Source organism: Natrix helvetica, assembly GCF_964273705.1.
Source record: "Natrix helvetica genome assembly, chromosome: 4".
In the NCBI taxonomy this organism is placed as follows: domain Eukaryota; kingdom Metazoa; phylum Chordata; class Lepidosauria; order Squamata; family Natricidae; genus Natrix; species Natrix helvetica.
Window position 1 is genome coordinate 106,484,496 of NC_138550.1, and position 144,179 is coordinate 106,628,674.

Here is a 144,179-nt window from a genome sequence, read left to right on the forward strand (position 1 = left end):
TTAAAGTTTAAAAATTTAAAGTTAAACACTTCTGTTTTGAAAGGTCACTGAAAGTGGCAAAGAATGAGTGACATTTGCCATTAACCAGTTCTGTCAAGGTCATTTTATCACTTTACATAGAATATTGGCTATTGCAAAAAACAACAACCACCTCAATGTATTTCATAAAATCAAGCAAGCTGGCAGCGAACCAACCTTGCATTCTGAGTGCTCCTGACATTCCGAAGTAGCACTGGGGGAATCCGCAGCCAGGTTCCCATTTGCAAGCTGGGCCTTTAAAAACACATCTTTTATCAGATTGGATGGACATGAATTAAATCAAGCAGAATAATTTGGAAGATCTATTTAAGCAAATCCCAATAATTTTTGGAATACATGTTGCATATACATAACGGTACTATAGTTATAATGCTACTGGAATTACTGTATACTTGGGCCGCAAATATATAGTCCAGTTTGGTGAACTTGTGCCAGAGGTGGCACGCAGAGCCCTCTTTGTGGGTTTGCAAGCCGCCGCTCCAGCTCAGCTCAGCTCCGCCGTGTATGTGCATGCCCACGCGCGCACACACCTCCCGCTGGCCAGCTGGTCTTCGGGTCTCTGCCATGCATGCATGGGGGGGGACATACAGGGGCCCCACACAAGCATTATATTTTGGGGGTTCGCACGCATTCACGCACTTTGGCCACTTTGTCCAGAAAAAGTTGGCCATCATTGATATAGTCTATCATTAGATGGCAGCAAAGAGATTAAAAAAATATAACTGCTTGCCACCGTCTACTGGTCATCTGCATATTTGGCTGCTGAGATAGGGTAATCTTAGTAATTGTTTCAAAAATTCATATAGTATTTCACTTTTCAATTTCCCAAAAGGAATCACAGGTAGTCCTTGACTGGCAACTGTAATGAAGTCCACCCATCATTTTTTTTAGTAATTGTGGTCTACTGGCCTACTGGGATAATAGCATTTAGACTTATACACTGCCACATAATGCTTTACAGCACTCTCTGGGAAGTTTACATGGTAAACATTGCTTTGCATACTGCCCCCAAGCAATAATTTTACCAACCTTGGAAGGACAGAAGGCTGAGTCAACTTTGAGTCCCATCAGGATTGAATCCTTATTCAATCCCTAGTCATCCAGGATTGAATATGCTATGAGCAGAGTTTGCCTATAGTACTACACTTAACCACTGCACCAAAAGGGGTCCTGGTTAACAAATTTCATCTGTAATTTGTGGGTACCAACATTGATAATCTACTCGCATCCAGTTCAGGTCAATCAATAACCTTAAATGTATCAAAGAAAGCTATTCCAGTGAAGCTGCTAATTGGCATTGCCTTATGTTCTAAAGCAGTCCTTGGCAACTTTAAGATGTGTGGACTTCAACTCCCAGAATCCCCCAAGCTACCTCTTTATAATGCTAACTCTGCTCTAAAGCCTGTTTTTACTTGTCCCACTTCAATTCATGTCTCCATTTTTGATGGGCAAGTTATTATGGAGAATCCAGTAAAGATAACACTCTTTGCCCATGTAGTAATGAAAGAGTATCTTCTGAGCAACAGATGAAACAAGACATCTGTGTCAATATATATTTTAACACCTATGTTAAAAAAAGCAAGTAAAGAAGCAGCCAATTCCTGAAAATCTTTAATTTCTAAAGTCATATGAGTCATTAATTTCTTTTAACTCCTCTTGCAATTTCCATTTGGGCACATGTTCATCTTTATTAATTCCTGTTCATGCTTTGGAGTACATGTTCTCCTTTATTAATTCGATTCAGCTGGGTTTTTTTCCCATGTGACTTTTGCATTGTAGCAGGTGATTGGATTCCATTGAAGTAAGATACAATTTAACCAGAAAATAATTCATTAACAGGACACAAACATTACAATAGTTCTCTCTGATAGTCTAGGTATAATATTTATAGGCTTGAATATTAGTACTGTATGTCTGAAATGAAAGTCTAGGTAAATCTGTGGAGTTTTAAATGTGGCTGGGTGGAAATTTAATATGTGAGTTTAATTCCTCACAACCACTTGCCTAAGGCTTTTGAAAAATCTTTTGTCTGCTACACAAAAGGTTAGATGGTATAAGAGGCACTAAAGTTTAAAAAATGGATTGATTGTGAGATTTGTTATATTCATCACATTATAAAAGGGGTATCAAACTCACGGCCAGCGGGCTGGATGCATCATATGCTGGCCACCCCACCCCCCAACCTGACAATGAGAGTTTGACACCCCTGCATTACAAGGAACATTTATTAAATTTCTAGCCAAGTTACAGGACTCAATCCACCCAACAGTACATCATCTTGTTGATTACAGTATAAATGACTAGTCATTGACCCTGATAATGTGCGCATTATGCTAAGGCATTGTGTGCAGTTCCTATTAAATGTGGGAAAGCCTTGTACACTGTCACAGGCATCAATAATCAATGTACCTGCAACCTCTAGCAATCAATTAGGAATATGGAGGCCAGATTGGTGGTTACTGCGTTTGCCTGTTGCTTTTGATTCTTCTTCTTCTTCTTCTTCTTCTTCTTCTTCTTCTTCTTCTTCTTCTTCTTCTTCTTCTTCTTCTTCTTCTTCTTCTTCTTCTTCTTCTTCTTCTTCTTCTTCTCCTCCTCCTCCTCCTCCTCCTCCTCCTCCTTCCTCCTCCTCCTCCTCCTCCTCCTCCTCCTCCTCCTCCTCCTCCTCCTCCTCCTCCTCCTCCTCCTCTTCCTCTTCTTCTGTGAATCCTATTAAAACAGCAAAGTCAAAATACAGTATATAGAGAAAAAATGTACATGTATGAGTAAGTACTGGGAAATGTATTGCATTGCTGATCTACTCTTCCCAGGATTGCCAATTTGTTAAACTGCATTCTATGGGGCAGAAGAAAAAGGGTTTTGGGCTGCAGTATTTGGATCTTCACAATATGCTATTTAGATATTTGGTCACCATGATGTAAAAAAGATGTTGAGACTCTAGAGTGCAGAGAAGAGCATCAAAGATTATTAGGGGACTGGAAGCTAAAACATATGAAGAACAGTTGTTGGAATTGGGTATGTCTAGTCTGATGAAAAGAAGGACTGGGGTGACATGATAGCAGTGTTCCAATATCTCAGGGGCTGCCAGAAAAAAGAAGGAGTCGAGCTATTCTCCAAAGCCCTGAACACAGGACAAGAAGCAATGGATGGAAACTAATTAAGGAGAGAAGCAACCTAGAACTAAGGAGAAATTTCCTGACAGTTAGAACAATTAACCAGTGGAACAACTTACCCCCAGAAGTTGTGAATTCTCCAACATCGAAAGATTTTAAGAAAAGATTGGACATCCATTTGTCTGAAATAATATAGGGTTTCCTGCCTGAGCAGGGGATTGGACTAGAAGACCTCCAAGGTCCTTTCCAACTCTGTCCTATTCTATTCTATTCTATTCTATTCTATTCTATTCTGTTCTGTTCTGTTCTGTTCTGTTCTATTCTATTCCATTCTATTCTATTCTATTCTATTCTACTCTACTCTACTCTAGATATTTTAGCTTTTGTATAGTTTTTATCTTTTTAAGATTGTAAGCTAACTAGAGTTACTCTATTAAAATTTACAAATAAATAAAATTTACAAATAAATATCGTGATACAAAACTCTATTAGTAATGATTGCATATTGAACAATTTGTTTTAATAGATATCTTTTTATGATTCAGATTTCTGTTGCTATTTTTTCTTTATGCATTTTTATGCCACCTTTATTATTTTTTACAAATAACTCAAGGCGTAAGCATATTCAACACATCTTCCTCCTCCAATTTTTCTCACAACAACAACCCTGTGAAGTGGGTTGAGCTGAGAGAGAGTGACTGGCCCAGAGTCACCCAGCTGCCTTTCATGCTTAAGGTTGGCCTTGAATTCAGAGTCTCCAGCTTTCTAGCCAGGCATTTTAACCACTAGACCAAACTGGCACATACTATTTTTGTATGTAATGGCATAATATTGGATATGAGAATGTTAGGTGGGGTGGGCGAGATATTAAGAAGAAAAGTAAGATAAAAAGGTGAAGGTTCCCCTCGCGCATATATGCTAGTCATTCCCAACTTTAGGGGGCGGTGCTCATCTCTGTTTCAAAACTGAAGAGCCAGCACTGCCCGAAGACATCTCCATGATCATGTGGCCGGCATGACTAACTGCCGAAGGCGCATGTAACACTGTTACCTTCCCACCAAGGTTGTCCCTATTCTTCTACTTGCATTTTTACATGCTTTCCAACTGCTAGGTTGGCAGAAACTGGGACAAGTAACGGGAGTTCACTCCATTATGCGACGCTAGGGATTTGAACCGCCAAACTGCTGACTTTCTGATCGACAAGCTCAGTGTCTTAGCTACTGAGCCACCGTGTCCCTAAGATATAATTATCCTAATAGATAAAAACAGTATTATTGGAACAATGATTATACTGAAATAAAATATAAAGAAATGGGATAAGCACATCTTTTGTAGACATATCCAGGGGAAAAATAATGCTGCATAATGACTAATAAAATATATTTTACAGTCTGCATTCGTTCATTCAAAACCAGGAAAAAGTTTGGCATTGAATTATTCAGGCTAAATAGCTGCATTTTTAAGGATTATCGTTTGTATAAACACTGACTGTTTCCCTCACCACATGCCACATTAATCATATTCATAACAGTTAAAAAAAAGGTTAACAGACAAAACAATGTTCATAGCATTACCTGTGAAAAATAATGTAAGGCTACAATCCTGTAACAGTTTTCCTGGCTGGGAGTAAGTCTAATTGAACATAATGAGGTTTACTTCTCGGGAAACCAGCACTGGATTTCACAATATGTCTTATGTTCTCTACCCAGAGTAGTAATGAAATTCTTAGCACATCTATCTACTCATAGAAGCATAAAATTAGTCTGAAATTCTTTAAGATATTATTGCAACACTTTAGAAAATATAAGTAGACCCCAAGTTACAACCACAACTGAGCCCAAAATCTCTGTTAAGCAAAGCAGTTGTTAAATGAACTTTGCCTCATTTTATACAACCTTTCTTGCCACAATTGTTAAGTGACTCACTGCACTTAGTAACGTGGTTGGTAAGTGAATTTAGCTTCCCCATTGACTTTGCTTTTCAGAAAGTCTCAAAGGAGGATCACATGACTCCAGGGCACTGCAACTGTCATAAATAGATGCCAGTAGCCAAATTTTGATCATGCGATTGTGGAGATGCTGCAAAGGCTGTGTGAAAAACAGTTGTAAGTTACTTTTTTCCAGTGGTGTTGTAACTTTGAACAGTCACTCAGTGAATGGCTCTAAGTCGAGGACTATCTGCAACACCAGCAAGATACAAGCTTGGACAAATTTTCTGCACACTCAAAGGGGAGGGGCTTCAGTCTCAGGACTGCAGTTGCCATCTTGACTTTTGGCTCCCTCCAGCCAAAGGTTTAGGGGTCCACAATCTTTGCTTGCTTGTCTATTCTTGTAGTGTATGGAATGAAACAATTCCTCCCAAATCATCTCTGTTTCAAAACTGAAGAGCCAGCACTGTCCGAAGACATCTCCATGATCATGTGGCCGGCATGACTAACTGCCAAAGGCGCATGTAACACTGTTACCTTCCCACCAAGGTTGTCCCTATTCTTCTACTTGCATTTTTACATGCTTTCCATTTAGTATTCTTCCATTTAGCAGGAGAGCCTATTGCTTTCAAACTCAAGGACACTCCTCTTAGTAATAGGAATCCAGACCATAATATAAAGTTTTACCATGGAATATAAAGATATATTTGCTGAGTTTGAGCAAAGGCAAAGATAAATTTCATTTCTGGATGTGTATTTTGACCCATGAAGGGACGCTCAGTGCTAAAATGCTGAGCTTGTCAATCAGAAAGGTGGGCAGTTTGGTGGTTCAAATCCCTAGTGCCGGGAGTAACGGGAGTGAGCTCCCATTACTTGTCCCAGCTACTGCCAACATAGCAGTTTGAAAGCATGTAAAAATGCAAGTAGAAAAAATAGAGACCACCTTTGGTGGGAAGGTAACAGCGTTCCTTGTCCCTTTGGCATTTAGTCATGCTGGCCACATGACCATGGGGATGTCTTTGGACAGTGCTGGCTCTTCGACTTTGAAACGGAGATAAGCACTGCCCCCTAGAGTCAGGAACGACTAGCACATATGTGTGAGGGAAACTTTACCTTTATTATAACCCATAGTGATCTTAGAAAAGACCACTGAAAGGCAACTAGAATGGAGTAACAATAAAGTAGTGAATGAAATTTACTGAAAGTTGTCCATATGGTCAGTCAATCTAAGTATTTTAGCATATTAACCTGCATGCTCTGATTATAGGTCAGCTATAAATGTTGAACCTTGATGAGACTTAATCTCAGTAAATCTTAAGGGAAGGTCTGTGTTTTACTCTGGAAAACTGTTGCCATATTCAGATTTCAAACATCTGTCTTGCTTTATGAGAAAAATATGTTAATACATGTGACCTTTGTCAGAAGATTGAGATTGAGGTATTTTTGTACATTCTAATTTTAAGCATGTTAGAAGTTCGTTTCAAGAATTGTTTTGTAGCTAGCAATGAAATGAAGCAATATTTGAGGTAGTAATGCAATTCTGTATGTCCAGAAGGAAGTTCATTTAGTCTGATGAAATGGAGTATAGGATTATAATCTGGCAATATGCCAATCTTCTCATACAAGAGGTGGTATTCAGCCAGTTCAGACCGATTCACCTGAACTGGTAGCGGGAATTGCGGGTGGGCCTGCCCACCCGCCCCGACTCTATGTTGTCGTATTTAAGTACTTTTTTGAGGCTGGGCGCATGCGTGGAAGGCGTGTACATGAGCAAAGCACATGCACGGAAGGCTGGGTGCATGCGTGCAAGCGGCATAAGTGCCTGTGAAGCGGCGTGCGCTGGGGGGGGGAAACTGGTGGTAGCAAAATGTGAAACCCACCGCTGTCTCATACCTAATGCCCAACAACCACAACAGCTAAAATTGGGACAATTGTCGTCCCAGGGTATTTATAGAAGAAGACTAGAGTATATCTAATACATGTACTACAGCAATTGAGCTTAAAATTTCTGTTGTTAAGTGAGACATTTTAAAGTGAATTTTGCTCCATTTTACGATCTTTCTTGCCTTGGTTGTTAAGTGAATCACTGCAGTTGATAAGTTAGCAAACTGGTTGTTACTGGCTTTTTCATTTGATTTTGCTTGGCAAAATCTCACGACTTTGGACACAGCAGTGGTCATAAATATGAACGAGATGCCAACCATCTGAATTTTGATCACATGATCATGGGGATGCTGGAAAGGAGGAAATCAGTCATAAGTCATTTTTTCAGTGCCATTGTAACTTCGAATGGTCACTAAATGAACTGTTATAATTCAAGGACTACCTGTACTTAAATCTGGGATGAACTATACAGAATTTTACTATAAGATGTGAATTATACCCATCTGGCCATAAAACCAGATCATATTGAAGTAATTGGTCCTTAATTCTGCATAACTCTGTGCTGTAAATGTTGCATGGAGACAGACTAAAGTCAGCTGTGTTGCTAGACTAATTAGCCACTTTTGGCAAGCAAATTTGATTGTGTGAATGAGCCCTTAACCTTTGTTTTTTTCAAACTGATTTGTGAGGAAATTGAACTTGGGTGTCTGCTGACTTCATTAATCTCAGGAAGATAAGAAATTTAACAGTGACTTTTTAATTAGGACTAAGTAAGAACAATAGGGCATATATGGACTTGTATGAGTGTAACTGTGTTACATCGTTTCTTAATAATTAGAAAATAGTTGTTTTCACCTGATAACATCCTGTATTTTCTCTTCAGAAGATATCAAGATTCAGCTACGTTATCTAAGAAGGAATACACCTTTTCTTAGAGCTAGAGAAAGCAATAGCACTTCCAGTGGAGTCATGGTAAGCTAAACACTTTTTCTCTGAGAGGGTGGAGATGATGACCTAGCAAAGATGGAATAAAACTCTTTGGAACTACTCCAGACTAAGAGAGGATAGGAGATTGCCCATATGGGCTCTGGATGGCTGCTTTGTATGAGGAGACCTCAGGAAAGCAGCTCTGAGTGCCAAGGATCAACCATCAAGCTCATAACTACAGTGAGCCCTTTAAAGATGCTAATTTCACCTTATGTTATTTTCTTTTATCTCTGAAAAATATTGGCTTATTTGATCTAGATTAAAGAAAGAAACTTTTTTTTAATGAAATTCTGTCAACCCTTTATGGACTTTTTGCTGACCTCAGGATTGAAAAGGTGATGCCTTATGGATTTGCTTGTAGATAAGGGCTGCATTATGAGAAAAAGAGATCTTTGTTCATAACTTATGATGAAAGGAAATGACTTCTTTATATGTTTTTTTTCTTTATTTCCCTTCCTTTATTTCCTTTTTCTTTCTTTGCACATTTTATTCTCTTTTTACTTTTGAGCTTAGATTCTATTCGTTATTATTACTGTAATTAAAATATTTAGTATAAAGTATATAGAAAGAAAGAAAGGAAGAAAAAGAAAGGAAGGAAGGAAGGAAGAGAGGCAGCAACTGTGATGATGAATAGAGAAGAAATAATTTGTCTGCTTCTTTTTGAACATAGCTTTTGCTATACTGCTTGTACATACAGTATTCCCCCTTTCTTATTATATGGCGGGATCTGAGTGGATCCTGACATTGATTTATTTATGCAAGTTATACGGCTACTCAACTTGCAGACTGCAAACTGCGACTGTGGGTAGTTTTAAAGTGCAACAAAAATAGGCAATAAACATAAAAAATCTTAAAAGGACTTACTTGAATGTAGATATGTCTAAAATTGCACTGCTTTATTTATTTCCAGTCCTATCAGGGTAAAGCTACCTCAGGGTATTTGATATCTGAAGGATCAAAAAGAGGACATCAAATCTTTATTTTATTTGTTATTGAATTATATGCACTGGAAAATAACTACTGTTCCATTTTATTTTATTTCTCTCTGTCTGTCTCTGTCTGTCTCTGTCTCTGTCTCTATCTGTCTGTCTGTCTGTCTGTCTGTCTCCTCTCCAAGTTCAGAAATGGTTAGAAAGAGATGTTAGATCATGTACGGAACCTTTAAATCAATTTTACATTTTTCTGCATGAGCCAAAGGTGCAGCTGCTTCAATGAGTCAACTTATTAAATACGTCCCTGCCCAGATTTGCATTTAAAAGTGTACTGAATGTTTGGTTTCAAAATTATGCATTTAAAGAGTATTCGTTTTCTCCAGGTTTGAAATTCTGAATTCTAAATTCTATCAGGCAATCCTCCATCTTAATGCACATTTTGTTATGCTGTTCATTATGGGGATATGGATTAAAAAAAAATCTGAAGACATGCCAGATTCAAAATGGATGAAATCTTTGAACATCCCTATTATAAAATAAGCTTTGTTGAACATAATGGGACTAAGGACGTATCAGATTGAACCAAAGTGGGACTCTGCTGGATACCTTGAAAGGCTGGGTTCTGTAACAAGCATCTAAGTCTGACTATCTATCTGTCTGTCTGTCTATCTATCTATCTATCTATCTATCTATCTATCTATCTATCTATCTATCTATCATCTATCTATCTATCAGAATAGAGCTGGAATAGACCTTTGAGGTCTTCTAGTCCAACCCCCTGCTCAAAGAGAAACCTATACCATTTCAGATAAGTGACTGTCCAGTCACTTCTTTAAAAACCCCAGTGATGAAGCATAACTTTGGAAGGCAAGCTGTTCCACTGGTTAATTGTTGTCACTGTTAGGAAGTTTCTCCTTAATTCCAAGTTGCTTCTCTCCTTGATTAGTTTCCATCTGTTGTTTCTTGTCCTGCCTTCAGGTGTTTTGGAAAATAAGTTGACCACTTCCTCTTTGTGACAACCTCTCAAATACTGGAATACTGCTATTCCAGTATTTTAATATGTAATGAATAAAGGTGTAAAGCGTAACGTGTGTAAAATATAATGAATAAAGGTGAAATAAATACATTTAATACATGTATATGGAAAGAATGATTTTGCTTCCTGGAGTTCTTTTGTACAATTCATGCTAGACACATGACTGAGCTCAGTTTCTGATGCATACATTTAATGGAAGTCTACCAAAGTTAATGAAATTTTCTATTTTTATTGGAGCAAGTCCTGTACCTATAAAACAAACCCTTTCAATTTCTGTTCTACAAGGATACAGTCAACTAGTGCCTTACATCCAATTTCAGAAAAATGTGTACCTTCTATATTTCTCATTAGCCAGCAATTTGGCTGGATGTTTTAAATCTTTCGAATAACATTACCAGGGATGACATGAATCAGAGAAAGTATATATGACAACCCCTTATGAATGATAAATTAAAATGAATCCTAGAGATTAAAACGGAAAAGGCTTAAAAGTGACTGAACATAGAATATACTGTGAAATAGTTGTGTGTTCATCTCTATTTGGGCTTTGCACTGCTCTTCAATATCAATTATTGGACTGATTGGTAAAAATTGAAATGTAGGTGAGATCAAAATACAATCAGTCAAGTTATACAAAAATTGAATAAGTGAGCATTAAAGGTGACAGTATAAATCTATGAACAAAATTGCTCAGATGGTAAAAATATTCAGGTGGTATAACAACTCTATAGCTTCATGCAGACAGAAATTGGAGAGATATGACATTTTGCTGTGATAACAGCCTTGTTTAAAAGCTAATTCAGATAAAGCTGGAAACCTACTCACAACCTTAAATAACTTCCTTATTGTCAGGTTTCTTGAAAATTTCAAAGGAAAACAGGGAAGTTTTATAATTCTTTCCTCTTTTTTTCAATTACAATATTGAAAAAACTCTCTGTCTCTCTGTCTCTCTGTCTCTCTGTCTCTGTCTCTGTCTCTCTGTCTCTGTCTCTGTCTCTCTGTCTCTGTCTCTCTCTGTCTCTCTCTCTCTCTCTGTCTCTGTCTCTCTCTCTCTGTCTCTGTCTCTCTCTCTCTCTCTCTGTTTCTCTCTCTCTCTCTCTCTCTCTCTCTCAATGTTTAAGTAAAGAGGTGTGTAAAAATGTAGCATACATCTTGTGACTCATAATTTATTTTTCCTTTGCTTAATACATGATGGATAATAAATAGATGGTTATTTATAGACAGGATTGCCATTATTTTCTACGTGATGCTCTGGTGCTTTTACTACCTTATGGCAAGCAGAAATTCAACAAACAATGACTTCTCATCATTGCATTATCTGCAGGATTCAAAATGTTCACCTATTTAACTAGATTTAAGGAGACATAGACCTTGCTAGCAATAAGAAGCAGTGCTCTATTATTGAATACTGCAGTTTATTAATTTAAATAAATGTACATAGCCACCGATCTCATTAATATAACTCTGGTGGCTAACAAACATAAAAAAAATAAGTATCAACACAATATGAAAAATACATATCAAAAGAAAGTAAATACAAAATGGCTACTAAAGATGCTCTGTATCAGAGATGTCCCACTTTGGCAATTTAAGACTTCTGGACTTCAGCTTCCAGAAATCCACAGCCAGCAATTCTGGAAGTGGAAGTCCATAAGTCTTAAGGATGCCAAGTTGGACATCCCTGCTCTACATCACCAGTGTGTATTTGATTCTTCTGTCAATCACCACATCCAGGAACACAGCCAGATCGCAAAAGCTTTCAATAGGTGAGACAGGACCAAGCTAAACTTGAGTTTCATGATTTTTCCAGAAGCACATTTTTGTGTCCCACTAGATGACAATTATACAATACAATTCCTGTTCAGCGGGACCTGCATGCCATCCTGCCCAACCTATGGGATGGGTAGAAACAGTGGGAAGAAGACGGTCCTTCAAAGATCATACTCCCATGTCATATTGTACTATTATTTCTGGATGGTTAGAATATGTTCATCAAAATAATTTTTCTAGAGCCTGCTCCCAGATTTGTGAACTTTCCCATCTACAAACACATCCTTATATGCAAATTCTACTGACATAAACATGCCTTGTTTTGTTCTTTTTAAACTTATTAAGAACCAGTTGGACCAATTGGGCATTTTCTGAGGTTATTTTTTAGCATGCAAACAAATATAAACCTACATATGTATATAACTAGTGAGAGTGGCATCTGGCTGAACTATGCTACCTTGAAAAAGCTAAGTAAGAGGGGATTTGGCTAGTCCTTGCGTGGAAAACCATCAGTTTGGCTGCAGGCTACACTGGCACATTAAAAAAAAAAAAACAACCACCCAATCTCACACTACGCAATGGCAAGCAATTTCTGTATGTGTATCAAGAAAATACAAGGACCTACCCACTTGGGTAGCTGGACTGGAATATGTGCAAATATAAAAAAAAACCTCTTTCCTTTTTAATGTTTACACAAGCGTTTTATTTATTTACTGGTTAGATTTATATCCATCCTTGCCTCCAGGGGCTCCCTGTCTAATAATTAGTAAATATATTGCAGTAATGATTTTTCCAATAGTAAATTTAGCCAGGGAGTGCTGGCAAGATTCTAAACCAAACAGGAACACTTGGAAATATTAGGGAGAATTAGGATGCTCTGGGAACCAAAACCAGTAGTCCTATGAGGACAGGTATACCCAAAGACCCCAGAATGTGTAGTATGTTTGTATAAGTCTACTGATATGGGAAAAAAGAACATTTGGCAGAGGAGTTAGCTGGAATACCCTGAAAAGCAGCATTAGTAGCTGATGACATCATTGAAAAGAAGTATTCTATACTGCAATGTTTGTTGCTATCCCAACTTATTTGTATTTTGAAGCATATTTTTGAATCTTCCTGTCTGACTAGTAGAATACAGTATCTAACCTTCATTTCAAAGACTAAGTTTTGGGACTCTCACAATTATAATTCTTGATAGATATTTTGAGAAACTGTAGATAACACACCAGATGGATCAGAGGTGGTATTCAGCAGGTTCTGACCAGTTCTGGAGAACCGGTAGCGATAATTTTGAGTAGTTTGGAGAACTGGTAAATACCACTTCTGACTGCCCCCCCAATCTATTCTCTGCTTCCCGAGTCCCAGCTGATTGGAGGAAATGGGGATTTTGCGGTAACCTTCCGCTGGAGTGGGGTGGGAATGGAGATTTTACAGTATCCTTCCCCTGCCATGCCCACCAAGCCATGCCACCAAGCCACATCATGCCCACCAAGCCAACCCGCACCCACCAAGCCAAGCCACATCCACCAAGTCACACCCAAGGAAACGGTAGTAAATTTTTTTGAATCCTACCACTGATATATATGCAGCTTGTTCTTAAGGTCTTTTTTGTTTATTTGATCTACAGGAGTCGGTTTTTTTCTAAATATGCATAGCTGGTTCACATCCCATCCTGCCTTATACACTTTGTCCCACCTTCTGTTCAAAATGGACAAAGCAATGTACAGAAGGGAGAACTTCCTTGTATCTATATTGTATCAATGCAATCACATGCTTCACGCAGTTGTTGCATCTGGAACGTATTTATTTGAATTTATACACTGCCCACCCCCAATGACCAACCCCAGCCATCAAACCATGATTAGATTCAGAGGTTACCTTAAGCAATAATTGGATCAGGCTGGATTAGTTTTCTTTAAAGTGGTATATGAAGCTACATATAATTCCACTTGTACATGTTGAAGATTTTGGTAAGGACATTTCAATGCCATCAAGCTTTTTTTAAAAATGAAAGAAACAAGTGAACAAATTTGTGGGTTCATAAAAAAATTATCACAGTAACCATTTTACAAAAGGGGAAATATCTTTGCCTTTTAAGTGGGCTTTCAATAGGTAAAGTCTTTTCTGTAGATTTTACTCTGTTAGTGGTTGCCAACTATACAGGGCAGTGCTCATCTCTGTTTCAAGGCCAATGAGCCAGTGCTATTCGAAGACATTTCCACAGCCATGTGGCCAGCATGACATCACAGAGCAGTTACCTTCCCACCAAAGTGGTACCTATTTATCTCAGGGGTGGGTTCTTGCCAGTTCTAACCTCTTCTATAGAAGAGGTTCCACAAATCTGCAGTGCCGTTTAGAACTGGTTCCAGCTCCCTCCCCCCGCCCGTCTGCACATCATCAAGAAGAAGAGTGAGAATTCTGGGAGTTGAAGTCCACAAGTCTTAAAGCTGTCAAGTTTGAACACCTCTGGGATTTTTTTTTAAAGGTTTAGGGGTGCAAGGGTCTTGTAACTTGACAGCTTTAAGACTTGCACACTTCAATGCCAGAGTTCCTGAGCCCACATTTTGGTTACTAAGCAAGAGCGTTGTTAAGTGAGTTTCATCACATTTTACAAGTTGGCCACGCCCACCCAGTCACATGGCCGGCAAGCCACTCCCACCCAGTCACATGGCTGGCAAGCCACTCCCACAAAGAAGGCCACACCTACAGAAGAGGTTCTAAAATAATTTGAAACCCACCACTGATTTATCTACTCACATTTCTATGCTTCCGAACTGATAGATTGGCAGGAGCTGGGGTGAGGATGGAACCTCATCACATGGCACTTGGGTCTCGAACCTGGGCTGCTGGCTTTCCAGCTAACAAGCCAATGCATCGCCCTAATCTTTTGTTCCCAGTTGAAAATGTCAAAATATTAAGATTAAAGTTTGAATTCCTGATTGCTTGCTAGGTATGCTTTATTTTAGTGTATTAATGTTGAATGTTTTAATGTTTTATTATATTGATAGCTGCCCAGAGTCACTCAACAGTAAGATGGTCAGCACCTACATTTAATGAATACAATAAAATAATTAAATATTGTCATAAAGCAAATATTAAACTGAGCAGTTAAGGAGGAAAATTATCCAAGGGAAACATGGAGATGTTCCATTTTTTTTTTACTGTAAATGGCATCATAGTTTATTTGCTTACCTTCAGGATGTGTGTATTGTCAGCCTCCTTTGGTTCTATTCTAAAAGACGTGAATTCTTCAGTCTGTAAACATTTTCACACTGACCAGGCCTTCAGCAGAGCCAACATATGAAATCTATCAAGAGACTTATTTTCTGATAAAAGAAATGGCTAAGGACAATTGACATTATTGTTTGAAGTCCACGGCTTTCATGCTTGTTTAGTACTGTAGAAGTGGAACCAGGGGCCTGGGCTGAGGAAAGAGAGGCTGCCCAAGGTCTCTTACCTTGAACATATTTTGAGCTCCATCTGCCTCCTATACAGGGAGAAGTAATATGATTTTGATTAGTTTCTGATGAGCTGCAATTTCAGTAAGTGCAACTCCAGCGCTGCTATTTTCTGATGCTGCTACATTTCAGCAATAATTTAAGAAGACTGTTCCTGGTTTATTGATAAAACAATAAGTCAGTATCTAAAAACATCACTTCCAGATAAAGCATCTCATTGCACACCTACATTTTGGCTCACGTTTCTTTTTCTCTGTTAGCTTATGGAAGAACCCGAGCCAAAAGTCACTTCAGGCTTTTGGAGGACGTGAATCCTTAAAAAGGCCAAATTCAAGATTTCTGTTTCTGATTTTACCAAATTACTTGCTTTGGCTTATGTGGCATAATCCCTCCCAGGATTGTATTATTTTAGAATGCCAGCAATTGAATTATATTTTTAAATGTTTATCAAACGAAAAAGAAAAATTCTCTGGGCACCTGGAAAATTTGGAATACTGCAGTCTCGGACTTCTTTATGCAATCCTGATTTTCTAAAGGCAAAACCCAAAATCCTATATTTTTCAAAGTGTCCATTTTGCCACATTAAGCTGTTGCATACCTTAGTAGTACCATGCAGAATGTTTTGTTTTGTCACACAGGATATGAATGTTATGGAGCAAAGCATCCAATGTATCTGACTGAATATTTAGCGCGGTGACTGAAAATATAAACGGATGCATTGAATGTTCCAGAGGTGCTTTTTTCAAAAGGCAACTGGACTTTATTTTTCCTTAAAGACATTTCACTTCTGAAGAAGCTTCTTCAATGAGAAGCCAAATATCTTCAACAAAGTCCAGTTGCCTTTTGAAAAAACACCTTTGGGACAAGCATGATCTGGATGACTGAGAATCTCCACAGATGATAAAACTCTGTAGAGATTCTCAGCCATCCAGGTCATGCTTGTCCCAAAGATGCTTTTTCAGGAAGCAACTGGACTGTCCTTTTTTTTTCTTTTAAGATGTTTCGCTTCTCATTCAAGACGCTTCTTCAGCTATGAATCCTTCCATTCCTCACAATCCTGTCAGACAGTAGTGGGATTCAGCCAGTTCGCACCTATTCAGGAGAACCGGTTATTAACTTTCTAAGCAGTTCGGAGAACCGATTGTTGGAAGAAATCTCATTTTGTTTTTTTTCCACTTTACAGGACTAATCCTGTAAGGAAGGCAGGAAGGAAACATTCTGGTGTTTCTAGCCTAATCTTTATTGCTCTGCTTACAGAAACTGCCTCTCCGGTTAACCCTTGTTACATTGTAACAACTAAGGTGAAGCACCCATTGACGTGAGTGATGTTGAGTTGGCCATGCCCACCCAGTCACATGACCACTCAGCCCCTCCTACTCAGCTGGTCATTAGGGCAGAGAACCGGTTATTAAATTATTTGAACCCCACCACTGCTGTCAGAGATGAAGAAGCTTTTGGGATAAGAAGCGAAACATCTTCAAAGAAAAAAACAAGAAAGTCCAGTTGCCTCCTGAAAAAGCACCTTTGGGACTCCACAGACTATGCATTGAATGCTTAAATTCACACAATGAGTTCATAGATAATATGATTTGTTGGGTTTAGTTTGACAAGCATTATGTGAGCTAATACTGCTGTTTGAAAAGCACAGTGTATAGCTTAGCCAACTGAATTTTCTTCAACAAACAGTAGTTAATCAAATCATGACTTAATACAATATGTGTATCAGGTCTGCAACTATGTGCATTGTTATATGAGTGTTTATCTTTATGTATTTCTGTGGGAAAGAGAGAAGCAGAGAGAGAGTAGAACAAGAACAGTCATTCCTTAACTGCTTCATCCCTTATCGGTACTCCAATTACAAATACATTTCAATAATTTAAATACCTGATGCATTATTTCCATTATAAAGTATTACTCCCTGGGCTATAGTAGAAACATATTAATAAAGACATGTATTGTGAGTAAATGAAAAGTACAGGTAGTCCTCACCTTATAACCATAATTGCGCCCTAAATTTCTTTTGCTAAGTGAGACATTTGTGAAGTGAGTTTTGCCCCATTTTACCACCTTTCTTGCTATGTTGTTAAGTGAAGCACCGCAGTTGTTAAGTTAGTAACACGTTGTTAAGTGAATCTGGCTTCGCTGGTCAGAAGGTTACAAACAGTGATCACAGGACCCCAGGATACTGTGATCATCGTAAATATGAGTTGGTTGTCAAAGTCTTAATTTTGATCATGTGATGATGGAGACATTGTAATGGTCATAAGTGTGAAAAATGTCACGAGTCACTTTTTCAGTGCCGTTGTAACTTCCAACAGATCATGAAAACGAACTATTGTAAGTCAAGGACAACCTGTACAGAGGTGGTATTCTGCTGGTTTGGACCGGTTTGCCCGAACAGGTAGCGGAAATTGCGGTGGCCATGCCCACCCGCCCCCGTTCTATGGCATCCCATTTAGGCACTTTTTAAAGCCAAAGCGCATGCACGGAAGCCTGAGCCCATGCATGTGCGCTCACATTTGCGAACTGGTAGGGAAGGTAAGTGAATACCACCCCTGAACCTGTAGTAAGAATTTTTGGTGGTTGTTGTAAGAAATATGGTAAGAGGATTATTCCTGGCTAAGTCCCTGTCATAGATTACGACACAAGAGCTCTCTAAATACTGTTGGATTGAGTTTATAGATTCCAAAATCAAAGAAATTCATCAGATCTTCCATTAAAATTTCTTCTACCCTGAAGATTCATGTAGCTCAGTGCAAAAGCAGTTTAGAGGTTTTTTTACTCCCCCCTCCTGCTTTTAATACTTTACTGCAGGTTTAATTGCAGCAATATTTCAATGCCAAAGAGGGTAATTTGCAACTTGAATACAGCATTAGATCTGCAGTGCCCTACACTTTTAAACCCCAGTATAAAGCAAGCATTTGGTACTCACACTAGTAGAATTCTTATTTTCTGCTCACCCTTTGCAAGCAGTGGAAGTTAAATGCCTATATTAACATTTGTAAAAATCAGGAGTGATCCCTTTATTACATAATTAGCCCAAGCACTTGGAATATCCATATATTTGCTGACTAGCGGCATTATTCAGAACATAACTTCGAACAACTGTATTCCATAAATAAATAAATTAATAAACAAAGAAAGAACGAAAGAAAGAAAGGTGGACAGAAAGACACTAATATATTCTGAAACTATTAACTTTTGGGGAAATGTTATTTTGCTAATTCTTTCACTTAAATTTGTTCATTTCATAAGAACAACAACAGCAGCATAAGAAGTTAATTTTTCCATGGAAACTCTTTAGCTTATTACGATGAGATAGTGCTGTGCAGATATGAAATTGTAAACTTTTAGATAGTTTAAATCGCATAATAAATGTCTAATTAAATCTCAAAATTTGACTAACTGATTACATGGTAATAACAAAAATATCTTCTGTCATATTAAAGACTGCCACATTATAGCAATACTAGCCATTGAAGATTATGAAGTTGTCTAAAGTTCACAAAAAACTTTGGCTGTAATACATTTGTTATACAGTACCTTGGAATATCACAAGATATTTGCTGTTTCTTTCACAATTAACCTGATGGTTACATGTCTATCTGGTAACTGGTAACTGAGAAACAAACTATTCTCATGTTATATCTGTTCCTACCCAGCTTAATCACAAAAGGGAAATGATGTAAGCCATGTGCAGAAAATAATTGCACAAAATAATTGTAGGATGAAACAGCTCCGATTCAACAGCTTTATGTGATTCTATGGATTTTAGTTTCTCTTCCCCTTTTTGGGCTTGTGGGGCAAAGTAATATGTATTTAAATTGTCTGCCTACTCAACTGCTAAACCAAAGGCAGGTTTTTGTAACTGGAGGTGAACTGTGGGACTCAATTGTCATTCTGGTGGACACAACAGGGTGCCATAGTAGTAACATCATGTTGTCCACAAGTAGATGGGGGCATTTAATTTGGAGTGGTGATGCTTTTGCACTGGGCTGTCAAACTCATGGCCCGTGGCCCAGATGCATCATGCACTGCCCATGCCCATGCCTGGTTTAGTGAAGGGGAAAAAAAGTCCCGATTTGTCACGTGATGCTGCCATGACAATGTGAGTTTGACACCCCTGCTTCAGCATCTTTATTGTTTTATGTGCACAAAGCCTGCCTGAAGATTTAGCCTATGAAAGAATGGCAGGTCATCCAACTTTGAGTTTTGGTGATTTATTATCGAAGGTGATACCCTCTGGACTTCTGAAGAAGGATCCCAAATGGTTTCACACAACTCTGTATTATTTTAACAGCAATTGGATGCAATAGCTCAGCTCAACTTCCTTTAGTTGGATGCTTACAAAATATATGCAATATACATTCTCTCTCTCTCTCCCTCTCTCTCTCTCTCTCTCTCTCTCTCTCTCTCTCTCTCTCTCTCTCTCTCTCTCTCTCTCTCTCTCCAGTTTTCAATCCTTTCTGCATAAAATACAAATCTAGTAAGGGATTCTTTTCTAGATTCCAGAGTATCACCTCACATTTGACCAACCCTAGAAGTATATTTTAATTATATATTTAGACTTACAAGTGGCCTCAACAATTCTTAAATCAAGCTTTCATGCTGGTTATTACAGAAAGAAACTTTTGAGTTAATTCAGATAAACCTATAGATAAAACTTTCTGTCACGTTCCGGCGTTCACGTTGAATGCAAACAGAGAGTCAGTTTGTTTGGTGAAAAGCTTTATCTCTATCTAATATTTCGTGATAACCAGCACTAAATGACAATGATACAAAGGTAAGCAAATCCAAGTCAGTTCTAACCAAGTTAACGCCATCACTCATATATATATATACCATTACCCCACCCAGCTCCACCCACAACTCCACCCAGATGACACCCAACCACCATCACCAATCACCATGGCCCACACCTCCAGCCACACCCCCGCTCAGTGTCATCATAGCCTCCTTCCTGGTTAGCCGCATCCAAGCAGAAGAGTTACGTCAGAGTAGGCAGTTGCACCCGAGTAGAAGAGTTACTCTGCAGAGCGGTGAGGGAAGCCTTACAGAGCCACATGCAGCTACATACTCCGCCAACATCAGAGAGTCAACATCAACGTGGCAGCGTTGGTGGCGTGTAAGCATGGCCAAGCAGGCGTGGCGATGGACGGGCTCTCCCATGAATGGCAGCCCGAGGGCTGACACTTTCTTCAGAATAGCATGTGTGATACACAAAAATTTGTCCCCGTGCAGATTGTGATCCCCTTTATTGATGAACCTTAGGAAACCTTTTGTGGAAAAAAGGTTGAGAAATTGAATGAAAAATACATGCGTTGTTAAGATAGGATGGCCTAGCATATGGATTCCAGGCACACTTTGAAAATACTTTGGAAATAACGTTTCATCTTGTGTGAACATGAACACTGCTCTTCTCTCCTATGCATTTACATAATACTTCCTTTTTCAGACGTACGCTGTTAGAAAGTATTTGTGTAATGTCCAGTCACATTGTGCCTTTCTGTAACTGAAATCCAATCAGCCCTTTAAGGCAGCTGCATCTTTTTCTCTCTCCAAACCAGCGTGCATAACTCCCAGACAATGTGGCTCAAAGCCACACTGATTAGAAATATGGACTTGCAATTTCATCAGATCTGGAGATTGCCAGACTGGAGTAGGCCTTCCTGTAGTAACAAAAGCTGTGCCTCATAGAATAATGAAACAGGTTTGCATGGCACTGCTCTAACTGGTGTGACATCATGGCTACAGAATAAACAGTCAATGGTAGCCGTGGTAGAAAGAACCCTTTGAACCTCATCAATTCGAAGTCCTACAAAGGTGTCCAATCAAGACAAAGACTAGCAGGGAAGTTTAACCATCTTCTGGGTTATTCTCTAGTTCTGCCTTCTTGGCTCTTGTTCTCTTGGTTTTTGGTCTGGCCCTGGACTTCAGTTGCTATTGTTATTGCTCTTCCTGAGACAGAGTACCAGATCCTTTCTCCACCACTGTGAATTATGATACAAAACAGCATTGCTCCTGTACATGGACAACACTGATTTTGCTATAAGGAACCACTCCCTTTTATTCATTTTAATCTATGAGAAACTACTTATGCATTCGATCCATGTTGGAAAGGGGTACCATGCAGCTGTTTCCTGGCATCTGCTGTTTGAGCCACCTGCCTCATTTCGTCTTTTGGCAGAAATGGCTCTGCTTGCCTTCCTGTAACTAATTGACATTTAATAAAATATATGATTATTGGGTATGTAGTATTTTGTATGGCACACACTCTGTGCTTAGAAAAGCTATCTGTAATTTTGGTTGAGAAGCATTTGCTTATTTTTTGTGATAATTTTCTTTTCTTAGGGGAAGGCTTGAGCTGTGTGCCATACTAACAAGGGACAGTCTCATTCATTTATTGTCTCCAAATTCAGACTTCTTTTGAATGCACTAACACAAATGTACAGAAGGAACAGTTCACCTCTAAATAGGGATGCAAATGATCGTCATTGATAAGAAAAACACAAATAGTTATTACTTTCAAATCACTCTTCCAATAACCAGGAATTTAGCTGCTCAATTACTGTATCATCTGGCCTGTTATATGATACCTATAATAAGAATACTATTATCTCTTAATTAATAATTATGCTTATGCTGCCTGTGGCCCTCTCAATTCTGTTTTCACTGGCAGAGGGTTGCAGGAGGCCATGGCTGCCGAAAACAGAGCTCAGGAGCCTGTTTTCTCTGGCAGAGCGCTCAGGCCACCACAGGTACCCCCGATGGGAGTGATGTTGAGCTGGCCACACCCACCCTGGCCATGTCCATCCCACCACCATGAGGTCAAAGACAACACTGATGCAGCACTGAATGAAATCGAGTTGACACCCCTGCTGTATAGTATAGGCTATCCTCCTATAGTTTACTGAAAAGCTCTGAGCGATGGAGTAGGCTAAAACAAGGTGGCAAAGGACTTAGTGAAAGACTGAATGGACATACACTAGAGGACAAAATTATATCTATTGTGTAGGGAAGGGGCAGAAGGAAAACAATGAGATCTTACTTGTTGTCTCTATTGCTTTCTTGAGAACTATCCAATACAGTTTTTCCAAGTTATTCACAAGTTATTGTCATCCACCCAATGAAACATTAGTTTATAATCCTTGATGATCTGGTGTGATAAATTTACAGTGCCTTTGGAGAATAAACCCACTTAACTTTATAATGACCTAAATGCTGCCATTTTAACAGTTCCAAATGAGAGATCTGAGAGACCATTTTACCCAGGGATCAATTTTAATTTTAATTTTTTAATGTTCATAGTCTGACTATGTGGACAAGACATGGCTAAATCAAACTAGCAGTAGGGTATTGAAAGGATGAGTTCAAGAAGTGTTTGGGCTGCTCTTAAGGCTGTGGTATTATCATAATTCCTGGCTCAAACCTGCCTGGATCCAGGAGATTATGTCAAATTTCACTTGGATTCACTTGGATTCTCTCTCCCAATTCTAAGGATGCAAGGAAAATACTGATTATCTAGATTTCCTCCTAGGCTTCAGTCTGTTTGTGGATAGTTTTATCCTTGATTGCTAACCTTTACCAGAAGGAATACCAGGGATCAGTGGGTATAATAATTTAGCAACTGGTTCACCCGAGGTCAGTTTGGTTATTGTGGGAGGCATGGTCCATCTCTGTCTTCCAGCTCTGCTACACATGTGGGATGAGCCTTCTGCAATGGCCAATCTGACCCTGGATGAACCTGTTGTTAAATTACCTCCCCCCCATCAAAGTGGATCCTGGGCACTATGGTGCAATGGAGAAATGGGCAACAGAGCAGTTGGCATGAGGGAAGGAGGAGGAGCAGGGAGAAGAAAGAGGGAAAGCACCCTTTTCCTTCCATCACCCTGGCTGCTCTGTTGCCCATTTCTCCATTGCAGTGCAGCACCCAGGATCCACTTTAATGGCAAGGTGGGTGGGTGGGTAATTTAACAAGCACTTCGCTTGAACCAGTGCAAACTGGCTGAATCCCATCACTGCCAGGGATCTCTCAGTAGTTGTTGGAGATCAAGGTATCCTCATAAAATGGCTCCATGGACCTTGGATAGGAGAGGTGAACATTATGCAATGGTTCTACTGTAGCTGCAGGGTAGGATCCATGGAATAGCATTGGACTATTGGCATCCTGATGGTCTTGCTGTAGAGTTACCAATGCCAAATGTCTCCAGTGCAGTGGTGAAATTCAGCAGGTTCTGACAGGTTCTGGAGAACCAGTAGCAGAAATTTTGAGTAGTATGGAGAACCGGCAAATACCACCTCTGGCTGGCCCCAGGGTGGGGTGGGAATGGAGTTTTTGCAATATCCCTCCCCCAGGAGTGGGGAGGGAATGGGGATTTTGCAGTATCCTTCCCCTGCCACGCCCACCAAGCCACGCCCACAGAACCGGTAGCAAAATAATTTGAATTTCACCACTGCTCCAGTGCCATTTTTTTAAACTATAAGAAGCTGCTCTCTATGATCATTACAGGAATTGGAGTAAGAGGTCCCAAATATACTAAGGTTGCTCATCTCTAGTTGAGGGTAATGAGAGGAAATAAACCGAAGCTAAATCTTAATAAGATAGAAATGGAGTGGAAGTGATCCTCAGTTCAGGAATGAGGGCAATGTTATGTTCTGGATGACCTAACACTCCCTCTAAAGAATGATGTTCATATCCTATATTAGGGATCTCCAAACTTGGCAACTTTAACACTTCCGGACTTCAATTTCCAGAACGGCTGGCTGCAGAATTCTGAGAGCTGAAGTGCATAAATCTTAAAATGGACAAGTTTGGAAACCCTTGTTCTACATTATTCTCTAATCTCCATGTATTCTGTTAAGACTGGATTCTCTAGACTCCCCATTACAGCACACAAGTTGTGCAGTTTTCTTCGTTGCCTAGAAGCAGCTCTCAACTGAAATTCTGAAGCTCTTTGATTATGCTAGGCTATGCTTACATAGGCTCATGAAGGAAACAAGGGCAGAAGTTCAATATTGCATGAGTTTTTATGCGAAGTCGGAGGCTACAATAATATTTTTTCTCAATATCCAAAGGTTTCCCTTCGTGCCGAAAGCCTTTCAGATACATTATATCAGAATTTTTTAACAGTGGGTCATTATTAAGCCAGTCATGCATGGAAAGAACCCAACGCTCCCTGCCAAAGGCTATCTCTGCTATTCAAGAGTACAGCTTCCTGTGGCTGCTGTTCATTGTTTTCCTTTAAGCATGGGGAAACAGGCAGTTGCTTGTTTCTGCCTTGCAACTCGCGGTGTGCAGCTATCCTTCTTTTTGCCGCTCCTGATGTATCCTTTGCTACCATAAGGTAAAGATGGATAAGCAGCCTCTCCTGTTACCATTCAGGATTGCAAGCGTTTGTGGTGGCTTGTTACTTTATTTTTTTTAAGCATTGGGAGATAGATGGTTACATGCCTTGTAATTCCCAATATATTGCCAGCTTACACAACATAGCCATAGGGGGAATGTCTTGGTTCACGGGTCTTTCTTGGCAATTCCCACTCTTTACCACCACACTATACCAGTGATTGCGTGATTTGCAATGGTAAGTGTAGCGCCAGAGAATGGTAGTTATTCTCAATTAATTAATCCAGAGTGGAAGGACATTTGCTCCTGGAAAGCAGCAGATTTCTCCAGGTACGTGAATGCCACATTGATTTGGAATTAGAGCTTGAGGGATTCTCTCTATTACTACTTTACTCACAAACATCGCACAAAGAGATGCATAAAAACAATCCTTTCCCTAAATGGACCCCATTCTGAATCGAGTCAGCATGCTCCGCTCGAGTTTATTGCTCATATTGTAGCTTTTTCCCAAGCTCGTTGACTACCCTCATCATTTTCAATGTTCTCAGAAGCAGGTGAAAATAATGTTCATACTAAGCAATAATTAGCAAATGGACTATATGAATAATCACACTCATTGCCACAAAGATTTCTTGTTTTCACAGACCAATCCATTACTTGCTTCAATGAACCGTCTTGTTGTTAATTTGCAGGGTTTTCACCCCTAGGTGATGGAAATACCTGCCCTCTTTCCAGTCTCCCATTAAGTATGGTTTTCACTAATATGTATAATTCATGAGAAAAATTTGTTTGTCAAGGATTCCTGACAGGTCACTTAAATCCTAGATCAATTGATAATGTTTACACTATCATGGCCCAGAATGAAAATGCCCTCATGCCGACACTCCTTTCTTGATACAAATGATACAATCCTTACCTCAGCATGCAGAGTTTGAATTTTAAAAACAGAATAAAGGTGGATAGCATGCACTGTCTGCAATTGACAGATTAAAATATGGACACACGTACTTTCTGAAATCTATTATTGAGCTGTATATCTGGGGTCCTTTTACAGTACATTCCTCTTATGAGTAAAACTAGACTAGAAATAATTTCAAAAAAGGGCGAGAATCTTATCTAAGTGAACATTCACCCATTTGCAGCTTGTAGAAATAATAATTAGATCCTGTGTAATTTTTTTTTACAATTATAGGAATGTTAGAACAGATTTTGATTAACAGCCTATGATCAAAACTTTTGTGGAAGAACACATTTTCTTTGTAACTACGCACCTGTATGTGGACAGAAAATGCAAACATCATTTTCAAATGTAAATTGATCCTGGGGTCCATATTTGTCCTCCGGTGACACAGAAAGAATTCAGAGGGTCTATTTCATGGTGGGGATAACAAAGACGTTTTTATGTAGGCTGGGAAACTAATTTGTCTAGGACTTAGAGTGTTACTTTCAATGTATGAAAATCTTGTTTTGGAGGTAGAAATAGCTAAAGAACACAGCCTGACATTTGGTCTTTCCTCTCTCATTTTTATCAGCTTAAAGTAGTCGAGCAAGGGTGCCTAACCTTGGCAACTTTAAGACCTCTGGACTTCAACTCCCAGAATTCCCAGATGGGCACCTTGAAGAAACGTAGGGTCCTTAAAATGTAGCATGCTTCTTGTCACAATTTAATTTGTTGCAATAAAAACATTGACTGTTGATTATAGAATTCTTCTGCTCTCTTTTTATGGTGTTTGTCAAGAATGCTTGTCAAAGCCAAGATTGTTTCCCCATTAATGAAAAAAAAGTAAAATGCAATAAATTGGAATTGGACTTCTTTTTTTAATTTCCTTCAGCTAATCTGTACAGGTAACCACAGTTGGGGCCAGAATTTTGGTCAATAACTGATGCAATTGTTAAGTGAATTATCATATGACTGGATCTGATTTTCCAATCACTTTTACTCTGGTGATAAGCAAATAATCACAATTAAGCAAGTTCGCATGATTTGTGATCTTCCCTGCTGATTTCCGCCTGGACTTTGCTTGTTGGAAGCCAGCTGAGGAGATTGCAAGTGGCAATCACATGACCTCAGAATTCTGCAACAGTTGGAAATGTGAGCTGGTTGCCAAGTGCCTACATTGCAGTCACAGGACCATAGGGTAGTGTGGCGATCACAATTTTGGGAATGGGTTGTAAGTCATTTTGTCATTGTAACTTGAACTATCATTAAACCAACAGTCTTAAGTTGAGGACTACCTAGATAGGAATCCATAAATGTGCAATATAGATATGAGGTAATTCTAAGATGTCTCTCATATACCTCATTATGCTGGTTTTATCTGGTTTTAAATTGATTTTTTTTCTTTTATGCGTTATCCTGAAAAACACTGATATGCAGATGTATAAATAAGTAAAGGGATGGGTCAGCAACTTCATGAATCTTCAACCTGTGGTAGCTCAAACTAATACATTTGGATGAGATATGATAAGCTATTTTCCATTCTGTTTCCCCCTCTTTTTCTGTTCTAGATAGCTAGCATGCTGTTATTCTGGAAGCTGAAGTCCACACATCTTAAAGTTGGTAAAGTTGAGAAACACTGGTTTATTGGTTAAGGTGCTAGACTAGGATTGCAAGACCCAAATTAATCTTCAGCTGTAGAAACTAGTTCGATGTGTTTGACCCAGTTCTCTCTACAACTTTCATAATCGGACTGCTGTTGTAGAGAAAAGATGGAGAAAAATGTTTGATATATATCACTTTGAGGATCTGGGAGAAATGTAGGCTATAAATCTAATAAAGAAATCATAATTACACTAGTTCACTCTGCCCTTGAATTCCATTGTACCTTCTCATTGAATAAATTTTACTGGTGAGAATTGTGAAATTATGCCAAGGTGAAATGATCTCATAGTTAACTCTTCTGCAAGCATAAAGTTTTATTATAATTGTGGGACCTTCAGTAATAGTTAAATTATATTCTATGCTACACAGAAATCAGCTTGTCAATAATGAAATTCCATGCATTTTACCCATCTGGTTAGTATTTAAAATAAAATATTCCTGGTTCATTTTTTCTCACAAACATTTAGACAAACACACTTAATTGATTGATGCAAATATTCCCATTCATTTAAATCAGCTCATCCATTGCTCTTGATCATCGCTGCATAAATGGAAAACTACTGTACATGGAAACACTTTAATAATTATGATATGTAAATGTGACATTTCAGTGAGCAGGTGTAAATATATCAGTCTTCCCCAAGCAAGCATTTTATGCTCATAAACATCATTGCTATATTGTTGTCAATTCAGTCGGCTCAGCTCTGCAATAATTATGATGTTTGTTCCGGGATTTGTCAACACATAGAACTTTACAGGATAGTTTTCTATGCATAGAAAGTTGATTTAAGAAGGGTTTAATTTTTTTTTTGCAAAAGTACAGCACGTGCATAGCATCTCCTTGTGCTGCATGAAATGTAAGTAGAGCACAATCATCAGCGCAATAAGTTGACAAATGCCATCCTGGCTCTGAGTGGTGATGAATCATTGTATTGATGTTTACTTTCTGCTGAGCACCAGGTACAGAATATCACAGCCCTGTGGCATAGATATGCCTCAGTAAATGGCATCTTTGTCTTCTAATTCAGCCCTGGACAATTTATGACCCACTAGATGGTGCATTGCTGAACTACCACGTGCCATATTGGTTGGCATTGGCTATGTAGCTGCTGGTGGTGTTATTGTACACTAACATTTGGAATGCCAGAATTTCCTAAATGCTTTTTCTAATAAATTGCAGATAGTTCCTGATTACATACATACATACATACATACATACATACATACATACATACATACATACATACCAGGGGTGAAATTCAGCAGGTTCTGAGAGGTTCTGGAGAACCACTAGTGGAAATTTTGAGTAGTTCGAAGAACTGGCAAATACCACCTCTAAAATTTTGTAATATCCTTCCCCCAGGAGTGGGAAGGGAATGGGAATTTTGCAGTGTCCTTCCCCTGCCATGCCCACCAAGCCACGCCCACATAAACAGTAGTAAAAAAAATCGGTTCCGGCGGCTACAGCCACGGGCAAGATCTTTGCCCGCTCCCGCTCTCCGGTGGGCTTCCCCGTCTCTGGGGGGGCACAGGATGCCCCGGAGGGGCGTCCTGCCGAGGGAGCAGCTCGCGGAAGGCCCTGGCACCGGCGGCGGCTGGTGGGGGCTTCTCCGCTTTGATCCAGGCACCGGGGAGCAATCTCGGAGGGCGCACCTGCGTCTCGCTCCATGCCGATCGGACAACGCAAAACTGAAGGAAGCAGCGGCGGTATGGTGAGGTGCTTCCTCTCTTCATTCCCTTTTTCTTGAGTTGATAGACTTTTCAGTAACTTTAAAAGTTAAACTTTCGGATTTTTCTTGGAGGAGCGGCTGGAGGGAGGGGGATTTCCCCCCCATTGGACAAGCGGCTTGAAAAAATTTTGCTCTCACCCCCAGGGGAAGGAGGAGGGGGGAGAGCCAACTAATGATGCCTCACCCCAGTAAAAGTGTTTTTCATTGGACTTAGTTCCAGAACTTATTGATGACCTGAGAACTTTGTGAACTTTTAAAATTTTCCTATGCCTCTGAGCCCAAAGCTGGCAGGGCAAGATGGCACACTTCCGTTGTCTTCATGAACTGTGAAACCTGACTCCACCTTTAAAAAATCAGATTTCATCACTGATACACACACACACACACACACACACACACACACATAAAACAGGGGTGAAATGCTCTGAAGTGTGCTACCAGTTTGCTTCGCTACCGGTTTGCTTCACGCACGCATGCGCACTGCAGCCACTGCTGCGCAGTGCTGAAAAAGGAGGATTAAGAAACCTTTTCTGAGTCTGCAGAGGTAAGTAGAACAGTGAGGTAGGGGAGGGAACAGCTGTGCTGTGCAATTTAGATTCGCTAGAAAGTAAGATTTCCTGCTTTCTAGAGAATATAAATTGTGCGGCAGAGCTGATTGCCGCACAACTGATTGTTGGAACTACCGGTTCGCCTGAACCGGTATCATTTTTTTTACTACCAGTTCGGATGAACTGGTAGCATTTTTTACTACCTGTTCGGGCGAACCTGTCTGAACCGGTAGCATTTCACCCCTGATATAAAACCAATCACTGCTCATCTAGTGGTTGTTAGATACTGAAAGAAGGAGTGAATGAATAAATACATCTCTAATTTTATAATAATTTGAAAAAAAAAGTTCTGCAAGGACCCAGCATTCTATTGGCACAAAATGCCATTCATTGCTGGCTGGAGAATTCTGGGAATTGAAGTCCACAAGTCTTAAAGTTGCCCAGTTTGGAGAGCCCTGCTTTAGAGTGACATTCAGCAAGGCAGAGGAGAGATTTGCAACCATTCATCCCACCTCTCAGACTCTATTTTGGATTTGAGTTTCTGTGATTGCTTTTCATTTTAAACATAGAATGAGGAATGATCCGATTTTTAAAATACAAAAATAAGAGGCAGAGATGGTATTCAGCCGGTTCTTTCTAGTTTGGGTGAATCAGTAGTGGTGGCTGTGGAACACTCCGCCCACCCGCTCTGACATAATGTATGGGCATTGCGCATGTGCAAAAGATGGTGCGCATATCCAGATGTGGCCACGTGCTCACATTTGTGAACTGGTAGGGAAGGTAAGTGAATCCCACCATTGGTAAGATGAGATATATTTATAGCATCTGAAATCTCAGGAAAAAAGAATTTAAAAAGAGAATAGAGGCAACATGTTTTCCAAGCATTAAGGATTGTAAGCCTATGTATTACATTTAAGGTTACTATTTAAGGAACAGATTAAAGCATGATAAAGTAAGAGAATGTATTGGAATATGGAACTAGAAAAAAATGCTCTTCACCATAGCATATGATATACTTAACACAAAGTAACATATTAACCAGACTTGTGATTACATGACTTGTTTTTCAGTAGCCTTACTGTATAGCTAGAGGTCTCTCTTTTGTTGTTTAGAAAAGTGTCGTGTATTATCCTGTGTTTCTTTCAGGTGCAAATGATCAGGACCATCCATTAAGTTTGCAGCACAGAAGATTTGTGGCTGAGGACCTAGTTACTTGCGGGATCGTATTCTGCCCCATACATCCATGCGACCAATCCGCTCGCACAGAGAGGGCCTCCTCCAGGTGCCGTCCACCAGACAGTGTCGAGGGGCGGCGCCTAGGAGTAGAGCCTTCTCTGTGGCAGGCCCAGCCCTGTGGAATGACCTCCCTCCGGATATTAGGAATACCTCTGACCTCCGCTCCTTTCGTGTAAAGCTCAAGACCCACCTTTTTCAAGTTGCTGGCCTGGCTCAACTTTGATCCAACTATATCACTCCTGACGGGTTTTTTTATTTGGGGTATTTTAATTGCATTCAATTTCTTTAGGGGTTTTCAAACATTGTGTTTTTACTTGTTTTTATCTATCAGTTCACCTCCTCCTTGTATATGTCGTGTATATGTCTTGGTATATGTTTTGTTATATGTATGTCGATATATTTATTTCCTATGTTTTGTTGTACGCTGCCCCGAGTCCTTCGGGAGCGGGTGCGGCTAAGAAATAAATATTTATTATTATTATTATTATTATTATTATTATTATTATTATTATTATTATTATTATTATTATTATTATTATTTATTCACACCTCTACACAACAATCTTGTGTGAAAGTTCAACATTAAATTGGCATCAGATAAGGGCCAACGGTATTCAGGAGGAGTTGGACTTAGATTGTTTGCTGGAAACTCTACAAATGCCAAGCTGATGACACATTTAACTCCACCCCCTCAGCTCTGCCTGCTCTACTCCTACAGTTTCAAATTCAAAGCCCAGCAGATTAAACCACAGAATCATTAATCCCCCATCCAGTAGTGAAAGCCCTCCCGCAAAGCCCTTATAAGCAGTGGCATCCGCCTCTGTGGTTTTGAGTTTATGTTGGTGTGTTTGCTCACAAACTTCCTAGAAGGATGTGTACAGTAAACCTGAAGGCATTTATTCTTGTGGGGATGATTGAGAATGAACATCTTGCGGTTTATTGACTAATGATGCATCATTCTTTGACAACTTCTTAATCATCTATTGACCTTCATAAATATGGAAGCTTCAGGACAGAAAAAAGTCTATCCCATATATATTTAATCATAGGACGCCAGCATTTTATTGAATGAGTATCATGTTCTCCATCTATTTTGGGTATCCCTTCCCATTATTACCTTGTTCCTTTCTAAGGTTTTTTGGGGGGACCAATCTGACTTTTCAGTACTCATCCCTGCTGATCTCCATGCAGCTTGCTACCCTTTTGTCCCAAAACCAGTGGTGTGTTTCAGTGGTGGGATTCAATTTTTTTTTTACTATTGGTTCTGTGTGCATGGCTTAGTGGGCATGGCATGGCTTGGTGGGCATGGCATGGTGGGCGTGGCAGGGGAAGGATACTGTAAAAACTCCATTCCCTCCATACTCCAGGGGAAATGGAGAAAATCCCCATTTCCTCCCAATCAACTGGGACTCAGGAGGAAGAGAATAGATGAGGGCGGAGCCAGTCAGAGGTGGTATTTACTGGTTCTCCACACTACTCAAAATTTCTGCTACTGGTACATCAGAACTGGTCAGAACCTGCTGAATACCACCTGATTCAACTGGTCTAACAACCGGTTTGCTGAGTGCGCGTGCAGTGGGTTAAAACAAAGCTAAAAACCTACCTTTTACTGCAGCTGAGGCCTTCCAAAACAGCTGAGGCACGGCAATTGGCTCTGCTGCGCCAATCAGCTGGGCTAAAAAAAGAAGGAAATATAGGTAAGTATAGCCCAGGGGCAGACAGGCCTACCTGAAGGTCGAAGTGAATCGATTCACTCTCAGCTGATCTTCAGAGCTACCAGTACTCCTGAACCGGGCTGAACTGGTAGAATCCCACCCTTGTCCAAAACATATCTGAGCTATTACTCCAGCCAAACAGACTTTCTACATTTCATCGGAACTGTACTGATAAGAATTACAACTATTTTTCTTTGATCAGTTACAATGTTTATGAATATTCTGATAGAAGTGCACACCCTGTAGTTAGAAGGCAACAGGTGCTCCCCAAGACTTTGGATATAGCGATCAGAACCTTTAAAAAGGAGAACATTCATTTTATTTCCTCAAATTATACGACAATGTAAAAAGACTCTAATTGTATTTAACTCAAGTAATGTCATGAGAATAAAAATAAATTCTGTCCTAATCCTTCCCATTTCTTTATTATATGCCACTTAAAAAACCAAAACAATATTCCCTGATGTGCATAGCATCACCATTGAATTGTCACTATGCGGAAGCCCTTCATAATAATCCAGGAAAAAAGTACAAACCATTAGTATTAGGGCAACATACAAATTTAATAAAAAAGAAATACTAACCTTATCTTTGTTGTAATGTTATAGCAATAAAATCTTGAAAATCTGAAAGCACCTCTCCTTACCCTGACTTTTACTCTCCAGAAAACTAGGGAGAGTTCTTTCTGAGATCCTTTCTCCATCCCATCCCCTTTTTTTGTACTTACTGTATTTTTTGGAGTAAAAGACGCACATTCTCCCCCCCCCTTAAAAGTGGATGAAAATTTTGGTGTGTCTTATAAACCAAATATGGGCCCATTTTTGGACTCCCAAACCTTCTACACATCATGTTTTCACCCTCCCTGGCCCCTGGAAGCACTCTGCAATGCTCTGCACAGCCCATTTTCACCAAAAACAGGCCCATTTTGGGGCTCCCAAACTCTTTGTCCTTCACAATTTTGCCTCCCCGGCCCCCGAAGCACTTGTCAGGCAAAAAATGGTTGTGTTTTTGGCAAAAACGGGATGGACGGAGGTATTTGGAGGCCAAAAATAGGCCTGTTTTTGGCCTGTAAAATGCTTCTGGGGGCCAGGGAGGGCAAAAGTGCGATGCACGAAGGCCAAAAACTATTTTTTTCTTGTTTTCTTTCTGTAAATCTATGTGTATTTTATAATCCGAAAAATACAGTATATTCATTTATCAGGTCATTACCTAGACCATGGGGTCTCCAAACATGGCAACTTTAAGACTTGTGGACTTGAACTCCCAGAATTCCTCAATCAGCCATGTTGGGGAATTCTTAGAGTGGAAGTTTAGAAGTCTTAAATTTGCCATGTTTGGAGATCCTTGATCCCAGGCTGCAGCTCTTCGTCCTGTCTCCCACACTCATTCCAATAGATCATTTGCACCACGCATATTGAATGATTATATATTTGTTGATTAATTAAGATTTAATTTCAGAGTAAACTGTATCTGAAAAATGCTTGGGAGTGCCAACAGATCAAAAACCAATATTCTGTAGATCATTTCATGTTGCTAGTGGAAACTAATCAAGAAGAGAAGCAACTTAGAACTGAGGAGAAATTTCCTGACAGTTAGAATAATTAATCAGTGGATCAGCTTGCCTCCAGAAGTTGTGAATGCCCCAACACTGGAAGTCTTTAAGAAGATGTTGGATAGCTATTTGTCTGAAATGGTATAGGGTCTCCTGCCTAGGCAGGGGGTTGGACTAGAAGACCTCCAAGGTCCCTTCCAACTCTACTATTGTATTCTATTGTATTGCTTGAGATCAGAGTAGTCCATTGCACCCATATTATGGAACTCTCCCTGCTTTTGCAACATCAAAAAAAAAAAACAAAAAAACCTCCAACCCCTTGCAGTTGAATAAAGAGCTTTTGTAGATAAGAGTGAGATTCAATAAAATCCATCTAAAATACTGTTTTCATAGGATGTCCTTCAGTCATTGAAGGGCACCTATAGACAGGAAGCAGCACATTTTTACTTCTCCAGTGAAGTGAATCTGTTGGGCTTCCTTCTTTGTTATTAATTGGTCACTTAACTTAGGTTATAGCTGGATGACTGAGATTCTGCCTTACAAGCAGAACACTGGTTTACTTTTTCTAGATAAAAGGATTAGGGGGCAAAAGATGGGAAAACCCTCTGCTGCGACTCATTCAGAATAGACAAATTGATTAGATTTCTGAAGTGGAAACAATTTTATATACATCTTTCTAGGCTGGTTGTTTTGAGGCATTTAGTAATGTTGCTAGATAAATGTTAGACCTTGAATGAATAGTTCTTCTACTGATAGTGATTGAATGTTTGATAGTTATATGCATTGCTTTATTTCTTTATTTCAGCATACTTAGATGTCTATGGAGATTCTCTGTCATCCAGGTCATGGTTGTCCCCAAAGTGCTTTCCAAAAGGCAATTGGATATTGTTTTTTTCTTGAACATCCTTAACTTCCCATCCAAGATGTTTCCAACTTACTAACTTAGACCATGGCACTATTTTGTTTTGGGAAGAAACATATATTTGTAAGAGGGATATGAACGTGTGGGACTCTGCCAATACAAATTACAGCAAAAAAAATAAATAGGCACTATTAATTTATCTATTTACAGGATTTCTATGCCACCAACTTCATATAGACTTATAGCAGGTTGTGATCATATAAAACCAATATATTGGTTAAACAGGCCTATTCCAAAAGAAAAGTCTTACCCTTTTATTCTTCAATAGTCAAAAGCTTCACAGATAAACTCCATTGCAGGTCGAAACATCATTGTTTAATGTTTTATATAATATTTTTTTGAAATGTATCAATATATAATTAATTGGTAGTACTGTAAATAAATGCATCATTTTAAAAAGCTGAAGATCACGGTTACAATCTAGAATATAAATAACAGTAATTGCAAGCAGCACAGTATGAACCATGAAGTTACATTAAAGAGGATAAACTATGATAAATTGTCTATACAAATAAATTAAAATCTATTCTAATTTAAGCAGTTTTATACAATTGAAACATTAAGAGTTTATATGGAATGAGACCAGTGGTGGGTTTCAAAATTTTTTGGAACCTCTTCTGTAGGTGTGGCCTGCTTTGTGGGAGTTGCTTGCCACCCATGTGACTGGGTGGGAGTGGCTTGCCACCCATGTGACTGGGTGGGAGTCACTTGCTGCCCATGTGACGGGGTGGGAGTGGCTTGCCATCCCTGTGACGGGTGGAGTGGCCAAGACGATGTCACTGAATTCTTTGCCCCAATTGATAAATTACAATAAGATTAAAATAAGTACACAAAACAATAAAAGAGCTACTTACAGAAGGAAGATGACTGTCCTTGCCAGTCTTCAGTATCACTGACTCCAATGAATGGCCTGCACAAAGAAGAGACACAGAAATGAACTCTTCCATTGCATGAACTGCATTAGGATGAAACAAGTACACAAAACGATAAAGACAGCTACTTACAGAGGGAAGATTACTGCCTTGCCGGTCTTCTGCACACCACCACCTCACCACCTTGCTCCAATAACCTGCACAAAGAAGAAACACAGAAAGGAGGACTTTAATCACATGCACTGCATTAGGATGAAACAAGCACACAAAATAATAGAAAAGGAAGGTTACTGTCCTTTTGTGTGTAGAAGTCACCCACTGACCACCTTGCTCCAATGAATGGTCTGCACAAAGAGATACAGAAAGGAAGACTTTAATTGCTTGCACTACTATATTAAGGATGAAACAAGCACACAAAGCAATAAAACAGTTACTTACATAGGAAAGATGACTGTCCTAGTGGTCATCTCTGTTGCCTCTTCATCCTGTTAAATAATGCTAATTGCAGAAGAAATAAAACAATATTGGACTCGATTGCGGTTGTAAGCTGAGGACTACACTACAGGTAACAGAAGGGACCTCTGTTTTCACCCAACAATGTACAGTCTTTTCAGGAAGGATGTCCCCCAACAAACAGGAAAGATATAGTCTTTCATTCAAGAAGTTAGATCAAGAATGAATGCCATAGGTAGATTCACAGAGCAATACAGTTTTTTTTTCTGAAATTTAGTTCTCAGTTCAAAAAAACAGGAATATATGAATTAGGTTCAGTACTTAGGTCGGTCCAAGCAGGGACGTGCGGTCAGGGGAGGCAGGGGAGGCAGAGCTGCACCTCTCATTATGAAATAATATATAATATATAATAATATATAATAATAAATTATAATATATATTTCCTCCCATCCCTTTTACACGGTTCCCGCTAAACTCCGGTAAGGAGAAGAGCTTTTGGGGAGTGAAGAGGAAGAGGAGGGAGGAGGAGGAGGTGCGCGCGCAGGGCGGTGCCAGCTGGGCAACCGGCGGAGGCAGGAGTGTTCTCGGAAGCGCCAATAACCTTCCTGCCTCCGCTGTCCTTTGCGCGCTCCTCACGACTGCAATAGACGTCCAGAAGTGGCAGGGGCTGTTGGGCTGGAAGCCCAAACCCCATTAGCCACAAAAGCCGCTTCTGGACGTATATTGCAGTCGCGAGGAGCGCGCGAAGTCCAGCAGAGGCAGGAAGGTTCTCGTCATTCCCCAGTCGCTTTCGTGGCTTCGTCATCAAGATGAAGTCCGGGAGCGCCAACAACATTTCTGCCTCCGCTGGACTTCGTCTTGATGATGTCACCGCATGCAGCTCCCGGGACGGACGGAGGTAGCCAGAGTGGCGCCGAGGCAGTCCGGCAGGCGGGCGAGCGAACGAGGATCAGGCTGTCTGATCCTCCATCGCTCGCTCGCTCTTTCATCTGCCCAGACCGCCTCGGCGCCGCTCTGGAGATCCGGCCCCGCCCAGCCGCTGCGGCGACGTCATCAAGATGAAGTGGCTTGGAGGCGAAGTGCTTTTCAGTGCTTTTCTGTGCATCTGGCGTTTAGGTAGATAGCTGGATGTCCTAAACGCCAGATGCACAGAAAAGCCCTGAAAAGCAGCTGCTGTTGGGGACTGCGGAACGCGAGCCGGCGGAGCGCGCTCAGGAAGGCGGGGAATGGGATCACGTGTGCTGGAGACTGAGGCAGCCTCCGCCTCCAGCACACGTCCCATTCCCCGCCTTCCTGATGACGTCACCAGCCTCACCAGCGATAAACCTCACCGCACGTCACTGGGTCCAAGTAGTTATTCAAGAGTTAGCGGTTAGAAGCAATGGTAAAGCAAGATATAGATTTAAAACCAGAAATATTTTGTTGGCTATTTGAAAGGGAATACAATACATATTTAATTTTACACATGTTAGCAGCTGCTGGAATTGTGTTTGCACAACAGTGGAAAAACAGAGATATGAAAATGAATAAATATTAGAATGTGCAGTAATAAATAAATTGACAATTAAAATCAAGAAGGCTTTGAATACTTTTTCACATGGGATTTGTTTTAGCAATTGCTAACTAACAGAAACAGAAATTAGAAATCTAAAAGTATGAAAGAAAACACCAATTATGTAAGGAAAGGTCACTAAAATGTATAAGGAAATATTATTAGTACTTGATCATTATTAATGTGTAGATAACTGTGGGACATTACACACCCACAAACTATGACAGTGTCAGGAAAACACCAAAAAATAAAAATTTCTCCCCAAAAGACTGCAGATGAAACCAGTTTTTTTCCCTAACCCTAAGGACAGGAAAGACAAAGCCACTGGAATAAAAACCATCAAGGCACTGTGGGAAATTATAAAGGACAGTGCCAGGAAGCTCACAGAACCAGCAACCACCTCACAATTACCTAAACAACCAGGTATCACACAGAAACACTCAAAATCTGGCAAAGCTGCCTTGCACCAACCTGGCCTGCCCATAGAAAAGCAGCCACTTTGAGACATATAAACCATGCAGCAACCTGTACACTTAAAAGCAACATATTGCATCACAAATAAACCATTTGCAAAAAGGAATAACATTTCTTGTAATAAATATATTCTATAAACAATAAATTAAAAAATCCCTAAAAATAATTTAAAAAATATATTTTATAAATAATAAAAAAGTCCTTAAAAACCATTAAAAATATTCTATACACAATAAATTACAATAAAACCATTTAAAAATATTCTATCCACAATACTTTTAAATGTATTGAGTATAGAATATTTTTAATGGTTTATTTTAATTTATTGTTGATAGAATATATTTTTAAATAGTCCAACACAATTTAAAAAAAGATTCCACACACAATAATGAATAATTATGAATAATGAAACCATTAAAAATATTCCATACACAATAAATTACAATAAAACCATTTTAAAATATTCTATACTATACTATACACAATAAATAAAATCTTCTTTACAAAAACATTAAAAGCATTAAACAAATGCTTTTAAAAAAACCAGCAGGCAGAATCAGCAGCTCTACGATGTGATGGATGCAGCAGGGAGCAGGCAGGTGACGAGGCAGCAGATTAGCTGCACTGAAGGGACAACGGGGTCAGCTAGCCCCATCGCCTGGCAGGCTTAGACAGCCAGGCGAGGCTGGAAACAGAGTGTGTGTGCAGGGGGTAGCAAGAAACCCCCTTTGGGCCACGTGGTATACGCCAGCTCGTGGCTTTCACGAGGCAAGGCCTGAAGGCCTTCCCTCACGGAACCCATGAGCTGGCATAAGTTAGCTTCCTGCCGCCACTGCCGCCCCCCCCACTGCTGCTGCCACCGCCCTTGTCCCCCCATATTCTCCGCCCCCACACGCCAGCTAGTCCCCCGCTTCCACTGCCACTGCGACATGCCAGCTCGCCCCCCCTGCCGCCGCCCACCTTCTTTTGGCCACGCGGCGTATCCCAGCTCACAAATTTCGCAAGGCAAGGCCTGAAGGCCTTCCCTCGCGAAAGCTGTGAGCTGCTGTAAGCTAGCTCCTCTCCTCCCTCCCCACCACTGCCGCCGCCATATCCTTTCGGCCACGTGGCATATGCCAGCTCGCAGCTTTCGCGAGGCAAGGCCTGGAGGCCTTCCCTAGGGAAAGCCGCGGGCTGGCATATGCTAGCCTCCCGCTGCCCCCGCCGCCCCCGCCACCCCTCCTCGGCTTAATTGCTTACCTGCTGGAAGGCAAAGCAAAACAAAATGAAATGAAGGGAGGACCCGCCACACTTTTAAACGGGTGTTAGAAGTGGGTGGGTCAACTCCAGCCCGCTCACTGATTGGCTGGACTCCATTCAATCAGTGAGCGGTGGGCTGGGCTAGTTTAGTGCGGACGAGCAGGGGAGCGAGCGAGCTGCGACGGAACGGGCAGGGGAGCGAGCGAGCTGCGACGGAATGGGCAGGGTGAGCGAGTGACTCGGCTGGGGCAGGCATTCCGGAACTTACTTCCGGGTCCACCGGTGGAACCTCTTCTAACTGGTTCGGTAGATTTGATGAACCGCTTTCTACTGAACCGGTGCAAACTGGTAGGAACCCACCTCTGAATGAGACCCATCTGGTATAAAATTATAATCTAGAAATGGTTTCCAGGTTGAATTAAAATTAGCATAATATTTACTTTTAACATACAAAGTTATTCCAATTAGCAAAGTATATTAAGCCATTCTTCCCTAGATTGAACCCAACATCCTTTGCAATCAGAGCATATATAATGACACCTTGGGTCCAGTGGTGAAATTATTATTTTTTACTATCAGTTCTGTAGGTGTGGCTTGGTGGGCATGGCAGGGGAAGGATACTGCAAAATCTCCATTCCCACCCCACTCTGGGGCCAGCCAGAGGTGGTCTTTGCTGGTTCTCGGTACTACTCAAAATTTCCACTACTGGTTCTCCAGAACCTGACAGACCCTGCTGAATTTCACTCCTGCTTGGGTCCATTATTATGCACAAAGCTAATTCAGTATACTTTGTGAGAGTATGTCCCAAAGGTGCTTATTCAAGAGGCAACTGGACTTTCTGGTTTTTCTTTGAAGACGTTTTACTTCTCATCCAAGAAGCTTCTTCAGCTTCCCCCAGAGAAGTGAAATGTCTTCAAAAAAAATCCTGTCTCTTGAAAAAGCACCTTTGGGGACAACTATGACCTGGATGACTGAGAATCTCTATAGACATTTGTGAGAGTATGTGTGGTCTGAAAATCTGTCAAAGTCTACATTCTCAGCTAGTCAACATCTAACTCTAAAGTATTATAAGAATGAAAAGATGCTGAAGGGATCACCTTATATTGGGCATATTTTGCAATACGGCTTTTGAAGGTGATCACCGCAGCATCTTTTCCTAAGAACTGCCCTGGGCCTATTCGAGATATCATTCCATGTTTGAAATGATCAGACAAACCAGTGTTCACTGTTACTTGTCCAAATAAGATGTAACATGATTAAACTCAAGAGGCATTTCAGATTTCTCACACAATCACTAGGCTATTGCCTTCAGATGATAAACTTGAAGAATATAGCAAGAATAAAGTGTGTGTGTGTGTGTGTGTATTGGCTCAAATTGATATTTGTCATTGAGCCTCCTAAAATGCATTTGTTGCCCCGTACCATGCTGTTCTCTTTGGCTGGTGAAGGGAACCAGTTGAGCTGGAACTCTTGATTTTGGCCCTAAAAATCTAGATAGTTTCAGAATTTCCAAAGAGAAACGAAATACAGATAGTCCTTGGTCTGAAACAGTTCATTTAGTGACCATTTGAAGTTACAACAGCAATTTTAAAAAGTGATTTATGATTTATGATCATTTCCCACTTATGACATGGCAGCATCTGATCAACATTTAGACAGGTTGACAACCGATTGATATTTATGATAGCTACAATATCCCAGAATCATGTGATCACCTTTTGCGACCTTCTGATGAGCAAAGTCAATGGGGAAGCCCAACTCACTTAGCAACCATGTTACTAATTTAACAATTGCAGTGATCCACTTAACAAATCTGGCAGGAAAACACATAAAATGGAGCAAAACTCACTCAACAAATGTCTCGCTTAACAACAGACGTTTTCAGCTCAATTGTGGTCATAAGTTGAGGACTACCTATATTCTGCATTTAAAGCTTCTCCTACAAACCAACCTGTCTTGTTAGGTATGTGCCTAACAAAATGTTAACTTTCTGTTGAAAATCTGTTCTATTCACTGGTGAGAAAATGGAACCGGAGAAATAATATTTATATTTGCTGTTATGCTATTTCATTGTCCAACTTTGCCCCAAATCAACCAGTCATAAATTGCATTTTTATTTTCTTCTCCATTCATTCCAAACCCTTGAATATGTTTTCCTTTTCTCTCCAAGTCTTCTCACTTCCATTCCTAACTGCTGGTCTACATCTGGATGACGTGGGAGATAACTGCAGGACGGTTATACCCTACTGATAAACTATGGTTTCCCCTTCTCTCCAGTCCTTTGAAGTTTCAGACACTTTCACGATAATTGATATCTAATCTCTCCTGAGCTCTGGTTTTTTTGAGGGGGGTGGGGGGGGCATTGTTGTTGGCAGCTGTTCTGGAATAGCAAGTAGAGGAAAATATTACAGCATAAGTATTGATTTCTGCATGCAGAGGTCACTATGTAAGGAATTACACCACTGTAACATAAGGTGACGTGCTGGCAACATCCTAATAATAACTACTTGAATGCTAGTTAAATATGGGGGCTGGGGGGAGGGAAAACAATCTTTTATTCTTAGTACCTCAAGGCTATACATGGCAATTACTATTGCAAAGGCAATAAAGAAGTTGTTAATTACTGGTTTTATACCCTTGTAACCCAAAGAAGGAATGAAAGGACTAAAGGTTACAGAGTGAAAAGTAAAGAAAGTAAGTAAGTTATAGGTCTTGTTTTTCCTTTGTAAGAGAAATAATTTACCACAGCATTAGAGTTTGGGACCTGATAAATAAGCAAAGGAACGTATCATAATTCCAAATTGGAAAACATAAATGAATCTTAGAAGTCTCTGAAGATTTTTTCTCCCCCTATGGTCATCTTGGTGTTGCTTTAATTAAATGAACAAATGTCATTATAATTCGTCTTATGCCCAATTCTATATGTATTATTCATTACAAAATAGACATGGTGCTTTGTGATTATTTGGGGGCTATGATTTTAAGCACTACTATAACACAATTTATTTAGCATTTAAAAAATATAAATGAGTACATTTGGGGAGAAATTTAGCAAATGGCCAATGTGGCACTTTACAATAATTTATAGCTGGGATGCCTCACCTACACCCATTTTGGCTTTTCAGTTTTACTGGTAGATTCAAAATGTGGAAACTTGATAGAGTTTACTGGACATGTGACCTTCCTAATTTTAAATCTTGTCAAGAGATAATCCTTATTCAACTGTAGAGTTGGAATTTAAATTCCCATGCTGCCCCTCATGCGTGCCGCAACTCATGTCCAAGCTGAGTTTATTTCCTCCGGAGGGCCGGGAGAGATCATTTTCGCCCTCCTCAGGCTCCAGGAAAGCCTCCAGAGCTTGGGGAGGGATGAAAAATGGGCGCAATGGGCCAACCAGAAGGAACTTCCGGTAGCCCCGTTGGGCAAATTGTTTGCCCTCCCCAAAGTCTGGACGCTTTCCTGGAGCCTGGGGAAGGCGAAAATGATCTTTCCCGGGCCTCCGGAAGGCTGAAAATCAGCTGGCAGCATGCGCGTGTGCGCTGCAGCTGACAGCTCGCTTGCCGGCAAATATGGCTATGTGCCATAGGTTCGCCATCATATATATATATATATATATATATATATATATATATATATATATATATATATATATATATATATATATATATATATATATATATATATATATATATATATATATGACTCCTTTATTTATTTATCAGCACAAATACAACACACACACACACACATATGTGTGTGTGTATTTGTACTGATAAATAAATAAAGGGAGACTAGTATAGATCTATTTCGAGCTAATTAGCTCTCATCAGCTAGCCATACCCTTACTGGGATTTGAACCTGTGCTGTATTATATCTTAGGCAGGAGTCTTAGCCACTAAGCCACAGGCTCGCCTCCTTACCGCCTCCTTATATATATATATATGTATTTGTGTTACAACCCATGGTATGCCCAAATATGGGAGGGAGCTCACTACTCCCTCTTTCTGTCATTCGGCTCATCACAGAAAACCATCCAGACAGAAACCCATATTTTTATTTTTAATGTTGCCTTTTTATATTTGTGTTGTATTTGTGCTGATAAATAAATAAAGGGAGACTAGTATGGATCCATTTCAAGCTATTTAGCTCTCATCAGCTAGCCATACCCTTACTGGGATTTGAACCAGGGCTGTATTGCTTATTAGGCCGATGTAATTGCCACTAAGCCACAGGCTTTCCTCCTTTTATCAGCTAAGCCAGAGAAATAGGTATGTATTTGTGTTACAACCCCTGGTATGCCCAAATATAAATACAACACAAATATGAAAAGGCAACATTAAAAATAAAAATATGGATATATAGGTTTGCTGGTTGTGAGAAGACATGCTCCCCTTTGGGACTGAAACGGAGCTTCAAACATGCTGCTAATCAACTCAGACAGCTGTACTGAGTACAGCAGGGGCAGCATGGAACTCAGATGGGCAGCGTGAGCGGAGTGGTGGTAGAATGATCCAGAAAGTCAGTTATATATGGAAAGCATAGCACAACGGTGGGTAGGCAGGTCCAGCCAGCAATCACAGCTAAAGGTACGCTCGAACCCGTGCAACCATGCAGCAGCTCACAACTGCTCACCAAGATTTTCACTAGCTAAACTGAGATGATCTCTTGAACAAAGAGGTTTTAATGTTACCAGCCTTTCAAAACATTATTGGCCATACGTATATTTTATAGTTTATATTAATGTGGAGTGTTAATTAAATACCAACCTTTATGGGATTTTTGGGGGGAAGCTATATATTTCTGTAAAAATCCTGGCAATTACTTGGATCAACATATAACAAAGCATATTTTTTCTGACTTACCTACAGAATAACAGAGTACAAAAGGACCTTGGAGGTCTTCCAGTCTAACCCTCTGCTAAGGTGAAACCCTATACCATTTCAAACAGATGGTTGTCCATTCTTCTTAAAAATGTCCAGTGTTGGAGCATTCACATCTTCTGGAGGCAAGTCTGTTCTAACTGTCAAGAAATTTCTCCTTAGTTCTAAGTTGCTTCTCTCCTTGATTAGTTTTCACCCATTGATTCTTGTCCTGCCCTCAGTTGCTTTGGAAAATAGCTGGACTCCCTCTTCTTTGTGGCAACCCCTGAGCTATTGGAACAGTTAGAACATATTTGTGCTTTTGGGAGATGTGGATTGCTTTTGATACTGAGTGTCATTAATATTGGTGGATAAGCTCTATTTCTTTCTTTATTAATATTTGTCTCAATTTATATAGATGCCCATCTCAAATTCATGACTCTGTGTGACTAACAGTAACTAAAGCAGCATTAAAAACCTAAAACAAAGAAGTCAAAAATATATAATCTGCAGATGAGATTTAAAAAATCACAAAAACCACCACCACCACCACCAAGAAATCAACAGAACCATTGCATGGGCTTGGTCCACACTTATGGGGCTGATGACAAAATCATGTCTATAAGGCTTGTGAAAACTGACAGGGTGAGGGGGCAACCCAATATTTCAAGGAATGATATTCCAAATGGCCAGTACCACCACAGACATGCTCTCTTCCTGGATCTCAGATGATGCTACCTAAAAGATGGCACCCAGAGCACGTCTCTCCTGTGAGATTGAATGGAATGGGTAATGTCAGGCCCGAGGAACCAAGAATAACATGCACAGTTACTTCAGAGTAGTTTCTTTATTGTTGCTCACCTGTAGTCCAGAATCTTGCCAAACTAAAGCACTAATCTGCATAAATATGCCCTGTGAAAGGCTAGAGAGAATCCGACTTCACTCTCTTCCTGCATACCAAAGATTCCAAGCCAACTTGTCTCTTTGCTCTTTGGAAATGGCTGTCTTCTTCTTGGGATTCTGGACTATATTCCACCACAGCTATTCAAAATTGGGGAAGGTTCAGTCTCTGAAATAGCTCTAACAATATTTTAAAAATAGATGGGAATAGATTACATTGGAAACTATGGACACCATCTGGAATACTTACTTTAAGTCAATTATTTTGTAATGATTATTTGAAGGATTTTCAACAACTACAGACAGGATATTTGGGCCAATATACAACACTGGCAATATAATCAAGGTTAGCAGGTATTTATTTCCAAACAAGGGCCAGATATTTTAGGTGGCCCAAAGAACCCTAATATCTTATTAAGTTTGATTGAGTCTGTTCCTGAAATTAAACCATTTTTGAAATTATATGAGAAATAGGAAAAAATATTTTTAATATAAAAATTAGTGGTCTATGGAATAAGGAACTAGAATACTTGACAATGGAACGCAATTGTGTTGAGGTTTTAGAATATGTTAAGGTGAAGTAGATTGTCAAAATATTTTACTTTGAGTCTATTAGACTCCACAAAGAACTTATCATAACTGTAGACGTTCTCTAGTGAAATAAATTTGAGGGTGCCTTAAGTTATATGATTTGAGTCATCATGTCTATCTTTGGTTTCTTTTTGAAAGAGTTTTGCAACATATAAATATATAAGTATTTAGGTAAATGTCTGAACGACTGAATTATATTCCAAAATTGTGGGATCTCACAATTTTGTAGAGTCCTCCTTATACTGGGCATGGGGAATACCTAAGCTAATTACACTGACAGTTTGGAAAAGTAATGTTATCCTGAATATCAAAATTTGGATTCAATACATTTGTAATATCAAAAAACCATTTTAGCTATTTATCAAAATATATTCCATTCATGGTCAAATGTTTTAATCAAAATCCCTTCTTAAGTATAATTACATGAAGGAGGCATCATGAACAAATGCACATATATCCTGTGCATAAAATTCGATTGAGCAGATCGCCATAATATTCAGCTGTATCAGTCACTATTGTATTTTGAAGCTGGGAATATGTTAGACCCTTCTGCCCATTCTACAGTAGATGTCAAGAATCTCTTGTTAATAAGTTCCTTGCTAATATAAATCAGAAATCATTGCAGCAAAATTTGATAGTGAAAGTGCACTTTTTAAGGCCAGACACTTGGCTCTGGGAAATGAGCATAATCTTGAGAACTTGCATTGTGCTTTGGATTATGTGGGGTGAACGTAAAGTAATTGTTTATATGCTGACAAATATATGCACGCTCACACCCCACAAAATTCACACATACGTAATGAGTGTAAAATTAAACTCTTTCAAGATGAATCTCATTGATTCAAATGCAGCTCTGTGCAATTATGACTGCTAAGACGACAGGCTCATAAAACACTCAAGTTAGCAAATATGCCCGATATGCTTAACAGAGTGTGCTCAGGTGGGAAATGCAGACTGGATGTAGAGAAAATACGGATGAATGGAGGTCAGGTTGTTTGCTCTTGTTATTGTAAAACAATTGCCACATTCTGGAACTCAAACTGATACCCTTCAAATAAATAAAGACTAATTTAGCAAATAAGGTCTAGCTTGGTTGCTCGCAATGCTCTAGTTTGAGAGTTAGAATGGGAAGCTAGGGGCTAGTGAGGAGCAAAGCCTCCCCGACAATCCTCACATTAAACTGAAACCTGTATAAACTGTGCATCAGATCCTTTGCTTCATTTAACTTTTAGTGAAGTGATCTATTTTGATGTCCTTGAAAATCCAGGTTATTCAAAGAAATGACCTACACATGTAGGATATGTTCAGCAACAAAATTTTATTTTGTTCGTTAGATGAAGAATAAATCAATGCACCGAAACAGAGACATCATAAGTCAAAAGGAGATTTTATCTCTGCCTCCAAGGTGAAATTTGAAGAAGCTATACAGTATGCATACGTTCCAATCAATAATTAATATGAGCACACAAGACTACTGTTCCCTCTCCAGCAAACTGTAAATGTTGTCTACAAGAAAGGCAGTATCAGGGTTATAGACTGTTTACTGCAGTGGTGGATTTCAAAATTTTTGGGAACCTCTTCTGTAGGTGTGGCCTGCTTTGTGGGAGTGGCTTGCTGGCCATGTGACCGGGTGGGAGTGGCTTGCCAGCATGTGACTGGGTGGGAGTGACTTGCCAGCCATGTGACTGGGTGGGCATGGCCAACTTGTAAAATGTGGTGAAACTCACTTAACAACGCTCTTGCTTAGCAACCAAAATGTTGGCTCAGAAACTCTGGCATTTCAAGCACGCAAGTCTTAAAGCTGTCAAGTTACAAGATCCTTGCAGACCTAATCCTTTAGAAACCCCCCCCCAGGGATGTTCAAACTTGACAGCTTTAAGACTTATGGTCTTCTACTCCCAGAATTCCCCCTCGCTCTTCATCTTGATGATGTGCGGACGGGCAGGGGGAGGGAGCTGGAACCAGTTCTAAACGGCACTGTAGATTTGTGGAACCTCTTCTAAAGAAGAGGTTAGAACTGGCAAGAACCCACTCCTAGTTTACTGTACTGTAAACAATGCACATTGTAGTCTAAAATACAGTGTAGGATTCTAAGAAGTTTGAATTCACGTCATGAACATTCCTGCCTCTTTCCTCTTAGTGTTCTGTGAAAATGTTTGAGGGATGATATGGGATGTGGGATAAGAAGATAGAAATTGGCGTTTTCCCAGTCCTGCCTCCCTCACTTTGAGCATGGTTATTTACATGCTAACACTTACTACAACAATCTGAACTCCAATGGTCAAAGGAAATTGGCGGTAGATAAGACTCTTGGGATTCAAGGTGGGCTGGACTCAGATCTCTTGTGGGCATGAAGGGACTTGAGACTGATAATGCGCTTGACCACTCCTTCGGGCTCAGGTTGGTCATTTCCTACATCAAGGGATTCATGTATGCACCAGAGCACATTGAAAACTAGGACTCAGATTGCAGAGGTTCCCATTCAAGTGGGAATTTTGGAATCTATAAGTATATGTTCATAGGCATCAGTTGCGTAGATATTCCCATTCAGAGTATGGATGGAAAGTTGTAGAGCCAGGCTGAAGAGATATGCGACTTCAGTAAGCCTAATGATATGCAGGAATAACCTTAGGAAACAGGAGGAAGACAACTGCCTGGCTAATTGTCTTCCTCCTGTCTTTCAAAATCATTTCCACTTGTCATTAAATCAAGCAACACTTTATTTCTCCTTGTAAATCAGGAGGTGTTCAGAGAGTTTGGTGGGAAAGATAAAAACCTCTGGTTTTGGGTAGAGATGTTGGTTCTGTCAGCAACCAACAACTGCACATCTTCAGGAAGCACAGATTAACCTGCTTGCAAGAAATGTACATTCAAATGCTCTGGCTATTTAGTAGATTGTTTCACAAGGTTGACTTCTTTCACTAAATTGGCCACCAGACCTGACTGTCATTTACTATGGGATGTACGCTGCTCTAAATACCATAAGATTTGCTTTTGACCACAGGAGACTCCAACATGCTTCTTACTTAGAACAGAATTTTGACCAAAGCCATTAAGAAAAATAGGGTGTTTACCTCAAATAAAAGTAGGGGATAGGGGAGTGGAAAGGTGTTGAAGCACAGAACTGAGCACCACATGGTGAGCTCTTAAAATCACAAGCTTCCCTGCTTTGTTCAAGTGTTGAGGAGGATATTGTGTAGTCCAATATGTATTAGCATGTAGAATAGAAACGGAGTGCCATCCTCTTTTTTGCCACAAGCCATTAGTATATTTTCCCTAGTAGTATTAATGTTCTCTCCAAACTTTTGATGCAGCAAATAAATTAAAATAGTTCAGAAGAAGCCTATACTCTGCACTAGACCCAAGAACTAACCAGAGAATGCTTTGAGATCATACCAATAATATTGATCCCATCATGGAAAGATAAATGGAGCCAATATACCAGTCATTTCTTATGGGGCATCAACCCATATTTATCTTTATCTGCCAGCAGGGAAAGCATACCAGAAGACTTGCCCTTTTGTAAATGTTCAGAGAAAATTACATCCCCAAAGCACAGCAAAGTTATTTTTTTAAAAAAAGGCCGCTTTAATTCCCTCATATTGTTCAGCGGCATAAGGCAGTGCAACTAATGTGACTTCACAGCTGTTGCCAGGAGAAAGTAGAACTGTCGCTTGCTACATCTGGGATGACATCTTTAAAGAGGCACTTAATCTGCAGTGTGAAGGTATGTTAAGCCTCTTCACTTTTCTTTGCTCGCTCTCAAGTTAATGCAGCTCCTGGAGAGCAGTGTTAATTTCAAGTCAAATGGATGAGATGAAAGGACAATTAAGGACAAGTGATACTGGAAGGCATTGTGACACCACACAAAGGCAATATAGCTATAATCCTTTGTCCAATCTGGGAACAATTTGCAATGCCAAAGCAAAGAATGTTGTAATTCTTTGTTTTAAAAATGATGTCTGGGGTGTGTGTGTTATTTGTATGTATCTCTGAACATGCAAATTATTACAATTTTAAGCTACACACTGGCCTGAAAAAGTTACAGGCAGATTGTTAATGAAGTTTTTTTGTTAATACTAGGAATTGTGCTTGTTTTTTATTCAAAGATTCAAGATGCATAGAAATAAGGGCAAGTGTCAAGTACCGGGGAAATCAGGAGATTCAGGCAGTTCAAATGAATATAAAGATTTATTGCAAGCTTAAGCTCTCTACAAAAATCTGACCTACTAATGGTCAAGGAAAATGAGCGGGAATAAAAAGGTATTCAAGGTGGTTTGGGCTTAGATCTCTTGTGGGCATAGAGGGACTCATGACTTATGATGTGTTTGACCCCTCCCTCAGACTCAACCTGGTCATCTCTATTATTTCCTTACTCAATCAAAAACCTTAGTCTGTCATTCACATACCTATACACACTACTTAAAATCCAGCTGACTACACTAGGTGTAGGTTCCAGAAGAATCAAGCATCTACTTTGCATATCTCATTTTCTGCAAAGATTCTGAAACACTATGTTTCCTGCCCACTTTTATAACATTTAAGAAGTCCTGTCATGACTTCTTATATTTTCCCATCAGAATGCCATTGTCTTGATCAGTTTACATGAGAAGGTGTTGTTTTGATTGGAAAACCCTAGGTTATACCTTTAATCTCTTGTCTTTTCATATGCTGTAGAAACTGACCGGAACAAGCTCTTCCCCTTTGAGGCAGCCTCAAGTTCTCTTTCTTCCACTTAAGTCCACTCATATCTTCACACAAATATACAGAACAAAAACTACATATGAATCTAGTGCTATTAATGCTAATAGCACTAAATTTGTATGTTATTATGAACTTATTAACATGGTATTAAATAACGGAAACAACTTATTGTTTATGTTACATTGTAAAAGGAGCGGGTTCCATTGAATTGAATGTAATTCTGATGAGAGGACATCTTTATTGGTATATAGTTTATACTTCAGCTTTTTAAATCTCTTTGATGTGAGTTTGATTCTAAAAGACAAAAAAAAGGGCCGTATAGCAGTATAGGATTTTAAACCATGCACTATACAGAGCTATATATTTTCAATGTATCTAGAGTTATGTTCCATACAACATTTAGAATCCTTTTTGGAATAGAAGAAAAACATTCCAAATTGGGCATTTAGCCACACTGACGCCGCCGATGGTAATTGCATTCAAACTTCAGCCAAGGGTCAAATGACAGAGGGCTAAACCCTTCGGATTGTTACTAAACTGATAGTTTTGTATTGAAAAATAAGTCTAAAGTTCAATGGCTGTTTAAAGTAGAAATCATTATTGTCGAAAGAACAGATCTAGGACTTGACTGATATTTTAGGTCAAGACCGTAAGAGAAACTATATTTCCATCTAGAACTGGGTGGAGAAGCAATGGGGTACATATAACTCTAGATCACGGCTGTCAAACCCGTGGGCCATGGGCCGGATGTGACACGCACTGGCCACACCCATGCCCGGTTTAGCGAAGGGGGGGAAAACTCCTGATACATCACGTGACACCGCTGTGACGAAGCAAGTTTGACACCCCTGCTCTAGATCAAAAGTTGTCAACCATACCAAATTTATGTTGACTGGGGAATTCTGGGAATTGAAGTCCACACATTTTAAAGTTGCAAAGGTTGAGACACTTTTATCTACAGTCTCTCCAGACTCTGCTATCAAAATGTGCTGGTTCATGCTTTTGTAACAGAAATAAAGAGCACAAGGTTTTATTTAACTGGCCCAAACTTCCTCCCAACCTTTTCTGTTGCCCTTACACTGTAGGTGTCATCACTCTGTCATTCCCATGTGACTGCTCCTGATATTTCTGTTTAATTATGCCCCCTTCCAGATGTAGATTTTGCACAATGTTAAATTTATAATAAAAAGGGTAGTTGAGAAATACCTCCTGGCAGAGGTATTTCTCAAGTGCCACATTGCTGATTCCTCTTCATCATGATAAGTACAATGAAGAATTAACCTTTTCACTAAGCACAGTACAGGTAGTCCTCGAATTATGACCCCAATTGAGCCCAACATATCTGTTGTTAAGTGAAACATTTGCTAAGTGAGTTTTGCTCTATTTTACCACTTTTCTTGCCACAGTTGTTAAGCAAGTAATGGCAGTTGTTAAGCTAGTAACATGGTTGTTAAGTGAATCTGGTTTTGGCCTTGACTTTGCTTGTCAGACGGTCTCACAAGGGGTCACTGCAACTGTCATAAATATGAATCCGTTGCCAAGCACCTGAATTTTGTCCATGTGACCATGGGGATTTGCAGTGGTCTACAAAGTGTGAAAAACAATCATAAGTCTCTTCATTCAGTGCCATTGTAACTTTGAACGGTCACTAAGCGAAGTGTTGTAAGTCAAGGACTCTCTGTAATTAAATGTTTGGTGTAAATCTGTAAATGGCTCCAATGACTTTCTGATTGGCTGTGTTTGCAAGATGAGCTTAACTGAGGTGAGGGCAGGCTTATTGTATGTTTTATGAACAGCAGAAGTAATAAAGATGCTTAATGTTAGTCCAAAACAATCCTTAGATTGTTTAGGGCTAAACTAAGTTACCACAATCAGCTACATCAGGCAGATAAGAGCTATGGGTTACAAAGCCCTGCATTTATTCTAGAATGCATAGACTATGAATGTTTTTTTAAAATTATTTTTTGGGGATTTTATTTTTGCTAAAATAATTTGCTAGTTTGCCCTTTACAAATCTAACCACCTAAACTTGATATATGTGATCAGATTCAGACTAATTAATGAAGCTTAGTGAAAGTAAAACACAGCGACTGGGTATTCATAATTAGCATTAATTGGATCCACCCCAGAAAATTTATTTGCCTGCCTGCCTGCCTGCCTGCCTGCCTGCCTGCCTGCCTGCCTGCCTGCCTGCCTGCCTGCCTATCTTCTATCTATCTATCTATCTATCTATCTATCTATCTATCTATCTATCTATCTATCTATCTATCTATCTATCTATCATCTATCTATCTATCTATCTATCATCTATCTATCTATCTATCTATCTATCTATCTATCTATCTATCTATCTATCTATCTATCTATCTATCATCTATCTATCTATCTATCTATCTATCTATCTATCTATCTATCTATCTATCTATCTATCATCTATCTATCTATCATTCCCTCCCTCCCTCCTCCCCCTTATCTCCTTAACTGCTCTGGGTGTATACAATTTAACCAATACAATAAAACATTAAAACCGAATAATTAAAGATTTAAAAATGTAAAAATATAAAACAAGATTATAAAATTGCAAGAGATGGAGAGTTCCAAGATGGGAAGAATGAGACTTGTTGGGGTGTAGCAGTAATATATTGGCAAGGAAAATACCTGCCCTGTATGGAGTCTGCAATAGACTAGGAAACTACTTTACAGTGATTTTAATCCTCAGGGTCTTTGATCCTTATCTGATCAGAAGCTTCAGGCATGGATTTTTCCAACCCTATCTGGAGATCTGGGAAGATGGAGCCAAGAACCATCCAGATAGAGCAAACACTCTACCAGTGAGTCATAGCACTTCTCTGCACTTCCAATTCACCTATGAAGGTGTAAAAAGCCATTCCTACACATAAATCAGGTCAATCAGATGCTGGCATTTCCCTAGTTTTCCACAGAAGCATATGCTGAATCCTGATGGCCGTAATTTCGATATTTGGCTTACAGAGACTGGGAGACATGTGTTTTGTTAACAAGATAGACCAACTAACATTTAATCTACCTTGCAATTCCCATGTTCATATTCTGCTCATGGAAAATTCCTGTGAAAAGTCAGGAAGATGCTGAGAATCAAGAAATCTCTGCATGTTCATTCCCTCTGCAATTCCTTATGGGAAATATCAATAGAAATGCAAATCTAAGAAAAAAAACGGTGTGTGTGTGTGTGTGTGTGTGTGTGTGTTTTAAAGATCTAACTTCAGCAGAGAAAAACGAGTCACTAATATTCGAACAATTTTTTCCTCCTACAGAAGGCAATGCTTCCCTCAGGCTATCAAACTATTTAGCATTCTTCAAAAATGTTGGCCGCCCAACATACGAAGCAGGAACCAGTTGAAAAATTTCGAGGAAGGCTCAATGCCAACTTTCATGTGGTGCTTTCGACACATAAAAATGCTTTGTTTATGAGAGAAACAAACATTTGAGCAGGCATGGACAGGGGGTGGGAAAGTGTACCTTAAAGAATCAAAAGGCTTTTGTGTGCATGTGTGCGTGTGTGCGCTTGTTATGTGCCATGCCAAGAGAAATCCTAAAAGCCAACCCCCCATCTGTTGGTGATAGCTAACTGTGCCTAAGGATGGCTGCCACTTTAACAATCTATTTACGGGTTCTGGAGACAAATTATTTTCAATAATTACACATATTTTTAGAAAGAAAAGATCCCCAGGAGTCCTTCAGATGATAATACAGGAGACAGCGGTACCATACACAACAACAGCAAATCCCTCCCCAAAAGCTGCCCATTGATGTGAGGGTGAACGGAAACAGCCCTCGTCACAGCAGGTAGCGTGGGATCGAGCCTCTTCGCTGAGCAGCAAACGTCTAGTTATCATCTGCTTCTCTGCCAGCTCTTCCTAGCCCGTTTTTGTTGTGGCTGGCTTGCTCAGATATGCCCTTTTTTTACCATCTCTCCTTGTAAACTCTCCTCTCAGCTCAAACCAAAAATGTCCTGTGCATCAACTCTGCTTCCAGATTACACATACCCTGCTCCTGTTTATTGACAATATTTCATTTATACTTTTAAAATTGTTTTCAAAAAGTCATTTGAAGCCTCAGCACAGAGATCTTGTATAGAGAGCCATCAAAGAGCCATACAAGTTAAAAATGACTGGAAAGAAACTCAGAACTTGAGTACAATTTCTATAGAGATCCAGTTTGCAAGTGCTCAGAAGGAGCCTCCGCACAAATACAAATTGTCACGGCCACAACCCTAATTCTCTCAAAGTACTCTTCCATCGCTTTTCCTAGCAGTCTAAGCAGTTCAGAACAATTAAACAGAATTATTTTTAAAATAATTAACTATACTGTAATAAAAGAGCATTAATTATACTACCAATTATATTATAAGGAATTAAAACAAAACAAGCCTCATTCAGTCCAGCACAGTTATGAAGTCTGGCAGCAATACCTTATGAAATAAATGTTTTATTTGCAATGAAACTTCGCTGGGGAGACAGTTGCTCTCAATCTGTCAAGGGAGTAAGTAGCTCCTGAAGTTTTGAAAACATATTTGGAACTATTTTGTTTCTCCTATAATACTGCTAAATCTCACAACATGCACACACCAGGGAAAATCATGATATGATATGTAGATATTGGGCTTCATATTAGGAAATAATTCCTAAAGAGCAGCACACACACACACACACACACACAGAGAGAGAGAGAGAGAGAGAGAGAGAGAGAGAGAGAGAGAGAGAGAGAGAGAGAGAGAGATGGTTAAGGTGGTGTATAGAAGCTTCCTAAATGACTTTGGACAACTCACAACTCCATCCGAGTAGAACTTGCTCATGGGCTTTGTTGTTGGGATAAAATGCAAGAAGCAAGAGTTATATACACCAGCCTGAGCTCCTGGAGGAAATTCCAACAACACATTTATATAAATCAACATAAAATGAACATCTATTTTGCCAGTCAGGAATTACTGTTCAGTCACAATATGGCTGAATTTTGATGTCACGATTTTTGACTGTTTGAGGAAAATAATGTGTATTACAGAAGTGTTGTGCCCACATTTACATCTTATTTCTTTTCTTCCTTTTTTGGGAAAACAGGAATTTCTCCATTTAAAATTGGCTGCTTTGTATATTGATTTTTGGGCGGGGGTGTGTGGCACAATCTTGGCAGCCTTGAGATGCGGTGGGGTAGCTGTATTACTTATTTGTCAGACTGATATGCCACCCCAACTGAAAATTGAGTAACTGAGACAATAATAGAATTGCACACAGTGGTAGAATAATAGAGGCTCAACAGTAGTTCTTATAAGATGGATCTAGGTGTCCTGGTGGATCACCACATAAACAGGAGCCAGCAGTTGCTGCAGCTGCCAGAAAAACCAACACAATCCTGGGCTGCATCAACAGAAAAAGAGAGAGCATTAAGATGATAGGAAGTGATAGAACCACTCTATACTAGCGAGGCTACACAGGGAATACTGCATCCAGTTCTGGTCACCATCCTATAAAAAAGTTGCTGAAGCCCTAGAAAGAGTGCTGAGGATAGTGCAGAGAAGAGCAACAACAATGATAAGGGGTCTGCAGGCTAAATTATATGATGAATGGCTAAATAAATTAGGTATGTTTAGCCTAATGAAAAAAAATTAGGGGTGACATGAGAGCCGTCTTCCAGTATTTGAAGGCCATCATAGGGAAGAAAGGGTCAATTTATTCTCCATAGCACCTGAGAGCAGCAATGGGTGGAAGCTCATCAAAAGGATGACCTGGAACTAAGGATAGTAAGAACAATTAATCAATGAAACAGCTCAAATTCTGGAATTGTGAGTGCTCCATTGCTGGAAATTTTCCAGAAAAGATTCTGCAAACGTTTGTCTAGGATGGTATAAAGCATGGGTGTCAAACTCGATCATGTCACATGATGTATCATGATATATCGTGATGTTTTTTGCCTTTGTGGAGTTGGGGTGGGTGTGTTTGACAGGCCTGATATAGGGTCTTCTGCCTTGGGTGGGGGCTTACACTAGAAAACTTCAACAATCCCTTCCAGTCCTAAATTTTGATGAGATCTTGAACTAATGTGACTGAATGCTGAAGAGCGATTCAGACTTTAATCCCTTGTTCCCAGCTCTAGAAAAAGAATGAGCACCCGAAGGACCAATCAAGATGCCTCTTGGACCAAAAGGCCATGATAGATCATGTGATCTCTATAAAAAAACCCTCTGCCTTGTTTCCAAGAAAAAAGAGAAGTGTGTTGCTCATTATAGATTACTTTTCCTTGCTGCAACCACTAATTATAGTTTGAATTGATGGATTAAGGTTGTTGTCTTCATGAATTCAATCTTCAGATGATTAATCTACTATTTCAGCTAGTTAAAACTTGTAGTTGCATGCTTAGTGCCAAACCTTTGCATTCTGTGTAGCTGATATTTTACCTTATTTTGTCTCTTTTTTTAAGATGCAGTAATTGGAGATTGGGACTGGGTTCATAATAGACAGGATTTCCCCCCACTCCCCTGCAGACTGCCATTCCAAGATGATACTTTTTTCCAGCTGAAAATCACAGTTTTGGGATTGAGTCAAATCTGCCCTTTATACCTTGATCTTTGTGCCTAATTTTTAATTTGGCAATTGCTTAATAGTATACTTCTGTTCACTTTTAAGATTTTAGTGTCAGTGACAGAACATATATTGCTCTGTATCTGATGGATAGTTATTACAGCAACAATATTCTTCCTTTTCCAATTCTGATCTCTTCCAGAGAGGGCAAAGCTCAGGCACTTAATTTTTGCTTCTTTTTTTTCAAAGTTAGCAGTTTGAAATTTATTATGGTCCCTTCCAATGCTGCACATAATTTCCTTCTTCTCCTCTTTATTCCTTCTGGCCAAGGATTTAAGATCACCAATTTAACTTCTTTTGTTTTGCCTATGTTATTAACTTTCTAACTTTTAATTTTAGGCAGTTTGCCTCTTATTTTGAGATGAGTTTTCAACCTCTGAATATATTGGATTGTAAAGAGTCCAGCAAAATAAAGATGAGCTAAACATGGAAATATAATTTTGCATTTGGATTGCCCTGTTCAATGCAGCCTTAAGTATGAGAGAATAATTTATGCAAAACATGCAAGGGTATTGATCTATTAATTGATTATATCACTTTTGTAGAACATATAACTAAGAAAGGGACAGAAAGTTATTTAATTTGCATTTGAATGCAAATGTATCTACATTTCCAATATTTTAACTATTACATGAACCACAAATAATACATACATTTATAAATAATAAATATTTATTGGGCTTGAGAAATACCTCTGCCACCCCATCTGATATTGACTAAGGTTTTGAGATCTTGAACTGATGACTGAGTGCAGATAGTTCAAAATCTCCACTTCTCCAATTTAAAATGCAATCTTTCTTTTTTTCCCTTTTTTAAAAAAGAAAATCAAGCAAAGTAAAAAAAAATATGAGGGGAAATTCACAGCAGACACATATATTCATGAAAATAATATGTAAAAAGCACTGTTTTAAGGACAATTGTGGAAACTATGCACATTAGGCAAAAGTGCATGAACATTTTTTTTTGTTAAAATGAAAATGCTATTCACAAAAGTCAGCAATCAAATCAACATTTACAAATCAATCCATCATGCTCGTGAAAATTGTTTTAAAGACATAGCCAAAGAAATTGTTGTTCTGTCTTCTAATTATTACTAGGGAAGGAGATTCTTTTATCAGGCATGTGTATATGCGTGTGTGTGTATTTTGTATATATATATATATATATATATATATATATATATATATATATATATATATATATATATATATATATATATATATATATATATATATATATATATATATATATATATATTTACATTTATTATTATTCATGCTGCATTCAGTGATGGGATTCAATTTTTTTTACTACAGGTTCTGTGGGCATGGTTTGGTGGGCATGGCAGGGGTAGGATACTGCAAAATCCCCATTCCCCCCCCATCAGCTGGGACTCAGGAGGCAGAGAATAGATGGGGGCAGGGCCTGTCAGAGGTGGTATTTACTGGTTCTCTGAACTACTCAAAATTTCTGCTAACCGGTTCTCTAGAACTGATCAGAACCTGCTGAATACCACCTCTGCTGCATTTCCAGTGTGGCTTAATGTATGTAGCTTGCTTCTGCCCCATACAATCTTTTGCACTGGAGAAACAAGGAAGCAGAAAAATAAAAATAAACAGTACTCAGACTGGAGGATGAATCTGACAAAAACTATTTCTTTATGGCCAGTTGACTGTTTCAGTGTGGAACCAGATGGCCTATTTGGTGGTGACTGCATTGTATTTAGACAGCATGGCACCTGGTAAAGATAGTGGTTTCAATCAATTCTGTTGCTGAAAAACTTCCCACAAGGAAAGTACTGTATTAAAAATGGGAATTTAATAATAAGGATTTAATGTATCTTGTTTTACCTTCAAGTGCCACCTCTTCTTCATTATTTTGAAATATGATGTAGGCTTAACCCTTGGGTTGACTTTTGAAATATCTCTCTGCAAACATCAAGATCAAAACTTGGGAGGATGTGGAAAAATCACATACTTAAGCCTTCTATCAATTACTTATTGATTTATCTGCACACAAAGGTCAAGAACATTATATAATGATAAAGGATACATTGGATTAATAAATACTTAAAAGACAGTTTGAACAATTCTACCATAGAGATATGACTGCAGGCATGAAAATGGTCTTATCTCTGGAATTTGCAGGATCATAAGAAGGCTGTTTCTTTCTGCTTAGAAGTGATAACTATGATATTCTCCCCCCCCCCCCCCCCCCCCGTCTCTTCTAACAAGCATCTAGGTCCTACAGTAACTTTTAAAACCCTTTTTGGTTAAACTGAGCAAAAGAAAAAAAGAGTACATAATATTTTTTATGAGAACATTAATTCAAGATAGCCACCATCTGCAAAAAAATTTGCTCTTTGTCGTTTCTTTTTCAAGGGAGGAAATTTTAATTTACCAATAATCCAATAACATCATTTGTGCTTTTAATGATTGGAAAATATCAGTATTTGCAACTTTCCATTCATAGTGAGGTAAGCCACCCTTCATAGCAACTTTCCTAGCAACTTTAACAAAGTTGTCATCTTGATTCGTATTTGAGCATTGGTACATTACTGGGCAATCTGCAATATTTGAATTAGGCGGTAGTTTAATATGTCCTTCATAAATTATGTCTATGAAAGAATATTAATGAAACAACTATGCTGAGCAGGCCAATATACACAATTTATAAGAACAGAAAGAACTTATTTTGCCCAATTCCACCCCACATTTTCAATTTAACTAAATCCCAAGAGACTTTGGGAAGTAATTGCATTACAGACCTCCCCACCTCACAGCAACCTAGTAGGTTGAACTGTTAAGGGATCCTTGTGACATATTCATGATAACTTTATTTTGACTAGATTAAAGAAATTGTATTTCCTTTCCTTTTAGCCAAAGCAGCCCATATTGTAGGCTTCAGAATTAACATTATACCTTTCTTTTTCCTGTTGTTGATATACGGCAAGAAAAGAAATCTCCTCAAAAAAAGTTACCTACGTGCCACTTTTGTTTATGAAGACATCATTCCAAGAAGCCAGTGATGAGGGCACCAATCTTCTGTCAGACATTTAACTATTTCTCAGTTTGCATTCCCATTGTCTCCTTCTGCTTTGCATTCTAATAATCTCTTCTCTCATGCAAATAGTTGAATAGTTGTATATGCATGTCTTTGTCCTATTTGCAATTCCTTTTATGCTGAAACTGACTCCTCCTACCCTAGTAATATTTATTGAACATTTTCTTCTCAGTAACTTATTCCATCCCCCCCCCAAAACTATTTTGATTTTTTCTGTTTTAGGCCTCTCCATATGTCAGTATATGGCATGCTCTATTATTTTTTATAAACCCAATCTCTGTAATCTTGGCTTTGACCCATACTTCTGTTCTGAAAACTACTATTTCCTGCTTGTTATTTTTAAAATCATATTCATGTTTATATTGTTTAGATTTATTCGTTTGTTTCATATCATTATCACCTCTCTTGCTTTTCGTAACATTGTGCCCATTCCATCTTAAACTCCCTCAGACTTGATGATCAGACTTTCTATCTATAATTATGTGTCTGTCCTTTTCTACTTGCTCATATTTCTACGATATCATCAAATAATTCTCTTTAAATAGCTCCCGAAGAAGTATATGAGGACTTTACTTTTTAAACAAGATGTTCCTAATACTTGTCTCAACTTAGGTTTTTAATTTTACTTAGATCTTTGGGATATACTGTATTTTGTCACAACCATATTTTCATTTTCTTCAAGCTTTTTTTTTTTACTACAACTTAATATGTTCTTAATTACAGAAAACAAACTGAATGCTTCATAACTATATTCAATTTTTTAAAGGTGTATCTGAATTCAAATAATGCTGTGTTTAAATTTTTTTAAACTGTATGAGGCTTCCAAAGAATCAATACTAGTTATACCAACAAGGTGTTATTTAAAAAAAATATTTATTTAGGGAACTTGGTATTATATTGTTTTGCATGCATGCAGCACTACTTTTGCATCTGGGTGCAAACTGAGTAAGTGCCAACAGAAATATTTTAAGATATTTTATCTAATTTTTAGAATGTTATAGTATTACAAAGACATGTTAATCTCCTTTTCACTTTTTTTCTCAGTGTTCTTACTTGATATTGAAGAATCATTAAAAAGTGTCTTATTTTTCCTACATAATACAGGAATATCATTTGGAAAATAGCTACATTCTAAAACAGTCTAAACCTTTTCAAACCTAAATTTTTTCAGTGAATTGTTCCATTTCACAAGCTGGCAGATTTTCCCATCAATCACAGTGAAACTAGTTAAACAATTACTATGCAATGTAACACTGACCAGAAGAAGTCGTGTGTGTGTGTGTGTGTGTGTGTGTGTGTGTGTTTGTTTGTTTGCAGGAAGAAGGCTTTGAATCCCAGCCACACATCAAATGCAAATATGGCCCATAGGACAAGGTCTATTAAAAATGTAGATATAGTTTATGAATTACAAATTGGAGAATTTGGCTTTCATAAAATAAATCTAGTTCACCACCTTTGGAAATGTGCGCGTGGCATTTGCCTTGGAACTATTAGGATAGGTATCTCAGCCTTCTCTGTTACATACTGCCCTGGAATGATATTATGATCTCTGCAAAAACAAACAAACAATTTTATTTGGACTAACATGTTAAAAAAAGAAGAGTAAGAAGAAGAAGAAGAAGGAGCACAATGGTCAATGGCCAGTACCCCCACTGTAGTAATAAAATGTCTAGACAGCAATTAACATCCATTTCCCCCAAGAATGCATCTGTGTCATCAGCAAATCTTTACTACTTTGCACAGAACTAATCTAAATACGTTTAATCATTAATCAATTTCCAAATTCTGAGCAAGAGTCACTTCTCATGAGTTTTGCCTTCAAATAAAATAAAACCCTGCAGGCATCTTATGAGAAAAGGCAAAGCTAGGACCAACTAGGGTACCTCTTTAGTAGGCAACCCTACTTAGAAGACACAGTCATAAGATCTCTGTCCCAGTGCATGCTCAAATACACTCCTAAAGACCTTCTGCCTATTTTTGTTCTGGTCTAAACATAATATTCTTACTGTGCAATCACCTTACAGAAATACAGGCACAATATCATTTGCCTACTGTCACTTTTCAAGGACAACCAACATTTACATATTTGAGCCACTATTCTTTCTGCCTGTTTATTTTTACTTGCTTACTTTCTATCCTTTCCATCCAGGAATAACCTGAATTTGGTTTACATAAAAGTAAATTTTGTCTATTCAAAATTATGAAATCATTAAATATGAGCCAACAGTGTGCAGCGGCAGTCAAAAAAGCCAATGCAATCCAAAATTGCATTAATAGAGGGATACAGTCAAGATCAAGTGAGGTATTAATACCTCTCTATAAAGCCTTAGTAAGACCACACCTAGAATACTGCATCCAGTTTTAGTCACCACACTAAAAAAAAGATGTTGAGACTCTAGAAGGAGTGTAGAGAAGAGAAACCAGGATGATTAGGGGACTGGAGGCTAAAACATATGATGAATGGTTGCAGGAACTGGGCAAGGCTAGTCTAGTGAAGAGAAGGGCCAGGGAAGACATGATAGCAGTGTTCCAATATTTGAGGGGCTGCCACAGAGAGGAGGGGACAACTTATTTTCCAAAGCACCCAAAAGCCAGACAATGAACAATGGATGCAAACAGATCAAGGAGAGATTCAACCTGGAAATAATTATCTGACAGTGAGAGCAATCAGCCAATGGAAAGCTTTCAAGAAGAGACTGGATTGCCATCTGTCAGAAATGGTGTAGGGTTTCCTGTTTGAGCAGTGTGGGGTTGGACTAGATAACCTACAAGGTCACTTCCAGCTCTTAATCTGCTAAAAAATCCAAATAAATAACTGGACCTCAGTAAATTAGAAGCAAAGACTATTATAAAAATCAGTCTTACTCGTTTGTTCATTTCCTCAAAACCAAGGTAGATATAGTTACTCTAGACTAGAGATGCTACTTTATAGTAGAGGTGCTGCTATTGAAAACACACACAGTGAAAGCAGATGTTCTTTTAATGCCTTGAATCTAAACTATTTAAGATTTCCAGATGATATTTCTATTCTTCTGGTAGTTCTGGAGCACTGGTGGGTTGCAGGCGGTATGCCCCGGTACGGGCTTACCAGTGCCTGCCCGGAGCACTGGGTACCATTCCGGTACAGTGCTCCGGAGGGCCCACCTGCCCTCCTTACCTGTATTTGAGCTCTTTGGTGCTTCTGGGCCTGTGCATGGAGTGTATGGCGCCTGCGTGATGCTTTGCTGAGCAGCTGGAGCATCGTGGAGGCATCGCAGGAGGCAAGGACATCCATGCATGTGTGCGCATGCTGTGTGCATTCATGTGGTGGATGCCAGGCCCTGTTGCACCATACCGGTTGCAACGGGATCCGGAACCCACCACTGTTCTGGAGTATCTTGATCCAAAACATAATGTCAATTGTGTGAATATTATGACTTATAAATTCATTCTATGCCATTTATCAGTTCATCCCTGTCTCAATCAACAGGACTTTCAGCAGTTTAATTACGAAGAGCATAAAACAAACATTATTTCTAATCAAACATCCATGACAACAACTATGACAAAGCTCTAGAATAATAATAATAAAAAAAAACAGTAGCCAAACACGGGAGTTCCACACTTAACATAAGCTTTCTGAAATAGTTCAGTTTGATAAAATTAGAATCTGGTAGCATCTTTGCTGACCAATAAATAAGGCATACCTTTTTGCAAACTTCAGTTCACTTCACCAGATGCATAGAATGGGGTAGGATTTAAATTGGAACAAGATGGGAGAAGAACATGTGAAGGTATTGCTAATTCTGTGGGACTATTTCTTAGGGCCTGTGATGGGGTTGCTCGCACGGATCAGAGGTGATATTCAGCCGGTTCGGACCAGTTTGCTTGAACCAGTAGTGGAAATCACAGGTGGGCCCGACCCCCACCCCCGCTCCCCGCCCCGGCTGTATGCTGTCCTATTTAGGCACGTTTTCAAGCCACGCGCATGCATGCAAGCCACACACGTGATCAAAGCACATGCACGGAAGGCCGAGCGCATGTGTGAATGGGACGCACACTCACATTTGCAGGGTAAGTAAGTGAATACCACCCCTGGCATGGATGTAGACGCAAATAGATATTTGGGTTTGTGGCAGGGTCTAGTTCCCACGTTGGCATCATTGTCCTGTTCTTTCTTCTTGTTTATGAAAATCTTCTTCAGGTTAGGCAGTGATCCATATGCCAGTATAAGCCTGTCGATGTGATAGATGCAATGGCTTGCCAGCAATGCCCCTTTGGATCTTACTTAGGAGAAATGGACAAAATAATTAATGGATACAAGTTTGACATCAGGGCTCAAAACAAAGACAAAGTCATATTAAAGCATTTCATTGCCCCAGGACACTCTATAGCAGATCTATGGTGACTGTTTAAGAAAAGCAGGTTTTTAATAGCACCGCTGAGCCGAGTGAAAAATGGTTGAACTCATCTACATCAAAACCTTCCAAGATCTCAACAAACACAATTGGTTTTTCCCCCACACACCACAAGTGTTAATGTACTCGTAATCAGGTTCACATGTAAGTTGCATCTGTACAACCTACAGTATCTTCTCCCTTTCTCTCACTTTTCTTCCTGCTTCCTCTCAATTTAAATCCTACATCAGCCTCACCACTCCCTACATCTGAAGAAGTGAATCAGAACTGGTGAAAACGTGTGCCTTCTAATTACTATTTAATTTATGATTACTCTGATATTTTATTATTATTTTTATTACACATTTTAGCAGCAAGGGATAATACTGTTTGAAAGCCCATAAGCAAAATCTACATAACGGCCTATCTTCCAAGTCCTCCCCCCCCCCAAACACCTCCTCTTGCTTGCTGTACTTTGTATTATATGTATTTCTGATCCCTGGCATTTGGTGCCATTCATTTTCTTCAAAATGAGGTGGAGGTTGCAGATAAAAGCCACCGCATCCAGAGGCAGACAAGATGGAGCCTGTCAGATCTGGAAGTCAGCAGCAAAGTTATAATTACAACAGAGTGGTATGAAGTGAGTTTTTTTTTTTTTTACAACTATAGATTTAATTGTCATCAGCTGTAAGGGAAGCTGAGGACTGGAGAGAAGGCAGCAGAGAGCGATGGGTCAAAAGGACTCTTAACAGAGATGCTGAAGGTTGTGAGTAATTCTTATGAACCTAAACCACCAGCAGAATGGAGATACCTCTCTCTTTGCCTTGTTTCGAGAAAGATTTCCTGTGGCAACGTGCTCTTTAAAAGGAATTTAAAAATGTGAGGTACGTTAAAAATGATTACAATGGAACATTTTGAGGTCCACTACCCTGATTTCTATGTCAGTATGATAAATGTTTTAAATGATTGGCTAATTCCTTTCCCCCCCAAATTTCCCCTCATTCATGAAGCTCAATCAATTATTGAAACAATTATTTTTCTGCCCAATTTACCACATAAACTTATTTTGAACATTACATTGGAAGGAGAGTATTCTGAACCAGGGGTGGGTTGCTCCCAGTTTGGCTGAACTGATAGTGGTGATTTGGCCTAGGTTGCAGAACCGGCAGTCAACCCAGGTTGACCATGCCCCCGAACCGGTTCTCTGGTCTCTTCTGCCATTGCTGGCATGTTTCTGCACGTGTGCAGAATAAATTGCAATAAATTGTGCATGCACAAGCAAAACACGTGCAAAGCGAAGTGGTACCAACCGGTACCTGTTCTGAACATTGCCTTAAGCTTCTAGAAGAAGTTGGCTGTCAGAGTAACAGAAGAATAATTAGCTAAAGATTATATCTATAACTTGACATAATTTTCTCCAGTAGAAAATTCTGTGCATACTTGAGGGCAGGCAAGGTCATCTGCAGAAATGAACAATGAAGTTCTGTGCAGTCTGGCAGCGAAGCAGAAATATTGGTACAAAACTTGTCCATTTCAGAATTTCTAATTATGTGACCAAGGAACATAAGTAAGTAGCTATTTAATCATATATGTATAGGCTCACCATTTTTGAGAATAAAATCATTTATCCCATTATCCACATTACTGAAGTTTTACAGGATCCAATCTGGATCGGTCACTGGTACCAGAGGTTTAGTCTTCCGAGTTTTTGGACTCATGCTGTTGCCCATCTTCAAGGAACTTCTCTCTTACCAGAATGTGTCGCAGAGAAAAGTTCCCTGAGAATGGGCTCCAGCACAAGTCTAAAAGCTTGGAAGACTAAACCTCAGGTCCCAGTGACCAATCCATATTGGATCCTGCAACATTATCCCGGGACATGTATATTCACCCTTTTTGACTGGCAAGTTTTATTTATATAGTAGTCTTCTATAAAAAAGGCTGGTATGTTATCTGTTGAATTGTATATTAGGAGAGCCTATTACTCACCCAATCTCTTTGTCTCTTCATTCTTACTATTACATTTCAGAAGAGTTTGAAATTTTCACAAGATGTTTTAAGGCTATGGTCTTCTTGACAATGATCTTGATGTGCTACTTTCTTGTAACATCATTACATTTCAGGAAATGGCATCACTTTTATTTTGTTAGCACAGATTTTCTTTGTTCTCTAAAATTTTAAAAAGTCTTAATCGCATTTATGTTTGGTGTGCTAAATCGCATTGAGCTCAACAGAAAGTGTAACGTTGCAACATGGATGGAACCGATGGGCACTGGCAGAACATAAACTTTGGTTATTATGGGCAAGGTTTATATTTGGTCAGTGAAGCAACCTTTATAGTTTCAATTCCATAATGAAATTGCAGGATATCTCGGTAGTGAAAAAGCTGGAAATTTTGATGAAGATGAAGAGAGAAAGTAGAAAGAGAGGGACAGATCACTGCTTGTAGTAGCACTTCCATCTCTTTTGAGACATCCATCCAGAAATGCATATATTAGTGCATATAATATAGTAGCACATTATCAAAACATCAGTGAAGAGCATGTTGTCCTTAAGAAACTGGGTAGGGTCATGCCAACTGTAGAGAAAATTATTGACAGAACCTGGCTAGTTGTGCCAAAGCAGTATTTGAACCGAACTTCATACTTTATGAAGTTGGTTAACATCATCACACCCTACTGGGATGAAAGTATTGATAGAACAACTTATTTCTGATAGTTAATCTCTCAAACAGAACATCTTGGAGCTAGTGCCACCTAGCTAGCTATTGCTGCATGTAGAAACAATGATGGCAGGAACCTTACCAAGCAGCAAATCAAGGGTTAATTTGTCTTTAGCTTTAACAGAAAGAAGAAAAAAGGGGTGGGGTCACATTGAATGCAAACCTAATTAGAATCCTGCATAGCTATTGCCTAGCAACCAAAAGAAGTCAAGGAATTTTCTGAACTTTTTGTATGAAGGAGCATGTAATAAGAAGCATCTTGGCATACAGTATGCTTGTATCTCAGTTGTGATCTGGATCAATTCTGTGGAGAGCTCAGTTTGATAACTACTTTTCTTTGACACATTGAATCTGTTTGACTTTTAAATGCAGTCTGCCAGTTCTTAACTCATTGGATTCAGTCTGCATATTTGGAAGCACTCTGCTAATACTGCACCTTACTCTTTTATCTTCCTTTTCCACGTAGGTTTCAAACTTTATTTGGAATATGTGTAATTTCATTGCTGTATCGCAACTTGGGCCTTTGAAGTAATGAGTTTTAGCACTCTGTCAGTAATTCTTACAGTGAACCTTTAGCATTGTTTGTTACTCTCATATGGCGGCTTTATATTCCATTGATGGGAGAATGGAGAAAAGGTGATTTCTTTATATTTTCTGCCTGTAAGGTACATTGAAGGAGGACTGCTAGGTGACTGCCACACTGCATGGGTCATCTCATTGGCCTTAGGCAGGGACATCTGACTTTTTAAAAAAAGTATATTTATTTTGTGTTATCATAAAAGATAAAATACAAAACAGAGAAACAAACAAAACAAAAACACATGTCTAGTGCCAAGAACAACAAAAAGGAAAACGAACTGGTGTACAAAAAAGAAAAAAAGTGATACACACACACACACACACACACACACACACAAGAAAAAGAAGCAGTCACAGATGGTTAACAGAGGGATATGAAGATTAGTGTAAAGTTTAACAATTGGACTTGGAGACAATGACTACATTCCCCAAATAATCAGGATCAGGATAAAAACTTGATTTAGTTTAATATCATTTTAGTCTAATTTATTTGACTAGCGTTTATATGATGGCTTATGGCAGGGGTGTCCAAACTTGATAACTTTAAGACTTGTGGACTTCAACTCCCAGAATTCCCCAGCCAGCCATGCTGGCTGGGGAATTCTGGGAGTTGAAGTCCACAAGTCTTAAAGTTCCCAAGTTTGGACACCCCTGGCTTATGGGATGGGTTTAAATAACTGCTCTATTGGCAACAGCATTCGGAATGGCTCTGTGTAGCTGATTCCAGTTTGTTTGTTTGTTTCTAGCAGAAGGCAAACATTTTCCTTCTGCTGAGGACCAGGGACAAGTAGATGGAGAAGTCAGAACATGTGGGCAAAACAGGGATAACTGAGCAAGCCACTAGTTAAATTAAAAAAGCAGCCTAGAACACAGGATGATTAGGCACTCAACCAGGGGAATTCTGGAACTTGAAGTCTACAGGTCTTAAATTGGCCAAAGTTAGGAACCCTTGCACTAGACCAGTGTTGGCAAACTTTTTCGGCACTGAGTGCCGAAATGGGAGCATGTGTGCACATGTGCATGCACGCTCCAGAAACCAGAAGAACAGCCATCCGGTGCGCACGCACATGCCAGGAAGATGATCTTTTGGTTTCCAGTGTGTGCATGCATATCGGCCACTTGGTCTTCATGCGTGCATGCGTGCATGCATGCCAGAAACCAGAAGACCATTTGGCCAGTGTGCATGCCAGAAACTGGAAGAGCATCTGCCCGGCACGCACATGCGCACAGGCCAACCGGTCTTCCGGAGCACCAAGCAGCTGCTCTTCCTGTTTCCAGCACTCTCACATGTGTGAAGACAAGCTGGTCGGCGTGCCGGACTCTGGAAGAGCAACGCGCGATGGCTCACGTGCCCGGATAGATGGCTCTGTGTGCCACTTCTGGCACACGTGCCATAGGTTCACCATCATGGCACTCAACATTATTTTAAAAGTTTTCAGCATTTTTGAAACTCTTGCCCTTTAAGAAAATGTTTCCTGGACTGAAAAGAGAGAAAATCCTGTTGTTTCACCAAGATTTAACCCCAACAGGAAGTCCTTTTTCAATATTTCTTCCCCAGAAGTAAGCAAGAGCCATCTGGATCGGAGGGAAAGAAATACAAATCTCCAAAGGTATTTTGCTGCATACACCACAATGTGGCATAGTTGCAATCAGATTTCTTAGTTTGTTTATGATATTGAAAGACATTGAATAGGAAGGTGCTGATTGTCTTGGAGAGACGAATATGACCGATCATGCTGTGCAATGATGATGTTGCTGAATGACAACTCCCACTACCTTTTACTATTGGCCATTTTGGCTGGGGCTACTCAAAATAGTGGTTCACAAGTTTTGGTGAATTACACGTTCTTTACTTTTAGTCTCCCCTTTCAAGGAATAGAATTTGCTCAATCAGGAATGGTTCCCAAATCTGCCAGAATCTAATCGATTTCTGTCTTGCCTCATAGTGAAGCCAATTCACTAGGAAATGCTATTGTGTGTAAATCTTATCTGTATACAAAAAAGGATGATCTCTCTAATGGTTCCTTGATAGAGTGGAAATTTAAATATGGTTTTTAGACACTAGAGAGAAATAATCTTTCAAACAATTGAAGTTAAACCTTTTTATTTTCAGAAGACCACTCTCTCTGTCTCTCTCCCTCTTTGTGTGTGTTTGTATCAAAGGTGGGTTCCGGATCCAGTTCTAACTAGTACGGTTGGAACAGGACCGCAGGCATCCACATGGACACACACAGTGCGTGCATGCGTCTTAGCACCTCCACGAGCCTCCGGAATGCTCCAGCTGCTCACCGGAGCATCGCGCAGGCACTGTAAGCGCCAAAGACTTAAAACATTGGTAAGGACCTCGGGTGGGTGAGGTGGGGTGGGCTCTGGAGCACCGTACCGGAAAGGTATCCGGTGCTACAGGCAGGCTCTGGTATGCCCTGGTATGGGTCTGCAACCCGCTACTGGTTTGTATGTATATACATACATACATACATACATACATACATACATACATACGTGTGTGTGTGTATGTCAATGTATGAGTTGTGCATGAATGGAATGTATGTGTTACCCCATAATATCAACATAAGGTTGCTATTGAATCATATTTCAAGCCCAATTTTTTGACGGGAAAAGTGAAATTTTTTAAAAAATGGATGTGTTTGTGTGTGTGTGTGTGTGTGTGTGTGAGAGAGAGAGAGAGAGAGAGAGAGAGAGAGAGAGAGAGAGAGAGAGAGAGAGAGAGAGAGGAGCTTTTCTTTTTGAGTTAGCCTCAGCAAAAGGTTCACATCTTGAAAAGCTTGTTTTACAACCTGGCCATTTGTTCTCAGAGATCTGGCAAATGAAAGGCACAATAAAAATTTTCTCACCAGGCAGGTTGTTGCTACTGATGACCGGACTGCGGTGGGTCAGATTGGATGGCCCCCTGCCAAGTTGCCATTTGGTAAATCACTGCATTCACCCACCTGTATGCGCCCAGATGATCAAACAGGACATAAGAATGAGCCTGAGTGAAGGATTTCTGAAGAATTGTAGGGGAATATTTATGATCCATTCCGTTTTGCAGAAATGGAAGAAAAGTACTGGAGTAGCATTAATAAAAATAATGCGGTGGCAGAGACATCAAGAAAGAAAGCATTAAACAGTTATTTAGGTTTTTCTTTTTCTAAAGACGCCTGTCCGTGTAGGCCACCCATGAACGATTTGCCTATTGTGCAGACAGCTGGCCCTGCAAAAAAAAAAAAAAAAACCACCAAAAAAAAAACCCCCAAATCTGGCTTCTGCTTATATTTATTAAATCTGCAGGAAGGATCCATCTATCACAACAATGGGTTTAAAGTGTTTGCTGGGTGATGGGAGAGTCCCATAAGCAATCTTTGAAGTGTCTTTTACAGAAGGTAAACATCTGAAGAGCATAAAATAGCTGCTCTTCTTTCCAATGAGTAACCTTGTCAAAGAGGCTCAGAGGGAGCTCTTGGAGGAGGGGAGGGCCCTCTCCTGAAAAGGAAAAAGCAATAAAGGATGCCTTATGACAGCAATTTGCACATTTACTGCTCTTTGATATGTTAACTAGATTTTGTAAAATGGAATCTTTTGTCTTTCTGAGGTCGTTGGGCAGCGACAGCTCAAAACGACGTTTTGTGGGCCAGTAATGCATCTCCTAATTAATAACTTAACTTTGGGTAGCCCTCCGTAAATCAGCCGCATTTTCATTACCACAGGATATGCACAAACTGCTGCACATACACCAGAAGGGGAAAAAACCCTCATAACGCGGGGGTCATTATTTACCGCATGCCCAGAGTCAAGTGAATTGGATTGAATATAAGGGGATCAATAGGTTATGGGCCCCTTTCCGTGCCCTCTGCAAGGTCTTTAGGAAGCTTTGATTCTCAAAAAAAAGAAGAAAGAAAACAAAACAAAAATCTTTTTTCCATTCTGAAAATTAGTGAGGCAGAAAAATGCTGCAGATTTCTAGTTTCTTTCTTCTCTACTACCCGTAGCAAGTGTGGGTCATTTTCTTTCCTGCACACAGCAAGAGAGGAAAGGAGGCAAATGTAATCCTATGGTTGCCTACTAAGAATTCACTTTCCTTGCATCCAGTGTCTTTTATTTCCAATCCTCCAAAATCCTGAGTATAGGATTTTGAACACGCCCACATGCACAGAGTACCGCTAGTGCTGGAATGAAGGTTAAATGTGCTGTAGGATGCAGAGGAGTACAGCATTTACAATGAAGGAGTTTTTTTTTTAAAAAAGGAAATGCCATGCAATTATTAAGTGGGAAAGAGTAAGGAGAAATGGGATTATTCCGGGGTGGGGTGGGGGTGGGGCGATCAAGGTAAATTTAAAAGATCGTAAACAGAAAAGTTCATTGAGACCTTATAAGAGCTGCATTTCAATGGGAAAGTGTATGATTTTCTTCCAATAAATCTCAGGTTCAATGTCTGGTATCTCTGGATAGATATGGAAAGGACAACTTTTAGAAAACTTCAAGAATCACTTCCAAACTGGCATAAATTCGAACTCCCAGATATTTAGGATTACAATTTCCATAACATGACCCTGGTCATTTTGGACCTGCCTGATAGGAATGGGGAGAACCATACGGGGAAGCACCAAGTTCGTTTCTCCTGGATTTTAGCTATCATGGATGGTGTTCAGTTAGACGTAATGCTAGATTATGTGTAGGGGACACTCCTGTGTGTTATAAGGATAACTATCAGGGACAAGGATTAACCAATCAAGGAGAATATTTGTAGCTCAGAGTTGAAATGAAGGGGTCCTTGGTGCTTTCTGAGCTTGCTGGTTTTGTTGCAAACTTTTCATTACTCAAACTATATGACATCATCAGTGCTAGTAGACTACCACTGATGATGTTACCTAGTTTGGATAATAAAATATCTGCAAGGAAACAAGCAAGCTCAGAGAGCACCAAGGACCCCACAAGGATTAACCCATTTCTTCTAAACTATATGGATCCTTATGCTGTAGAGCTATATCTCATTTACTGCTCATTCTGCTCTTATTAAACGCCACCTCTAGGCATATGAAGGCTTCAATGTTACTCTGATTTTTTTTTAAACACCATAAATTTGAGATGGCTGTGAATAGAAATATATCCTCTTCAACCAGGTAGTTATCATGGATAAAATTATTTAAAATAGGGAAATGCACAGTCTGTCCTTCTGAATAATGGGGAAAATACATTGAATTTACTGTGTCCACAAATCTATAAACTCATCAAGCTTGGAACTTTTAACTATAAATCTGGAAACCCGGGGAAGTCAGATCCATACACTCTCAACCTCTGTTGCTTTTGGTATTCTTCATGGTTGCATTTAACCACAATCAGCTAGATCCTGACCCTGTGAATGAATGGGGCATTTTGGTATACCTCCTTTTCTGTCTCTTGCATCATTGATATCTTTGACTTGAGTCTAGAGAGTCATCCTCTAATTCATCTTTTGCTAAATGGCACAATATTTATTATTTTATTTTACATATTTATTAATCACATTTATATGACCTCCCATTTCATAAAAAGCAACTCTGGATGGCATACAACAATCAATGAAACAACAAAAAATAAAAATATCATTATAGAATATTTTATAAATCATTATTAAAAACACAAAACCATGACCTTCCCTTTTCTTATACAGGAAGGTCACTGTTATTCTTATACAAACTACATGGGCAGAATGAACAGACTAACCACACTGGATCCATCTAAAAATATTTCTGGTTATCTCAGGCCTGGTGACATAACCAGTTCTTGAAGGAGTGCTGGAATGATAGCAGAGATGGAGCTAACGCTAACCTAACTTCAGGGATGGGAGGAGAATGTTCCACAGATTGGGTGCCACAGCAGAGAAGGTCCCACTTCCTGGGATCCACCAAACGTAACTCCCTGGCAGATGGTACTTGCAACCTGTCTTTTCTGCCAGATGTAATAGAAAGTGTTATTGTAATCAGGGAAAGGCGTGCCTTCAGATAACCTGGTTCCATGCCATGAAACACTTTAAATAAATTTGTAGATTTATAAAATATTTTCTCATTATTATGATTTGAAATAAAATGAAGAATGGCTTTATTGAAAAGGAAAGGCACTATTTTAAAGAGTTCAGCAATGATACTTTCCATGTTACCAGTATTCAATCAACAGTATTTGTCTTTCTGTATCCCAGAGCAATTGCATAACTCTAATATTGGCCTTAACTTGAGCCCTTTGTTTCTCACCCTAACAGCCAAAAGCATTAAAAAATATGTGTTTACTTAATTTGTTCTGGCATGCAATGTAATTACAAGCCGTTTGTTTTCTCCTTTGTAAAATATGGGCTAGAGAGGGAATAAAGTGATGTGGAAAATTAACATTGTGATGTACTGTATAGTGGAATAACACTCAAAACACTGAGCCCAGTTAGTACTGGAGTTTGTGTGGAAGAGCAATAAAGCACTAAATGTCTCTTTCTTAACTATATTTGCATGATTTTCAGCTGCAGTAAAATTAATCAGATCTGTCTAAATACAAAAAGAACATAAGGAAATGATGAGTGAAGGGAATTGAACTTCGGTGAGATCCAGAGTTCCATTTGTGCATTTGCAGAACCTTAAGCGTAACAGAGAAGATGATCATGGTTTCTCACCTCCATATACAATTCTTCCTTGTGGTTCAAAAGGTAGAGAAACCAAAATAACTCCAAACAAAGACCTCAAGATGGCATTGTTCTGTTTCTTCTTGCACCAGTTGAACTATTTCCAAATGACATTTTCATGGAGAAAACATACCTATGTGGTCACTAAGAATTGAAAATAACTCAAGAAGTCTTGAGCTGAGGAGACATTTTGGGTAAAAAGGTGGTACAAGAGAGTATTGCATTACGCCAACGGTTTCTGCAAGTGGGGGTGAAAAATGTCAAGATGGAGGTTGCTGCAGCGTGATCAAAGCCTTTGTACATGTGAGATCCTCATAAAAGGGACGGGGCTTCTGTTTACTTGCCATGACTGTGATTTTTATTTATTTTTTAGTCCCTCCATCAAGGTTGCTGCATTACATTAACCTTGAGGTTAACTACTAACTTACAAAAAAAATGAATTTAATAAGTGAAGAGGCATGAGCATTCAAATATAGTATAACCAGACTGGAGGAGGGAAGATGAAAAATTAAGGGGGGTTCTTAATATCCTTTTGGTGATGACAGCCATTGGGAATTTTGGTAGCATTTGAGGACTAGATTCACAAAATGACTGGCACAGTGGCATTCCTTTTACAAAAACATCAAAGTGAACTAGCTCCAGTGATCCAGGAAAAATGGGTTGCTGCTTTAAGGAATTCTTCTTTTCCTGCTTCCTCAAGCATATTTTTGCCTTTGAATCCAAAATGATGTGCTGGCTTGTTTAGTTTAAATCCTATCAAGTGCCCCCTCCCCCATTTAATAATTTTGTGATCTTGTGTGTTCTTCTTGCAGGCATTTCTTAAATATTTAATACGGCCTTTTGTTTCTACCTAAACCAAAACCCTGACTTTCTCTTCTCTTGTGTGGGAAAGTCACTCTGTTGTTATCATGTGACTGCTTTTCCAAAAAAAAAAAAAAAAACACCTTATATTTCTTCCCATATAAGTAATGTGAAAGCTGAAAAGCTACTTCCAGGAGGGAAAAAAAGAAAAGAAAAGCTTTCAGTTTCTTTGGCATCCTTTTGCCTTCTTCTTTAAGGCTGAAGGTGGGAAAGTCATTAGATTAACCTGTCTTGACAGGTCAGGCTCAGCAAATATTCTTTAAAATAACTCTTACAGTAATTTATGACCTTTTGGGAGCATAATCAATAGTACTAAGACAAGAGGCAGCCAGACTGTGCTTCCAGATAGGAAAAAAAGTTTCTTGTCTTTGTAATGTTTGCATTCTGTCTGGCCTCATTGCATACAAGCAGTGATATCATAGCCCAGCTACTCAATCAGATTTGGAGACATACATTTTTATTGTCAATTTACTGTCTCCTTCATACAGTATCTGATTCCAGAAGAAACTGGTGTACAAACGTTATTGTAAAGCAAGGAGAAAGCTGAACAGACCAATTCTCTGTCTACTGTCTCTCATTTCAATCACCCAATACAGAGCCATTTTTGCAGGCTCAATAGGGTACCAACACCCCCCCCCTTCTGTGTGTGTGTGTGTGTGTGTGCGCGCACACACACACACGTATATGGGACTCTAGCAGAAAGATGACTGTTCCCCATAAAATACATACAGCTACAAAATACCTGGACAAATTAAACTTTTCCTGAATTGTTCCAATAACAACCATTCAGGAAATAATAATAGACTTGACTAACTACCATGGCTCTTTACCTTTAGAATATAAAAATTTACAAGAAATGGGGAATGTCTTGCCAATAGCATGGTATATGCCTCATTTATACAGCCTATGTGAGCTTTTAATTACAACTTCAATTTCCCCTTAGATCATTTTAGATTATTAGATCTGTCTTTTTGCCATCCTTTATTTTCTGCTGGTTCTAGAGTAGACCTGGACATTTTACAATCCCCAGGCTATAGCCAACTCTTTGACTGTCCCTGTCCAGTCCATGTGAGGTCAACTGGAAGTTAGAAAATAATGAGTAATTAAGTGTGCCTTAGGGGCTGGGAAAAGAAGCCCGGTGCACTCCTTTAGTCGACTGGTGAGAGAAAGAGCTTCTCTGCATTCATGACCGAAGAGAGGCAGCCAGGCTGAGGCCAGGTGAGGTGAAGCTCTGTGTTTCCTCATCTCTCAACCTGTAGACCAGGGGTGTCAAAGTCAATTTCATTGAAGGCCGCATCAGGTTGTGTTTGACCTTGGGGGATGGGGTGGGTGTGGCCATGATGGGCATGGCCAGAATGACATCACTTGTGTTGGGGGCACCTGTGGTGGCCCAAGTGCTCTGCCAGTGAAAATGGGCTCCTGAGTTCCATTTTTGGCTGGGATGGCCTCCTGCAACCCTCTGCCAGCAAAAATGGAGTTTGGGAGGACCACACGTGGCCCCTGAGAGCTCAGTTTTTACTGGCAGAGGCACCACAACCTTCACTGTTTCCAGGACAGTCCTGCGGGCCAGATCTAAGCACCCTGCAGGCTGGATCCAGCCCTGGGCCTTGAGTTTGACACCCCTGATGTAGACAACAGCAATACCATTACTTTCAACCTATAAAGGAGAATATTTGTAGCTCAGTGTTGAACTGTAGGATTCTTGGTGATCTCTAAATGTGGTAGTTTCCTTGCTGACATTTCATTACCCGAACTGGGTAATATCATCAATGCTAATGATGAAGTTAGCCCTGACTAGCATTGATGTTTCTAACCTAGTTGAAATGCAAGGTCCAAGAAGACTACTACAGTCAGTAATTTCAACCTCTTGGCTTTGCTCTCCACAACAGCCCCAATTTCTCCTGGGATCTCTTGGGAAACTTAATTGTTCATCCCTGACCTAGATCTCACTCTGTTCTATTTCTACACCTTAATTCTGCTTTGAGCCAATAGTTTCCAGTAGTCAGCCTTGAATATTCTTGTTGGCAACATCAGAAATCTTCATCTTAGCCTTGTCCTCCTTTTCTTTGATCTCAATTTTTTTTACTCCTCCACTTAGTCTTTCCTTCCCCCATCTAATCTAACTTCAAAAACATATCTCATCCAACTGTCTATCAATTCTTTCCTTTTGGATCTAATTTGCGAACAATACCTACATTTGTTAGGGTTCTAAATACCATGCAGAATTAAATCATTGTCCAAGGCAAAACCATCTTTAAAAGTCCAATTTATTCTACAGGCATGTTAGCACCTCTATGGAAAATTCCAACTCTGAATTACATCCTGTGGGCTCACCCAGTTGAAAGTACATGATCTATCCCAACACCCACAAATCCATCACATGTTCCAATCATCATCTTCCACGCTGGCATGTACACCCATCTTCTTCCGGCCAGGTGTCGAGGTGCGGAGACAAAAGACGACCTTGAGCTTCTAAGAAAATCCATAACAATACATTCCACAATCCTACTCCTTTCTATTCCCCCCTCCCAACTACTACACTATTGAAACAGCATAGAAAATTATAAGAAAGTGTGGCAGGCCAAAGATCCTAAAAAGAACATAACTACAGGCCTGACAACATTATTGTCAAGACTTTCTTCACAAAGGCACTGAAACCATAATTTATTTGAAGATGTATTTATCTTACCTGTTAAAAGGCAACTTTATGGGAAATACTCTTCAAAATAGACTATATTCAAAATGTTCAGAATATTGTACAATCAAAAGGCAACAAAAATCACATATAACAACAACAACAACAGCAACAACCCAGTTCCATTATAATAGCACATATTTCAAGGCCAGGAAAGAATTTCTTAGTAGAGAAAGGCCATCCAAGATTTAACCATGTCATGTAGAAGAACAGAAAGAACTGATCAAAGAATGGCATTAGTGCAACATTTTATTTTATAAGAAATTGCCAACAATTGTTATGATATTCCAATCCAAAACTATTTATAGTCTTGAAGAAACAGCATCACAATTAAAATGAGACCATGAACTGTGAAATTCAAACTGTGATAGCTGGAAGACTATCGTAACTAATAATCTATTTTATGTATTTTGTACCAGCAGATACTTCCTCTCCACACTCTCCTTTTAATTTGGATTAAAGAGGTAAATTTCATTTTTATTAACAAAGATATTCTAAACAATCCATTGCTGACAGATTGCTTCCCAAAGTAGTGAGAACAACAACAACAACAATGTACACTTTATTGATATTGCAGTACCAAGAGATGCAAGAGTCAAAGAAAAAGAACTGGGAAAAAAATCACAAAATATTGAGATCCGGCCATCGAAACTATGTGATTATGGTTGAAACATGTAACAGTGATACCCATTGTCATTGGGGCACTTGGTACCATGTCCAAGAATTTTATAAGACACATCAAAAAATTTCAGCTTCCTGCAATAACACCAGTGGAACTGCAAAAAACTGTGCTATTCAGAACATCTTCCATTTTAAGAAGGTACTTGGTTGATACTTAGGATGCTGGCAGCAACCCGTATCAACCATCAGCACCAGTCAATGGTATTTGTGATGTATTTTTGAATGTTCAGTTGACTGTTTAATGAATAAAGTATATATAATAATAATATCCATGACATCATTGCAGTCCAGCTAAATTGCTCTAAGAAGATTCATGAAGTGTACAATTTTAATATTGATTTTTTTATTATTTAATTTTGGTTCTTAAAATATTGAAAAGGAAAAGTGTGTGCCTATCTATCCAGCCCTCAACTTTTTAAATGAGGCCAAAAGGAACACCTATGGAATTCAAACAATTGCTTACAACCACCGTACTTTCTCATTCTACAGGAGTGGGAAAATATCCTGGACAATAAGAGACTGGGTGGCTTGAGAATGAAGAGTAATCTAACTCGCTGCCATTCATTTCCCTTTTGGCACAGTTAGATAAACAGAATAAATATTTCCATGGAGATTAGGCAAATAGATCCGCATACTCTGTTTTTGTTTTCAGTTTTTAATTTGAAAGATATTTGAAAGCTCAAACAGCAGGAGAAAGGGCAGGAGAAGGAAATAAGAGAGCAAAAACAAACCAGAGAAACTACAGCTATGTAAAACTGAACAGAACTTTTCAAAATAGTATCAATACTGCATATGCTTTTTTAAAAAAATTCTCAGCAGCAACAAAAGTTTTTTGTTTGCATTATGTTCTACGCTGTTATCTCCACCAAAAAATGTTAATTAAATAAAAAAGGATCCAATGGGAGTACTAAAAATTTATAAAATAAAATAAAACCGGGAGGCACTACTGCAAACACGCTCCAGCTGCACCGGCTGCAGCTCTGCCCCCCATACTGCATATGAAACTGAGTGCTTTTAAAGTACTAACGTAGAACTTTAAAATGTATTTAAACCAAATCAATATTCATAATTAAAAAGATAATGATCAACCAGGATGAACAATGAATGCATTTGTATGTAACCTAATAAAATAATGAAGGGACGCGATAGCTCAGAACGGAAGTGGTGGCTCAGTGGCTAAGACCCTGAGCTTGTCGATCTGAAAGGTCAGCAGTTTGGCGGTTTGAATCTTTAGTGCTGTGTAACGGAATGAGCTCCCCTTACTTGTCCCAGCTTCTGCCGACCTAGCAGTTCAAAAGCATGTAAAAATGCAAGTAGAAAAAATAGGGATCGCCTTCGGTGGGAAGGTAACAGCGTTCCTTGTACCTTTGGCATTTAGTCATAATGGTCACATGACCATGGAGACAACTTGGGACAGCGCTGGCTCTTTGGCTTTGAAACGGAGATGAACACCACCCCCTAGAGTCAGGAATGACTAGCACATATGTGCGAGAGGAACCTTTGCCATTACCTTTAAGAAGATCTATTCTTACTGCAACAAAACAGAGAAGCTTTACTATTTTGAAAGCCTTATGTTAGGAGAGACTCAATTTTTGGAAAGAGTACAAGTCCATGTGCAGAATTATAATCTATAAGTGGTTTCCAATTTAAATTTGGTATCAGGAATGTTTTTTGAAATATAAAGTTGTTTCTTTCTTTTACATTGGTGCCAACGCTTACAATTTGGTCTGCCATTTATCTAGAGAAAGAATTATGTGTGATTTAAAGTAAGAGGTGTAAAGTCTTTTGGCAGGTGTTATCATATACAATGCCAGCTCCCTATACTTTGTAGAGAGATAAAGTTTGGTGTTATTTAACAACAACAACAAAAGTATCTGGCAGAAAGTAAAATGGGACCCTTAAAATTGTTTCACTGTATAGTAAATCATTTCCCAAAATTACAGAATTTTATCCCATTGCTATCAAATGTGAAAAAAAACCCAACCCAATCTGATTACTCCAGCATTTTTTTTAAATTACAGTAACTATTTTAGCAATTTAGTAATAATCATGGGAGAAATATACCAGTACCAAAACATTAAAACTGGCATGAAATGAAACTCATTTTGAAATGGTCTTATGAAAAAAAAGAAATAATAAAGTAGAATTAGATCTTCACTTTTGAACAAATTGCCAAAGAGGTTGTGTTTCTTCAAGGGGTTCCATTTTACCACTGTCACCATCTTTGACCTCTTTATTTTGCCAGCCATGTTCCACTCAAAACAATGACCATTACATGCTCAGTTGTCATTGGCTGGTTCTTGATTCATTTGGTCCATATGGGCTATAAAGTGGGAGAGCAGGGAGAAGGTTGCGGCCCAGCATACATGGCAGAGAATGGTGTAATGCCCACAGGAGATAAAATTGCTATTACTGGCACAGCTATTTTCTATAGCCTCATCTGTTGTCTTTATATTGTGCTAATCTTCCATTTTTAGACATCCCCATTTAATATATTTCTTGATAAGAAATTATGTACACAGGTGGTCCTTGACCTCTAACAGTTCACTTTGTGATTGTTCAAAGTTACAACATCACTGAAAAAAATGACATGGTCATTTTTTTCACAGTTATAACCATTACAGCATCCCCATGGTTGTGTGATCAAAATTCAGATGCTTGACAATTGACTCATATTTATGACGGTCGCTGTGTCCAAGGATCATGGGATCCCTTTTTGTGATCTTCTGATGAGCAAAGTCAATGGGGAATCCAGATTCACTTACCAATTGCGTTTACTAATTTAACAAGTACAGCGATTCATTTAACAGTGGTGGCAGGAAAGGTCGTAAAATGGTGCAAAACTCACTTAACAAATGTCTCACTTGGCAACATAAATTTTTGGCTCAATTGTGGTTGTAGGTCAAGGTACAGTATCTTGTACAGTATCTGTAATTTATGTGTATTTAATTGCACAACATGTTGACAGACCTAACCATAGTTTCAGTTGGGAAACTGGGAGCATCCTAGATCAGGTGTTACTTGACTTCAAAAGATCATGTCCAGTTATTCTATTCTTATCTGAATAGATACATCCATCTCATCTCATCTCTCATGACTGGTTTTCTGGAAAGGGCAAATGACATGGGTAAATCTGGAAACACATTAGAGAATAGTACTCAACACCCATCACAGGATTGCTGTTTTCAGTAATATATGGCCCTGAAAGGCATACACAGCACACTGTGGTGTTTAAGAGATAGTGATAAATAAGATGTAATAATGAATAAAGGTAAAGGTTGCCCTCACATAGATGTGCTAGTCGTTCCTGACTCTAGGGGGCGATGCTCATCTCCGTTTCAAAGCTGAAGAGCCAGCGCTGTCCGAAGACATCTCCATGGTCATGTGGCTGGCATGACTAAATGCCAAAGGCGCATGGAACACTGTTACCTTCCCACCAAAGTGGTCCTTATTTTTCTATTTGCATTTTTATGTTTTTTTGAACTGCTAGGTTGGCAGAAGCTGGGACAAGTAACTGGAGCTCACTCCGTTACACGACACTAAGGATTCAAACTGCTGAACTGTCAAACGGCCAACCTTTCTGATCGACAAGCACAGTGTCTTAGCAACTGAGCCACTGCGTCTCTTAATAATGATTATGTTACTTAATCAATTTATTGGTTATGACATATATGATAGGACACAGGCTTACAATATGCATACATTTATGATTTGAACTTGAGAAAAAAAGTCCAATTTGATTGAAATCTGAATCAGAATGTTGCTTCAAGAAGCTAAAATTTTGGATCTCTTCAAGCCATATTAGACTAAGAAGCAAATATGGCCTATGCTCTGAGAGACTAAGCATGAAAGCATAGTCAGGCATTGGACCTATTGACTGATTTGCTCAATAGAAATACTGTCTGGTGGTGATGGGATTTGTAATCCAACACTTTAGGGTAGCAGTATAAGATTGGCAGGCCTATGCGCCGACTTTGTAGTTATTGGTGGATAAAATGGGAGGAGTATTACTATTATTATTATTATGCTATCATTTGACATTGGGCTCAAGTTATGGAATCTAGATTTAAAGCCAAAAGAAATCATGCTCATTTCTTTCTTGAGAACTGCAGTACAAACAAAAGGGTAAATAACAATGAATGCTAAAGTTGCCTGAGATCAAATGAGAATAATAATATCAAATACTGCTCAGTAAGAAAACTCAAAATACATCCTGTGTATGTAAACAGATACAATTGATCAATCCTTCACGACGCTGTCTGGTTTTTACTAAAGTTGTGGTTCTAGCAAGGTCATCCATGAGCTACAAGGGCCTTGATCACCTTCTCTATAGTTTAATTTGCTGTTTAATATATTTAACGTATTACCTAATTGTATCTTTATTATAAATTAAAATATGTCAACTGGACATAGCAGAGTGGTGAATTATGGACTAATTTTAGGTTAAGAGATGGAGAACTGTTTTCTCCAATTAAAGTCAGTTATTCCACTATGGCTACCTGTGTAGGCCTGCTGATGGAACCGTTTTTTTTTTAAATTTTTAAAGATTTCAGTGGAAATCTTGATATGAATGATTATTCCAATTATGAGTGTGTTGTTCTAATATAGAGTTTACGTTATCTTTGTGAACTTATGTAAGTTTATCAGCCCTTCTAGAAAATTCAGCTACAGGAATGGTGAAATACGGAAGGGAATTTAGCTCAAATGTTACAGAGCATTTAGAGCTGAAAAACTCTTATACTCCCATATGAAAAAATATTCTTCATATTGCAGTATAGTGTAAACTAAAATGACAAGATGGATAAATAAATTATTTGCCCATAATACTTTGGGCAGATTTGCTAAATACTCACTAGGAATTTTTTAAAAAATAATCATATGGTGTATTCCTTCCAAGAATTTCCTGTTAAGGACAAGGAAAATCTTATTAACCAAGGACCATGGACAGTTCCTTGCTAGAGTGGAAATCTAAATATGATTTTTAGACACTGCAGAGATATAATCTTTCAAACAATTGAAATTAAAAGTTTTTATTTTCAGAAGACCTTTCTCTCTCTCTCTCTATTTCTCTCCCTCTCTCCCTCCCTCCCCCCTCTCTCTGCAGTCATCAACATTTGCATTTATTTCTCTTTTCTCCATCTGGGGAAAAGAATTTTCTTGTTCTCCACTCCAGTTTCCCTTTCTCATCTTTATATTTTCTGAAATGTATTCATACCATCTCTCTGTTCTACTTACCTTCCTCAAAAACCCTCAGGTCATCATGTTACCATATTCAAATATTTTGTAGTTGGGCAATGATTTTGGATCTGTGTGTCAACTCCCAAAGTTGTCATGATGAGAAAAGGGCATCCATTAGGGCATTTTTTGGAAACCTGACACCATGTTCTTAGTAAAAAACCTTTACAGGAAAAATAAATTTATTGTTTCCACATTTCAGATGAAGATCTGGGAACCTGGATGTGGATCTAACACTTGCTAATGAGTTTATGTGTTCAACGTGAAATCTGAACTAGACAGAGACCACCTCAGCGCAGTACTAAACGACTGTAGCTCTTACTCTGATCAAGCCATATCTTGATTGGTAACCTTTAACCATTTCAATTTTTCAGCAATTCCTTTGTTTGCTTTGATTCTTTCATCTACATTGCATCCCCCCACCCCCTTTTCACCAAACAATCCATCTCTGTTGGCAATCTAACCATAATAAGTATTTAACATTCATAGAAACACAGGAGGCTGCTGTCAGCAGCTAGCCAAGGTTTCCAGCAGTTTCTCTCCTCTTTTCCCTCAAAATGTCGAGAATTTGGGATACTCTGCATTTGAAGTATATACTCTAATTCAGGAGTGTCAAACTGAAGGCCCGGGGGCTGGATGAGGCCAGTGGGGTGCTTAGATCTGGCCCATGGGGCTGCACTGGAAGCAGCAAAGGACTGGCCCATGGTCTCTCTGCTAGCGAAAATGGCTACCAAGCTCCATTTTTGCTAGAAGAGGAGGCTGTTGCAGCCAAAAATGGAGCTCAGGACTACCACAGGCGCCCCTGACAAAAGTGATGTTGAGCTGGCCATTTCTGTATCTATATGGATCTTATCTTTTAAAATTATGTGGACTGATGTGTATATTTTCATGAGAAAGCTGCTGTAAAATTTTGATCACAAAAGGTTCAAAAAAAAAAAAAAAAGGAAGAAAAACCAGCAATAGAAATGTTGTATTTCCCTGAATATTAGACTGAAGAACAAATAGTAGGTTAATTTTTATGTTCAAATTTCAATGTTCCTTATTCTGTATATAAGCATTTGTGAGGTGGGCTGTATTGACAGTGATTATATGTACTATGGAAAAAAATATGTGCCCTTTGGCAATACCATAATATTTCTGTTTGGGTTATATGTCTGTGTTTTGTCTATATACTTGTAGTTTTCATAATTCAGAAGAACAATCCTGTTTGCCTCTGCAGTTGGTGAATCAAACTTTTGTTGACTCCTTGATTGCAATTTTATCTTTGTTTTCTAAAAACTGTGAATGTATTTCAGAGATCATGGAAACATTAACATGTTTATGTTAATAATCCCCCAAAATATTTGTAACTGAGTGAAGAGAAAAGGAAAATAATGTTGAATAAACCTGGAAGATTGTGTCATGCAGTAAGGTAAAGGTAAAGGTTCCCCTTGCACATATGTGCTAGTCGTTCCCGACTCTGGGGGGCGGTGCTCATCTCCATTTCAAAGCCAAAGATCCAGCACTGTCCGAAGACATCTCTGTGGTCATGTGGCTGGCATGACTAAACAGAATGATGTTACCTTCCCACCAAAGGTGGCCCCTATTTTTCTGCTTGCATTTTTCATGGACTTTTCATTTTGAATTGCTAGGTTGGCAGAAGATGGGACAAATAAGGGGAGCTCACTCCGTTACGTGGCACTAGGGATTTGAACTGCCAAACTGTCGACCTTTCTGATCAACAAACTCAGCATCTTAGCCACTGAGTCACTGCGTCCCTTGTCATGCAGTACAAGATAGCTTTAAATATCACAGTGGAACACTAAGCTTATTTTAGCTTACTTTTACACCCCACCCCACCAATGTTATTTATTTCCTACCTATTCACAGCACTCCCTGAATATCAGCTGTTGAACAGATTTTGCTTAATGCATTAAAAGTATAATGAAAGGATATTGCATATCAAACTAATTAACAAAAACAATTATGCATACCACATAAAAATGTAATAATGATAATAACGATAATAATACTAAAATGATCTGGAAAATGACATTATTTGGAAATCAACGCTAACACATTTTACAAATAATTTGAAAGTCAATTTCCTTTGCCCCCCTTGCAAACCACAAAATGCATATTTTTAATTCTATACCACACAAAATCTTCCTCCAGCATTATCTGCCCATGCTATTTTAGAGTTCCTAAATTCACGCAGCCTGCTGTAATATTATTTACTGAAATATACCTCTACATCACCCCTTTCTGATTTGAAGATACGATGTTATGGTGACCCCAGTCCTTCAAATTGGGATAACTTTGCTGCATTCTTTTCCAAAGGTATGGATATGCCCAGGCTAGTCCATAAACTGATTCCCACCTGTTTTAGTCCTGTTTCCTTTGATGCTGTAGTCTCAAAAAAATAAATAAATCTAGAGGGTATTGACTGATATGAAATCTAACTCATTAGATAAGTGAGATTACCCAGCTCCCTCGTTTGTTTTGCTATTCTTACTAAAGTTTGTATTGCTGGTCTTGGTGTTCACCAGAAGTCTCCATGGTATGATGATGTTGATGTTGATGTTGGTGTTGGTAATGATGATGATGGCGATAATGTTTATCCATTCAGTCGTGTCCAAGTCTTGGTGAGCCTATGGGTCTCTCATGGGTGAGTCTCTCCACCTCTTCCAATTTTGCACTACTTCTTTGAGTTTTTTCTATGCTCTTTGGCATATGCTTCCTGAATTACAGTGGTTAAATTCATCAAAACCTGTTAGCCATTGTAATGCATAACCTTGGGTTAAAAATTGGCCTTTGTTTTTTATTTCAATACAAATGACGGTTGAAGGTGGTGATAAGAAAGGATGATCAAACTGGTTGGTAAACTCCAGATAATCACTGAATGATAGTAAAAAAAATATAGTTTTCTATATTTATTTGTTGCCATCTAGCCTTTAACTGCAATTTTGTAGCCAGATCCTGAGGTTCTCGATAGATTCTCACCAAATGTTTAAATCATTTCCAGTATCCCATCATGATTTAAACAGATTTAAACACGATTTAAACATCAAACTTTCTGTACTTTATGTTAGTGCTAGTGTTATCATAGTTGTAAGCTAGCAAGTTAGCCAGAGATTTCTTGAGTTTAGAATTCCTTTTTGGACCGTGTTTATTTTTTAAACTATTTTTTTGTTATAATTTGGGATTTTATCAGTGTAATTATTGTTAATTGCCTTGCCTACGATTTTTGGGAGGCTGAAAGAAGAATATAAATTTAATAAACAGGCAATACAAAAGCCCTTCAAAAGACATATGCTTCAGTAAACATTCTTGTGTACATATAGAGGGAAATGAGCATCCTAGGAAACTTTGGAATTATTCTTAGAATAATTAGTGTTAAAAGGAAACCAGGCTGCCAAAGAACATGGTGGCTAGAACACCGTCAAAGCTGACACCAGCCGGAACATACAACAACTCAAAGAAGTGGGTGCAAGACTGGAAGATGTGGAGAGACCTGGCCCAAGGAATTGTAGAGTCAGACATGACTGAATGGATAACATCATCATTATTACCAGGGAACTTAGAATGGAATTGTGACTAGAATCTAGACAGCTGTGGCCTTGCATTTTGTTTCAAGTCCCAAGAAAGAGCTCCTATTTTGGAGAGAAGAAAAGATAACAAATCCCAAGACTATTGTACCTTTGAAACAAACATCCTGAGCTATAGATTTTAAAGCAAATTAATCTCAGACACTTAGAAGCTCCTCAGAACAATATGATGTCCCCCATTGACTTCTAGAAGGAAAGCAGGTCTCCTCCAATGCTATTTTATGTAAGCCTTTCCACACATATGGGCCTGCACCAGAATTTCTTTCCACTCTGGATGACATACTGCAAACAGTTGCAAACAGATTACACAGTAATCACAATATATCCCTCATAGAACATCTTAGCAAAACAAACATACTCTCTCCAGGCCTGTAATACTGAAAAGTAGTTTGGGGATCTTCTGATAAAGGAATATATACACTGCATATTTTCTGGCTGACCACATCACACTTACCAAGTATATCTGGTTTCTGTCAAAGCTTAGAAAACAGCAGGCTAAGAGGTCATAACAGTCTGCCATGAACTGTATGGAAATAAACCGAGGAAACTTAGATCCTTTTTCCCAACCCCCTTTTTTTAATTCAGAAAAGAAAGGACAATTTGATTATTATTATGTTTTGTTGCACAGTCAGACAGATGTTCAGACTGGATTTGGCCTTTTTATCTACCTAGTGAGTCCTTCTCAAGGATCTGGATAGGTAGTTGTTGTTGCTTGATGGTTAAAGGTATCATCACAGGATATAAGTTCTTTCAAGTAAAGTTGCCTTTTGCAATTAACTGGTGTTATGGAATTGCACCCAAGGCAGCTATTACTTTTGGTACTATCTTTGCTTCCTTTTGCTGTAATTGTTCTGCTTTCATCTGCAGGCCTTTGTATTTTGAGACTTTCTCCAATTCTTTCTCTTCTTTTATGGTGTTTCCAGATATAGCAATGTCTACTGTCCAGACTTTTTTGCTAAGTCAGGAATGAAGATCTTAGTTAGTTAGTTTAGTTTATTAGACTTCTAGACCGCCCCCTCTCCCCGAAGGGACTCGGGGCGGTGTACAGGTACCAAATTAAAACCATACAATCGATAATAAATATAATTAAAATAGGATTAAATAGACCCCTGTACAAGTTTATAAAAATTAAAAACTTAACCTTAAAACCAAACCGTAAAATTTAAAAATACAAATTGAGGTGGGAAAGCTGGAATTAGGCCAGGCCGGCTAGATGAAACAGGTGGGTTTTGAGCTTCTGGCAGAAGGAGTGGAGGTCCGTGGTCGTTCTAATGTCAGGGTACATTAGTACATTTGCATAATTTAAAAAACCTGACTGATATTTCTGTCCAGCCCTAATTTCAGTTATATTGTCATTTCCAATATTATTGTAAGTTTGGAGTTCACTCATGCTGGTCAGTTAATTGGTCAGTCAATCAGTCAATCAATCAATCAATGCATCAATAGATTCTCAAACTCATTCCCAAACTGGACAAAGTGAAGAACAGAACCCATGAGGGGTTTGGTGAACTAAAGAGGAAGAAGTTGTGACTAATAGCAGGGAGTACACTTTGGACTGCCCCAGGAATTTTTCAAGTAGGTCAATATCTATGTTTGAGTAAGTCTTTGACAAGAAGTAGGACTCCATCTTCTTCTTCTTGTGCCAGATCTGTCATTGGACATTGGCAATCATGTTGACGATTCTATTTTTATCAACAGCTGCACAGAAAAGTGCTGTTTTGCCCCAAACCAGTCCCTTAGATTTTGAAGTCATGATGTTCCTCTTCAAACCTCGTTTGCTTCAATTTTTCCCCGGAGGATTAATTGAAGTATGCCATATTTTTCTGGGTGTCACATCACATGTCCAAAACATTCTAACTTTTGCTAACTATCTGCTTATCCTTTAACTAGTGGATTTGTCTCATACCATGGCAATAGTCCTGCATAAACTCCAATCAATATCAAGTGATGTCAACTAAGTAGTGAATTTAGTAGTGAAGTACTGTGAAAAATGAAAATTACAGATCTCTGTTGAAGGGGGAAACTCTAGGAGGAGAACCTGTGTGTGCAGATTGCCTAGAGCAGAGCTATCAAACTCCCGGCCTGTGAGCTGGATGCATCACATGCTGGCCACGCCCACGTCTGGTTTAGCAAAGGGGAAAAAAGTCCCTATACATCACGTGATACTGCCGTGACAATTACATTTGACACCCCTCGCCTAGACAATCTATTATCCAGAGAATATCTTGAGACATGCACTTTTTACAAGATCTGATACAATTTACTTGAATCACCTCTGGAGTATATGGAACATTTTGGAGAAAAAAAATCACCATGCCTATTAAGGGTAGAAATGCTGTTGTTCCCTCTTCAGGGAGAAATGAGGTTTCCTAAATGAGGGTAAATATAGCAATAGCATTAGGCTTATGTACCACTTCACAGTGCTTTACAGCCTTCTCTAAGGGGCTTACAAAGTCAGCATATTGCCCCCAACAATCTGGCTCCTCATTTTACTGACCTCGGAAGGATGGAAGGCTGAATCAACCTTGAGCTGGCAAGGATTGAACCCCTAGCAGTCAGCAGAGCTAACCTGCAATACAGCATTCTAACCACTGCATACCATGGCTCAGATGTACATTGTACAGAAATACATAAAATGTTTCCTTGTTATGCACATCAACTATCCAAATATAAGCTCCTTAACTCTCTGTCTCCCACCCACAAGCACAGGAGTTACTGCTGAACATCCTTCCACGTATGTGAAACGTAACCTCAGCAGCCAATCAGACAATGCCAAACCAAATTAAAAATTAAGCAAGACCCTAAAAGCAGCCTCCCCCCCCCCAAGAATTGTGCGGAGCAATATCTCTAGTGCTGGGTTTCCTCCGTTTCTTTACAATCTAGCACTTCATAAAAAATGCAGGAAAGACCTGAAAAGAAAAGGGGAGGGGAGCCCCTTGATGACTGGCTCTTAGCTGTGAACGTTACATTCAAACAAACTATTATGGACACAATGTTTTCAACGAAATCAAGCTCTAGAAGTAGCTGTAACCTGAAAAGGAAAATAATTGGGTAGGGCTTTCCTGAATATCTCTCTAGAGCTCAGCCCTCCACTGATACCTGTAATTATGAAATACATTTTCTGATTGGTATTTCAAGTGTCATTGGCAAAACCCAACCCACAAATCACTCATGTGCTTGGATTCCTGCCATCTGCACTGCTCTATTATTATTTCATAATGGTGATTATTTCTGACAGTTCTCAGCTGAATGTGTGGGACTGGCTAAAAAAATTAAACACAACTCAGTGAATGATATGGAGGAGTCTGAGATATATACTTAAGAAGTGATTATATATATATATATATATATATATATATATATATATATATATATATATATATATATATATATGTGTGTGTGTGTGTGTGTGTGTGTGTGTGTGTGTGTGTGTGTGTGTGTGTGTGTGTGTGTGTGTGTGTGTGTGTGTGTGTATTACAACCCCTGGTATGATCCATACTAGTCTCCCTTTATTTATTTATCAGCGCAAATACAACACACACACACACACACACACACACACACACACACACACACACACACACATATATATATATATATATATATATATATATATATATATATATATATATATGTTATATTTGTACTGATAAATAAATAAAGGGAGACTAGTATAGATCTATTTCGAGCTAATTAGCTCTCGTCAGCTAGCCATACCCTTACTGGGGTTTGAACCCTAATTAGCTCAAAATAGATCTATACTAGTCTCCCTTTATTTATTTATCAGTACAAATATAACACAAATATAAAAAGGCAACATTAAAAATAAAAATATGGTTTTATGCCTGCATGGTCTTCTGTGATAAGCCGAAGGACAGAAAGAGGGAGTAGTGACCTTCCTCCCATATTTAGTCATACCAGGGGTTGTAACACAAATACATAGATAGATAGATAGATAGATAGATAGATAGATAGATAGATAGATAGATAGATAGATAGATAGATAGATATAGATATAGATATAGATGATATAGATATAGATGATATAGATATAGATATAGATATAGATAGATATAGATATAGATATAGATATAGATATAGATATAGATATAGAGATATAGATATAGATATAGATATATAGATATAGATATAGATATATAGATATATATAATATTATATATATATAATCTTGGTATAATATTCCTGAACACTGAAGTAAAGCAGAAATCCCGTGATTGGATTAAAGCTAATATTAAGAGTTTTGCGCATTTTGCTGTGTTCTGCAACCAGGAGTTCTCTTTTTATTTTCTAAAACACTTTTCTCTGTTGATTCTGAAGATCTGGAACAAGGAAGGGTATTTCAACATGAAAACCCACTGGAAAAAAAATAAAAACAATTATGGGTGTCAATCAGGGAAGACGTGTGTGCTTCTGTATTAAGAAAGCTTAAATATGCTCGGTTATTCTACAAAACCATTTAAAAATCATTATATGTGCTGGCTTGGAAACTAACAGGATCTGGTACCCATAGCATCATTGTCATATGGCTGTTATAAGCAGAGGTAAAGGCTGTTTGGGGTGGTCAGTATAATCTTTATTGTCATTGTACTTAAATACAACGAAATTGGTTGTATTTGTAAGCAGAGGTAAAGGCTGTTTGGGCTGTTTGGGGTATCTTTACAATTGACATAATTGCTAAACTTAATAATACTTTCCCAAGACACAGTTAGTGCAGCAATGGCAACCAAAGACTACGATACAATGACTAAGATACTGTTTTCAAGTAAAAGTAATTATTTTTGTCAGTAGTCACCATTTGTGGGTTAAACCAATAAATAAGCAAACAAACTAGCAAAGTTTTCTCAGACATTCATCTTGGTTTTCAGGCAAATATCAATTCTTAGGATGGCTTGTTCATATTAGTGTATGTTTGTGTGTGTGTGTCTATATGTGCATGAGACAAACGTCCTGCCTTCTACTGTTAGGTTCATAAACTAAAAAAATGGCATACGAAACAAAACAAAACAAAACCACGGAATGGAAAGTTAAAAGACAATACTACTGATCAAGTGAAGCTCAGGTTGATTCATTCTTGTTGCTCTCTAGCTTGAGTAGAGGTTGTAGAATAGGACCATATTTCTCCTTCACCTGTCTGTGAAGTGAAATGCAGCTGTGAGATGCAGCTTCTTTTCCCCTTTCTTATGAGATTTTCCTCAACTAAACAAGTTCTGCAGCCTTCTGGATGATTTCCTTTGATTACTTCTCCAAAACCAGAAATTATAATGTCCCCTCTTTGCTCTGAAGTCCCATTAAAAGCAGGGGGGAAAGAGGCCAAAAGAGAAAGCTTTGTCAGAGAGAAATAATCTTGCAATATATCTTAAGGAGTTAGTCTGAGACAGAAGCGTTGTTATACAGGTGTTTTTATATACATAACATTTTTATATAAGCTTTGTTATATAGATGTTTATCTCTATCTCTGTCTGTCTGCCTGACTATCCACATCTTTATCTCTTTCTCCTCTCTCCCTCTCTCCTCTTCTCTTACTCCCTCCTTACCTATCTACCTACAGGTACTTACTTACCTATTGCATCTACCTACCTACCTTGTTGCCCATCATATCAGATTTATCCCCTGCTTCTACCACAATATGTTAAAGGGCTTAGATTTATACCAATATCTAACATTTTTTTAAATTCTTGGCATCACTTAGAAAATAAAACTAGAGCTGCAATTCACAGTGGTTGGTAAGGACTCTGTCTCTAGTTTTGTGAAAGTGATTCCAAGAAACCTAGTGGATCCTATTCTTAAAACATGCTACATACTATAAAGCGCTATGCGACAGTGGTAAGAAATGCCCAGTTATTTTGCAGAAGATGCTGTGAAGCACATATATTTGAACGAGGCTGAAAGTACTTTTTGGCAAGCTATTCCTTTGGCTGGGAGTCCTTCCCCTTAATTTAACGGATGTGAAGGCTGATTTCTCAGTGTTGAAGACAAGCAGCCAACTCGTATTCTCAGTGCAATATACCGGTTACAATGGCGGCTTTGATCAGGAAGATGTGGTTTTGAATCCCACTTTAGTCTTGGGTGAGCCTCGGCTAATTACTTTTTCTTATGCCAGTCTATTTCCAAGGATGGTGGGGAAGTAAAAACAGCATAACCTCTCTGAAGGCTTTTGAGATAACATGCGAGAAACGCATTGCCAGTGGGAATGTAAAATAATTATCCCTCTTTTGTGACAACTGAAAAAGGTTCTTGATCTAAGACCTGGCAAACATTGACAGAGTAATAAAGTAAGCCTTTATTCGGGACAATATTTAAGAAATGCTCTTAATCCCCAGATATATATTAAGACAAAGCATTTCTATTACGATTCCTCTGAGGAACGCATCCCCCTCAGTTCCTAAGCAGCCTCATTTATGCTGTTGTGGATTGAGCTATAACTCCCTGGGTCCTATCATTTCATGATTCTGGCATCACAAGGCAAAACGGCTAAGCAAGCAATTCATTTCTGCAGTAAACCTAATAAATACATATTTGAAGAAAAACTTACTGGGCCTGTACAATAACATGTTTTTTAAGATGAAATAACCCTGCTCTTTTGAATTCCATTTCCTAGCCAAAGCATAACAGGGGTTAGAGCACAGTATAGACTAATTGCCTACATAATTTCATTTTATGAAACAAAGGGCTTTAAAAATTATAGGGTTATATAAAAGCATCTGAAGCCACTAAGTCAGTTTTGGGTTGCTTTTTTTTTTGGCTTACACAAAAGAAACAGTGGTTTATACATGGTGTGAACTGTAACAAAAAATGGGGGGGGGGGGAAATGGGAGAGAAAATATGTTAGAATGTTCAACTGGATACTAAACTTGAAATCTGAAGCTGCATTTCTCAGACCTGATACACACACACACACACACACACACACACGCACAGAAACATAGATATAAGAAATGATACTTATTTATAAGCTGTTCAGAGAATTTTGTTCTGGGATGGTGCAGAAGTCTAGAAAAAAATAAAAGTTTATACCATAGATCAGGGGGGTCAAACTCAATTTCATTGAGAGTCGCATGAGCATAATAATAATAATAATAATAAACTTTAATTTATAGACTGCACCCTTTCCTAAACAGGACTCGGGGCGGTGTACAGTCATGTTAAAACAATGTAAATACAAAAATATGGGTAGATATACATAAATAGACGGAGGAGGTAAGTTGTGCACTGTACAATAGATTAAAATTTGAATATAAATTAAAATTACCCTTAAAAATTACCCCAAAATAAGGTGTTTGCCAGGAGGTTGAAAGTGGGACTATAAATCAGCCAGGCCAGCTAATTGGAACAGGTGGTTCTTAAGTTTCTGTCGGAAGGAGCGGAGGTCAGTAGTAATTCTAATATCGGGGGGAGGTCATTCCAGAGGGTTGGGCCCATCACAGAGAAGGCTCTACTCCTGGGCACCGCCCGTTGACACTGCTTAGTGGACGGCACCCGGAGGAGTCCCTCCCTGTGGGAGCAGATTGGTCGCAGGGATGTATGAGGTGAGATGCGATCCCGCAGGTGTGGCCAGGGTGGGCGTGGCCAGCTCAATGTCATTTGTGTTGGTGGCGCCTGTGGTAGCCCAAGCACTCTGCCAGCGAAAATGGGCTCCCGAGTTCTTTTTTCACCTGCAACGGCCTCCTGCAACCCTCTACCAGCAAAAACAGAGCTCAAGAGGGCCGTTGCACCCGTGGCCGTCACCAGCTCCATTTTCACTGGCAGAGGCACCGTGAGCCACTCCTTCTCTGTTTCCAAGGCAACCCCACGGGCCAGATCTAAGCATCCCAGACCCGGGAGATCCTGCCCCCGGGCTTTAAGTTTGATCCCCTTGCCCTAGATAGATATATTTTTGCAACATAAATTCTTTTCATTGCATGCTGCCAGAACTCTCTGCTAAGCATCTTTCAATAGACTAACTCCATGCAATATCTTATTCGCCAAATTTTTGGGTATGACATTTTGGGGAGGAGGGTCAAACTAAAATGCATACTGTAAGGCACTATGTCTGAATTCAAACTTTATCTTCCTCATGAGACCATTGCTGGCATTTTTCACAAGTTCCTATCATTTCTCATCTATAACAATCAAAAAGTCAAAAGTCTTGACACTCTACAGAATCATAGTGACAGTACTATATAAAACACCGAAGCTCCTGTTTTGTTGAAGAATGATGAAAGATAGAACAGTCTATTACAAGAGCTATGGAGACATTGGTCAAAATGACACTCATATGCTGAAGCTTCCTGTTCTTTAGCAATGTACATTTATATTTGGAGAACTTATCTTCTTGTCTGCTGCTGAGAAGCATGGGAGTGTATTCAGGCAATGTAGGAAAAGAAAGAATTTGGCACAAAGTGCTCATGAGGTGTGTAAGGATTATATAATTGAGAAGGTGAAGGCAGACAGTTTTAATAGACACTGCAATATTTCCAGTGGAAAAATAAGCCAAAAGAACACATCTCTTATGGTTTCCACTTTCCAGTTCCTTCGCCCCTTATGCTCATTCCTACATTATAGTTTGATCTCCTCTCATCCTCTCTATAGAACAGGGGTGTCAAACTTGATTTCATTGAGGGACGCATCAGGGTTGTGTTTGACCTTGAGGGGCTGCGTGGCCAGATTGACGTCACTCATCTTGGGGGCATCTATGGTGGCCTGAGTGTTCTTCCAGTGAAAATGGGCTCCTACAACCCTCTGCCAGCAAAAATGGAGAGTCACAGATAACCCTTATGAGCTCAATTTCTGACTGTGACGGCCTCTTGCAGCTCTCTACCAGCAAAAATGGAGCTCGGGCAGGCCACACACAGCCCTCCCAAGCGCTGTTTTTGCTGGCAGAGGCACAGGGGGTAAGTTTCCAGGGTGGCCCCATGGGCCAGATCTAAGCACCTGTGAGCCGGATCCAGCCCCGGCCCCTCAGTTTGACACCCCTGCTATAGAACATGATATACGGGGTAGCATCAACTTACAACTGTTTATTTGTTGACTATTTGACATTGCAGTGAATCTCAAAAAAGGTGCTTGCGACATGGATTCAAAGTTCCAAGAGCTGCCCTATGTGGTCAAATGGTCCCATTTGGGGTGCTCTTTGTGGCTGTTTGCAGCATCCTGTAGTCCCTTTTTAAAAACCAGACATCAGTGTTTGCTTCTGATTTCTGGCAAAAAACACCCATTGCAGACTATGGGTTTGCTTAATGACTATGATGTGTGCTTAATAATCGCCCCCACCAAATAAAATTGGTTGGTCATGTGAAGACCTGCTTAATGACCATCACAACATATGACTGTAATTCCAGGCTCAAATAAAGCTACCGCAGGGGACATATATAATTAGCATATGTTAAACAAACTACAAGGGATGCAGCTCAGAAATAATTTCAGGAAAGATGATACAAACAATTACTGTAAAAAAAATTAGTGCAACAATTCAAGTTAAGGCCTAAACGTAATAGCTATAGTTGTGTGCCCATGTTTGCATCCATTTTAAGTTTTGACGTGGCTAAAATATTTAATCCCGATGCCTAAGCAAATAAATGTATTTGAGTCTGACACCCAAAGGGCGTATGGCATTTGTTCCCTGTGCATACATCTTTTGAAAGGGCCCACACAGTCAGGACCCCACCCAGAACAGGGACAGCAGATAATGCTAATGAATCAGAGAAAGCTTGTAGAAAAAGCTGAACTGTGAATGGTGGATTGTAAGAAGAAGACTCAGATCCACAAAGATCCTCTGTTTTCAAGTTATGTCCGTTTCTTCGAGGGGCATAACAGAGCAATCTCTCTGGATTTTTTTCTCATGTGATATTCTCTTGTTTTAATAAACCTCTCTTCTCCTTTTTTATTTTTGATCCTTGCTGGTTTGGCATAAATTTTTAGCATATTCTAACTTGGCTTAGCATTTATTTCTTAGATTTATATATCACTTTACATTGCTTTACAGGCCACTCTAAGCAGTTTACAGAGTCAGTCTATTGCCCCCAATAATCTGGGTCCTCATTTTATCGACCTCAGAAGGATGGAAGGCTGAGTCTGCCTTGAGCCTGGTGAGATTTAAACTGCTAAATTGCAGTTAGCCAGCAGTCAACAGAAGTAGCCTGCAGTACTACACTCTAACCACTGCACCACCATGACTCATTTTGAGTTTTAGTAAGGTGACCAACCGTCCTCCTTTAGGGAGGACAGTCCTTCTTTTGTAAGTTCTGTCCTCCCTTGAAAAGTGTCCTCCTACATGTCCTCCTTTTCAATATTTGAAGACTAATCTGTTGCACGTTATGTGACGTATTTGTATTTGACATGACAATTCGTCAAGACTCGGTATAGTGCGGTATATGACGCGATTATGAGATGCATGCGCTCCGCACGGGAGACCTTGAGAGAGAGCGCCGCGTGCAAGTGGCTTTGTTTACTTCTTACCGAAACACAACACGGCACATATGCATGCAGTAGACTCACGGCACATCGGCAATTGAATGACTCATGGAAATTATTTCTTTCTCAGTGAATATTCAATTATACAGAGGTAAGTACAATTCACGTTTTATTAAACAGTTTTTAATGGTGTTTTAAAAAAAAACCATTAAAAAACTGACAACTACGAGGAGGAAGTTGTCAGTTTATGGGTGACTTGCCACCTAGAAAGTAGTTGGACTAGATGACTGATAAAATCCCTTCCAACTCAACAGAAGAATTTTTTTTTACTTCATCGCAAGTATATTGAACAGATACTGAATCTTGTGTTGAATTTTTATCTAAATAAATGCTAGACATTAAAAGAGATGACAATTGTCTCTTTGAAGAAATTAGAAGACTGAATGTATATTTAAATTCTGAAAAATTAATACAATGGGAAAATCAACATGTTGAAATTGATAAAAGATGGGTGGATATTTTCAGCCATTTCAAAAATGAACATATTCCATGTGAACATTTATTTATACTTGTTCAATTTACGTTGTGCTGCCCTGGAACTAATGCAGCAGTTGAAAGAGTTTTTTTCAATTGCCAATGATTTTTCGACAAGTGAGAAATCGAGATTGAATGTTGATACTCTAGCTGCAGCACTTGCCGTAAAATTCAATATGAAGGGTATTTCTTGTTCAGATATTTCCAATATATTGTTAGAAGATGATACATTGACAAAAAATATTAATTCAATGGAAAAGTACTCATTTAAATAATAATTAACAGGCATGTAAGCATAATTATAATATAAAATGTTGCAAATGTTTTTATTATGCATATATCATATTTTAGTGTATTATTGTTGCAATGAATAAAATATTTCTTTTATTTACGATATATTTTTTCCAATTTATTTGTCCTCCTTTTCATTGTAAAAAAGTTGGTCACCTTAGTTTTAGCTAATCCATTTTTTAAAGAATCACACACAAACACGTTAGAACTGCAACTCCCTTGGTTTTCTGTTACTTTTCCCTTTGGGCATTTTGTGATCCTTGAATATAATGGCCTTTCTTAGTTTCATTCACATTGCTTCAAATGTTTGGTCTCCACAAGGTGGTTTTCTTATTCCTGTAAATTACCGTGGGTTTTTTCTAATCAGCTGAGATTCTTTTGCCTTCTCTGCATCTGGGGTCATTTGGGCTCTATATTGGTGATCAGAAAATAAATTTATAACCAGCTCCCATAGTTACAGTCAGTCCATATATGTTGAATTTTTCCTGCACATTCATTAATGCAACCAGTGAACAGTATTGATATAATACGATATAGACATAATTATTTAGGTGATCAGCAAATAGCTTCATGTGATTTGTAGGCTAGCGAATATTCCCAAATGAGATGGTGGGGTCTTATCTTCTCCTTTCCTTGTTTTAAAAAGAGGCACAAAAGTCCCAGCGATATTTAATACATTTGCCAGCAAAGCAGAACATTTTTACAGCACTTCAGATGCCAAAGGACAACAAAGGGGCACCAAAGGCCAAGATTTGGCTTCAAGATCCTGGTTAGTTCACTGTTGCTCCACAGATAATACTGAAAGAGATTTATGGCACGTATTGGCACAGCACCTTTAAGCGTCCTCTTAATTAAGCCCACCGTCTTTGCGTGATAGCATCACAGAGTTGAGACGAAGCAAAATGATATGATTTCCCTCTGAGCTTTTAGTGAGGGCGCCTAGAACGCACACTTTGAATTAAGAAGGGGCAGTTAATTGATGGGGTGGGGATGGCAGACACAGAGAGCGATCATCTGTGATGTTAACTGGCTGAATTTTATCAGCTTTAGCCATCAGGTTCCCCCCTCTCCCCCTTTTAAAGTATACCACAGCAAGAGTTTCTTTGTATGGTACTTACGTTAAATCATTGAATAAATACACACCTTGTATGCATTTAATTTTAATGTAAAGTGATCAGTGAATATTAAAGAGAGAGAAAGAGAAGAATGACAGAAAACCAGGTACTCAAAACCAATCTGATCTTCCCAAATATACTCCCCTTAGCATAATTTGAAAATATTAACTGATTAATTAGTTTTTATAATGTTAAAAGGGCAGAATGGGTGTTGCATAAACCTATTTGCAAAGCGCACTAGGAAAACCAGTTTCTGAGGCATACATTTTTTCTACCTAGACACCACATCAATGTTCTTGTGTTCACATGTTGTAATAGTGTGACATGTTTAGTACGTGTCCTGAGGTTGCTATAGTCCTCATGAGAAGGTGCTGATTTCCCCAGTGGCCTTGTCCTTGCCATGTTCCTGCAATATTGATGTTGGCAAATGGAAAGATAGATGGGATAATATGTGGAAAACTGAAAAGGTTTTTGGCTCCTGCAGATTGTAGGCTATTCACTTCTGAACATAGTGTAAGCATGTGGCATATATGAAAATAATGGCACACAGAGGATTTTCAGCTGTGGTGGTGCAGTGATTGGAATGCAGTATTGCAGGCTAATTCAGCTCACTGCCAGGAGTTCGATCCTCACTGGCTCAAGTTTGACTCCGACTTCCATCCTTCCAAGGTCAATAAAATTGAGGACCCAGATTGTTGGGGGCAGCATGCTGACTCTGGAAACTGCTTAGAGAGTGCTGTAAAGCATGATGAAGTGGTATATAAGTTTTGCAATAGTGGCAAATATCTGTAGCTCGGGTGTAGAATGCGGGTGAAGTTCGTTCTCTGAGCTTGTGGGTTAGTTTCCGAACATTTTGTTACCAGGTAACATCTTCAGCAGAGTTTAGGGGATGTCAGTGTTCTTCTGTTTATAAGGGCTTCAGGTGTGGTGTGTCAGGTGGGGGTCTTGTTATGGGTCTTGTGATAAGGAGATAAGCCTAAGTGCTATTACTATTACTAAGTGCTATTTGAAAATTTAATTGGATATTTAACATGAACATAATCAAATCCAGGGTTTTGACCACTGTACCATTCTACTGGACAGAGTTAAATTATGCTTCTATTATAGTCATTCCTCCTCTTCCTCCTCCTTCTTTGTGCTCTGTCATACATTGTTTGGACTGCACTGCATGCCAGTTAATCTGTTTACTTATGCAATGGTGGAAATGTGACCTGGCTATTGTGGTGATTAACAGAGTCAAATATCCTCACATTAACTAGTGAGACGGGCAATCAGGCTGGATTATTGTTACATTCAATTTAAATTACAGCACCATGACAGGTCCTGAGGTATTTAGTAACAGATTTCACAGCCCAGATATGCTTCATGTGTAATGAATAAACTCGGGAGAGCAACACAAAGGAAAGAGAGAGAGAGAGAGAATAAAAAATAAAAAAGGTGTTTTATGATTATCGGGAAAAATTTGCGAAGTATAGCTGGCATCAAGTTCTACAAAATGAACGGGGTCTCCAGCCAGTCGAGGAACAAAGAAGTGCATTTTTCTTCATGCTGCTTCTGAATTATTATGATTGACTTTTCCTCTGTTTACTTATTAGCACTGAACTCTTTGCACGGCAAAACGGTGATCCAGCATGGAACTCGTCTGAACAGAAAATATGCCCAGTAGTCTAAAAGGGGAATATAAAGAAAGCACACCAGAAAAATATCAGAAAGAAGTCAATTAGCTTTGTGACAATAGGAGACAAAGTTGATGTGTTGAGCTGAAACAATATACAAAACCTTTCCCAGACCAATTCTTGAATACAGCTCATCTGCCTGGAATCCACACTGCATATTGGACATTAATATGATCAAACCAGTCCAGAGGTATTTCATGAGAAGAGTACTCCACTCAGTTGTGGGTTTCTGCCGGTCCTCACTGGTCCGTGCGAACCGGTTGGTGATTGGATCCGGAAGTAACTTCTGGGCCCTGGGAACCGGCACTGGCCCTGTCGCTCGCTCCCCCCGCCCCTCTGGTCTCTGTTCGCTTGCTCCCCCCACCTGTCCGCGGACTTGCCTAAGATGCCTGGCCACCAGCAAGTATGGGCGCGGTGGTGGGGATGGCAGCAGGAGATTACGTGGCATGGCTGGCATATTTGGCAAGTTTGGGGGCCTCGCAAGGTCTTTGCAAGATCCCTGGACTTGCCCAGCAAAGCACGGGGCGGCGGGGGGCAGTAGCTTGCTTTGACAGCCGCCTCATTTCCAATTGGGGTGGGGAAGAAATCCATCTTTTCTGTCCGGAATGCTTGGCTTGCTCCCCCCGCCCGACGCGATCTCCTTTCATTCTCCCTCTGCCTCATTCACTCGTTTGGGCAGCAGAGAACGAAAGGAGATCGCATAGCTGAGGACAAAGGAGCCTGCATCCTCCTTTATTCAAACATTCAGGCAGGGGGGGGGGGCTTTCTTGCACGCTTTCTTTCTCTGAAGATTCAGCAAGCACCAGGCAGCGCGTGCCCTTGGGCTTGTGCAGCAGCCGAAGAACAGGAAGTGAGGATTGGCTCCGGACCCATGGATTGGCTCTGGACCAGCGGAGCCTCCTCCTCCTTTTTAACCTATCAGAGCGGCTATCAGAGAGAAGAGGGCAGCGCGTGCTCGTGGGCAAGAAGTGCAAAGGAGGAGCAGAATGGCCTTAATCACGTCGAGCTGCCCAGTCAAAAAAAAACCTTTCCCTTCTGTAGAAAAAAAAAAAGGAAAAAAAATTCCAGAGACTGACTGAAGGAGGAATTCCTCAGTCAGGGCACCCTTTGTTCCACCACAGCAGCCTTTTCAAGTAGGATCAGACTAGTTTGAAAGCCTTGCCTTCTACTTTGGCGGGGAAATTCCCTGCCGCCCAGGCTCTATCCCGCAGAAAAAATCCCCTTCGCCGAAGCTCGATAGGTGAGCGCTGCCTCCGCCCGCCAGAATCTCCGGAGAGAACTTTGCAACTAAGTTGAGGAGCGGCAAGCAGTGGACTTGAGCGTTTGCATGCATTCAGCCAAGGTCCTGCTGAGCCCCGCTACTTTGGACGACCTGATGGATTTTACGATGGATGTGCACCCCCGGGAGGTGTTGAAGAAGGACAGGCAGCTCAGCCTGATCCAGGACGACAGGCGCGACAACGGCTTACAGACAGAGAGAGAGGGGGAGAGAGGTAGAGACAGACAGACAGACAGAGAGACACACACACACACACAGTGAGAAACACACACACACAGAGGGAAGGAGGAGATACAGAGAGAGACACAGAGACAGACAGACAGACACACAGACAGACAAACACACAGAGAGTGAGAGACAAACAGACACAGAGAGAGACAGAGAGAAACAGAAAGAGAAAGAGAACAAGAAAGAAAAAAGAAAAAAAAAGTGGGTGAGGGAGATGAAAGAAAGATAGATAGATAAAGGGAGAGAGAGACAAAAGGAAGGAAGGAAAGAGAGAGAGAGAAAGAAAGAAAGAACTTATGACCACAATTGAGTCCAAAATTTTGGTTACTAAGCAAAAGTATTGTTAAGTGAGTTTCAGCACATTTTTCAAATTGGCCATGCCTACCTGGTCACATGACCCCTGAGCCACTCCCACAAAACAGGCCACACCTACAGAATAGGTTCTAAAAAATTTTGAAACCCACCACTGACTCCACTCCTCTGTTCACAATAGGATCCCTTATGTCACAGGCTTGAAATTTTGGGCTTGGACAATCTGGAACTGTGCGGACCTAAGCATAATACACAAAATTGTCTGCTACAATGTATTACCTGTCAACAACAACTTCAGCTTCAACCCCAATAATACACGGGTAAACAATCGATACAAACTCAAGGTAAACTGCTCCAAACTCAATTGCAGAAAATACGACTTAAGCAACAGCGTGGTCAACGCCTGGAATGCTCTACCTAACTCTGTTGTTACATTCTCAAACCCTTAAAGCTTCCACCTTAAACTGTCTACCGTGGACCTCACCTCATTCCTAAGAGGTCCATAAAGGGGCGTGCATGAGTGCGCCAGCATGGCTACCACCCCTGTCCTACTGTTCCCATTTACTTGTATTCATTTCCTTTGTTCATGTCCATGTTCATACTTATATCTGCTATCGTGTACATGTTTGACAAAGTAATGAACAAACAAACAAACAAACAAATAAACAAAAATAAAAATGTTCCATATTCAATTTCTGCTTTCTTGGGGTTTTTTCCCCCCATGGATCCTCAACAGTCAAGCTTGATGCAATGATAATGAAAATAGAAACTATTGGTCAGTTTCCACGTGTGAATGTAAAATATCATTATGAGAGTTGAAATTGAAAAGATCAAAAGGGAATTATATTGATTATCCTGGGGAATTGAATTACATTGAAAATTTCCATGACAATGGAAATGCCTTATGTAAACAAACAGATCCTAGCAAAAAAAGTTTGTAAGATAAATATCGTAATGCATGTATAATTTGTAATATAGGTAGTCCTCGTTTTACAGCAGTTCATTTAGTCACCGTTTAAAGTTACAACGGCACTGAAAGAATTGACATGATCATTTTTCACAATTTCTACCTTTGTAGCATCCCCATCATCATGTGATCAAAATTCAGATGCTTGGCAACTGGTTCATACTTACGATTGTTGTTGTTTCCCAAGATCCTATGATCAACGTTTGTGATCTTCTGACAAGCATAATTAATGGGGAAGCCAGTTTCACTAAAACAACCATGTTACCCACTTATTAATTGCAGTGATTCACAACTGTGGCAAGGAAGTTCATAAAATGGGGCAAAATTCACTTAACATATGTCTCACTTAATGACAGAAAGGTTGGGCTCAATTGAGATTATACGTCGAGGTCTACCTGTATCGGTCCAAGACCAGTTTGTGGCAATGAGTCAGAAATAGAATCAGTTAACACTTGGTTGGTAATTCTTGGAAAGAGCAAGTGTAATTCTAGAGAGTATCTTGAAACGACAGACTTTTTTTAAACCAAAAGTCTGAGAAGACAATGAAGTTGTTGCATAAAAGATTCATGGAGAGGTATTGGGAGTGCATCCATATTTAACTGAATCCAGAATACTTTAAATAGAAAACATGTCTAGGGTTCAAGAATGCTAATTTTGGGCTGAGAAAACAAAACACACCTATCGTGTTTGCCAGTTAAACAAATACAGGTAGTCCTCGACGTACGGCCACAATTGAGCCCAAAATTTCTGTTGCTAAGTGAAACATTTATTAAATGAATTTTGCCCCATTTTACTATCTGTCTCGCTGTAGTTTTTAGGTGAATCAATGCAGCTGTTGAGTTGGTAACATGGTTGCTAAGTGAATCTGGCTTCCCCATTGATTTTTCTTGTCAGAAAGTTACAAGAGATGATCACATGATTCCTGGGACATGGAAACTGTTACAAATATGAGCCAATTGCCAAGCATCTGAATGTTGATCACATGACCCTGGGAATGCTGCAATGTTTGTAAGGGTGAAAAATGGTCATAAGTCACTTTTTTCAGTGCCGTTGTAACTTTGAACCGTCACTAAATGGACTGTTGTAAGTCGAGGACTACCTGTATGAAAAATATACCCAAGATTTTCTTTTCGCATTTTTGAGCTTTTCACCATTCATGTCCTAAAACAGTTATGGCGAACCTTTTTTCTGTTGGGTGCCAAAAGCACTATTGCGCATGCTATTTCACATGCAGGCGTGCCCACACCCATAATTCAATCCCCCACGCCTTGCCCCCTGCACATCCCACACACGATCCCACCATTACCCCCTAGCAGTGACGTGCGGTGAGGTTTATGGCTGGTGAGGCACTGACACAGTGGTGGGTTTCAAATTTTTTTAGACTTGTGGACTTCAACTCCCAGAATTCCACAGCCAGGCATGCTCAGTTCTGATTTAAAGCGACAGCATTTGTTTTTCTCCTTTGCGAAAGAAGCTTCATTCTTTCTTTTTCTTCTCCCTTCCCCTCCTTCTTCCCTCTCTCCCTCCCTCCCCCCTCTCTCAAACACACGCACACACACACGCACACACACACAGAAGTTGGATTTGACTATCTCTCCTACCCCCTTCCCTCTCTCTCACTCTCTCACTCTCTCACTCTCTCACTCTCTCTCTCTCTCTCTCTCAAACACACACACACACACACACACACACACACACACACAAAGTTGGATTAGAGGGAAGAGCACCAGCGAGGTGGAGGCAGGAAGCCAGACAAAGAGCCATACTGGAGCACACACACTTTCCCACAGCCCCGGAAGGATCCAGCCCAGCTTCACTGATTACAGGTTTGAAAAGGCAACATGCCTCTGCCTGCAATCAAACTACACTTGGGGAGGGAGAGCACAAGCGAGCCAGAGTTTTTCCCTCCAGCCTTTACCCAAAGCCCCGCACCAGGAGGATGAAGTTTGAATTCTTCCCCCTCCCTCCGACCCACACGTACCTTTTCCAGTTGTTTCAGAGAGGATTTCAACTCTGTTCTTGCCTCGGGTCCTCTGAAGAAGCCCCGCCCAAACAAGCACCCTCTACTATGAGGCAGGAGAACTGCATGCCTCCCCTACGTCAGGAATTTTTAGGCTTTTAACCCTTGCTTAACTCTGCTCGAGTGATCATAAAACGCCTAAAGTCAGACTAGAAGAGGCATGCAGTTCTCCTGCCTCATAGTAGAGGGCGCTTTTTTAGAGGCTTTTTTTAACAGTTAAGCAGAGTCATCCTCAGTGAGACAGCAACTAGCTCAGCCTGACCTCAGCTCTCGTCTTTTTCCTTTTACATTTTTTTTCTTTTCATGATGACAATGGTGAGACTGTGCCTCCCCTGCCTCACCTGACTGCACGTCACTGCCCCCCCGGACATGCACACATGACTCCCCTGTGCCTCATTTTGGGCCTAGCAGGCGTCATTGAAGCCTCTGGAGGCCAGAAACAGCCTGTTTTCCGTCTTCCGGTAGGCCCGTTTTTCACCCTCCCCAGGCTCCAGAGGCTTTCTAAGAATCTGGGGAGGGCGAAAATGATCCTCCTCTCCCCGGAGGCCCTCTGGAGGCCAAAAACACTCTCCCAGAGCCTCCGTGCGAGCCCTGTACTTACCTGGCATCGCGTGGAGACTCCTGGGAAGGGAAGGACAGCGTGGCTGGGCCAGCCGAAAATAAGCTGGCACGCACTGGAGTGAGCTAGGGCAACGGCTCACGTTGCCTGCAGATATGGCTACTTGTGCCACCTGTGGCACGCGTGCCATAGGTTCGCCATCACGGTTTCCATTTCCCTCTTTGCAGACTGTCTGGTGATGATCCATGATGCAGTACAGAGAGAACATCAAACTGATTTGGAATAATTATTTCTACAGTCCTTTCCCTCAAATCCAACATGGCTGACGCTAAGGCCAGCTCTTATGCCTGAAGCTTTATGCAGACGGTGATGAGAATGGGCAGGTTCTATCTTGAGATTTCCCTCCACCCCCCCCCCCTTTCTTTTAAATTCTGCATAACTGTCACCCAAGATGTAATGAGATGATAAAAGATAATGTGGCCTTCTCCTTCTAATCAATAGCTTGCAAAGCCTAGCCTGAAATCAGTTCACCAGAGTCATTGTTACACAGGAGATAGAGACAAAGAACAAAATAGCAGCTGCTTATTGAAGATTCAAATGATTTGAGCTAAAGAATTGATCCCCAGGTTCCCAATTCTGCCATATTCGCCTTTAGAAAATAGCAATAAATATATTGTGCTTCCCACCATTCAAATTCACCTTAGGGACATTGGTGCAGCCTCATGTCATAAAATGGTGTACAGGTCTACTTCATTTGCAGATTGAGAGAAAAGTCAGAGAACCTTATACTCTCAAACAGTCCAAAATCAGACCATGACTTAGAAATATCTGAACAAACAACATTCAGACTAATTTGCATCTCATAAAAAGGCATTTAAAGATCTGTGTTCTGACAGACAAGCACAATTCAAAACACACTGACGATGTCTCCTCGAATGGTGATGAAACCAAATTGCCAATTTCGGAGCTCAAATCAATAGCCTAACCTTATACTCTTATAGGTAGTCCTTGACTTACAACAATTCATTTAGTAACTGTTTAAAGTTACAATGGCTCTGAAAAAAGTGTTCATTTTTCACACTTGTGACTGTTGTGGCATCTCACAAGATCAAAATTCAAACACTCGGCAATGGACTCAAATTTTTGATGATTATATCCAGGGATCATGTGATCACTTTTTGTGCCTTTCTGACAAGCCAAGTCAACGGGGGGAAGCTAAATTCACTTAACAACCACATTACTAAGTTAACAACTACAGCGGTTCACTTAACAACTGTCACTTAACAACTGTCTCATTTAGTAGCCGAAATTTTAGACTCAGTTATGGGCGTAAGTCAAGGACTATCTGTACTTGTGACTTTCACATTTAGATCTTACACTATCAGATTAGCAACGCTGTTTATAGAAGTGAAGGCATTGTAGTTGTGTCTCTCTAGAAGACATTCTCTTTTCTTGCCATTTAAGGAAAATGTACATATGTTTAGCAGTTCAGCCCAAGATAGGTTACCCCTAATTTATCCTTTGTAATCGTACAAGCTATTTTTAAAAACAAAACAAAACATTCCAGGCTAAAGTATGTTCCTTTCTGTTTTAAAGTCTTCCAAATAAATGACAGCGATCTTATAAAACGGAGATATGTAAACAGAATACAATTGCCCACTTATTCAGAATGGCTGAAAGGAGAGGGTGACTCAGTTGATTCATCTTGTCACAAAGATTGCATAAAGATACACAGCTAAGAAATGATGAAAGCTACTTTTCAATGAAAACATGTCCTTTTCCCGCTCACCACAAATCACCTCCCTTCCCAGCATAAATCAGTATCAGTTGTGTGTATTAAAGGGAAGTTCCATAGTTGGGAGACTGATGCTCCCTCTCTTTCAGTATAGAAGATGTGACAATGGGGTGGGGTGAATGGATGGGAGGGACTGTTTTCAGAAGGATGGTAGAGTAACTTCTTAGGAACATGTCTCAAGGGTGCTTTTCCAAAAAGCAACTAGATTTTCTTGCTTTTTCGCCTTAGAATGGAAGAAGCTTCTTGGTTGAGAAGTGAAACGTTTTCAAGGGAAAAAAAACTCCCAAGAAAGTCCAGTTGCCTTTTGGAAAAGCACTTTTGGGACAACTATGACCTGGATGATTGAGAATCTCTGTAGACATTTCAGGAGTCTCTTTCTCAGTTGCGATCCTTAGAAAGAGAACAGCGCATGTTCACATCTGTGAATTCAAACCTAAAGGAAGCTGTTAAGTTCTGGATGAAAATGGAGACGAGGCCAGAGTGACTTTTAGCAAAGCTCTTTTATTACGGTAGTTCATCAGAACAACAGAAGTAACGGTCTGGCCGACGGTGTTCCGTTTATAGGAGGCTATCAGCCTGTTAACCAATAGGATAAAAGTATTTTCCCGCTTCAATAGAGGACCTGAGTGAGAACTTCAGCAACTAGTTCAGCTACTTATTTTAATACGTAACAGAAACCAATTCTGTGGATAACCCAAATCACATACTCAAAACATTGTATTTCCTCAGGAGGCTTGACAACAGGCACATTTACAAATGTTGTGTAGTATTTGGAAAAAGCCAGGAGTCACTGCAAACATTTGAGAAGGTGACACTAAAGCCTTCTGAGCAAAGGTTGTCTCTTGTCATGAATCTAATAGAACTGTTTTTTGGATGTCAGCAGTCTGGGTGACTGTCGGTTGGAGCCTAACTGGTCCACCTTGGCTTGGCTGAGATCCAGACCGTTCTATAGGGTGAAAAAATACATGTAGAGTCGGTTAATTAAACTGGATATTTTACTCAGCATACATACTCTAAAGTTCCTGACAGGACAGCAATCTATCAGCTTGCTCAGGGTAAAAGGAGTACGATGTCCAGAAAAAAAGAAAAGGAAAAAGAAATTATTGTTTTCACACTATCTTACACACACAAAAGCTTCACTGATGCATACACAAAATGATACAAACCTTGAGTAGGACATTTTCCATGTTAGGATACTGTCCAAATAGAATTTAGTTGTTTCTTACCATATGGATTGAATGAAGAAAATATGATATATATTGATAAACCCAGGCTGATAGTCAAGAATGGCCACAGCAGGGTACAGAAATGCATCAGTGTTGTTTTGTGCAAATTTTCAAAAGGAGCAGTGTTTCCTTTTGCAAGACAAATGAGCTGGTAGGATTTAGGCTTGCCCAGTCTTTCTAGGCCAGGGGTGTCAAACGTGATTTCATTGAGGGCCACATCAGGATTGTGTTTAACCTCGGGGGACCGGGGTGGGTTTGGCCAGGGTAGGTGTGGCCAGCTCAACCTCACTAGTGTCAGGGGCACCTGTGGAGACCTGAGCACTTTGCTAGTGAAAACAGGCTCAGGAGCTCCTTTTTAGGCTGCTATGGTTTCCTGCAACCCTCTGCCAGCAAAAATGTTTTCGCTGGCAGAGGCACTATGGACCAGTCCTTTGCTGTTTCCAGGCAGCCGCGTGGGCCAGATCTAAGCACCACATGGGCCTGGATCCAGTCCGCAGACCTTGAGTTTGAGTTCTAGGCCAAGTGAAGGAATGTAATCACTGGAAGATATTTTCATTTCATCGTTCGTATTCAAAGCCGATCCCACCGTTAAACTGAATCAATCAACTGCCTTGATTTAAGTTTCTGGAAGACAGGGAGTGAAATGGCGGGATTGAGAGCACTCTGTGTCACATAATGTGTCCTTCTATCTGTGTCCCATGGCCAGTTCATAACTTTCACAATAGGGGAAGCCTGAAGCATGGTTAGAGAGATGGTGCCGCTTGCAATTATTATTTTTTTAAACTACATTTGCTTTTCTAGAACAAGAACTCATCCAAGTCAATTATTACAAGTGGTCTTCGACTTACAACAGTTCATTTACTGGCCGTTCAAAGTTACAACAGCACTGGGAAAAAAAAGTGACTTATTGTAATATTTTTCACAGTTACAACTTTTGCAGCAGCCCCATAACCAAAATTCAGATGCTGGGCAACTGGTTCGTGTTTTATGATCGTTGCTGTGTCCCAAGGTCATGTGATCCCCTTTGGCAATAAAGTGAAGTCAATGAGGAAGCCAGATTCACTTAACAACCAGGTTACTAACTTAACAACTGCAGTGACCCACTTAACAGCTGAAAGGTCATATAATGGGGAAAAACTCTGTTAATAAATGTCTGACTTAACAGCAGAAATGTTGGGCTCAGTTGCGGTTGTAAGTTGAGTAGTACCTGTATTAGGTACTAATACACATAACATATCACATTATTAAGTTCATTATGGGATATGTATCATAGACTAACACAGCTAGATTTTATGAATGTTCTATTGAAGTGATGGATAACCTTTTTGCCATCGAGTGCCAAAAGAGTGGGGAGGTCGTGGGCACATGTGTCCACACCCATAATGTTATGTACCCTCCCCCCATGCATGCATGTGACCCCTCCCACTTTCACCCTGCTTTTGGCGCATAATGGCACAGTGGACCTGTTTTTCACCCTCCCCAGGCTCCAGAGGCTTTCTAGGAGCCTGGGGAGGGTGAAAACAGCCTCCCCGGAGACCAGAAATGGCCCATTTTCCGACTTCCAGTTTGCATATTGGGCCGTTTTTTTGCCTTCTGGAGGCTTCAGGAAGTCTCCAGAGGGGAAAAAAATGCCCGAAAATCAAGGCCGAAATCAGCTGGGTAGCGTGCAACTGTGCGCTGGAGCTGACAGGGCAATGCATCGCCTGCCCTCAGAAATGGCTCCGTGTGCCCCCTTTGGCACACGTACCATAGGCTCGTCATCATGGTTCTATTATTTTTATTTCTGCCCTTTGCATCTATTGGGAAAAAGTGAAAAGAAGAGTAACTAAGATGAGACTAAAACACATGAAGAATGGTTGCAGGATTTGGGTTTGGCTAGTCTAGAGAAAAGAAAGACTAGGGGGGACATGATAGCAGTATTCCAGTATTGAGAGGCTGCCACAAAGAGGAGAGGGTCAATTTATTTTTCAAAGCATCATAGAGCAGGACAAGAAACAATGGATGGAAACTAATCAAGGAGAGAAACAACCTGGAATCAGAATCAGCACGCTACAGCTCAAAGAGGAAAAGAATCAGAATCAGAATAGGTACCTTAGAGGGCTTCTAGTCCAGCCCCCTGCTTAAGCAGGAGATCCTATACCATTTCAGACAAGTGACTGTCCAAATTCTTCTTAAAAATCTCCAGTGATGGAGCACCCACACAGTCTGAAGGCAAGTGGTTCCATTGGTTCAATGTCCTCACTGTTAGGAAGTTTCTCCTCAATTCCAAGTTGTTTCTCTCCTTGATTAGTGCCGAGGAGTCAAATGGGGAGCTTGCGAGCGCAGGGGCTGCTGCAGCCTTTGCCAAAAGGCGTGGCAGGTGGGGGCATCCGAATCTCTTCAGAAAGCAGTGAAGAGCTTTATGTCACAGGGGGCAGACATGGCAAGTGGGGGAGAGGGGATTCCTTCCATTGCCGTTCCTGCTCTTTCTCCTCCTGCCCAAATGCCTTCCTTTCATTTTAAAGACTTTGTTTTGTTTCCCCCAATAAAGGGAACAATGTACATTATTCGCAGTGCGGAGGCTTCCTTGGTGCTTTCTGAGCTTGGTTGTATTGATGCAAACGTTTCATTATCCCAACTAGGTAATAGCATCAGTGCTAGTAAGGAGTGCACGCTGCCCAGCTGATTTTGGCCTTGATTTTCTGCCATATTTTCCCCTCTGGGGGCTTCCTGAAGCCTCCAGAAGGTGAAAAATGGCCCAACCTGCAAACTGGAAGTTGGAAAATGGGCCGTTTCTGGCCTGGGGTGGGGGAGGCTGTTTTCACCCTCCCCAGGCTCCTAGAAAGCCTCTGATTCTGATTCTTTTCCTCTTTGAGCTGTAGCGTGCCCTAAAGTACTGCTGCTTATGGTAACTTTTTAAGCAAGTTCAGATTATTCCACCCAAGAGAGACAACATGGACCATGCTTTTACGGAAGGAAAAGCTGTTTTTATTTTCAGAGCATGAGCCTGCTTTCCACAATGATAAGCTTTCCTTGAGGAGGCTGTTGTTTTTCCCTCCTTGAAGTGATATTTAACATAGCTACAAGCAATTTGTTGTTTAAAGGAACTGATTAGCACAGTTGTTGTCCATCACAGTATGCTACACACCTGATGTTAAAACATTAGCCAAGTGTTGCCTTACAACCATTAAATTACCTTTGGTTTTCTTTAGTAAGATGGCTCTTTTCATAGCAAGCAAGCAAGCAAGCATACACTTGCATGCACGCACGCATAGACACACTCACTCACACACAGAGAGACATTCACCAAGTTCTTTTTGCCCATATGGGATAAGGTGGCCGACCAGATGTTCTGATTCTAAAAGATCAGTTGGTGTCCCAGTGATTTCCACCGGGATGTGGAATCATCCCAGATTTTCCTGCTGAGAGTCTGAGCATTTGCAAGGTAAAAGAAAAAAACCCTGTAACTGTTCAGGCATTTGGGAAAAGAGGATTAAAGGAGAATCTGACTCTGGGCTAGGATGGGAGAAAGCCCATAAGATTCATCTGTCATGGTTTGGTTTAAAGCATGGTTTGGTTTAAAAAATCATTTTTTTAAAAAACCACCAGTGATAGCAGGAGAGGGAAAAACAGTAAGAGAGAAGGATGTTCTGTGGAAGTTTGTCAGGCTATGCAGTTGCTTTAGTTGGAAGATTTGGTCTTTGGTATTGTTAGAAAAGGTTCCATATTTATTTGGCATCACCAGTATTGTGTATGTAGATAAGGGAGAGAGAATGAGAGACAGACATACAGTGAGAGAGAGAGAGAGAGAGAGAGACAGAGACAGAGACAGAGACAGAGAGACACACAGTGAGAGACATACACACACAGTCAGAGAGACAGAGAAGGGGATGTATGTATGTATGTATGTATGTATGTATGTATGTATGTATGTATGTATGTCTTTGGTTGTTCGGGTTTTCTCCCGCGTAGAATTGGAAGTATCTTCACGACGTTTCGATGAAGTCTCATTCATCATCTTCAGGCTGGTGCTTCCGGCTTGGTGCTTCTGGCTTGGTGCTTCCAGGAGCAATGTGAGATCTCAGCCGGTTCCTCCTTTTAACTGCCAGTGGGGGTTTGTGCTGATTGGGTGGGAGCTTGGCTGCATTCTGATTGGTTGGAGGTGTATTTTGATTGGTAGGGGACCTCCCGCCTACCAGCCATTTGGAAACCCGCCCTCACTGACAAACGAGTCCCTAACACAAAGAATGATACCAGACACACACTCATGAAAACCACACAGGATGTCACTATCACACATCCACGCAAAAAGCAAGCCCAAACCCACACCGATAATGACCACAAACCAGAAGCCGGACCACAAACCAGAAGCCAGACCACAGCTGCATTATTAGCCACTTTAAACCCCTCCAATCCATACATTAAGCAAACTGATGCCCACCACGGAGATGTGGCACGACCACAAACGCGAAGCCAAACAACAGTAAAGCAGCTCACCAGCTCAAATCCCTCTGCAACTCAGACTAACACAAGCACAACCAGGCCCCCACCCAAACAGAACACGCCCCCATCCAATCAGAGCACAGCCAAACTCCCATCCAATCAGAGCACAGCCAAGCCCCCTACCAATCAAAATACACCTCCAACCAATCAGAATGCAGCCAAGCTCCCACCCAATCAGCACAAACCCCCACTGGCAGTTAAAAGGAAGAACCGGCTGAGATCTCACATTGCTCCTGGAAGCACCAAGCCAGAAGCACCAAGCCGGAAGCACCAGCCTGAAGATGATGAATGAGACTTCATCGAAACGTCGTGAAGATACTTCCAATTCTACGCGGGAGAAAACCCGAACAACCAAAGACATACATACAAACACCCGCGAAAACCTCAGAAAACATATATATATATATATATATATATATATATATATATATATATATATATATATATATATATATATATATATATATATATATATATATATATATATATATATATATATATATATATATATATATATATATATATATATATATATATATATATATATATATATATATATATATATATATATATATATATATATATATATATATATATATATATATATATATATATATATATATAATTAGCTCTCATCAGCTAGCCATACCCTTACTGGGATTTGAACCAGGGGTTGTAACACAAATACATACCTATTTCCCTGGCTCAATTGATAAGGAAATGAGCCTGTGGCTTAGTGGCTAAGACTCCTGCCTAAGATATATACAGCCTGGGTTCAAATCCCAGTAAGGGTATGGCTAGCTGATGAGAGCTAATTAGCTCGAAATAGATCTATCCTAGTCTCCCTTTATTTATTTATCAGTACAAATACAACACAAATATAAAAAGGCAACTTTAAAAATAAAAATATGGTTTTCTGCCTGCATGGTCTTTGTGATAAGCCGAAGGACAGAAAGAGGGAGTAGTGACCTTCCTCCCATATTTAGGCATACCAGGGGTTGTAACACAAATACATACATACATACATACATACATACATACATACATACACACGTGTGTGTGTGTGTGTGTGTGTGTGTGTGTGTGTAGATAGATAGATGATAGATAGATAGATAGATAGATAGATAGATAGATAGATATGGATGGATGGATAGATAGATAGATAGATAGATAGATAGATAGATAGATAGATAGATAGATAGATAGATATTTTTTTTCTATTCCCTTGGACAGGAATTTTCTACATTATAAGGTAAAGCTGCCTGGGTGGTTAGAATGACCAAATTATGTGAATACTGTGAATAAAGGACAATATTTGTAGTTCAGGGTTGAAGTGAGGGGTCCAAGACCATCCCAGTAACACTGACAGAACAAGCCACTAGAAAATCGATTGAAAGCAGACCCCCCACTCCTTACTAGCACTGATGATATTACCTAGTTTGGATAATGAAACGTTTGCATCAATACAACCAAGCTCAGAAAGCACCAAGGAAGCCTCCGTACTGTGAATAATGTACATTGTTCCCTTTATTGGGAGAAACAAAACAAAGTCTTTAAAATGAAAGGCAGGAGGGGGAACCAGAAAGAGCAGGAACGGCAATGGAGTGAATCCCCTTTCCCCCACTTGCCATGTCTGCCCCCTGTGACATAAAGCTCTTCACTGCTTTCTGAAGAGATTTGGATGCCTCCACCTGCCACGCCTTTTGGCAAAGGCTGCAGCGGCCCCTGCGCTCGCAAGCTCCCCATTTGGTCCTCGGCATGGGGGGGGGGAAGATGAATCGAGAAGCACAGGGATCCCAAACAGAAATTATTATTGATTTAATCACATAATCAGCAGCAAACACTTCAGGCTAAGATAGCAAATCCATAACAGCCTGCCCACATAACCACCCTTACAAATTTACCGGCAAACCACGGCACACACTTAGCAAACAAGGAGAGCAGGGGTCACCTTCACTTGGCGGCAAAATATTGACATCCTTAAAGCTTAAATATGTTTTGAGTTAAGTGTTATCAATCAGTGATAAGAGCAGAATGTCTGTTAAACATAACTCCATTGGCAGGAGGATTACAGAATGCTTTCTTGCCATAATCTAGAAGCATCTTTCAGACAAAACTCTGCTTGAAATCAATTGTGCACAAGGAGCTGCCTGCTGAGACCTATTCAGTGTCATACAAAAGAAGAGAGAGTCTCCCTGTGATCTTTAACCATAATTGGTTATCTAATGAGACCAGGGCTTTAATTTCTTTTCACATCAAACATAGAATCAATGCTCTGGATTCAGTAGTGTGTGTAAACAGGCTGGGAAGCCACCTCTTCAAGATGGGGGCCAATTTGGCTTTCCAGGCTGCCTTCAAACTTATTTCTATGAATTCCATTTTTTTTAAAATTGCTGTACCCGTCAGGTTAGAGCTAGTCCTTGACTTACAATGATTCGTTTAGTGATCTACCACGGCACTGAAAGGAGTGATTTATGACTGTTGTTTTGAGTTTGTGGTTATGTGATTTATAGTCAGATGATCAAAATTCAGATGCTTGGAAACTGGTTCATATTTATGACGGTTGCAGCGTCCTGGGATCACCTTTTGCGAACTTCTGACAAGCAAAGTCAATGGGGAAGCAAGATTCGCTTAACAACCATGTTACTAACTTAACATCTGCAGTGATTCGCTGTGACAAGGAAGGTTGTAAAATGGATCAAAACACCCTTAACTGCCTTGCTTAATAAGAGTAATTTGGAGCTCAGTTGTGGTCGTAAGTCAAGGACTACCTCTGTATTCCTGACCTCTTCCAAGGGGACCATAGGCTCATTCAGCCACCAAAGTCTTACAGTGTTCTGTGATCCAGTGCTTTTTCAATGATTTCTTGCTTTTCAAGGAAAAAGCACACAAAGGGCCAGGAGGGATTTCAGCTTAGTGTTTATGAGTTTGGAAAAGGCCTGGCCACAATAGCCAGCATGACCTATTGCTAAAGCAAAGTGCTTTCTAGAGAACAATTAGGCCATAACACTGTGAAAGTTGGTCCTTAAAAAAACAAGACAGGAGGAAAATTGACTTATTTGAGATGTGATACTGGAGAAGGCTCTTGCGTATTTCTTGGACAGCAAAGGTGATTAACAAGCAAGTACTGGAGCACATAACACCAGACATGTCACCGGAAGGTAAAATCACAAAACTGTGTCTCACTTATGTTGGCCATGTCATGCAGGGGAATTCACCGGAGAAAGCAATTATGCTTGGAAGAGTTATTGGTAAAAGGAAACCAGGCCATCAAAGAACATGCTGGTTGGATGCCATCAAAGCTAATACTAGCCAGAGCATGGAACAACTCAAAGAAATAGTGCAAAATCAGAAGATGCTGAGAGATCTGACCTGTAGAATTGCCAAGAGTTGGAAACCGATTGAATGGGCATCACCACCACCATCACCACAGTGTAGAGTGATAGGAAAGGTTGCAAGAACAAGTGAAAGTAGGAATGCAAGTGAAAAGAAGACTATCTGATAGGGCTTAGATAACATGGGGTCAGTTTCATTTATTCCAACTCACTATTTGTGTCACCTGAAAACCCAATATTTTAATTGGCTGGTATACAAATATAGATGTATATATGGAACATTCACTTGAATAGGAATATATGGCAGAAGACAAGAGTTGGTGATTTCCTGTCCCTTCCCAGGCCCTGAAGTTTTATGAATTAACATTCATTCATTTATTTTATTCAATCACCTTTCAGTTATCAAAGCAGTATACAATATATAGCTTCCCCCTTCTCCCACAGCCTTTGAGGAAGGCTGTGTATCTGGTTGGGGAATTCTGGAAATTGAAGTCCACATTGGGATTAAATGATCCTTCTAGTTCTATAGATCTATGATTCTGTAGATCTGTGATTCTACAAGTCTAATATCTTAATTGCTAAGCTACAGTGTTTGGGAGCAGATTTTTTTGAATTGAAGATAGTTGCCTGTTGCATTTTCAGAGTCACAATAGCAATCTAGTATTTGTGCAGAATACATTCTCTTTTTTTTTTTTTGCATGTGTGAATGCTGTCCTTTAACCCTTTGAAAACATGATCTGTGCTTTTGAAGCAATGAGTGTGGAGAAATCTGTGGGTGCAGTTCCTTCTGTTGTGTCCTTGTGCATGTTGTCATCCCTATTTTCTTCATGCATTCACATATCATTGAAACACAGAAATACAGAAGCACAATCAAGATTCACTTCTTTTTCTTTTCCCAGCATAAACAGTGAAACAAAAAACGGGAAGAAGAAGCAATACTGAACAGGTGACGAAGGTAAAATAACACTAGTGGGAGAGGAAAAGCAAAGCAAACAGAAAGGGAATTGGAAAAAAAGGAGAAAAAATAAGTTTAGGAATACAGAAAAAGAGTTAAATTTACCAGGAAAACAGCTGTTTTCAAGCAGAAGTTGATCTTCAGGATAATCTTCAAGGACAGCCACATTTTTCAACAGCTGCCCATGCAGCCATTTGAAGTTGTTGCCCATTTCTTTGTTTTAAACATCTTCCATACTTCCAGGAATAAAAGGCACCCATCACTCATGGCTAATTATTCGCAGAAAACAACCCACTGTGCAGAATTGCTCAGCTTGAACTCAAAATATTGCAGCTGAGATCTATATAGAAGAGAAGAGTTTTTTTCTATAGAAGAAATGATATTTAGATATAAGCTTAGATGTCTGTGGAGATTCTCAGTCATCCTGGTTATAATTGTCTCAAAGGTGCTTTTCTTCAAAGGACAACTGGACTTTTTCCAAGATCAAAGTCTGATCTTGGTTTTATTGATTATAAAGTTTTGTTATTATAGAAATGGCTAGTTATATAGTAATGTATAATGTATAAAAAGTTGAGACTGGAGTGTGTTTATTTTGAACCCAGCTAGGAAGAGCTGGAAGTCAATGCTCCCTTTTCTTTCTTTTTCTCTTCTCCCTTGTATTCCACGCCCCCTTTTCCCACTCTCTTTCCCGCCCTTAATTTCTTCTTTTCTTTTCTTTTTCTTGTATTTTATATAATAAAATGGCTGTGGAAGTTGGACCATAAGAAAGGCTGAGCACCAAACAATTGAGTCCTTTGAACGATGGTGCTGGAGAAGACTCCCGTGAGTCCTTTGGACTGCAAGGTGATCAAACCGGTCAGTCCTAGAGGAGATCAACCCTGACTGCTCTTTAGAAGGCCAGATCCTGAAGATGAAACTCAAATACTTTATGGCCACCTAATGAGAAGGAGGAATTCACTGGAGAAGAGCTTAATGCTGGGAAAGATTGAGGGCAAAAGAAGAAGGGGATGACAGAGAATGAGATAGCTGGATGGAGTCACTGAAGCAATTGGTGTGAACTTAAATGGACTCCAGAGGATGGTAGAGGACAGGAAGACCTGGAGGAACGTTGTCCATGGGGGTGGCGATGGGTCGGACACAACTTTGCAACTAGCAACAACAATATAATAAAATAATAAGAATGGAGAAACCTGTGTGAAATAAAGAAGGCTGTTAAATCTAAGCAGTAGTTTTTCTCAACAACGTAAAAAGAAAGCAGACTTTATTCTGAAACACAGTTGTATAATTTAAAGTATCTTCTCTGTTCAGTCACCTTGCCTTTCTATTCATAGAAATATTGAAAACTGAAGGCAGAAAAAAAACCTAGTGGTTGAGTGAATCTGTCCTTTGAGTTGTATTTTATTTTTTAAATTTTTTGTTGGATGACAGAAGTATGCTTATCCCAAGCATGTTTAAACTCAGGTCCTGATGATTGACCCACTGTATGTCCAAACTTCAGAAAAAAGTAATATGAAAGGCTAAAGGAGGAATTAATGACAAAAACCGAATTAAAGAACAGGTGTATATACTTTTAGAGTTGTGGAGTTCTAGATTCAGAACCAGGGGTGGGATTCAGCCGGTTTGGACAGGTTTGAGCAAACCAGTAGCTCCGATGATCAACTGAGAGCTAACAGTCCGCTCCGCCGATCTGGTGGGCCTGCCTGCCCGCCCCTGCACTAGACTGACCTATATTTCTTTTGTTTGAAACCCAGCTGACAGGCAGAGCGGACTGCCGTGCCTCAGTTGTTTTACTCACTCGGGCTTTAGTAGAAGGTAAGTTTTTGAGTTGTTTTCAAATGCACTGCACCCGCACGGAGCATGTGTTTGACGCATGCATGAGCAAACACACACTCAGCGAACCGATTGTTACACCGGTTGAATCCCACCACTGTTCAGAACTCTGGCTCTGATATTTGACTAGCCTAGGAAGTGCAAGTATTAACACATAGGGGAAAGAATGTACTGTAGCTGAAGTCCAATTCCCGAGTAGAGATAAAATACTTAGAAATATTGATTATAATAATAACATATATTATGGAGTGTTTGTCCATATTCAGTTTAATTAAAAAATCTTTTCTATTGATCCTATAATTAACGGAAACATTTATAAAGCAATTACAAAAGAATATAGACATAAATCAGATAGCTTCTGTATAAACAAATTAACTTAATGTGCCTGAAGAAATCATTATGCATCAATATCTATATGCAGAAAACTTCATAAAATAGACTTTTATGCTAGTTAAGAATTATCCACCAAGTTCTTCTTCCCAATAGATCACTTGCAAGCTCCAGTAATATGACTGGTATTTGTACTTGTAAAAAATTTACAGAGTTCACATACAGAACATAGAACCTCATTAGTGTGATAAAAGCTTTGTGATATCTTGGTTTTATTTAGAATCAGCATTAAAACAATTATTTTCAGCAGTGCAGTGGCCTAGAGGTAAAGATGCTCACATCGGACTCAGAAGGTTGAGAGTTCAATCCTAGGCAGAAACAGATGTTTCCCTATCAGGGTGCAAAAAAAAAAAAAAAAACTGCTGTGAACTCCACATAGGCAACAGGAAGGGCATCCAACCAGTAAATGCTCAGCTCCATTCAGTCACCCTGACTTCACCCCAAATCAAGGGATTACAGGGTTGTAAAAAGAAAAAAAACAAAACAATTATTTTATTACAAGAAATGTTCCAAATCTTTATCAGACACAAAGGTTTCGGAACATAGGGGAAAAAATAAATGGAAATGGATATTAAAACCATGCCTGCACTTTGTTATGATCTGCAGAGTAAGATTACATACATCGACATTATTCCCGTGAAGAAAATATGTAATGTTAGAATCTTCCAAAGAGTTCCCCAAAAATCTACTTGGAAGAAGGCAAATCTTTGTTGTTCCCTCATTTTAGCGACAGAAAATTTAGCTGTTTTTAAACTTTTATTTAGTTTGTCAAAAAAACAGATTGTGAGGAGTTGAATTAATTGTGGTAGTTATTATTATTTATTATTATGTGTAAAACAGCATCAGATACTTGTACCTGATGGGTGTAACACCCATAGACAGATCTGGTAACAGATAAGGGTATTCTAGTAATTTGTAGCAGAATTCCTCTGTTCTTTGATATAGTCCTTACTTTTCATCTTTGTGAAAACAATCTCCAACAGCCATTATTGCTAGGAATGTCATGAACTGGTGTATAGTTCACTGAGTGATGTAGAATTCAATCAACTCCTGACACTTCTCTCTTGCCTGTCACCATTCCCTATTCATGTGCATAATTTTATTCTCATTATAACTACTACATAATTATCCCCATGGTTATTCTTCCTTTCTTTGCATACATGGTGAAAAGCTAGTCTGTTTGCACTCATATTACTTGGCTCTTAATCATTCTGATGATGTTGCCATCAGAACATTGTGTAACTGTCTCTCTCCTCCCCTCCACAAGGACTATCTATGCTCACATTTGATTTGATTTTTGGCTTCCGTGCTCCTTTTGTGCTACCTAGCTGCCCTCAGTCTCGCATCGGGTTTGTGAGTGAGTCACAGCAAAGGGCTACTGACTTTGAATGTCTGCTGGGCGATTGATCTAACATATTCCTTATTATTCAACAGAAAGAATAATCCAAGATCCAATACACAGTAGTGAACAGATTGATTAGATCCAACACGTTATATGTGTTTATATGCAAAAATTCATAAAACCGACGCGCTACTAAAATTCTAATTTCTGTAACTTTAACTAGGCAAAGCAGTGCATCATAGGGTAACAATTTTTGAACCAAGGCAACCTCAAAACAGTGAATTTACAGAATGCACCGCAAACCTAGGGCCCATGACACCCAAGGGAATGAAATCTGGGAAAGTTGCGGTTGCTTCAGGTTGTACTGTAGTCACAAATTCCTCATGTTGAATATTCCGTGATACTTTCCCAACCATTCACTCAATTCTTTGCATCCACCCTCAACAGTGGTGGGATTCAACCGGTGTAACAACCGATTCGTTTTGTGCATGTTTTATGTGCGTGCCAAATGCGCGCTGCACAAGTGCATGTTGCATTTGAAATCAGCACTAAATCTTACCTTTTCTTGCAGTCCCAGTGAGTAAAACAGCTGAGATGCGGCAATCAGTTCTGCCATGCCAATTAGCTGGGCTTCAAACAAAGGAAATATAGTATGGAATAGAGCAGAGGCGGGTGGGTGGGGCCAACTGATTGCCGGAACTACCGGTTCACCCGAACTGGTCTGAACTGACTGAATCCCAGCCCTGGCCCTCACCCAGGAGCAGTCACTAATCTTCCTACTGAGAAGGGAAGGGAGGGAGGACCAGGGAGGGAGCTGGCTGAGAAAGACTCAAATCTCGATCACTGACTACAAGACATTGCAACCATTGTAAATGCGAGTGGTTGCCAAGGACCTGAACTGTGAACACTCAACTGCAAAGGTGATGTCACAATCTATATACATACATACATACATAATTACACACCAAAACATTTTAAACTTTCTTAAATGTAGAACTGATTGAAAATTAGAATGTATTGTTAGTTAGCATGAAGGAGGTCAGTATTTAATCTGTGATCTATACTTGGCCTATATATTTTAGAAAGGCATATTAAACTACATTAAAAGTGATCTGTAGTCCTTGCTTTTAAATAGCTGATGAGACCACTGGGACTGACATTATCAATTTCATCAGCAATGCTCCAACAGCCTTCACAAAACAACCTTTGACAGTACATAAATAAAGAGAAATGAACACCATTAGCAGCTTTAAGGAAACACTAAGGAAGTAAAGGGATTAAATATTCCAGTCTTTTTTAAAAAGAAAACATTTCTTTTAAATTGAGAACATAGTTTTGCATACTTTTCATGCACTATTTGCAAATCAGAGAGGAGATATACATTCTGCAAGTTGTGATTATTGGGCAGAAATCTGTCATCTTATTTCTATAAAATGTCTTGCATGCATGGTGATTTCCTGTACAGTGCTAAAAATGAATTGCAGATAATATCTAATATCTAATGAGTCATGATGGTGTAGTGGTTAGAGTCCAGTACTGCAGGCTACTTCTGCTGACTGCTGGCTGCCTGCAATTTGGCAGTTCGAATCTCACCAGGCTCAAGGTTGATTCAGCCTTCCATCCTTCCGAGGTCAGTAAAATGAGGACTCAGATTGTTGGGGGCAATATGATGACTCTGTAAACCACTTAGAGAGGGCTGTAAAAGCACTATGAAGTGGTATATAAGTCTAAGTGCTATTGCTATTGCTAATACTGAGATCCAATTCAACATCTATCCGTCTTCTACTGCAATCTCAAACGTCAGAAAAGACAACCTAGTTTTGCCTTCTAGAGTTCAATCCTCGGCTAAGTGAATCAGCTGATCTCTTAGAAAATTAGTAACTCTTTGAACCTTTCAGAACACATACAGCTTTACAAATCTATTGCAAGTCTAGCCACTTTATTGATCTGGCCACCTAGTCTTGGGTGTGAAGATTGGCCTACCCTCCAGCTTTCTTTTCATGATTGCAGATTCATAGTTGGCCCACCGCCTCTGGCACTTGGCTTTTGTCTGCCTGATCTGTGACACGAATTCCAGCTATATTATTTTATATCTGTTGTCTATCTATTCACCTCTGCACTGAACCACACCTGCTGCCAACCTCAGAAGTAGTCTAAGATCTTATGCCTGAATATGTCAAAATAGAATCCTTTCTCTGTCTCACATGGCAATAGATGCCACAGGGATGGTTTTGAAACGACTCAGAAAATCTAAGCAAAAATAAGGAATTGGCTTGGATTGCAGTTTAATCTTAAAATGTGGTGCCATATCTCAGACCTTTTACAGAGAAGCATTTTATTCTAATCTTCATATTTCCAAACCAGCCATTCCTTTCACATCTGTTCCACCTGGTCAAATTATTGGTTGTTATTTTTTTTTGCTGAAGAATACATATAAGATAGTGAACTTTGTAGCTTGGAAATTCTACATTTGAATTGACTCTATGTGTTTAGGCCTAAATTTTGTGGTTTCCATCAGAATTCAATAGAAATTGCAATATTTAAAACCCAGATACGGTCTGGCTATTTTAGACCCAGTATCATTTTTAATATCACTTTTGTCCAAAAGGGGATCAATCAGTTTGTCAATGAGATATAAATACGTTAATTTAATATAGCAGAAGCCCTTTGCCTAATCTTCCATTGTCCACATATGGTATCTGTCCTCCAATAAAGTTTGTTATCAGTATAAACCTACAAAGTATTTCTTTTACACCATTGCCACCTTCATCATTCCATCACTGATAACCTTTTCCAGTTGATTTTGCCTGAATAAAATCCTTTTACTTTCTGCATATGTCTTTTTTCTTATTGAACCTTAGACAGAATTATATTGGAATTTTATTAATAATAAATTGTTTACTAACAAACAAAGAAAGAGAAAGTGTGTGTGTGAGAGACAGTGGGCCACCAGGAAGAATATGATGTTTCCCCTCCTTTTTCCTCCTTGAATTATTTATTTTGGATTTAGAAAGCAGATTGTGCTTGAAATATCTGTGAAACTAATTTAATTTCTTTTGTAAAAATGTGTCTTTACCCTCAAATTGTCAGAGATATGATAAAGCTAATTAAGACATGCATGGTGTTAACAGTTTCATTAGAGGAGATAATATTGCAGAAGAAAAATAAGAAATCATTATGATGAATGCCTCAACATTACATTACATGTTAATGAAGTGTAAATGATCTAATTATTTTTGAAAGAATACAGATTCGATTAAACTGTTGGAATTAAATTGGAAAGGATAGCCTATTGTACTTTTTATGTACAGACAAGTTAACGTTAATTAGGCACAATCTACAGGAACAAATGAGGCACAGCCCTCAGTGAACAATCATATATCCATTGCTCAAGGCAGGTTTCATAAAGAAATATATTAGGGGAAAAATTGTAAGTCAATTAAATACAGTGCTTTAGCAGTGGGAGGGAAAATGAGCAAGATTTTTGTTCCCTCCCCCACCATTTTGAGTGCTCTGCAATCAAGGCAATAGTTATGTTCCATCACTAATTTCATAAATACTAATTTTGCTGATGAGGCATTCTGATTCTTACTCCTTCGATGACTTTCCTGGAAGCATTTAATGTTTTTTGAATAGAGGATATTGCCAACGTTTAAACTCTGATCCAAATTAAACTCGGGAAGTAAAGGAGAAATGGCTAGTCAGTAGTTAGCTGTGACCATGGATCTCTAAAGTACAACATTTTGCTTTGTCAGATGCTGTAGGAAGCTAAGTGTGGTAGAGGAACAATACTCAGTTCCTAGATGGATGGATTTATTTATTTATTTAGGGTATGGAATGTAGCCCAAAGTTATATAGAAGGAGCACATAATACTATGGTAAAGCTGTGATGGAAATACAGTTAATTTTGTAAGGTTCAGGAATTCAAAGAATTATATGTAGCTTATAGGTTAGATGTTAAAATACGTTGATTAAGAATAGAATAAGTGTTCTATATATTAATATCTAGGCCATTTATCCAATGAAGTGTAATATTTTTTATTTGGAGAAAATCTGCTTTTCCCCCTGTAGAAGCTCTCAAATGGCAGCTAGTCACTATGTGTCCAGTTATCTGATGAAGGAATGGCTAGATGACTGATATATGTAATTGCTTAACAGTATGGATAATCTGATGCTGCAAATTCAGCAAATATAAGATCGTACAGCAATTAGAGACACACTCAGATTTCCTGTTCATCCTTCTGTCTTAGGGCTGTGATGGCGAACTGAAGGCACCCATTGCTGGAAGTGGCACACTGGTCTTTGCATGTGCATGCACACCAGAAACTAGAAGACGAGGTGACGGGTACACATGCACATGCCAGAAACTGGAAGATCTGGTGCGCCCAAACATGCTCCCATTTCGACACTCAGTGCGGAAAAGGTTCACCAACACTGTTTTAGGGGCTTAAAAAAAATAAAAAACTCAGTTGTGAACAGTGCCATTTCTTTTCAAAACAGAGTTCCTACCTGTCTTCAAAAGATGGATCATTGGTACTTGTTATAGGACATAACAGAAACTCTTATTATGGACATGTCACAGCCTTTCCCTTCAAACATAGCTTTTTTGTGAGTCCATTTGTATCATTTTGGCTGTTTGTTTTTCAAACTTTCCCTTGTCTTGGGTGACAAGGTTTTGTTTCGGGGCTGAGAAAGAACAACAGATCCCGTCCATACCCCCTCTTCCCGCTTGGGGGAGTTGTTAGCTCATTGTGGGGGGGGGGGGGAGGACTGGTTAAAAGCCTACACTGCGAAGCTGGATAATGAAAAGTACATCAAGATCTATCTCTAGCGTGCTACTTGATAGCTCCTCTGGGGCTATTCATAACTTTGGTTAATCTAGTTTTTAGGGTTCATTTATATATGAATGGTAAGATTGATCTAAATTAATTAAAACAGGGAGGAATGAGTTTCATAATGTGAACACATGATAAATAATATGAAGCCATCACATTTTTCTTCTGCTATTTGGGATTTAATGAAAAGTATCTATAGTGTGCTACTTGATAGCTCCTCTGGCTCTAATCATAACTTTGGCTAATCTGAACTTTAATCTATATGGTATTTCATGATGATGTAATTGCAATAATAATTATTTTCATGCACGAACTGTCTTTGCTAGACATAGAGAAATACATAAGTGGGAGAAAAAGGATGAATTGGCTTATTTGGATAAAGTCTGAAAGTCCATTTTGAGTCTGAATTTCCATTTTGATTATGCTACAAGCTTAGCATGAATTGCTTGCTGGCTTGGAAATTTACAAGTTGGGACTGAAATGCAGAAGTTGATGGGCCAAGGTTATTGTACCTGGCTGAAAATATCGTAATGAGTTTTGGAAGACCTCTTGGCAAGTCCCCTATGTTCCAGAGATGTTTTGATGGAAGGTCGCCAATATCATGCTATTGTTTAAGTACAAGAGTAAGAATTCTTTGGGGTGTTCTGGGGACATTCCAGAGGGGACAGCTGATGTTTCACATTCATATTACTGGAAACTACCTAAAAGTATTCAAATGTATTTTGAGACATGATATTTCTGTGCCAGTCGCATGATATCTGCCAACATTGTTACTCAGCACGAACCCGGATCACATGTAACACGCACATGTATTTTTGTAATTGCTTGATGACGTATATTGAGATGTCACTTTGTGTATTTAAGAGTTACCTCTTCCACCTGTAACCATTCTCTTTTTCCCAGAGAATCCTACATGCGCATGCAGTCTATTGATAAGAAGCCTCTTATCAATAAATAAAGCTTTTTGTTGCTTTTAATCTCTTTGTTTTGGTTTTCTTTCTATTTGTAAAATTATCTGGGATAATTTTTCTCACAACTTGGGGGCTCGTCCGGGATCAGGCAGACGGCCCTGGAAGGCATCTTCGCTGGAAGGGCCAGAGGTACCCTCGCATGTTCTGAGTGCCAGACATCAGTTAAGGGGCTTGCCAGCTGTCCTGCTGTTTCCCTGGGCCAAGGAGATTTGGGCAACAAACTGCTGTGTGGGTGATCTGCTGCCGTGTGCTTCTGCGAGATCTGTTGAGTAACTGTTTAAGCTTATGCACAAGTAGTAGTTTGAAGTGTGTGTGAACGTGAGAGTGTATGATTTGTTTGCTCATAAGCTATTTGCTGCAAGCCATCTAAAAATATCTTTTTAGCTGACAAGCAGTAAATAAGCAATTGCGAGTGAGCAGGCAGGCAGGAAACATATTTGTAGCTATTAGCAATGTGTCTGTAAGAGCAGGATGTCCAGGTCTTGAGTGACAACGTTTTGTTTCGGGGCTGAGAAAGAACAACAGATCCCGTCCATACCCCCCTCTTCCCCTTTGGGGGAGTTGTTAGCTCATTGTGGGGAGGACTGGTTAAAAGACTGATCTCAATTAATTAAAACAGGGAGGAATGACAGTTTCATACTGTGAACACATGATAAATAATATGAAGCCATCACATTTTTCTTCTGCTATTTGGGATTTAATGAAAAGTATCTATAGTGTGCTACTTGATAGCTCCTCTGGCTCTAATCATAACTTTGGTTAATCTGAACTTTAATCCATATGGTATTTCATGATTTAATTGCAATAATAATTATTTTCATGCACAAACTGTCTTTGCTAGACATAGAGAAATATATCAGCTTATTCAATAGATCAACAATATGTCAGTTTTTTAGTTAAGCTTTGTTGGGAGAATGTTTTCCTATGCAAAAATATTTCACACCCTTTTCCTGAGGCAAATTAAGCGACTCTTTATGTTGCGTAATGATGAAATATCCTCATACTAAACCTTAGAAACATAGCCAAACTTATTTGCTTAATCTGAAAGCCAGTCTTCAAGCAAACTAAGATGATTTTAATACTATACAGTAAGTTATGACGTATGTGGGCTGGGATGAGGACATGACTCTCCAGCCACTTTAAATCATATAGAACTTTTTCATACAATTTGAACAATTAAGTATCCTTCATACGGTATGAAGTTATTTTTTTCTGAAATTGAATATTAAAAAAAAAATGTTTCCCGAATTTAGCTGATCTTGAAAGGAAGTAATGTATGTAAACAATTGCAATGTTTCTGCAATTAATTGTAAATTTAAATCCCAAATCTGTCTCTTTTTTTTCTTCATTGTTTCCTAACTCTAGGTTTAAGCATTGTAAATGTGTTGGTCTTCAAGACACTATAAATTTTTTTGTTATTTTACTAATAATAAACTCAGTTTCTTCTCCCCCATTGTCAATTCTAAATCCCGCTGGTCATTTTTCTCCCTTTTAATTTTTTTTTCAGAGTTGCACTAGGTTGTTCATATTTATTTCTTGGTTGCTACTATAGATAATCCTCTACCATTTCATTCAATAAGGTTTTTTTTTTAAAAAAATGCCAGATCGTTTAGATTAGAGTCACTGGATGGTGTTTAAGGATTAGTCTCTGGTATTTGGGTCTAAGATCAGAATGTGAAATATCAACTTCAGTGACCAGGAAAAAAGTATGAACACAAACTACTAATTGAATTAGCCAAACCTTACAAATATATATGATGATCTTTTGCTCCTTAAGAACTAACCTGAATATAAATTATCATCATCAATTCTATGGCCTTTTAGCGAAAATGTGATCAATGGAGTTTCTGTTCTAAATTTATTATATTTTACTAGGTGGCTACATCCAGCTTTTAGTGACAATTTTAGTTAAAGGCTAACATCATAAGAAGAGTCCATATATGTTGCTCTTATACATTTGAAGCTTTAAAGTTCTGATGGCCTCTTATGGAAAGAAATACCAACAGTTTAGGCACTTATGCTATTGGCCTGTCAGTTTGCTGCCATACCAGTATATGAGCTTATTCGTCAATCATTTTTATAATGGCACATTAACACAAAGTATAATGAGGTTAATTGATTCAATGGAGAACAGCTGAAGCAAGTTATACAATTTAGTGGCTTGCTCATATTAGATTTACTATCATGTTAATATATCAAAAAAAAAAATCAGATCATTACAGTAAATCCAATTTATTGGAAGAATGTGGAAGAACTGTTAGAGAACGTAGTGTAAAGCAATTATTTCTGCTGAAATGCTACTACTGTGTCATTACAGTTATGCTAAAGAACAATAATGAAATATCATTTCAAAGATATTTTTTCTCCACTGCTTATATCTGTAGTTAAAATTTCTCCTCCCTATTATAGATTTAAGTTGTATCATAACCTGCTATTTTCCTTGAAATTCCTCCTGCGGTGATGATAGAGGTTAGTGAAATAGATACCGAGACTACTTGACTTTTTGCTCAGAAGCATAAATATGGTCTCCGTTTAATAAGAAAAAAAGGACTTTAAAAGATATTCCCCAAAGTATTATGATCTTGAATATATATATATTTATACAACCCCCGGTATGCCCAAATATGGGAGGGAGCTCACTACTCCCCCTTTCTGTCCTTCGGCTCATTATATATATGAGATATATATATATCTCCTAGTGTGGGAGATTGTCAAATAGAATAATTTGTTTTGAAGTCTTTTTTTTTCTAGAGGTAACTATTTGCTAAATTACATATGTTCACAGAATATTAAGTGAAAATTTCTCTGCTTTTTTCTCAGTATGAGGGAGAGTATACATATTAAATAAAATGACAAACAGCTGAGGTCACAATCTCTCAGGCCACCTCTGGTGATAACCATAGCAGTTAAAAGAGTGTGAATTGGAATGTAACAAGAGCAAATAAACAGCACGGAATAACAAATGAAAGAAAAATAGTTATATGTGTCGGGGAAGAGCAGAAAAGGGAAGGTTGCAACACATCTTAATGAAAGTAGTAAGTGCTAGATATATTTAAAGTATATTTGAGCCCTGGTGGTGCAGTGATTAAAGTGCAGTATTGCAGTTAAACTTCGACCATAACCTTGTGTTCCATCTGGACAGGGCTCAGAATTGACTCAGCCTTCCATCCTTCCGAGGTCAGTAAAATGAAGACCCAGATTGTTAGGGGAAATATGCTGACTCTGTAAACCACTTAGAGAGTGCTGTAAAACATGATGAAGCAGCATATAAGTCTAGGTGTATTGCCATTGTTAAGTGCTGTATGAAAACTTGATCGGGTATTTAACATGAACATAATTAAATCCAGGGCTTTGCCCACTGCACTATCCTGCTGGAAAGTGTTACCATATTTTTTAGTGTATAAGATTTGGTGAAGGGGTGGGCCCTTCGGCCTCTGCCTCCCGGCAGTTTGCCTCCTTGCAGCTGTTTGCTGCAAGGATTGGCACCGCCCATTGCTGCCATTGCCACCTATCACTGCCTCCGCATGCACCATTTTCGGCTTCCGCATGTCCCATTTTTGGCCTGTTTCAGGTGGCAGGGATAGGCAGAGCAGCTGCAATCCCTGTCACCTGGAATGGGCTGAAAATGGGACACACAGAGGCTGAAAACGGGGCACGTGGAGATGGTGATAGGCGGCAGCAGCAATGGGCGATGGGCGGTGGCGATCCCTGCAACCTGGAACAGCTGATAGGCAGTATTCTGGGAGGCAGAGCCAATCGCCAATCAGCTGCTCGTGCAAAATCAGGCTGTGCTGAAGCTGACTATTTTATTTTTATTTATTTATTCTTCGCATTTCTAAACCGCCCCCTCTCCCAAAAAGGGACTCGGGGCGGTGTACAGTCCACACAACAAATAACAAATAAAATACAAATATAAATATAACTATAAATATACGTATATATGTGAAGGAGGTTAAAATTAAGAGTACTGTACAGAAGAATAAATATGGGTCTAAAAGCCCTAAAAACAATTAAAAATTAAAACATTACCCTTAAAATAACCAGATGAGAGTATACTACCAGGAGTTCATAGTTGTAACATTTATAATTATGCCAGGCCAGCTAATCGGAACAGGTGAGTCTTCAATTTTTGTCGGAAGGAGCGGAAGTCCAAGGTGGTTCTAATGTCGGGGGGGAGGTCATTCCAGAGGGTTGGGCCCATCACAGAGAAGGCTCTACTCCTTGGCGCTGCCCGCTGGCATTGCCTAGTGGACGGCACCTGGAGAAGGCCCTCCCTGTGAGAGCGGATTGGCCGCAGGGATGTATGTGGGAGGATGCGATCCCGCAAGTAACTAGGTCCTGAGCCATGGAGCGCTTTAAAGATAGTAATCAACACCTTGAAACGCACCTGAAAAACCACAGGTAGCCAGTGCAGCTCGCGCAGGAGCGGTGTTACGTGGGAGAATCTAGACCTCTCCATGATAACCCGCGCGGCTGCGTTCTGGACTAGCTGCAGTCTCCGGGCGCGTCCCAAGGGAAGCCCCATGAGTGACTGTGCGTAGGGCATCCCGGTCCAGTAGGGGGCGCAATTGGCGCACCAGGCGAACCTGGTGGAACGCCCCCCTTGCCACGGCTGCCACATGGTCATCCATTGACAGCTGGGCATCTAGGAGGACGCCCAAATTGCGCGCCCGTTCCACAGGGGGCAGTAGCTCGTCCCCTATGGCCAGCGATGGAGTCAGCTGGCTGAACCGAGGTGCCGGAAGCCACAGCCACTCAGTCTTGGAGGGGTTGAGTTTGAGTCTGTTGTCCCCCATCCAGACCCCGATGGCTTCCAAACACTGGGACATCACTACGACAGCCTCATTGGGGTGGTTTGGGGTTGAAATGTACAGCTGAGTATCATCAGCATACAGATGGTATTCAACCCCAAAACCACGGATGATCTCGCCCAGCGGCTTCACATATGCATTGAACAGAAGGGGCGAGAGGACCGACCCCTGCGGCACCCCACAAGAGAGTGGCTTCGGGGTCGATCTCTGCCCCCCTGTCAACACATATTGCATCCGGCCGGAGAGGTAAGAGTCGAACCACCGTAACACGGTGCCTCCGACTCCCATCCCCTCCAGCCGGCGCAGAAGGATACCATGGTCGATGGTATGGTATGGACTAGGCTGTTTGCTGCAAGGATGCAAATTGCTGGGAGGCAGATTTTTTTTCTTGTTTCCTTCCACAAAAGCTAGGTGCATTTTATAGTCTGCAGCATCTTATACTCCGAAAAATACAGTATATTATGCTTCAATTATAGTCATTCCTCCTTTGTTGTAACTTTGAACAGTCACTAATTGAATGGTCGTAAGTTGAGGGCTCCCTGTAGTTTGTTAAGCATGCCTGGGATGGTGTTTGGCAGAATCCTGGTGAATATTATGTAATGTTAATGAGAATAATTTGTGATGTGCAGAGAACATTAGCAACATACACAGACCAGATTTCTGCCCATCATCACTGATAAATGAATGAATGTGAGAAAATGTATTTTAAGCCTACAAAAAGCATACAATAAAGTGATTAGGCATAAATAGCAGTAGTACTTAGACTTATATAACACTTCACAGTGCTTTCTAGCCTTCTCTAAGCAGTTTACAGAGTCAGCATATTGCCCCCAATAATCTAGGTCCTCATTTGTCCTTGGGAGGACAAATCATGAATGTTTTGCATGAGGAGACCTTGATGCTCTCTGAGCTTGCTTGTTTTCTTGAAGACATTTCATTACCCAAACTAGGTAACAACATCATTGCTGTAAGAAAACAGGCAAGCCCAGAGAGTACCAAGGACCCCTCATTTCAACCCTGAATGACAAATATTCTCCTTCAACGTTTTGCATGACTATGGAGTTGAAGATTGGTTGCTAAATGTAACAAATCAGTAGATAAGGCCATAAAATAAATGTAGTAAATGGTGGCTGGCCATACATAAATGCATACACACACATACACACACGCACACAAAACTAAAACTAAAGCAAGAAGATGAATCATGGACTTTGGTAGAATGTTTACTGGGAAAATGGACATGGTTGAACCTGAGATGGTTTGCAAGGGTGACAAGTATGAAGGAATATTGAGAATGGTTGGGTATAAACTACACAGATATCTCTGGTTATTTTCAAAGCATTTTGTTTTAGCCAAATATTCATAGATGGTGAAACCACAGGTAATGTTATAATCTGAAAATAATTACACATGCATCTTCTATTTTGCACATGCCTAAAATACATTAAAAAAAAACATTTTATTCTATCTTGTCTCCTCTGAAACAAAACTATGTACCTGAAATAATGGATATCTGAAATCCTTTACCACACAGATAATGAAGTCACCTCTGCATTGAGCATCCATGGAAATGTGAAATTGTAAAATATGTTCTAGGGCCAGTTCATCCAGCAAAGATCTTGGAGGTGCGGGAGACTGATGTAACTGAAGTATGCTTTGGGACAACCTCATGAATTGCTTTGGTCTTTGTGTATTTTATATTAATATAATGATCTGGATCATTATAACAATAAATAACAACCTGGGGACCAGCAGAAATCTTTTAACAAAATATAATTGGTATGTGGTATGGCACAACTGTATGTATCCCCATCTCTGTTTTTTTGTTTTTGTTTTGCATAAAATGATAATTTTGGGGCTGGTCCATTGTTACTTTGCAAGTTTTTCTTTTTTCTTTTTGAAAATGTGCTGATCATTCTTCATATATTGGGTTATTTATGTATTTGCTGACCCTGAAAAAAGTTCATCGGTGTAAGGCAATTTTATTCTTAATTGCATCATTTTTCATACTGTTATCTGATCATATCAGTATCATCATAGGGATGAAGTATCAGAAAGACAGTGTTTACAAAACTGCTTAATTTGCAGAAAAGTAACATACTTTACTAGAAAACATTTTGCCCTTTTACAGCAAGAGAATATATAGATTGCTTAGTCTATGTTCATACGAGTTAGCGGAAATTGTAACTCAAAAGCAGTTATTTGGATTAACAAGAGAGACATTGCAGTGAAATTTTCCAAATGCCAAGTGAATACAGATTGTTCAAGCTGAGCAAATTATTTTATTTTTGCATAATTAAATGCCTGCTTTTATGAAAGTTGTACTTATGGGGAAATATTGCATGCTGCTGTATTTTCCATTTAGTTAAATAAACAACCCTCCACTAACATATTTTTGCTGTTATGTACACGTCATATTATTTTATTTAACATATTTAACAGAGCAACCAAAATATTATATATACTATTGACAATACGATAGTGTGAATTCCATTGCAGTAGCTGGATGGAATAGCTGACTAAGGGCCTTTTAGGCGTATATGAATCAATGGATTATATGTGATGTGTCCAATCTTGCAATGTTCCTCAGAACGTGTGCAAACACAAACATAGTATTGATCTGCAACTTATTGAAGTGCATGAGTCTGGAGGTTGATACAGTTGATTTAATGAGTTACAGATGGGGACTATATTCATACTCCTAGGCATCTTGGATCCCCTTTGCTTAACTAAATCCAAAGCACTGCATGGCCCTATCTGCTATACATAGAGAAAACTCTTGATCTAGTCATTTCAATGAGCAGTTATGCAGTATAATCCTAACCTCGCAGGATAGGAAACAAAAGTTAGCCAGCCCAATATTCTTTCTTGCTGTTAATGTTACTTTCTATGATGCACAAAACCAATGAAGCTGTGGGTTCTACTATTATCTTGAAAGCTGATATATATGCACCAATACATATAAAAAGCAAATGCAAATAAAAACTAGTGAGAGCAAAAGGACAAATCTAGTACTTGGCTTGCTTTACTCAATGGGTACATTCCATGCGTTTGATGTGGTGAAGGGTGGTGGGAGTTGCACGTCAGCAGCATTGAGAGAATGGCTCTGTTCACTTTTTTGGGAGGGAAAGAGAAAACAAATGGCTGAATGTTACGCTCTCCTCTGGCTGTGATGAACAGTCATAAGGTTTATGAAAAGATGATGTCTGTGGAGATCCTCAGCCATCCAGGTTATACCATGTTTCCCTGCAAATAAGACAAGACATTTGACCCCTGAAATGAGCGCTTGGCCTTATTTTTGGGGAGGTCTTATTATTTTTGAAGTTCAGGAGGCGGCGAGCCTCATGGCTCCTGCTGTGTTGCAATATTTTCAGGGAGGGCTCATTATTGGGGGAGGGTTTATTTTAGTGCATGCGCTCAAAAGCGCGATTGGGCTTATTATCTGGGGACGTCTTATTTTCAGGAAAATAGGGTAGTTGTCTCAAAGGTACTTTTTGAAAAGGTAACTGGACTGTGTTTTCTTTGAAGAAGAACAAACGTTTTGTCTTGGAGGAGGAGCTTCCGGAGGAATGGAGGTCTGCCTCTGAGCTCCGCTTATTGCGATGGGCTTTCTGACGGGCAGGGATGCTGCCGACCCTCATTTCCAGCTCGAAGGTCGGGATTTTTGTTGCTGACCACACTGGCTTTCGCCCGGGACCCAGGCTGGCCCGTTAGATCGGTCTGGCAGCCGGGCAGAAGGTGGATAGTGCGCTGGCTGGCTGGCGTGGTGACTGGCGTTTTTTGAACAGAGCGGTATGGAGCGGCGAGGCAGTGAAGGCCCTGAACGGAGGGGGGCTGGAAGACGGAGTTGGTCTGCACTGGAAGGACGGGAAGCTTCATGACAGGATGGCGGCGACTCATAAGAACCGAGCGGCTCGAACAGCAATCAGCTGTGAGCCCAGACCAGCGGGGGGGCCGCGGGAAGGAGAGAGAGGCCCGAACGAGGCCCGAGGCGCCGGAAGGAGGAAGGGAAGGAGAGCAAGGCCCGAGGCACCGGAGGGAATTGAAAAGATCAGCAGGAGGGCCGCAGAGAGGCTGCAGGCCACAGGAACATCAGCGGCCACAGGATCATCAGCGACCTAGGCAGAAGGTTTCACTTTATACCCCTGCCATGCCTATCACAACCCCCCCCACGCATTTACCACTCATTTACCTGGGCTACCTGCCCCTACCGCCCATTACCTCCCAGTCCTCTCTATTTACCAGTTGGCTATCTTTTCCTATCTTATCTTATTATTCCATCAGCCCATCATTTCCATCAAGATGCGGACTATATCCATCTGCCTATCCCCTCAGCCAGGACTATTCCATCCATTCCATCTAGGATGTGGATTTATCGCCTAGTGGGAAACTGTGGTTTCACTAACCCATACTAACATCGACAGCTCCCACTTGATGTGTTTTAGCCCTGTTCTAACATGTTATACTCGAGACTAGACCTACTGCGGCTGCGAGAGTCCCCCCTCTTGCAGTTATGGCCTCCAGCCCTCTCAAGGGCCCACCTCGAGGACGGGTTGATTAACCCAGAGAGGTGGAGGAAGCGTTCTTTGAGGGGTTTTTAAACTAATTGTTTTCTAAAAATTGTAAGGGGTTCCAGGGATGGGGGGGGGGATGGACCAGGTCAGGAGTGATGGTAGAGCCAGGCGATTAGGTGTGGTCGAAAGAGGAGGGAGCGGAGTGGGGGAGGAGACGGAAGACAGCATTCCATTACAGGGCTCTCTGATATCAACGGTCTTGGGGAGGGGCAGGTGCGAGAACAGATTAAGAACTCGTAGTTGGTTGGGAGACCGGGGGTGCTGGTTATACCCGGTCACTTGTACCAACCCCCGCATACTAGGTGGTCAGGATCTACAGACCCAGGGCCTGAGACTGTTGTTATGCAATGCGAGGTCCGTTGTTAATAAGGCCCCCCTCATCAGCGATCTAATTCTGGAGGGGGAGCCGGACCTCGCAGGAATAACTGAGACCTGGTTGGGTCACGAGGGAGGTTTCCCCCTCGTGGAAATGTGCCCACCAGGTTATCGAGCATTTCACCAGCCTCGGGCCCAGGGAAGGGGTGGTGGGGGAGCAGTGATTATCCAGGAAGACTTAGAGCCGAGAGAGTTCACTGTGCTGCAGACATCCGGGTGTGAGTCCCTTGTCGTGAGATGGGGCCCAGGGAGGCAGTTGGGCCTGCTGATAGTATACCTGGCTCCTCGCTATACATCAGCGGCCCTGCCTGAACTCCTGGAGCTGATCGCATCGGTGGCGGTTGAGACCCCCAAACTTTTAGTGATGGGGGATTTCAACCTGCCGTCGATGGGAGAAGCGTCTGAGGGGGTTCGGGAGTTCATGGCTTCCATGACAGCCATGGACCTGACCCAATTAATTCAGGGCCCTACCCATGAAGGGGGCCACACGTTGGACCTTGTTTTTGTCTCTGGCCAGTGGACGAGTGATCTGGGAATAGGGGATTTAACTATCACTCCCCTGTCATGGTCAGATCACTCACTTCTCCGACTTGACTTCCTTGGTGCTACCCCCCGCTGCGGGGAGGCGGAACCGGAAGGCATTAGATGGTTCCGCCCCAAGTGCCTGATGGAACCAGATAAGTTCCAGACGGAGCTTGGGCCACCTCCTGTGGACCTGACCCGCCCTCAGGTGGAGGACGTGGTAGCCGCATGGAATAGTGCGACTGCCGGGGCCCTAGACCGAGTGGCGCCTTTGCGGCCTCTCCTGCGGCAACGAACCACCCTGGTTCCCTGGTTTACCGAGGAGCTAAGGGTGATGAAATGCCATAAGAGATGCCTAGAGAGTCGTTGGAGATCCTCCCGCTCCGAATTTGACCGAGCACAGGCACGAACCTACTTAAGGACGTATCTTGTGGCATTAAGAGCGGCCAAACGTCAACATTGTGCCGCTCTTATTGCATCCGCAGGTAACCGCCCTGCTGCCCTGTTCCGGGTGACCCACTCCCTCCTGTTTCAGAGGCCGCGGGAAGCCCCTCTAAAGGGCAGAGCAGAGGAATTTGGGAAATATCTGCAGGACAAAGTCGCTCAAATCCGGATGGGATGGGTCCCTTCAGTGGTCCAGTGGAGACGCCCGAGGCGAGTCTTGAGAGACCATTCTGGGAGGAGTTTGATTCGGTTGTCATCGAGGATTTGGACAGGTTACGTGGACGTCTGCGACCTACCACATGTTTATTGGACCCGTGTCCTTTTACTTTACTTTACTTTTATTTGCGCTTATTGACCGCCCCCTCTCCCAAAAGGGACTCGGGGTGGTGTACAGTCCATACAAAAAATACATCACATGAATAATTAAATAATTAAATAGTTAAATTGTTAATAGATAAATAGATAAATATGGAGGAGGTTAAAAAGAACTGTGCAGCTAAGTAAAGTGTCTAAAATAAAGTTTTAAAAAACCCCTAAAAAATATCCCATAAATTTAATTTTAAAAACAGTTCCCCTAAAATACCAGTTAAAAAATCTATCTGCCAGGAGGTAGAAGTTATGAATGTGCCAGGCCAGCTAATCGGAACAGGTGAGTCTTCAATTTTTGTCGGAAGGAGCGGAAGTCGGTGGTAGTTCTAATGTCGGGGGGGAGGTCATTCCAGAGGGTTGGGCCCATCACAGAGAAGGCCCTACTCCTTGGCGTCGCCCGTTGGCATTGCCTAGTGGACGGCACCAGGAGAAATCCCTCCCTGTGAGAGCGGATTGGCCGCAGGGATGTGTGTGGCAGGATGCGATCCCACAAGTAGCTAGGTCCTGTGCCATGGAGCGCTTTGAAGATGGTGATCAAAACCTTGAAACGCACCCGAAAAACCATAGGCAGCCAGTGCAGCTCGCACAGGAGAGGTGTTACGTGGGAGTACCTAGTACTCCCCATGACAGCCCGCGCGGCTGCGTTCTGGACTAGCTGCAGTCCTCGGGCGCGTCCCAAGGGAAGCCCCATGTAGAGAGCATTGCAGTAGTCCAGGCGAGACGTCACCAGTGCGTGAGTGACCGTGCGTAGGGTATCCCGGTCCAGTAGGGGGCGCAATTGGTGCACCAGGCGAACCTGGTGGAATGCCCCATTTGCCACGGCTGCCACATGATCGTCCATTGACAACCGGGCATCTAGGAGGACGCCCAAATTGCGCGCCTGTTCCACAGGGGGCAATTGTTCGCCCCCTATGGCCAATGATGGGGTCAGCTGGCTGAACCGAGGTGCCGGTAGCCACAGCCACTCAGTCTTGGAGGGGTTGAGTTTGAGTCTGTTGTCCCCCATCCAGACCCCGATGGCTTCCAAACACTGGGACATCACTTCAACAGCCTCGTTGGGGTGGTTTGGGGTTGAAATGTACAGCTGGGTATCATCAGCGTACAGATGATACTCAACCCCAAAACCACGGATGATCTCCCCCAGTGGCTTCACATATGCGTTGAACAGAAGGGGCGAGAGGACCGACCCCTGTGGCACTCCACAAGTGAGTGGCCTCAGGGTCGACCTCTGCCCTCCTGTCAACACACACTGCATCCGGTCAGAGAGGTAGGAGCCGAACCACCGCAAAACCAAGTCCCTCCTGGCTTGTACTGGCATCCGGGGAGGTTACACGCGACTGGCTCTTGGGCCTAGTGAACGCTTTGTTGGGCGAGGGGTCTCTGTCGGCCACCTTGAAAGAGGCGGTTGTGAGACCCCTACTCAAGAAGCCTTCCCTGGACCCAACGGAGCTAGCTAATTATTGTCCGGTCTCCAACCTTTCCTTTTTAGCGAAGGTTGTAGAGAGTGTGGTGGCCCAACAGTTTCCACGTCACCTGGAGGAAGAGGATTATTTAGACCCGCGCCAGTCCGGCTTCCGGCCCGGGTACAGAACGGAGACGGCCTTGGTCGCGTTGGTTGATGATCTCTGGAGGGCCAGAGATAGGGGTTGTTCTTCTATCCTGGTCCTACACCGCCCCGAGTCCCTTTTGGGAGAGGGGGCGGTCTAGAAGTGCGAAGAAATAAATAAATAAATAATAAATTAGATCTCTCGGCGGCTTTAGATACCATCGACCATGGTATCCTGTTGCGCCGACTGGAGGGGTTGGGAGTCAGGGGCACCGTTTTACGTTGGTTCGGCTCCTACCTCTCCGGCCGGACGCAACGTGTGTTGGCAGGGGAGCAGAGATCGACCCTGAGACCCCTCACTTGTGGGGTGCCGCAGGGGTCGGTTCTCTCGCCACTCCTGTTCAACACATACATGAAACCGCTGGGCGAGATCATCCATGGCTTTGGGGTGGGATATCATCTGTATGCTGATGATACGCAGCTATACATCTCCACCCCGAACCACCCCAACGAGGCCATCGAAATGATGTCCCGGTGCTTGGAAGCCGTACGGATCTGGATGGATGACAACTGACTCAAACTCAACCCCTCCAAGACGGAGTGGCTGTGGCTTCCGGCCCCCAGGTTCAACCAGTTGCTTCCATCTCTGGCCATCGGGGGCGAGCAACTGGCCCCCATGGAACGGGCGCAGAATTTGGGCGTCCTCCTAGATGCCCGGCTGTCCATGGATGACCATGTAACAGCCGTGGCAAGGGGGGCGTTCCACCAGGTTCGCCTGGTGTGCCAATTGCGCCCCTTATTGGACCGGGATGCCTTGCGCACAGTCACCCATGCGCTGGTGACGTCTCGCCTGGACTACTGCAGTGCTCTCTACATGGGGCTTCCCTTGAGATGCACACGGAGACTACAGTTGGCCCAGAATGCAGCCGCGCAGGTGATTATGGGGAGGACAAGGTACTCCCATGTAACACCTCTCCTGCGCGAGCTGCACTGGCTTCCTGTGGTCTATCGGGTGCATTTCAAGGTTCTGATTATGATCATTAAGCGCTCCATGGCACAGGACCTAGTTACTTGCGGGATCGCATCCTGCCCCATACATCCCTACGACCAATCCGCTCACACAGAGAGGGACTTCTCCGGGTGCCGTCCGCTAAACAGTGTCGGGGGGGGACACCCAGGAGCAGGGCCTTCTCTGTGATGGGCCCAGCCCTGTGGAATGACCTCCCCCTTGATATCAGGATTACTTCCGATCTCCGCTCCTTCCGTGTAATGCTCAAGACCCACCTCTTTCAACTGTCTGGCCTGGCTCAACCGTAGTTTATCCTTTTCCTCCTGACAGTCCTTTTTTAAATTGTATTATTATTTCCAGGTATTTTAATGACTAATTTAATTTTTTATTATTATTAATGTAATGTATTTTTAATTATTACCTCCTCCATGCATGTATGTATATATATGTATATGTGTGTATTTTTATGTTTATATGTATGTATGTATATTTTATTGTACGCCGCCCCGAGTCCCTTGCGGAGAGGGTGCGGCTAACAAATTAAATTTCTATTTCTTCTATTTCTTGTTTGTTCTTTCTCAAGAAAAAAACAGCCCGGTTGCTTTTTGAAAAAGCACCTTTGAGATTTAAACAGATGATATTTTTGTGATACAACTTTATTTCCCAGATGCAATTTTTAAAAGAATTATGCTCAGCTGAGCCTGTTTGAATGTGTTTTTCAGGATGCCGAGTGATACAATGCCAAATTAAAAAAAAATGTAAGAATGCAAGGTTTATCATGTTAGCTCGAGAATCACCTGTATACCACACACATAGAGAGAAGTAAAACTATAACCATTTGAACCTATTGCATTTGATGATATGATATATAATGGAAGGATCCTGCATTGTGAGGAATGTTGCTTATCAAAAGATAGGAGAGTGGGGCACGGTTCATCTTGAAAGGGGTTTTGTACTTCCCAGATCATTTAATGACAAAGCCTGCTGACATGCCTATTTCTGGGATTTCCCCGTACAAATTTCAGTCAAAAAGGTTGCCTTAAAATGCACCAATAAATATGATTCACAATCTGTGTCTCTTCCTTGCAGACCCTTCCTTGCCCGTAAAAACCTTCAACAAACGCATTCTCTCCATGAAAATATTTCCTGATAGCTCTTTTTATCAGAGATGTCAGCAGAATAAAATAATTTTCCAAGACTGGAGTTGGGTAAAATACAGGCCCGATGACAGAAACCAATAATTCAGCGTAAGATATTGATGGTCACACACGCCACTTTCCATTTTGAAAAGTAGTATCATTCTGTGAGGTGTCCAAGTAATCCATTTATCATTGCAAGCACATTACGATGTTCTGCTATGTCACCAACTCCTTTTTTTATCACAATGGCCGGCTACATGGCAAATTACTGCATTTAGGTTACTGCTTAACTGAGCAGATTCTCCTGTTGTGAATAAGGAAATCCCAACAACTCTCTTGTTAGCAGCTGCTGAATTCCTTTCAGTTGCAGCCCAGATTGCCAAGTTCCTATGCTGAAAAGGAGAAACATGGAAAGTCTAGCATGAAGTGTGCATGGGTAAATCAATCCAACTAATAACTAACTAACTAACTAACTAACTAACTAACTAACTAACTAACTAACAAGTAAACAAGCAACTAAGATGATTAAGGGCCTGGAGACTAAAACATATGACGGTTGCAAAAACTGGGTATGGCTACTCTAGAGAAAAGAAGGACAAGGAGTAACATGATAGCAGTATTCCAGTATTTGAGGGGCTGCCACAAAAAAGAGGGGGGATCAACTTATTTTCCAAAGCACCAGAAGGTAAGAAAAGGAACAATGGATGGAAACTAACCAAGGATAGATGCAACCTGGAATTAAGGAGAAAATTCATAACAATGGGAACAATAAACCAGTGGGATAGTTTACCTTCAGAAGTTGTGGGTGCTATTTGTACCAGACAAATACAGTAAAAGGAATGCATACTTAATAATACATGTGTTAACAGTGCCCAGAATTGTGTTCACACAACATTGGAAGGGCGAGGAGACCCCCTACAGAAGAAAAGATAACAAAAATTTTAGAACGTGTAGAAATGAATAAACTAACATTTGAAATTAAAGAAAAGGAAGACACTGAATATTTTGAGGTATGGGATCTGTTCTATTGATGGTTAAATAAGAGAAACAGGAGTTAGAATCTTGAAGATTATAAGAGAAAGATGAATCTCACTACTAGATTGTTTGTAACTTATTAATTTTGATTACTTTTGATTAGTATTACTAATTAATATGTATTAATGTTACGAGGGAAAATCACTGTTATTATGAAACTACCATTAGAGAATGCTATTATTATGACTATGACGAATATTACTCCAAAAAACTGTAACCAGGCAACACACTGTATATATGGATTTTGAACATGTTGCTCTTTTTTATCTATATTACTAGCTGTACCCAGCCACGTGTTGCTGTGGCCCAGTCTGG